This window comes from Rhodamnia argentea, chromosome 2, assembly GCF_020921035.1.
Source record: "Rhodamnia argentea isolate NSW1041297 chromosome 2, ASM2092103v1, whole genome shotgun sequence".
Lineage (NCBI taxonomy): Eukaryota > Viridiplantae > Streptophyta > Magnoliopsida > Myrtales > Myrtaceae > Rhodamnia > Rhodamnia argentea.
This window is the reverse complement of record NC_063151.1, coordinates 18,192,100-18,335,387: the sequence shown is the minus strand read 5'-3', so window position 1 is coordinate 18,335,387 and position 143,288 is coordinate 18,192,100. Positions and strand designations below refer to the sequence as shown.

Sequence of the window (143,288 nt, the reverse complement as noted above, 5' to 3'; positions counted from 1 at the left end):
TCTTACGGAACCTCTCAAAGATAAAACTTATAGCTATCGAGAATAAGTATCTAAATATAAACAACTCAACCACTTGAGAATTGTAAGTTCTGATCTCCCTCGGCTGGTCACCATGGATCTTCCTTTTATACTCCTTTTACCCCCAAACTAGCCGTTGGACACGTCTTCAAAAGATCGCTCTTTAATCATTGATTGGACGCCATCAATCATGATTGAACGAGACCGTATCTAGGAAGATATAGTAGCCGCTGGAGTAGATTCCGAACTCTTTAGCTTCAGTCACCCTTGCAACTAATTCCTTAGTTTTCATAAGTAGAGTTAATTCAAATCTTCAGCAAAACTTATTCTTGGAAGGTAATATCCAATCGAAGATATGCTCCCGATATGATTGGAAAATAATCCTATCAATCAAATATTATAGACTTCCATAAATAAAATAGTCAAATCGAAAACCTACCAAACATGGGTCTTCAGAATATGTAAGAAAAGATATTGTAGAATCTGAGCATAATTCGGAAGCAATCTTATGAAGTAGACTCTTTTAATCTGAACATAATAGAACAATGACTCCGAGCTCCAATAAAGTCATTGCTGATGTGTCACATAAATCTTCTAAAGATCAAGCCTTATGAGACAGTATCGTCCTTCATCTGAATACAAGACTTTAATATCTCATAAGCAAATACGTAACAACTCCACTTTGAGTTTGAACGCCAGATTTGGAATAATATAAGCTTTAGTTCACTTGCTCATTTCTGCAATACAAATATTATTTGTATTAAACAGATTTTTTACAGAAGACCATAGTTTTGTCAAATGAAAATATTCTGAGGGAAGGTTTTCTCAACAAGGTTTGTCCTTTGGCGTGGACGATGAGATTGGCATTTTATGTCACCTCGCATAAAGCCACCGCCTTTACCATGTCGGAGATTACTAAAGGGATGGTCTTAGATATCAAAATATGATACTGTTCATAGATTAAAAACCATCCTTCCCCTATGTACATATGTCTTGAAATAGAGTCTTCTTACGGCATGACATAAATAGTCCCTGAATTTTGATCTAATGTGCACGATTGTTCCTAAACTTTTTATTTATTTAATGCGGTTCTTGAACTTTAGTCCAAAGTATAATGTTATTCTTGAATTTTTAATTTGTTCAATGTGGCCCCCGAACTTTTGGTACATGTTTAATTTAGTCCATAGACTATACGAGAATATTCAATGGTTTTTTTTCATTAATTCAATTTCAAGGTCTACATTGAATAAGTACCAAAAGGTTAGAGACTTCATTGAATACATAAAACATTCAGGATGAAATTATACATTAAACAAATTAGAAGTTCAAGGATTTAAGGACGACATTGCACATTGAGTCAAAGTTGAGAGATTATTTGTATAATTATCTCTATTATTTATGGTCAATAGAGATTGTACAAATGTTGGAATTAAGACCCTCTCAATCTTCAGAAAATATTGATAAATTCATCAAAAGTTTGTACAAAATTTGAAGGGTCCAAATCTATGGTTCCTTTTTTTTTTTCCTTTCTTTTTCCCTTTCCCCCTTCTTGTCTTCTCCCCAATTCCACATTGGTCTATGTCCATCCCATTCACTGCCACTCCAATATCGCTGCCAAACTCGGTCCAAACTACGAGATCACTACCAAGTCAATGACACAAAGATGATAAGCCTCCACGATAGGGGCAGAACCACTTTAAAATAAAATCCATCTAGCAAATAATTTAATGAACGTGAATATTTATTTTGTAAAAATGTTCTGCATATATTATTCCATTCCTCTTGCGAAAAAATTTACGACGACACCAACATTGAGAATAATGTGATAAATATAGTCTTAGACCCATGCAACATTCGGGCATTTTGGTAGTGCTGGATAAAATGCAATCCATTCACACTCTAAATTTGTAAAACGGTTTTTCAAAACGAGCGTCTTATGTTTTTTTTTTTTTTCATATTTCACACGTACTAGAAAGATTGCCTGAAAATGACATTATAAATGAGAGAAGCTGTGGAGATTTCGCGTCTAACGATATTCTTCTATTAGTTGTCACAAAAGGACATGTGTACATCCCAATTAAAAAGATTAAATAATGTGATGAGGCACATCCATTAGGACCATAGTATGACTGCTGCTTGGATAACTCATGATAGTAAGCTGTTTGAAGGGGATGCAAAGGACCGCATGGAACACATTATCTGTTCCTAAATTCCTTTTATAATCACCACCATCAAGAATGAAGAAAATGCTTTATTGACAAGATTGTCATGGACTATACAATCTCAACCGTAGACCCACACACCATCACCGCGTGTTTTGCATAAAGCACTCATTAATTGGGAGATCGTATGATCAGAAATAATTGACAATGCCGTCGGACTATCGGGCTAGCAGCTTCTTAAAGAATGATAAGGGAGGATTGTTATCACCCATATTTATCCTAACAAATGCACACTTTATGTTCAATATAAGGAGAATAATTTAAGAGACAATATTGTCCAGATTTAATGAGATGTCAATTAGGTCTCGCAATAAAGCAAGGTCTGTAGCTATTATAGATCTAGCAGTTAAAACTTCTTTATAAGCCGATTCCGCACAAGAAAGCTGTGCATGTCGAGTTAGCCCACTTGCCAAAGTTCTTTTTCTTCTCTTCCTCTTTGGGCGTCCAAAGCAACCGCCAAAAATTGATTCTTGAATTTTTTAGACACTACAACCTTATTGGGTGTATTTGGATCTTGCCCTTGTCCAAGTTTTATGTCTACCTTGTCAACATTTTTGGAAAATTTCGGAATGTTTAAGAAGTTTAATAGACAATTAGGGCATTTCGGGTAAATGGGTACTTGTGGGTTGTGATTAACATAAGAAAGCCACTAGCTCGACGACCGACAAGATCTGTCATTATTTTTGACCCCACAATGTTTTAATTAATGAGTACTTTATGCAAAGCACGCGGTGATGGTGTGTGAATCTATGATAAAAAATAACCGACAGTACTATCATGCTGTCGGGAAAGCATTTTCCTTAACATAATATAAGAGAGCGTGAAGTTAGGCATGAATGGGTGACCCCGACCAAGTCAAGAGTACGCATACGATAAAAAAATTTATTAGACAAAGTTGTGGTCTTGCATATTTTAAGGAAAATTAAAGGGAAAAGTAGGGTTTCATTCCATGCAAAAGTTATAGTCGTCGAATAAAGGACGAAAGACTATAGAAAGCAGCTTCCTCTAAGCGTAATCTATCTTGCATGGGTTCAAAAGCGCTTCTTTATCCTTAAAAAAAAGGCATTTGCATGGACCGTAGTTTCTTATCAACAAAAGAATAGGAGAAAAGAAAATTTTAAAGCTCATTTTAACCTAACTTTAGAGATTTCATCGATAGGGGAGAACAACAAGAGACGTCTTTCCTCCATTATCTTTCCCTTTCTTTGTGCTTTTCTTTTCCTTTTTCTTTTCTTTCCCCTTTCCTTCCAAAGTCATCAATCCAACATTCAACTTCTACGTCAAAAAGAAACCCTAATACTATAAACGTGAGACAGGACGTGACATACCCATGAAAGAATTGGTCGTATATTCTACGAAACACTGCCTACACTTTAAAAAGGAAGGAAAGAGAAGAAGATAGAAAGAGATGTTCCAATTTGTATGATCTCCCCTTTTTGATGTGATGTGCGAATTGGACCCAGCAATCCCACTAGTAAAAACAACCCCCCTTTTTCTTGATCGGTGCGATGATCAAGAACATGGCCGACCTAGCATGCATAAATCAAGAGTGGGACCCGAGTTCGAACTCTTTGTACTAAACACAATGTCTTCTTTAATGTTATGTCCTAAACATGATTAACCAATTAAAGTGTTGGTCACCGAATGTCAAAAAAGACAGAGATAGAAATGGTGGGTTTCTTATGTGTTCTAAATTTCTGTCTTCCTTTTTCTTTTTCTTTTTTAACTTTTGTTTTGTTTTTTTCTCTTCATGGGGTTTGAGAAGAAGGGAACATAAAAGGCTGTTGGATCACATGCACATCACATTCTTTTTTTTTTCCTTACCCCTTCCTTGTCCTTCTCTTCTTTTGATACTGTGGCTTGATAAAAACGTTAAAGAAAAGGAGGAAAAAATAAAGGTTGTTTTCCAAGGGGGGGAAGGGAAAGATGAAATCCAAAAAGAAATCCAAAGGAGTCCCCCACGTTTCAAGGCTGCTTCTGCAACTCCTCAATCCAAGGGATTCCGTGTGATGATCAAGACCGAGTAGGTCCCTCCACATCTTCAACACTATCATTTCATGCATGTTTTAGTTTGATGACTGACCCACCTCTCTCTCTCTCTCTCTCTCTCTCTCTCTCTCTCTCTCTCTCTCCCGTGGGGTTAAAGTGGCAAATTTTCTCCATTTTCTTTTACACTTGATGATGTGGGTGATATAGGGAAGCGGGGATGAGGTCGCACTGAAACTTGTTGGGGAATTATCTTAGAAATGATCAGATGGTGATCGATTTATTATTCTGCATTTATCATGGAATCATAGTTTGCTGTGTTCCTTAGATCCAGACGGTGACCGGGAACCTAAACTGATTTTCTGTCCATCCCTTTTTCTCAAGAACAAGGAATACGCAACGTTACATAAATCCAGGTAATGATGAGGGAAATATTATTGCCAACTAATTATCCACTGAGGAGAAAACCCTTTTTGGCAATTCAATCATGTCAGCCAAAAAGTATGTCTGTGTGAGTTGATGCAGATCATTCAACCACAGCGCACAAACTGGACATTCCACGATCTGCATCTCTCTCTCTCTCTCTCTCTCTCTCTCTCTCTCTCTCTCTCTCTGCTCTGAGATGAGAATAATCAGGACTCTGCCTTTGCCAAAGGGGAAAAAGGAGAGGAGTTGTGGATGTTCAATCCCACGCGCGCCTAATGTTTGTAGGGAATGCACGTTCGACCATATTGGACCAAATCTCAATCATGTCCATAGTGAAGACGTTTTAGTGAGCAAATTGTCGTGGCCAGCAAATCCCAAGACAATGATGTACGTGAAAATCGGTGGTAAAATGATAGGTTCTGTGAATGATTAGTCAATTTATATGAGAATCAATCATCTAATTTTGCGGGGAAGATAACTGACTTCAACTACTGGTCAAGGACAACAAGGTCTTTGATTGCATGGATATTAATGTATGGTGGATAACATCAATTATGATGAGATAATGTATTACCCACTTGCCTTTTTTACGAGGGTCGAGGGTAAATCCAACGTGAAATTCATAGTGTGATTAGATGTGTACAAGCGCCGAAGGCCGCTTAAGGTTGACAGGTTTTTGTCAGATAACAATAGAGCCATCGATGTTATCAATTGTCGGGCGGTCGAAGATCGACATGTGAACTAATTGAGTTCGGAGGAGTTGGAAATGTTTCGTTGGATGTGCGGACTTTTGAGAAAAGAAAGTATTAGAACCTCATCTAGGAAGTGTTCGGGCACAACTGAGGATAAGATAGGCATATCGTCGGTGGTTTGGATATGTCGAACCATGATCGACGGATGCACCAATTCGAAGATGTGATCATAAGATGGAGACTGTGGGTTAAAAAGGGTGGGGAAGATGGAAAATAACATCAAATGAGAATGTGAAAAGATATGAAATAGTTATATTTACGATTCAATAAAAAATCAAGCACAATGATAAAAAGGCTGTGTAAAACCTAACGCATCTTAGTGGGTTTAGGGTTAATTCTTGTCGTAGTTCTTGCTTTTGCACCATTCATAGACTATTATTCTTAGATGGTTCGGGTGATGTTGACTAGGTCTTATTCATAAACTCATATACTCATCAGATCAGCTTAGACTTAGTCTATCCGCAACCCATACACTTATCGGAAGAGATCCTACCCAGATACCATTAGTAACAAGTTAGTTCGATTCACATAAGCCAAGATCCCAAAAAGAACGCTCAATATGGTAGCAAGACATAGAAGGTGCTGGTTAGCTAAATCTATTTGTACCCACATGAAAGTTGAAATAGAGGACTATTCTGATTTAACATACACAACATAGAGTCTAAAATCACCGAAGTAGGTAGAACAGAGGAGTCACGACATGTTTGCGTATATAGCAACATTATAGATGCAAGATAAGTTCACAAATTTTTTTTTTTGTGAAAAATGTAATTATCGTAAAATAGATGAAGTACAGTAGCTTAGAAGCATCCCCAGCATTACAAAGGGAGCTAATAATTCGAAAAGATGGAGGTTATATTTTCCTCCGGATATCCTGAATGGAGGGAAAATGCCTCTAACTATTGGGTTATAAACTTGCAAGTTATGGAAATATCTTGCATGCTAACTTATAAAGTTAAATATATGTGTTATTCGTGTTTGCAACTCCAATCAGAAACATAGATGTGGAGGAAAACATGGCCCGATTTTTGCTGCAGGTCTATGTGGTAGTCTTCTTAGAGTTTGAGTAACATTTATATAGAACACACAACCGGTGTTTGTATTTTTTTTTTTTTTTGGTAAGGTCACAACCGGTGTTTGTTTATCTTTGCACAAATGCTTTTACAATTAAGGCACGTGTCTACTTATACCCTTCTTAGTACCACCTACACATGCGTACAGATATGCCTTGATCTCAAGAAAATACTTGTAAAAAAGGAAAAAAAATTACTGCCAGCGAACGATTTACTGATAAGTTCATTTGAGTTTTGCTTCTGAATGCTCCATATCGATCTTTAGTAAATCTAACTGAGTATCTGTATTGTTGCTACTATTCCTCGTATGATCTAAAGTAAGCACATGTGGGCACTCGTGTATACACCTATAGAAATGGAATGACCTTTGACCACGTATTTATTTGGAACTCCATCAAAATCCAATCCAAAGCGAACTGTACGACACCTGATGAAAAAGAAAGGGGAGTGATACAAAGTGAAGGGAAGCCCCCCTCATGGAGATGTGGCAGAGACCCCACTGACCGAGGGAAAGAGGGAGAAGAAAAAGAAAGTAGAACACCCGCTAAAAAAAAAAAAAAAAAAGAACAGCTTTATAGGGAATAAGGGAGGGTCTTTTGTTTTTTGTTTTTTTTTGGCATGACTGAACTGAACTGAAGCAAAGTGCTTCTTCTTCAGAGAAATTCTTGAAATGGGGCACTGTAAGAAAGACAGTATTATAACTAGGGCTTTAGATGATTCTTTTTACGATAAAAGCGAGTGAGATAGTGAGTGAAATGGTGAAAAGAAAGAAGAGGGGAGAGAGAGAGAGAGACGGGGCATTAGATGAAAAGACACTGAGATCGGCTGAGGGTTTTGCGGTGGGGTGGTGGAAGTGGAGGTGGGAATAATAATCGTGGTAATGATAGAGATTGCAGATAGTTGTAATCATGGAGGGAAGGGCATATTCACTTTCCTCTTTGTCATCACTTTCTAGGGCATGATTAGAAAAAGTTGATCAATCTTCTCCTTTCCATGAAGAAAAAAGCACTCTCTCTCTCTCTCTCTCTCTCTCTCTCTCTCTCCTCTTACCTCTCCCTCTTGCTTTTCTCCTAATACTTCAAACCAAGCCTTGCTTCCCAAGGGTTATCTTTCCTCATTTCCTAGTGATTTGCAAAGAGTGTGTTAAGCAAGCTTCATTAGGTGTAGGCCCAGCTTGAGCTCTGTTAAGGAACCTCAAAACTTTCTATTTCGATTTGTCGACGAGTCTCTTCAATATTAAGGTCCTCTTACAGTCATAAGGGTTCTACATTAGGACCGCCAACATGGGTTTAGGCTGGCCTTCTAATCCGTGAGGATAGTGACGTGTCATGAAAATAAACGGAAAATCCTGGAAATTTAGCATTGGTTTGCAAACTTACTTGTCCCGGAAGAATGTGGGGGCAAATCCTAATAAACATGCACAAGTGAAGACTATCCCAATGGGCCAGAATCAATTCCATGACTCAGCTTCCTGATATTTGATTTAGGCACAGCCCTTGTATTCATCTACCCCAGTGGAGCTAAAAATCTCAAGTAGTTACTTTGACCAATTAAGTCCAATAAGACTTTGATGTTAGGAATTTCGATCTATCTACTCGGCAATTCAAAAAATTAAATAAAATAATAATAAAGATTTCTATAGGAAACACTTCAATCCATATTGAAACAAAATGAGCTCTTTCTCATCATTTTGAATGAAAATGAAAAAAAAATATATTGAAGTGACTCCTTCAATCTCCACGATTATAAGTGCCTTAAACTCCATGTTTACAGTTGTTGATGATGGGTGAGAAATCAAGATCATTTACATAGAGTTCTTTCATCAACTGAAAATCAAAAATTTTGGAATCCAAAACAACAAGCATCAAGTATCTTCTCGATAAAGCATCATCCACAATATTAATTTTTCCAGGTTTATACTTCGAGTAAAAAAAAAAGCATTGAAGGAACTCTACCCATTTGGCATGTCTCGAATTCAGTTTGTGTTGTCCGCTTATATACTTCAACACCTCATGATCAGAATGGAGAACAAATTGCTTAGGTTTCAAATAATGACTCCAGTGATCAAGAGCCCTCACAATCACACAAAACTCCTTATAATAGGTAGAATAATTCTTCCTAAATTCCGTGAGCTTTTCACTGAAATATGCTAGAGGCTTTTGAGCTTGGGTGAGATCAGTCCCAACACCAACTCTTAAAGCTTTTGTTTTATGATTTCAAAGGCCTTGTGGGCAGCCTTAGTCCATTCGAAGGTTTCCTTCTTCATGCATTCCGCAATGAGAGCTGTATCGATGCTTAAATTCTACACAAACCGTTGACAGAAAGATGCAAGTCCATGGAAACTCCTCAAATCTAAAATTGACTTTGGCTCCGGCCAAGTCTTTATTGCCTCCACCTTTGGATTAATCGACAAAGATTTCATATTTTGACACTATGTATCCTAAGAATACAATGCTTGTCGAAAAGAATTTACATTTCTTCATCTTTGCATGTAGTTGCTGCTTCCAAAGGCTTCAAAGACCTGTTTTAAATGGAGTACATGCTCCTCCACATTCTTGCTATAAACAAGAATGTCATCGAAAAAATAACAACAAATCAACCAATGAAGGAACGAAGAACTTTGTTCATGAGCCTCATGAAAGTTCTAGGAGCATTTGACAATCCGAATGGCATAACTAGCCACTCATAAAGGGCTCCTTTCATCTTGAATGTTGTCTTCCATTCGTCACCTTCCTTCATGCGGATATGATGATAACCACTCCTTAGATCGATCATCAAGAATAAAGTCGATCCATGAAATTCATCGAGCATATCATCAAGTCTAGTTATAGGGTACCTATACTTAATTGTGATATTGCTCACGGCTCGGTTATTGATACACATCTTGTATGTTCCATCCTTTTTCGGCACAAGCTAGGCTGGAACCGAGCATGGACTCATGCTTTCCCGTACGTATCCTCTTGCAATAAGCTCATCGACTTGTCGTTATAGCTCCTTTGCTTCCTCCGAATTGCACCGATAAGTAGCTTTGTTCGGTAGAAAAGCACCAGGGATCAAATCGATTTGATGCTCGATACCTCTTATGGGAGGTAATTCATGTGGCAAATCCTCTAGAAAAACCTCTTTAAACTCATCAATCAAGGATTGCATTTTTGGGTGTAGGGGTATCTCTATCTCAATTTTACTCTTTTCAATAATAAGCAAAGTAAAAATATTTTTCTATTCGCTAATGGCTCTCTCCACTCATGTTTTATTCAAGAACAAATTTTCTTTGCTAGTGTTTCTCTACCCGAGTTGATTGTTGTGTATCATCGATGGGGATAAAAGTGCAAGAGTGGTGAGTTTTTGCTCTTTCTGGAAGGAGTAGGTGTTTTTTTGTCCATCATGGATGGCTTGTCTATCAAATTGCCACAGCCTTATAAACAATAAGTGACATGCATCCATTGGAATAACAACACAAAAAACCTGATCGCAATAGCTTTTCCTAATAGAAAACGAAATCAAGGCTTGTTTTGTTACCTGGAGATCGTTCCCTTTGTTTAGCCACTGCAACTTGTACTGTTTGGAGTGTTTGGAAAGTAGGAAGATTTAACTTTTTAATTAAAGTTGTCAACGCCACATTGGTACAGCTTCCACCATTAATGATCAATTTATACATCTTCTCGTTAATGGTGCAACGGGTTTGGAAAATATTCTCTCTTTGCTTATCCACCTTTGGAGTGATTGTAGAGAGCAAAGCTTTACGAATAACGAGCAATTTTCCTTCATTTGGTTGCTCAACGATTTCATTTTTTTTTTCTCGGATTCAAAGTGACTATGGTCGGCATCTTCCACAGCTTCTAGAAGTCTCATGTTGATCTTCTCGATTTCTTGAAGAGTTATAACTCTTTGATTTGGACAATCAGATTGAAAGTGTCCATAACCTTGGCACCTAAAGCACCTTCGAGTACTACCACTACCGGTTCTTTTAGGGTTTTTGTGACAGACTACATGGCTTTCTCCTTGCCTATACGTTCCACGGGCGTGCTCTCTGTCTTGCTAAAAAAATACCCTTAAAAAAGGATGTTCCCCTTGTCGATGATTTGATGGACATTTGTCATGCTTCAGTTGTTTTTCTACTTTCATGTCCAGTTTGCATACATCTTCGAAAGACCAATATGGTTTAAGTTCAACTAAATTAGCAATATCTCTATTCAAACCACCAAGGAAGCAAGCGATGGTTTGCTCCGGCAATTCTGGAATATCGCACCTCATAAGGAGTTGCTCAAACTCCCTTGTGTATTCTTCAATGCTCATTCCACGTTGCTAGAGGGAATTCATTTTTAGGAATGGGTCTTGCTTATATTCATTGGGCAAGAACCTCTTCTTCATATTTGATGCAACTTTTCCCATCACGAACCCTCTGGTTCTTCAAGTTCACCCACCGTAGCGAAGCATACGTTTTTAGTTTGAGAATAGCGACTTTGCATTGCTTTTTGTCCGAGTAAGAGTGAAAGTTGAATACACGTTGGATATTATGAAGCCAATCAACAAAGTCGTCTGGATTGAGGTTAGCCTCAAATTCTGGTGCCTCCACTTTAACTTCACAATTATTCTCTTCACGCCCTCTTCTTCTCCTTCGGACTTGGTAATCAAAATCACTAGAGTTGCTTCCAATGGAATCAGCATCATCTCTAGAATTTCGACGAGAACCAGAATCGTCATGCCAAGGTTGATCATTAGGACGCCTTGCTGATTGTCCTTGTCTTGCGGATTTTCCGGAAGATTGAGAACATGCTCCATTTGTCTTTGGAGGTTGTCGATGGCACAGTCTCACCTTTCGTTGTGCGCTTGCTCCAAAGTCAAGTCTCTTGGAACATGATCATCCATTTGTAGAATGATGTTGATAACAGAAAGGAGTCACTCAAGACAAGTTTAACCCCGAGCTATAATACCAATATGATGCTTTTACGAGGGCTGGCAAGTGTACTTTGAGTGATTATGGATGGAAGTATGGATAGATTAAAGTGTATGGGGATGGATATCGATCGATGGATGCAAAATGAAGAATAGAATACGATCCTATCAAAGTCTAAAGGACACACCATCAGCCAAAGATCAAAATCGGGATCAACGAAGTTCACCACCAAAGCCTAAAGGACGAATCACCAGCCAAGGATAAAGGACATCGGGATATAGAAGCTCACCACGAAGGCCTAAAAGATAAACCACTAGCCAAGGATAAAGTGCTTATTGGCTCACCATCAAAAAGTAATCCACTCTCCAAGGATAAAGAAACCGAAATAGAAGTTATCCACTCTCCAAGATATTTGCTTAAAACAGAGGCAAATCTCTAATATTACGCTAAACAAAAGAAAAGACTCTTCGAATTCCCAAGACAGAACAAACTCTTGGAGAATTCACCTAATTAAGACTCCTAAAAATAACACCACAACAAAGACTTATAAAAAGCTGTGATTGAAGACTCAATAACCAAATGCATTGAAACTTGATAAAGACTCCAAATTCGTGTACCAACTTGGGCAGCCCAAAAGATACCATAAAAGGTCAGCAAACAACAGTAGAAATTGACGAAAATATCCCAAAAATCTTCAGTTGGTTGATGGGAGTCTCGAAATCAGCAACAAGTCTTGTAATCAACACTATATCGTATAATCAACAAGCTTCATCCTTGAACCCATATAATTAAGTTGCAGCAAAAATTAGTTTTCACTAGCATGAACGATCAACTGGTTGGTTCAAACGTTGATACATGAGTTGAGCTTGAGGATGGATTAATTAAGCTTGATGCTTCTTCTTCATTTGTGTTCACGACATGTGAAGTCATTGTCGAGTCTCATATTTGCTTGTCATTAGTGTTGAGTATGTGGTTTGTGTGTTAAGTCTACTTGATATGGTAGTATTTGTCGTCGTAGATTTTGTCTGATCAAGTGATGAATAAAAGATTTAGTTGTTTGGCTTAGAAAGTCCTACTCATTGAGTTTCGGCTCACTCTTGTGGATTTAACCCTTTTTTTAGTTAAACTAGCCATTTGAGAAGTAGTGGGCATGGATGGTGGCATTGAAGAAGCACAAAGGGGGTGGTGATAAAGACGGGAGCAATTATCTTTTTATTGTTGTTTTCCAAATATTTGTTTATATTTTGTAACAAAAAATGTAATAAACCGATTATAGATATAATCAGTCTTTTGTGATATCTGGTGTTCAAGTAGTGAACCACATAAGGCCATACCTTTTACGCGTGCATGCCTACCTTGTTCCTTGATTGCACTTGTATGACGGGCATCATTGTTTGATATCGTCTTCTGCATGCACCCTCTATTATATACATAATATTAGATTAAAACAAAGCATACTTAGTAAGTGACATGCCTTGGACATCACAGTTAGGTACATCATCTTGAGGGTCAACATAATAATTGTTTCGCCGAAATTGCTCCTCAACAAAATATCTTTTACCGAAATTCATGCTTCGATTTTTAAATGTGATGTAACATCCTGTATTCCGACTCGTTTTCGAAGTCTTGAATAAATGAAAAGTCTCATTGATGTATTTCAGTCTAATCTCACTCGGGAATGGTTCATCTTGAGCAGACTAACCAAATGGGAATGGCTAACTAGGAAAATCAAGTACGTAGACTTAAGAACTTGATCCTGGATTGACTCTTTGGCCATGAAAATTGTCGAGGGAATATTTTGGACCAATATAGGCCAATCCTAGAATGATTAAGGGACGATTTGGATAATACCACACGGTTGGATCACGGGTGATTCCGTTTGACCTCGTATAGGTTCCGAACGTCCCTAAATTATTTTCTAGCGATTGTGTCCATCGGGACTAGTGATTGACCCTCGCAATTAAATGACAACCAAAGTTGTCATGGCTCGAGAAATTCTTAAACGTGATATTAATCACGGGTCGATACGCGTAACTCCTAAAAGCCGCCCGTTAGTTTGAGATACACTAAAATTTCAATTGATCGAGATTAATCGCGAATCGAGCTTCAGAATTTGACATCGGACCTTCAAGGGTTTCAATAATTAAATTTTGGACGTTTCCTCATCCATTGTACGAATTCTTCGCCGTTCGCCCCAAAGTGTTCGGGGAAAAATAAAAATTTGAATTGGAAATGGGAAAAGACTCATTTACCCTTGGAGAATACCCAATTTTTCACTTGGACCGAAGGGTATTTGGTCAAATCACCCCTTGGCCAAAAATTAACTTTGAAGACCCCAAAATTATCCAACATTTTATTAATTAATGTTTTTGGCCTTCTTCTTCTTTATTTTCAAGAGCACTCTCTCTCTCTCTCTACCTCACTTTCTCTCTCTTGCTCATCACCTCTTGGCCGAATTCTCTCTCTCTCTCTCCCACCTCCATTGCCGAAATTTTTCCAAGCCGCCGCCGGTGTCACCTTGAACCGCCGGAGCTCAACCTTCCACCGTAAACCACCTTGGACCATCGGATCTTGTGGGTTTTAGCCGATTGAGGGAGTCGCCGGAGCTACCGGATTGGGGTCAAGACTTCTCCCGTTTTCTCGCTAGAAAACTTGCTAAATTTGTTGTAAGTTGGTCCCTAACCTTAGATTAGGTATCTAGGATGCTAATAGACTTGAGATTGAGTAGATTTGGGTGAAAATTTGGTTTTTTTTTGCTCATTTTCATGCCTTGGCCGAGAATGAGAGGGAGAGGAGAGAGAAAAGGTGATGTTCTTCAATGAATAGTGAATTTGCATGATTAGCATTGGATGGCTAGGATTTAATCTAGCTTTTTATGCTTTAATCCAACTGCCCACATTGAATCTTGTTTGGGAAGCTTGATCCGACGGCTGAGATTAATTCCTACTATATTATTGATTAATTGGATGGTGGAGATTACATGTACATTAGTATAGTATAATTGTTTCGTACGTATTAAATGCCACGTTAGTACAGTATAATTGTACGGTACGTATTTAATGTACGTTGGTGAAATGTTGATTATACGGTGGTTATTAATTGCTACGTTGGTAGAATTAATATTGTGTGGCATAGATTAATTTTTGTGGTAGCCGGAATTAATCATGTGGCCCGATTGGCCATTGGTCTTGTGTGACCTAATCGGGTGGTCCCGATTTATTAATTCTCTAACGTGAGTGAATCACGTGGTTCTGATCAAGTATCGCCCAAGTACAATTTAATCGAGTAGTCTCGATTGGGAAATTGAGAAAAATTAAGAAGATCGTGTGGTCCCGATCTTTCGTCAGAGGAAATTGGTGAGACCGGATGGTCTCGATCTACTAATCAGGAAATTTAGCAAGATCACGTGGCAAAGATTGATCGATCGGAAGAATTTAAGTGATTGTGTGGTATCGGATGAGCGATCAAGGAATTATTGTGGTATATGGTCTTTATGTGGATTAATTGAGAGGAAGTGTGGGATTTTATCCTGAGGTGTAATGACGCGGGGTTCGTATTTTGTAAGACCATAAATTGCCCGAGGCGTTATGACACGGGCCCCGTTACTATTATATTACCTTGAGGCGTTAAACGCGGGGTTCGGTATGCTATTCTATCTCGAGGCGTTAAACGCGGGATATTTAACCCGATGCGTTATTATGCGGGTTACTGTGACACGATGCGTTATTACACGGGTCTGTCCGGTTATAATATAGCTTGATGCGTTAAACGCGGGCTTTTGATCGACGTGAAATATTTATATTATGGCCTGATGCGTTAAACGCGGGCCCTGGAGCATGTGGAATATTTTATTGACGATCCGAGGCGTGGAACGCCGATATGGGAGTAACATAGAATATTTGTGAATGTGTGGGAATTTTCGGAGAAAGAATGGAATTTTCTGGAATTTAATTGTGGAATTTTTGGTTAAAAGAAGAATTGTTGGAATTTGTTCACCAAGGACATGTTTGGAGGCACTAGAGCCCTAACCTAGGGTTAGAAATTTTCTTACTGAGATTTTATCTCACCCCGTCATGGGTTCTCTTTTTCAAACCCTCCATCGTAACAATGAACGACCCGCCACAAAGGTTCGGGATCCCGCGAGACATGGAAATCGTGGTGACAGAATACCCAGTAGGAGAGGACAATGTGTACTATAGGCACATTACTACCATTTGAGTGAATACCGGAGAGCACTTTTGGAAGATCCACACGTATGTGGCTTGGACTTATCGTCACGGGGACTTGTTAGTGGGTCCGGCGACGGGTTTCGATATTCCCTACGACGGTGTTGGGGAATAGGATCCCACTAGCACTCCACCTCCCGATGGCGTAGTGGTTCACCGGATGCTGGTCCCGATGACGTGGAACCCAGCCCGGAGGTTGTGGCGGCTAAAGCGGATGGGGAAGTTGTGGAGCCTTCCGATGCGGAGCAGCTTCCCGAGTTGGATGAGGATGAGCTAGTAGCTGTAGATGAGATTGTGCCGGACAGCGAGGACGAGGCCTAGGATAGTTGGCCTCTTGACTTTTGTAGAGTGTTTTATTTTGGTTGTATAGCCGGCCTCGAGCATGTAGTCTTTTTGTTGTAGTGGTCACAGGCTTGTACAGTGGCCTCTGAAGTCATAGGTACGAAAGTTCGTAACAGCTTTGTATATATGTACATAAGTGTATTTTACCATCCCAAGTTATTGTAGCGGTGTGGTTTTCTATATGGAGGAGAATTGTTGTTGCTTTCGCACTTGTTGTTTTATTTTTTTGTTGGCCTTTGGATCTGGGAGAACTGCACACGGTCGAGGTCGGGTGGGATGTCAACGGCTCGCGGGGTTCGGGTCGTGACATGTGATAAGGGGTTACGTGATGATTTTAGACTAAGAGAGTTTTAGATAGTCAGAAGAATCAAAGCATGAAGTTTGTACATAATCCAATAGAATTACACAAATATTGTCTCGACCCGAGTTTAACTCGATGGTGTGAGTCTACAAGTACAAATTCAAAGAAATCGATACACATGAACTCGGAAGAAAGTGTATAAACGTAAACCAAACCAAAGTTTAACTTGATGGTATGGCACGGCAAGCATAATTCCCTTCAAGAATAACGAACCAACACACCCAAAATAGTGTTAGAGTTTGACTCGATGACAATGCCTTGAATACACTTTGATAATACACCAGAGTTTGATTCGATGGTACAGTATCTAGGATAAAGATAAACGCCGGAGTTTGACTCAACAATGAGAATCCGAAAGCTATAGCTAAGAAAAGTAAATGCGGTGCGATAAGTAAAGATAAGATAAATTTGTTGAATTGTTCTAGGGGACTCTCTGTGGATGTCTGGTGGTATTTATAATGGTTGGAGTGGTAACTGCTCTTCGGCGGTTGTAATCCTAGCATGCCAAAGGTTGCCGCCTTCCTTAGTCTTTTCGAAGCCTTTTTAACCCAATCTTTGAGCAGTTATTTGACTCCGGATAACCGATGATGTTGACACATTTCTTCAATTTCCATTGGTGTCGGTCACACCCACATTTTCCGCATCTTGGGGCTTTGAAGTTCGTTAATCTAGTAACTATCGATAAGGCACTTACTAGCTCTCTTTTGATCATGAGCGGTATGCCCATGTCCTCCGCATTTTACGGACTCCGTGACTTGTTCTTAAAGACTATTCGAACCTTATCCGTCTCGAATCTATCCTCCCATGATGAAATTCAAGGAGATAATTTTTGTATTCTTTGGCACTCCTTGAAAAACTTTGAATCCAGCGAAATTGCCTCTTATTGGCACTCAATTTCACTAATTGGTTTGATAACTTCTTCACATGACACCTATCGGTCCTGCTTTATTCTCTATCGAAACGTCTTCTCCTCACTTGTTTATCACATGTGTTGACTCTTTACACATCATGCTCAAGTGTCAACTCCTCACGTGCTTTGCACATATGTTGATTCCTCAAGTGATCCGTACATGTGTCGATTTTTCACGTGTGCAGCACTTGTTTCAGCGGGTGATTTATTTTAGTGCTAACAATAACATATCTACGGCGCAAATGTAAAAGAAAAAGGAAAAACATACTAACATCTTAAGCTTGTAATTTGACTAATTATAAAGCATACTAACACCATGCCAAATGAATGCTTCTTAACCAAGATGTCCTTATCGATGTTCATCTATTCTAATTATAAAGCAAACATTTGGAGAAATTTGTCTAAAAAGTTCTAAACATGTTGTACAACAATCAATTCGATCTTAAGTTTTTCAATTGTATCAATTTAGTTCTAAAACTATTGACGAATTGCCTATTTAGCTCTTCTAGCTAATTTTGACTGAAAATCAATGAATTACCAAAAAAAATTCTAAATATTTTCTTCTTTTTTCTTTTTTCCTTTTTCTCTCTACTGGCCTCAAGCGAGGGCCCCGCATAGGCAAGGGCAACCCTCACCAACGAAGGCATGAGTGACACTCACCAGTGGTAGGCTCCAAACCCGGCAAGTGTTAGCCTTGCCAAATTCAACAAGGGTGGCCGTCACCTAAGGCCGTCAACGAGGCCCAGAAATGGCCAGCAGAAGGAAAAAAGGAAAAAAGAAAAAGAAAAAGAAAAAAGATATAAAGGTATAAAGAAGAAAATTTCAATTAATTAAAGAAAAAATAAAAATTGTCCACGCCATTGTCATTTATGTCACGTAAGACAGTCAATGCTGACTAGACCGCCATGTCGGCGATTTCGAGCCAAAATTAGCCACAAGAACTAAATTGACAAATTATCAAAATGTTTATGACTAAATTGACATAATTGAAAGGTTTATGACTAAATTGGCAACCGTCAAAAAATTTAGGATTAAATTGGCTTAATTGAAAGATGTGGAAATGAATTAACCGTCGTACAATAAGTTAATGACTCTTTGGACAATTTTCCTCAAACATTTGAATTTGATGTTCAACCCCATGTTTACAAAAATATCATTGAATTTTCTATCATTTATTATTTCACTGAAATCCAATATTAGAAAGCAAACTCTGATCATACGCCAAAAAGATGAGAGAAGTGCATGTCACTTGTCCAAAATTCAAAAGATGATGATTACCCATAGCTTTTTTTCCTCCATTTATATACTAATTCAAAGATGACGACTACTCAAAATATTTTACTATACCTTAAAGAGCATGAAAGTAACCATGCACGCAGATAGGTCGTAATTTAGAGCTAGGACCCTATATGCTGAGGCTTAAATCATAAGAAGTTCATCAAATTTCTTAATGAGTTTGTCTCCAATTTGAGACTTTGAAAATAATGCAAACATACATAAATTTACATTTCACTATTTTTATACGTTTTGAAAAGCTTTGAGCATTTTTTTTTTTTTTACATTACTCAAAAATCGAATTATAAGAGTCCTAAAAACTTTAAAAACTAAATATCACTTGGAAAATTAAAAGAAGACAGCTCTAGTAAAAAAAAAAAAAGTCGATATGCCGGGTTAGTCAGATGGATGGGATCTCCGCTCACATTCTCGTCGACCGCTCATGTAGAAAAAGCATTGTCAGATGCGTATCCACAAACACACGGCTAAGACCAATGGAAACTAGGCAGTGTATCAATGTCAAAGCCATTGCACGTCGCCTAACATCAAAACTTTTAAGGTCAATCACTTTCATATCAAAACTTTTTGAAACCATTCACCTACTTTACTCCGGACTTACCTTGAAAGAGAATCCGATGCAGCATTATATTGACAATGAATTAGTCAAGTGGATCGCCAGTCACTTGAATGAATTACAAAGCTTTGGCGCCAAAATGATCCGCCTTAAAGTTTTCAAATGAAACTTTTAAGAATTAAAAATTTGACAAACCGAAGTCGCGAGCCATAAGCAAAAAACACAGAACAAATATTCTAGCGTTACACCATTTTTCTTTGTTCACTTAGGCTAGCAAAATGATGGAGCAAACATTTGCTCTCCCTATCAATAACAAGAAGCTAATTTCGGTAAATATAGGTTTCATACATCTAACCAATACATCACTCAAAAATCTACTAGAGATCCCAATTATGGAATTGGTGCTTCATCCAGGCTTCACTACTTAAATACTGAGAGAACTTCCTGATGACTCTTGAGGCCCTTCAAACAGAAGTCCAAGAAATATAGGACTACGATTAAAATGAATATCAGAAGCTTCTTTGGAATTGCGTCGTCGCATTGAAAAGGAAGTGGAAATATTTCCAGAACTACTAAAGAGGAGTAACAACATAAGAACCAAACATGTGCCAATGCGAGTCTGTTCGAAGTGCAAGCTACCAGATAAAAACATGCAACAGGCACTTACAAACAGAATGGGCAAGTTCTGTGAGATCAACAAATCAGATTCTAAAAGATACAAACAATGCAGCAATTTTTAAGGTCGTGTGACACTTCCACGTTGTCTAAATTGGTAGACAATCATGAGACCACTATCCACTTATCTAAAAGCTTAACATGTTAGGGGGAAGTGTGACTATACTCTAAATGCCCTAATATTATGGCCTACGGGAAAGGCAAATAAGGATCTGAAGATAGATTCAAACAGTAAATCTTCTGCTTTGATACCTAAAAAGCTTGAGCCATTAGCTATCAGACGAAAGCATTTAATATTCAATTGTTCCATCACTGTCATGACATATAGACCTCCATGCCATGAAACTTAGGTGACTGACACACAGGACAAACCTGAAGCTTACTCTCGCAGTATCTACAAAGGCAGAGATGCTTACAAGGTAGCAATAACATGCATACTTCATTGACTCTGCAAACTTTACAAATCATCTGTTTTATACTGTTGGCGCCATTGCAAAGCAGTTGAATGTCCATTGCACGAGCATTGCAGCAAGAAGCTGTATCATGCACCTCACTATCACCACAACCTTCCTTACTATCTGTACTTTGAGCATAGATTTGTTGAAGATTAAACTTAAGGGCAGTTATAATGTTCTCACTGTATCTAGCCTGCTGTTGCCAAGCACCTGCTTCAACAGTGAGTTGTTCCATCTGTTCCTTGAGTTCCTTATTTTTCTCGTTTATGCTTTCTATTTCTCCTTCTTTCTCCCGGATTTTCAGAAGGACTTTGTCCTCAACAAATGAAATATACTGAAGTTGGCCACTTTGAATCTTCTGTAAAATAGATTTCTGAAGTTGATCAGCCTGAAATTGGAAGAAAGACAGAATTACCGACTTAGCCAATAGTCTTTTTATAGATGCGTCAACTTAGAGCAGCACACATGAAACTGGTAAGTTCAATTCAACATTATCCGTAATGTCCAAGAAACAGAAAGAACCCTTCCTGGAAGCAAAGAAAAAGTAAAACTGATAAATAAAAAATTAGACAACTTAGATAGGATGCTCCAAATAAAGACCATCAAGTAATGATGTTGCATCCGCTTCTTCCACATGGAAATCAAACAAAATTTTCTTATAATACCATAAAACTTCCCCATTGGAGAATAGTAGAAACACTGTGCAGGACAGAGTAAACTTGAGTTTTGACCAGAGCACCATAGTATTGACAACTTGCCACTCCAAGCTTGACACATATCATGCTTGCCCACATCTTCAATGTGTTTCCCGGGTGTCAAGAGATCATAGCCCTCACACTCATAGCAGGTTCACATTTATCTATTTCTCTGATGCATTGTGCCTGAAGATTGATGTGTGGAAAGACAATTGTACATGCACATCCACCCAGTGCTATTTTGACTGGTTCCACATCTGCATTTGGCTAGTGTAAGTCCGACCATTGCTTTCTTGTGCGCAGTTGTTTTGCGCTTGCATATTGGAACTTGCACTAGGTATTTTATCAATCACATGGAACCCATTTTTAAACGTGAATTTCAATGGCTCCTAAACCGACCATGTACATATATTTGATTTCCTAGGTCTTCGTCATGGTATCTATAGCAAATCATACAACATTGATTCCTCCATAAGTCCAACAAGATAATACACTCAGTCCCTTAACGCTGCTATAACAATGGCAGACTCACAATAAACATAATTCTGGGGCTAGTGCAACTTTGCAATTTGCAACAAGTTTATTGAGTTTTCTTACAGATTCTTTTGGATAGCATTCTTACAGAGTACGTTTAATCTGCCATATTACATACAAATTGCACGAGTCCCAGTTAAAAAAGTTAAGTCCACTGTGCAGATTAAATAAGAGCCAATGTTATGCAAAGCAAAATGATTTTTTTTTTTTTTTGGGGGTCAAAATGAAATTTATTTAGTGAATTATGTGATAATTTCGGCCTATTCTCTTTGGTGCATTATTGGACTACTAAAATGTTGGTAGGCAAGGCTAAGCCTAGAATCTCTTGCATATTTCAGACTATATGTGGCCGTTGTCCTGGAAAAGAAAGGTACCTAAGCCCCAAGGCTGCCCACGTGAAGTTTCTAACTCAAGTAAGTGTCTTGTTCCCTTCTTTCTAGAGTTTTTCTGCCATTTCCTTCCTCACAAATGGAACAAATTCGGGAAATAACTTAAGATACTAAATATCGCCAGCAAGTGCAAGTTTACTCAGCAAGTCACTTCAAAACAAAACTCCAATCCAATGCACTTCTCCAAAATCCTTGGAATTTGAGCTCCTAATCTACTAAATAGACATTCTTACAATCTGAAAATATTGTCCACTGGTTTACCTGAGTACCAATCCAGGTGCTAGTGATAAGGACAAGATCGCTTCTTCCTTTTTCTCTTTCATATGGGAAGGGAGAAAAGACCGTTGCATAAGATATAATCATACCCTATATAACTGGCATTCACTTATCAAGAAATGGCAACATATAATCCAGGATTAATAAATCAAGGTGTCCTCCAAGAACTAATTACTCATCCAATGGTAAGCAAATGTAAAAATAAAACAACCAACTGAGAAAATATATCAAACTACACATAGGTGAGATGAAAATGGAGACAAAATGAAAAATTTACGTAGAACAACAAACCTGAAACTTAAGAAATCTATCGATCTCTGCGTCCTGCTGCCGCAACTCTCGATCAATATCATCAGTAAGGATCGATAACAAGGCCGAATCTCCGGAAGAAGCTATTTTGCTGTTATCAAGGGATAAACCTAAGCCTGTAGAGACCGATCTGGCTTGCAAGAAATCAATAGAGGACACTTGTGAATTGTTGTTCTCCAACAGATCTTGCTCTTCCAATTTTTTCCTCTTTGGTTCCAGCCCGAAATTGAATTGCAGATCAGCTCCGCCATCATTCCCATCTGCAGCAGGGAGAGTACCAGGTGCCACCCCAACAACATTAACTAAATAAAGAGCACGGAACACCATAATAAGTGGGCAATGTCCATTAATCATGAAAAAAAACTGAGTAATCAATCAACATCCGGTCCTGAAATAGCATCCGTTCTAAGCAGGACAACCAATAAGAAGTCCTTCACATTTTGAAAAACTTTAGCTTCTGAAAACGGCGGCTTGACCTCAATATTTCCACACGCAAAAAAAAAAAAAAAAAAAAAAATGAAACCTAGCTGAACTCCATTTCCACAATTCCTCGAGAGGCATAAGAAATGATCACTAGCGAAGTTTCTCAATCTAAATCATCTCGCCATTCCTACGGCTTCCTAGTTTTCTCCCACAGAAAACGGAAAACAAACTAGAGATAGGAGTAGGGATAGAGAGCTTTACAGGGAGGTGCATATGGAGGATGCTGAAGCCTATCCTGCACGGGACCGGGGCCATAGAACGCGACCAGCGGCGAAAACTGACCGTTGTCGGCGTAGAAATTTCTTTGCAATCACCAAAGAAACGGGGGGAAAGAATCAGATTTAATCGAACGCGGAGGAATCAGACAATGAGTAACTAAAGTACGCGACATATAAACAAGTCCGACGATTGCTTCCATACGAGGCGCCGATACCTCAAAGGAGACGACTCCTGCTGCTGCTGCTGCTGAGGTTGGTACAGAGGTTGAAAGAGGTTCTGAGGCATGGCCATGGCGGATTCAGTTTTAGAGAGAGAGAGAGCGTGCGTGTGTGTGTGTGTGTGTGTGTGTGTGTGTGTGGGGGGGGCTGCTGCTTCTGCTTCTGCTTCTGCTTCTGCGGAAGAAGAGCTAGGCGGAAAATTCTTCATATTTGCTATTCGGTCCAGTAGTTGTTTGGATTGTACAAATTGGGCGCCTTGTTTGGCTAAAAGTTATAAAGGAGTCCCTGGGTCATTCTTCTGGAGCCCATAGGCCCAGTGAAGTAAGCCCATTACACCAAGTTCATGCCATAAAACTATAAATTCCCTTTCAACTCTTTTACTAATAAAGCTTGCTTAGTAGTTGACCTATTTTCCATGTTGGTTAATCGGTCTCAAGTTTCACTATAAAGAAAGGATGGACGCTGTCATAAAGTGCAGGTGATAATAGGTGATTAACTTTTGTAAGAGTTTAGGATAATAACACCAAATGATCCTTAAATTTTGACTCAATGTGCAATGTAGTCCATAAACTTTAGATTTGTTTAATATAGTTCATGTGTATTTTTAACTAGCTTTTATTTTCTATGGCAACGCTAGACCGGGATGAATACCTGTAAGTTTCAATACCACTACCTACATCACCTCGATGGCATATGGGAGAACAATAATTAGCTCATTTTATATGATCCTCAAAGAGATAATAGAAGCTTAGATACGGATCAAATCAATCTTATCGAGTAAGTATTTCAATTATGGAAATCCCAAATTGCGTAGCGAGAAATTAGGAATATGAAATTTAGTCTTAAAACTCTATTGTACCATGTGCTTGATTCCAATTTTTGTCTGATGATAGTGTGATGCAAGGGCTGCATGAAGATATATTTGTTTGGAGGTACTTTGTCCTTACTTTATTTATCCCAAGCGACACAACGTTGAAGCTCCGTCCATTATTCTCGTTAAGTACAACATGCATGTAATTGCTAAATGCTGAGTATGTATAAAGCTAGAAACTTAGAAAAAAAAAGGTTTATTGAAGGTGGTTTTTTTTTTTTTTTTTGCTTTCTTGAAGTTACTAAATAAAGAGTATATTGGTTGTTTGTCAAGACCTACAAAGAAATAATTATCTAACATGTAAGGGCCACAATAATTGATATGACTAAGGTGGCATTAATTTAATTACTTTTTTTCATGTTAGTCCATACTTTGTTATAATCGATATATTCTTAAATCCCCGAATATTCCGAAATATATTATTGTTGTTTCATGTGACTTTCACTTTTAAATTTCCAATCTATAGTAAAGGGTGAAATGTGATTTTTAAAAGTTTTAAACACATATATAGAAAGAATCCTTATATCTAAGCATTTAAATATCCCGATTTTATCCTTCACTTTTACAAATTAAATTATAATGTTAGTGGATTCATGAAATGACTGGGCCATCAGACAATTTGATCTCTCCACAGTTTTTCCTCAATCTTGAAATTCTGTCATTGCTTTTAGTGAATCACACATATCCAATTATCCGACATCTCTACAATATTTTCCTAAGGATGACGACTTGTGTTGCTTATAAAAAAAATAAATCAATTGTTCGCACAAAGTTTTGGACATAAATTATTGTTGATGAGGAAATCAAGTTCCATTGACTAATTTTTTACTATTTTGTTTTTTCGCTCTGTCTTATCTATAACTCTCATCTCTCTAACTTTTATGAGAGTTGAACCCCGCACTTATGATCCTAGCATCCCCACCCCCAACCCTTTACCGGTAGTGCGGCATGCCTATTAGCCTATTAATTAATTATTTCAAGCGACATAAACAATTGATTTTAGGAAAATATTGTCATTACCTAGAAGATCAAACCCTTGAAATTGAGAAGTTCAGGCATCAAATCCAAATTCTCCATCCTTTTGCCTTTTAAAAGCTCGCCAAAGGAGTATCTTCACGTGAGATGAAATTATTGTTCCAAGAGCTCTGTGCATATGGGTGGACTACTTGTTGGATTTCTCTAAGGGGAGCTTATGCTATAGGTCTTTGTCTTGTCTGCAAATTCTTCTCATCGACTTGGCTGACTTCTTTAGGGGGCATTGATCATTTTCTTACGGGAAAGCATGGTGCCATGCTTCTCCCTTGGTTCCTGAAAATTTATACTGCTGGTCCTGTCGGCATTTGGTGACAAAAATGAGTTAGAAAGAATATCTTCATGTGGGATGAAATTATTATCTTGAAAGCTCTGTGCATTTTTGTCCGGACCTAAACAACCGGTTGCTTCGATTAACATGTATGCACGCAAGGAACCTCTCTTTGACACATATCGCGTAGTTGATATGAGAGAAAACTGGAACGACCTCAAGTACCCTCCCGATGTTCCAGCCCTCATTCGCACCAACCAACTCACTACTAATCTCAAAGATCTTTTATGGCAATACCATCTGAGAATTTTTGGAGATTATGATGGTTTGATGTTGAAGCCAAATGGCCTCCATCCCAGATAACCATTTATCCATCCACCGCAATTGTCTCCTGATGAAGAAATGTTGCAACATCTTCCCCCGTTACAAATCCCTTCTACTAGCAAGAGGATATTGCAGACATATACAAGTGACAAGTACTAGGCATCCATTCAAATTCATCAAGGAAAAAGGAAGAATCTTGTTCCATTTTCCCTTCCTTTCCTACTATTCTATGGGCCTATTTGGTTCAACTTTGGAAAAATGTCCTTGGAAAAATGCAAATACCTTTAGGCTAAAAGGGATTTTCGAAATGCAAATAGTGTTTGGTAAATTGTATTTTAAAAACACATTGAAAAGCAACTTTGACACAAATGTTGTTTGATAAAAAATATCCTTTGTAAATAATTCGAAAATATCAAATTATTTTTTTATTTTTTTCAAATATTTTTTTAAAGAAATTTAGGAGAAATTGTTTTGAGTTTTAATCTCTAGAAAAGACTACTAAATTACATAAGGCCTTTAGCCTTTTAGAGTTGCTCGTCCAACTAATTATTTGTGCTAACTACCGAAGCAAAAAACCGGATATACTAGCCATAAATTTGGTTAGTATCTACTGGTTGAAACAAAAAATAACAACACCCTAAAACTTAAGAAACAAGTTCCTAAAAGCTAACAAACAAAATCCTAACGATTTGGAAACAGAATAACCGAACTACTGCTGCTAACAAGAAAATCCGGTTCTGATTTTCAACACTCCCCCTCAAGTTGGGTTATGAATGTCTATCATACCCAGCTTGCACCTTAGAGTCTCGAGACTATTTTTGGATAAAGCCTTGGTCAGTATATCGGCTGTTTGATGATTGGTTGGAACATATAAGAGCTTCAATATTCCTTCATCGAGTTTTCCTTTGATGAAATGTCGATCGATCTCCACATGTTTTGTTCTATCATAATGAACCGCGTTCTTGGCAATCTCAAAGCAGCTTTGTTGTCACATAATAATGACATAGGATTGGTATTAGTGAATCCTAGTTCATTTAAGACTCTTCTCAGCCACAAGCCTTTACATATTCCTTGACACATTGCTTTAAACTTTGCTTCAAGATCGCTCCTAGCAACAACGAGTTGCTTCTTGCTTCTCCAAGTAACCATGTTGCCCCACACGAAGGTACAACACCCTGTTGTCGACCTTTGGTCTATAAGAGATCCAGCCCTATTTGCATTTGTGAAAATCTCTACGTTTCTCTCCTTTGTTTTCTTAAAGTAAAGCCCTCTTCCAGGACTTCTCTTCAAGTATTGTAAGATTCGAAAAACTACTTGCAGGTGCTTCTCTGTTGGTTGGTTGGTTTATGTATCTACTAACCATACTTACTGCAAAACCAATGTATGGCCGAGTATGTGAGAGATAGATTAGTTTGCCAACTAATCTTTGATACCTCTCTTTGTCCGTTAATAGTCCTTCTTCTTCCATCTCGATTTTATTTGTAGAATCCATGGGGGTGTCAACTGGTTTGCACCCAAGTATACTGGTTTCCTTCAAGAGATCAAGAGTATACTTGCATTAGGAAATTGCAATCCCTTTCTGTGACCAAGCTACCTCCATACCTAGGAAGTATTTGAGTTGACCTGGGTCTTTAACCTCAAATTCTTGTGCCAAGATATTCTTCAATTTTCCAATCTCTTCTAGATTGTCACCAAGAAGGATTATATCATCGATGTATACGATCATTATTGTTCTTCTACCTTCAGTTGACTTCTTAGCAAACATTGTATGATCTGTTTGACATTGAGTGAAATTCAACTTCTTAATGACCCTTGTTAACCTCTCGAACCAAGTACAAGGTGATTGCTTTAGGCCTTATAGGGATTTCTTGAGTTTGTACACCTTGTTGAAGCTCTCTTTAGTGTTAATTCTCAGTAGGACCTCCATAAAGACTTCTTCCTCTAATTCCCCATTTAAGAAGGCATTCTTTATGTCTAATTGTTGTAGGGGCCAATCCAAGTTAGCTGCAAGGGTGAGCAACACTCGAATGGAGTTTAGTTTGGCCACCAAAGTGAAGGTCTCTTCGTAGTCTATACCATTTGATTGTGTGAATCCCTTAGTAACCGATCTTGCCTTAAAACAAACAACACTACCATCGGTGTTGTGCTTAACTATAAAGACCCACTTACATCCCACCAATTTCTTCCCAGCTAGCAATTTTGTATATTCCCAAGTCTTATTCTTCTCAAGTGCATGAATTTCCTCAAGGACCACTCTTTTCCACTCGGATTGAGCAAATGCCTCCTGGATATTCTTGGGAATTTGAACGTCGCTCAACTTTAAAACAAACGCCTTATATTTCGGAGATAACTTTTCGTAAGACACAAAATTGTTAATGGGATGTTGAGTGCATTGTCTCTTCCCCTTCCTAAGAGCAATAGGCTGATCAAGATCATCAAGTATAGCAAAATTTTTTGAGTTTGTAGGAGCATTACCTTCATCGATTGTGGGTCTTGAACTCGGATCTGTCTCTTGAGCCAGCCTTGATGTAGTACGGTCCTCCAACTCCTTTTGAGTTTTCCGCCTAGAGTAGACAATTAACTCTTTATTTTTGTCTTGTGTAGCATCTTGAATGGGTAGACACGAAAGACTTTCGGATGTTGGATAACTCTCGGATGTTGGAATGGGTAGACATAGAAGACAAGCAGAATTTATTTGTTGTGACCCGAGTGAATGAGAAGTGTCCCAAAAATAATATTCCTCACAATTCTCCCCCTGAATGGTATTTTTGGAGTGAAAGGGCTGGTGCTCAAAGAAGGTAACATCCATGGTGGTATAAAAACACTTTGTTTGTAGGGAATAACACCTTTATCCACTTTGATTTGGAGCGTATCCTAGAAACACACATTTGAGGGACTTAGGATCTAGCTTGCTGCGATATTGCTGATTTATATTGACAAATGCTATGCAGCCGAATACTTTGAGTGGGATATGTAAGGCAAAACGAATATGTGGATAGGTATGAAGTAGCCTCTAAAATGGTGTTTGGAAATCTAGGCCACGGGAAGGCATACGATTGATGAGATATGTGGCTATTAACACTGCTTCTCCCCAAAAAATTCTAGGAACATGGGTGGCCAACATAAGAGAATGGGCGACTTCCAAAAGATGCCTATTTTTCCTCTCCGCTACTCCATTTTGTTGTGGAGTATCTACACAAGAGCTAATATGTATGATACCATGGCTATTTAGATATGGCCCAAGCTGTGAGTGAAAGTATTCTCTCCCATTATCCGTTTTGAAAACTTGAATTTTTGTGCTGAATTAGGTTTGGATCACCAAGTCAAAGGCTTGAAAAATTCGGCCAATATTTTATTTTTCTTTCATTAGAAAAAGCCAAGTGAGTCTTGTGTGATCATCAATGAAGGTAACAAACCACTTAGAACCAGAAATATTATTGACACAAGAAGGTCCCCAAATATCGCTATGAATCATGTGAAATGGATGAGAAGACTTATAAGGCTGCAAAAGGTATGAACTACGAGTATGTTTGGATAATTGACACACCTCACATTGAAATTTTATTGAATCTTTATTGAACAAAGAAGGTAGCAACCTTTTTAAGTATGAGAAATTTGGATGATCTAACCTATAGTGCCACCATCTTACGTCACTCTCTTCCTTAGCACGAGATGTTACACATGACATCTTCTTGTTTTTCCATTACGAGGCATTAACTCACAGAAGGTAGAGGCCCGCATGCATCTCAGCACTACCAATCGTCATCCTCGAGTTCAAAACCTAAAATTCATATGAGTGTGGGGAAAACTTAGTAATGCAGCCTAAATCTTTGGTTAACTTGCTGATGGAGAGAAGATTATAGCTGAGTTTAGGAATAAATAATACTAAATTCAGTGTTATATCTTTTGAAATAACCATTGATCCAACACCAGCCACCTTTGAGCAAGAACCATAAGCAATTCAAACACTAGTGTTGTTTTAACATGGATTGTACTAGTTGAACAATGTGATATATCCGGTCATGTGGTCGGATGCTCCCGAGTCTACAACCCAATAGGTGATTTTCTCCCGTTTAGCATTAAAGGCATTTAGAGAATTACCTCGTTGAGCTACCGTTGCAGTACTAACCCCTTTTGGAGATGGGTTGCCTTCTAAACTAATTCTTGTAGCAGCTTTTTCAACATCTCCAACTGCTCTTTGTTGAAGGGACTTGAATCTACCGAATCGTTTGTTTCGGTTTGGACTATGTTGCTTCTGCTCTCCATGTCTTGAGTATGACATGAGGCTGATGGCTTCCAATCATTTGGTTGACCATGAAGTTTCCAGCATGTGGCTCTTGTGTGACCCATCCATTTGCAATGATCACACCACGAACGACCACCCCTTAGCTAGTTGTTGTTATTTGACCGAGTGCCTCGACCGTAGGATGGTTGAGATCCTCGGGCTATTAAGGCAGAATTTTCTGGATTGGTCCGATTGTTTGAAGAACCAAGCATCACCTTTCGTCGAGTCTCTTCTCTCCTAACCTCCTCAAAAAATTTCTCATACACTAGGTAGGGGCTTTATGCTCAGAATTCGTCCACGTACCTCATCAAGCTCTTGAATCAAGCCTAACAAAAATTTGTAGATGCATTCTCGATCTTGAATCTGCTTGTACCGCTTGCTATCTTCAAGACAACTCCACATGATATCTTCCAGCATGTCAAGTTGCTACCAACGACGTATGAGTTGGTTAAAATAATCGGTGACCGAAGATTTCCCTTGCCTTAGATCATGAAGAATGCCCTTGATCTTGAAGATGGTTGAGGTGTTATCTTTGTTTGCATAAGTTTCATGAACAGCATCCCAAATCTCCTTCGATGTCTTGTAGTACATGAAATTCTCCCTTGTTTCATTCGTCATTGAATTCAGCAGCAAGAACATCACCATGTTATTTTTCACCTTCCATGTTCGATAGTGTGGGCTTGTCTCCTCGGGTTGTACGACAGCTCTAGTTAGGTAATCTTCTTTACCTTTTCCGCAAACGAAAATCATGATAGAATGGGACCATTGATTGAAGTTGTGACCGATAAGTTTATGACCAGTGATGAGAAGAGTTCCACCTTCGGATACATTGATAGGTTGGGTAATGAGAGGAGAGTTCTGAGCTTTAGTGTAACGATCCCAAGACCTTTCCCCTTATTTACTTGTTTATAACTTTCCTTAACCGTTTTTCTTATTTTCTGTCAACCTTTATTTTTAACGGTGAGCGTATTGAAACAGCATACATAGCAACCTTTATATATAAATACACATAATCTTATATATGCATCAATATATCTTACATCATCATATAGCCTCCCATTTACTTTTTTACAAATTAAATACGAAAGCGATTAAATACTCATTCTCACATTCCATCTCTCCCAGCTACTATCACCCGCATCTTTGAGACTATACATCGACAGCATTGCTCGGGTAATATGCATATGAGTGGATTGGCCGAATAGAGGAGCTCGAGGTGGTTCCATCAATTTCCTAAAAAATAAAGGGATGACCGGGCAACCAAGTAAATGAAATTACTAAGCCTAAGGCGGGAATGTCAACTTTATACTCAACAAAGCTATCATGTGATCTATTGTAAATATGAGCATAAATCTTCAATGGTAAATCATCAAATGTGTGGAGTTCACCACATAACTTTTGTTCAAATGCCATGAATACATCCATTCATGCAATTCACATCAATTGGCCATTTCTGACTTGCTAATTTGTGCCTATCCGGACCATAAATATTTGTCTATCTGGGCCATAATTAGTAAGACGTATCCCGGGAACGCTCACTTGTGGGTTCAACGTCACCAAAAGGCGAACGTCTTGCATAATCACCTTCACGGGAACGACGACTCAATATTCCCACGATACGAACCCTTGAAACTTTAAGGGAGTGTTTTGCCTATCGGGGCCATAATAATTGTCTATTCGGGCCTTACGTCGTTCCTTGGATGATCTGCACAAACACATTCTTACGGGCGCATGCATCAAATCATTTTAAGGCAAGAAAATATCGTCGTTACATAATTCAAATCATTTTAATGCAAGAAAATATCTTCATGGCTTGATGCAATAACACTCATATCGCACACGCAATGCACACAATTCATGTCAATCTAATGCAATACTTCGTTTAAGTAACAAACGGAAGTTACCGCGATAGATCTAGTAATCCCATTTACTTGTACCCCGGATTATTTTATTCTACGATGAATAAAATAAGACAGGAAGCGATGCGGTGGCGGCGGCATGAGGTGGCGGCTGCAATAGGCGGTGGTTCGGTGGGGTGGCCGAGAGAGGGATAGGGAAAAAGCGAGAGAAAACACGTAAGGGCGAATAGAGAAGAATGATCCGTGGATGTTGGAAATGAAGGAACCATTCCTTTGTTTATAGTAGTTTTCTAGCTTCTCTTACAAGTTACTGCATTAATACTCTTGTTTTGTTGTCTTAATCCCATTGGTCCACCAAAAAGCCTCTCTCTCTCTCTTAGGTTCATAGATTAGCTACTTATCGTCTCCTATTGGTCCAAGTGTATGGTGAATATGCATCCTTATCTTATGCATTAAATTTGATAATGACTTAATGTTTATCTCTTACCATTAATGCTTGAAAGCGACATTTATCTTATCCTAACATTAATTACTTGAAAGTGACGTTCATCTTATCTAGATCTTGACTTTCTAATATGAATGCATTTATTGCATGAAAAAGGCATAGTTCTTATCCTTTCATTAATTGCATGAAAATGACATTGTTCTTATCCTTTCATTAATTGTATGAAAATGATATTGTTATTATCTCTTCATTTATTGTATGAAAATGACATTGTTCTTTTCTTATCAATTAATGCTTGAAAATGATATTATTCTTATCTCTTCGTTTATTGTATGAAAATGACATTGTTCTTATCTTATCAATTAATGCTTGAAAATGATATTCTTCTTATCCTTTAAAAAGACTTGGTTGACTTAGCATTGACTATTCATGAGCTATTTCTTCATTTTCTATGTTCTAATGCCAATTTTCGAAAAGTTTTCCCAAATAAATTAAGAAATAATTCCCTTGAGAAATTTCAAAATAACTTTCTAAAATTAAGAGTAGAACCTTAAAAATTCCTTAAAGAATTTATCCATAAGATTTATTTTACTTTCTAATTATTTCTAATGTAGGAAAATTTCGGATGTCACATTTAGGGTATGAGGTTTCACTCTCAACCTGGCTTGCCATGGTAGCTCTAGGGTATTTTGTCATGGTGGAAACACTCAAAGATATGGTCCAAAAGAATGGTCCAGATCGAGCTCTAATACCATGAAGAAATGTAGGAGAAATTGTTCTAAGTTTTATTCTTCAAAAAAGACTACTAAATTACATGAGGCCTCTAGCTTTTTATAGCTGCTCGTCCAGCTAATTATTTGTGCTAACTATCGAAGCAAAAAACCGGATATACTAGCCATAAATCTGGTTAGTATCTGCTAGTTGAAACAAAAAATAACAATAGCACCCTAAAACTTAGGAAACAAATTCCTAAAAGCTAACAAAAAAAATCCTGAAGATTTAGAAACAGAATAACCGAACTTCTGCTGCTAACAAGAAAATATGGCTATGATTTTCAACATTTTTTTATTTTTAATTTCTTTATTTATTTTTTCTCTTTTTTTCCTCCTTCCTTCGTTAATTTCTTCTCAACCTATCGCCGGCCACGGAGGTAGTCGGCGATCGGCCACAAGTCGGGCTCAACCTCGCCCCGTCCTCGCCATCCTCAAGCAAGACCGAGCCTTGCTTGCTCGAGGCCGAGCCCGGCTAAGCCAAATTTGGTGAGACTCACCTCACCAAATCTCGTGAGGCCGAGGCCGCATTTATGAGCCTTGAGCTCGCCGGTCCGCATGTCATAGTTCATGGTCGGCCAATCGCCATTGTCGAGGTTCGTGGTCGGCAAAGGAAAGAGGAAGAAGGAGAAAAAAGAATAAAAATAAAGAATAAACTAAAAAGATTAAAAAATAAAAAAATTGTAGTTGCATTTTGAAAATGTAACTTTCCAAAGTATCTCCGGATGTCTAGATTTTGTATGATGGTCACACATTTGTAGAGATATCGAATAGGTTTTCAATTTATCTAATCTTCTACATCGCAGGAACCTGATTCTAAGTTAATATTTAAGATGACAGTTCTCTCCGACGACGTCGTTTTTCCATCCTCTCCTCAGGCACCCCCCACGCTTTTCCAAGTTCCATATTCTTAAACCCTACCAAAATCCTCGGTCGCCCAAACGACCCGCCAAACACGAACACCGTCTAATCAATCCCCACAGCTCTGCAATGGAGGTAGTGATCGCCTCCTCTTCCGTCGGCGACGCCGGCATCGGCTGCTGGGATCTCCACACCGGCGCCGAGCAGCTCCGCCACAAGTCCTGCGCCTCCACCGCCCGCGGCCTCACCTCCGTCGGCCACCGCTTCCTCGCCTCCTCTCAGCTCCGCGACCCCTCCGCCACTTCCGGCTCCGTCTTCTACTGGTCTTGGGATAGAGTCAGTTTCTCTTTTCGCGAAATTACTTTTTCTTTTCTTGGTTTTACGTTTGGACTCGTGTTATTGGTTCAGCTCATATTGTTTGATTTTTCGCCTCAATGAGTAAATTTGTTCGTTCTGGCTGTGCCCCTTGAATGCAGCCCCAAGTGGAAGTTAAGAGCTTTCCCACCGAGCCAATTTTGCCGCTCGCAGCGAACAGCGAGGGCACGTACATTGTTGGCGGGGGTGTTTCTGGCGAAATTTACCTATGGGAGGTAAATTTTTTGTATCATTTGTCTTTGGGTTTATCTCGATAACGAGGAGGGGGGAGGGGCAAAAGGATCTTTCCTTTTGGGTGTTACACTTTGATGTGATTTTGGCGTGGTTTTGCTGATTTATTGTAGGTTCCAACTGGTAAACTGCTTAGAAAGTGGCATGCTCACTATAGGGGTGTTACTTGCTTGGTATTTTCGGACGATGATTCACTCATAGTCTCCGGGTCGGAGGACGGCTCTGTTAGAGTCTGGTCCCTTTTCATGTACTCAGCTTTATCCTTTTTCCCTCGTTATTAATGAGTTTCAATTAAATGGAAGACAAGCCTTTGGTGTCTATTCTTAAAGAGGTTGTGTTAATTGCTCTCTCTCTCTCAAGGGGTTTTTCTCTGCATTCAGGATATTTGATGATATGAGGAGGCAAGAAGCAACTCATCTTTACGAGCATAGTTTTACTGGGCATGCACTGAAAGTAACTGATGTCGTGATTGGTTATGGCGGATCGAATGCAATTATCGTCTCAGCATCAGAGGATCGAACATGCAAGGTATGTTTTTTTTTTTTCATCCACAACAGTTGTTTCTGGAGAAATGGGGGAAAGTTACAAGTGGACATAGTATATGTTGTCCTGTCTTTGGCATGTTAGTATCGTAACATAATATCACCTGTGTATAACCACTGGTCCTTTTAATTGAAATTATTCTGCTCTTTTTATGACTGCTAGTTTGCCCATCTGATTCCCAAAATTTACTGCTGCCCAGGAAATAGTTGGAATTTAATAATTTGGATCGGGGATACCTTTAAGTGCCCCGTGGATAGAGTTAAAGTCATGTACTATATAGTCAACAGACAACGGAAAGGATGAAAGAGTGGAGTGTGACATATTTAATTTGTAATGGATATTGGTTTTCATTTGCGGATAAATGCGTGCTATTTAGGACGTGCATGATAACTGTTCCATTTCTTTGTTTCTATTCCAAACCTGTTTCTGGAATAGGTTTGGAACAGAAATTCATTTGATAATGCAATTCTATTTTTTTGTTTTTATAACAAAATTCTGTTCCAGAAATGGATTTGAAAGAGAAATGAGAAGTTAAAAGTTAAAAATTGTAACTTATCTGTTCCAGAAACAAAAATAAGAAATAACCTACCAAAGCCCTTCATTTTTTCTCAAGTCCTTGTTGCACTCTCTTTGTTGCCCTTCTTTTGTCAATCATCGCCCACCATTGTCAATCGCCGCCCCTCGCCGACCTCCACCGTCCACCCCCCGCGGCATGGCCACCACAACAACCACCGCTGCCGCAACCACCGTTGGTCACTACCGTCCACTGCAGTGATCCCTGCCAGCCGTCGCCAACCACCCACCTTGCTACCACCAACCACCGCCATCCACCAACCTCCGTCAACCGCCGCCGCCCACCTCCTCCTACCACCAACCACTGCCCTCTGCCACCCACCACTGCGACCACCGCCAACCACCATCTACCACCACCCATCGTTGGCCGCCATCACCTACATTACATAGACACGCAGGTTTGAAAAGTTTTGGCCACGACTGGACACGCAATCAATGCTTGTCCAAGTTCGGATGCAGGGTCAACTAAACGGACAGGCGAGTCCCTCACGTGTCCAGGGGGTAAAGTCAGTAAACACCCAAATTTTTAACCTAATTTCCTACTTCTCTATCTCGCGTTCTCCTCTCCCTCTTGCGTTCTTACTTCTCGGTTCTGTATCACGACTCGCCTCTCGCCACCTCACCTCTGCTCCCCCTCCTCTCGCCCCCTCAGCTCGCCGCCTCGCTTGCCTTCTAGTTCTCGCTCACCTCAAGGTATCACTGATACTCTCTGTTGCTCTGTACACAAAGAAGAAAGGCCGATGCTTTCGCTCACCAAGATGCTCTGTCTCTGACTCTCTGTACATGAAGAGCTGACTAGTTTATGTTTTATGTATACTTCTGTGCATATTTCTTTTAGGTGTGCATGTTTCTGTGAGGTTAGGGGAAGTATGGAGAGAAGTCTTTGTGTGGTTATTATTATGGACCTCTCTGGAAACTGCTAGCGTATAGAAAGTGTGGTAGCAAAGAAATTGCCGAATGAGTTTGATGCTATGCTTCTTATTCATGCTTCTCTATGGGATTCGCTTTCTAACACTTGGGGACCTTAAATTTGTTCTGGAGCTCATTTTGTATTTGTTGGTTAATAGAAAACTATCTTTGGAGGGCGTTGACAACCAGATGAACGTGGTCTAATAATTTATTGTGTATATATAACTTATAGTGTATATATAAAAATATACATATAATATATAACGTGTTCCAACGTGTCGGAATTCTCTATTTTTTTAGAATTCACGTGTCGGTGTGTCGTGTCCCGTCGTATTGCGTGTCGTGTCCCATGTTGGTGTGACATAGGCCGTCGCCCCCCGCCGCACCGCTAGCCGCAGCCACCGCCCACTACCACCCTCTGCCGGCTGCCCGCAACCGCCGCCGCCGCCGGAGTAAAAATTAAATAATAAATTTTTATTTTTTAAATAGTAAATGATATTTTCTAATAATAAAAATTAAATTTTAAAAAAATTAAAAATGAAGTACAAAAAAAAAAAATGAAGTACAAATTTTTCATAGAAGATTTTGTGTTAATAATAATCCAGAAGTAGAAATTTTCAACTATTATCAAACGAACTTCCGTTTCGGGAATAGAAATTTTATGTTATTATCAAACCCAGTTTTTTGCTCAAAAACTCGTCCAGAAATTGATTCCAAAAATAGAATGGTTATCATGCGCGGTCTTATTGACTATGTTTCATGAATAATGTGTCTTTTGTTTAATTTTTTTGGAGGCTTGATTTTGCCATTTTCTTTTGGTTGTGAAATTTTTGTTGGAAAATTATTTAACAGTTGTGTCAAACTACATCTGTAAGGAATTTATTCGTATGTGCACTTTCCAGGTATGGAGTTTATCCAAGGGGATATTGTTAAGAAACATTGTGTTTCCATCAATGATATATGCAATTGCATTGGATCCTGGGGAACATGTCTTCTATGCTGGCAGCAGGGATGGGAAGATATATGTTGCTGCTCTGAACGCGGAAAGCAGCTCTAATGATGCTTATGGATTGTACATAATCGGTTCATTGGCTGATCACAGGTTTGTCATTACCCTATGAACCCATTGTCTGTGCTTTTCACCTGATACTGTAGAAACTGTTGTAAACCGCCCAGTACATCTAGAATATCATCCTTTTGTGGGATCAACTCAAAGAGAATCAGTTTGGGTTTCTGTGGCATTCACGTCAATTGTTTGAGATATTTCAGAAACTTGACCATTATGATATTAACCTCACAAAGAGTGTGTACCAGTAATGATATTCTGGTTATCAAGGAAATTTTTTATCTCTGATGCATAAGACTTCTTGTCAATTTCTATCGTATAACTTGGGGAGCATATTTCAATGGTGTACTGATAATTCTTTCCCCTGCTTTTGAACAGCAAAGCTGTCACCTGTCTGGCTTACAGTAACAGCTTAAACCTACTAGTTTCTGGCTCAGAGGATGGTATGGTTAGAGTTTCGGACCCTAAAAGTGGCAATGTCGTACGGATGTTTCGGCATTCAAAAGGTGTTATTCTCTAATTGTCATAACTATTTGATCGTTTTCAGATGTGATTATGAACTTCGTCTTGCCATAAGTTCATGAATATGCGTTGTGTAGTATAGTCTAGAACCTTCTATGACCAATTATTTGGCATATTCTATGATGTTTATTCATGTACTCAAGTCCTAAATATGTAAGTAGTAACGGTCCCATGTGAATAAAGAGCAGATGATCTGCTGCCTCATCTGCCTTTACATTTTATGTTTGCCTTGGAGATTCTAGAATTGCCGTCACCGACATTTTATTGTTCTCTCTACTTTGACACAGGGCCTATTAACAATGTCCAAATTGTGAGGAAGCAATTAGGTTTCAACCCTCGAATAGTTGTAAATCCACAGGGCTCCTCAAGAAGGCATGAATCCGCTTTGCCTCCACCTCTAGAAAAATATACTAATTCAAATGATGATGATTCAGACTTCAGAACAGTTGTCACTCTGCATGGTGCTAGCTATGGACCCCTAGAGAGTCCACGCATCAGTTCAAATGCGATGAATGAACAAATTGAAGAACTACAGGTTTGATATTCTTGTCTATTCCTGAATTGTTATAAGGAGGTTTTAGCGTTGATATATAAACACAACCACGGTTGCACGTCATGATATATACTGCTTTTCTGAGTGACTGCACATGCAAATCGGGTATGTTACGAACGTGGTAACTCAGCTTTCAGCTTTCTTTCAAAGAGGCCACTTAACTTCCAATTTTAAAATCTAGGTTACCCACCTTTGATTTTTCCTCTAATCAGGGCACTCTAATGCTTAATTGACCAAAATCTTGCCAGAAATCTGAGTGGAGGCTTACTTGGCTATTTTTAATCTTATGTGTTCACCAAAAGTGTCTCAATGGACTTGAGTGACTCTAATACATTTTAAATATTCAACTTTAGATAATTTCCATTGCAGGCCATTAAATTTTAGATAACTTAAGTCAAATTTCATGACATACCGAAAACAGTTAAGCTTCCAAGTCAGATCAATAGTAAATTAGATTAGTATCAGCCACACAAGCCGCTGAATCCAACTAGTTTTCGGTTGACCATCACTATAGTGACCTGATTGAAAGCAAAACCAGGGTTGAGAAGACTCATATTTTGAAATTGAAGGTTGAGTAGCCTGTCTGAAGGAAGTAAAGAATTGGGTAACTATTAATGGACTTACCTGAATTTGTGCACTTTGGTACGTTAGAAGTGATCAGTCTAAAGGAGAATTATAGTGATAATTGATCAATCAAAGTTATTCATCATGGCTGATGTGAGGTTGAAGTTTTGGAGTTAGAGAAGATGGAGAAGGAATCAAAACTATGGAGATTGGACAAGGCATATTATAAAGGAGGATACTTCAAATTGTTGTGCTGCCTCACTTCCCAAACTATGTGATGTTGAACTTAAGGAAAGTTGATCGGTCTATGATGATAGTTATTTAAAATTGAGTGACCTACAATAGAAGTAATCCAAAGTTAAGTTACTAACACCTACAGTAAAAGTGCAATTGAGCTTTACACATCCACCGTGGCATTTTTGGCATACATAATCTGCTCCAAAAGTGCTTCTGGAACAAAACTCCATTTGGTTACGCAACTTCATTTTTTTTACAGAAGTAGTTTTGGAGTCATTTGAAGAAGTTAAAAAAATTTATTTTTCTCCAGAAGTAGAAAATCAGCTTCTGCTCAAAAGCAGAAGTGTTGTCATGCACTCCGCTGCCACTTAATTTTCTTCTTCTAGATTTTGATCAACTGATCATCAGTGATGTAATTGAAAGTGAAATCGAAGCTCAATGACCTGAATGTTAAAACTAACAGTTGACATTTGAGTGACAACCAGTGAGGCTTCTCCCAGGGTTAAAGTGTCGTGTTGTATTTGATTGAGTAATTCATGTAAGAATAATTTGTTATTGGATGCATTGGAGGAAATGGGCTAACGTGTTTTGTGATTTACTTGATTAATTCACGTGAGAATAAAATCTGTTACGAGTTGTGAGATGCATTGGCACTCCACTCTAACCTCTCTGCCGTGGCTTCTTCAGAGACAGTCTTCTTCCTATGCTGCTGAGATGGAGCTAGAGGGGCTAAAGGTGGATTGCAAAAGATCCATGCAAATGGTTGAAAGATGGAAGCAAATGTATGAAAATTTGCATCAATTTTGTGTAGACGAGCTTTTGGACATAAATCAAGCTGAGCCGACCAAAGCAGGTTTTACTTGAGACAAAGTTTTGTCCCTTTTTATACAATTATACTAATTTTCATGAGAATGATCGGATCAGCATTCATAATAGTTTTAGTAGATGGCTTTTTCTATTACATCCGAAATTTATTTTCTGCGCTCTGTTTTATTTGCTGTGTGTTCCTCGAGGAACTATGCTCAGATTATTATTTTGATCTCTCAAGATATAAATGCTCTCCATCCCAAATCGAGGCCCTTAGTTTCTCTTCGAAAACGTACCTATGGAAATGAACCGAAGAAATTTCAGTGAATCGGGCCAAAGGTTTTAGTTCGGTTCATTTCTGTTTTAAACAAAATCTGGGTCTATGCCAGTTACCAGTCCAATTTTGGTCTAAGATCTCCAATTTTACTATGGAAATTAAACTAATGTCATGCACATTTTTCCCTGACAATCATGGGGCCAAAAGCTTACCTTAGTGATGGCCTTCGATGGAACCGCCGGTTCCGGTTCCAAAGCCCAATTGCTCTTTTCACCCAACTTACTTCCTTTTTTTTTTTTTTTTTTAACGGGTTGGAACCGGCCCGGAACCGGCCCTTGAGGGCCGGTTCCGGTTCCGGGTTGGAACCGTGGGCCCAGTCAACGGGCCAAAAGGGCCGGTTCGGGTTCACGGCTTTTACCTCTACGCTTCCTTTTACCGCAATCATGCTTACGTTTGCATTCATCATGATGTCACGGTGGAAACCCTTGGAGAGAGAAACGTGGAAAAGTAATAAAAAGTCCTAAACAAAGTACATTTGTGTCAATTTAATTTTAAACCATTCAATTGATTCAATTTAGTTTTAAATTTTTTTACATTGATATTAATTCAATCCATATGGTTAATTTAGGTTGAAAATCGTTGATGTGGATATCAATTGTCTTTCATGACATAGTCAATGTTGACGGGAATATTTGTTTCATAAATTTTTTTATTTTTATTTTTATTTTTATTTTTTCCTTATGCTTTTCTTTTTTGCGGTGGGCAGCAAGGGTCGCCCTTGCCGGGCCACACTTAGGTGAGGGCAATCCCCGACAAGGACCCTTGAGCTAAGTCTTTGTTGTACTAAATTGCTCGCCTCTCGCGTGCTTGTGATTCCACTGACAAGCATCTGCGCTCAGGTTAGTTTCCTCAGCAATTCCAGTCATTCCGACAATTCTTAGGCACTCCACAGCTTCATTTCACTAGTAGTCCCTCACTCAGGCCAGGGCGAGAGTCGTTAGGCCTTGCCAAATCTTGCCCTCATCGATCACCGACAAAAAGAAAAGGCAAAGAAACATATGAAAGGAAAAAAATTTTTAAAAAATCAAATAAATTATTAAAAAATTATAGAAAATATCCATGTCAACGCCACCCATGTTACGTAAGGACGACCGACATTGACATCATCAATTTTAGGTCTAAATTGACTGGATTGATTGAATTGATACCAATAAGAAAAGGTTTAGTACTAAATTGGCTCAATTGAAAGGTTTAAGAGTGAATTAGTACCAATGCAATAGGTTTGAGACTTTTTGGTACTTTTTCTAAGAAAATTATGTGTTTTGAATTGTCTTGATATTTAGGTCATGATTATTAGGAAATAGCTGTAAATAATTAGTTAGAAAATGATTTTTCTTTTTATCCCTTGATTTGTGAGATTGGTCCCTCAATTTGTGGGCTTACAGCTGTATTTTTCATATATATATATATATAGTTTGTATTTCAAATAGTCCTATAAGTAGCTTTGTAATTATGGTACAAGAAAGGGTTAATACCACGGAAATCCCAAATTGGTACATCCGTGACAAATTTACCTCAAATTATTTTTTTTACCACTAAAAACTCCAAACTAGTATATATTGTGACAAATGTACCCCAAACTGATACACCCGTGACAAATTTACCCTACGTTAGTTTTCATTAAATCTAATTATCAAATTGTTAAGTTGAATAGCATGTGACAGTTCACGGATGTATCGGTTTATGATTTTTACCCTCCATTTATCACAAATTTATCAATTTGAGATTTTTCGTGGTATTAATCCAATTTAATGAATGGTAAATTTGTCATAGGTGTACCGACTTGGGATTTTTCTTGGTCAAAAAAATAAATTTAGGGTAAATTTGTCACAAAAGTATCAATTTAGGATTTTTTGTTGTCAAAAAAATAGTTTAGAGTAAATTTATCACATGTCTATCAATTTGGGATTTTTCGAGATAAAAAAAGTAGTTTGGAGTAAATTTATCACAGGTGTACCAGTTTGGGGTTTTCCATGGTATTTACCCTACAAGAAATAAATGAGAATAATCACAATTCTTTTCTCAAACTTTTTCGTGGTATCAGAGCTTTAGGTTCAGTTTTTTTTTTTTTTTTTCAAGGATAGTGTTGCACTGCAACCTTCATTGCCGCAATAATCTTCCAATCACAGCCTTCATTACTGGATTTGTTTTTGTGCTTAACAATATGATCGTCGACGTTATTGTTGTGATCTCTTTAGCTATTTTTTTTTTTTTTCAATTCTCTCTAATCTTGTCTCAGTTATTTACCCTAAAATCTCGTTTACTTACAGCTTTCATTGTTGTTGTTTTGCTCTTCCTTTTTGAGTACTTTCCCTATTTTTCCATGTGCCTGGAAATATCCATGTCTAAGATTAAAATTCAAGCTGAGGAAGACAATACCAACCATATGACCGGAGATCTACAAAATTTGAGAGCAACTTATGGGCTGAATGAGGAGAATTATCTCAAATGACCACAGTTCGTCAAGACCTACCTGAAAGGTAAAGAAAGACTCAGCTACCTTCTCGGAACAGGTCCAAAACTAGGAGATCCCACGTTCAACGCATGGGATGAAGCAAATTCAATGATCATGTCATTGCTATAGGATTTGATGGATCCGGCCATAAGAGATACATGTATGTTTCTCAAGACTGCAAATGAGATTTGGGATTCTATTCGCTAGACTAATTCAAAGGCTCGAGATGCAGCACAAGTGTATTCAATCAGGGTAAAGACAAGCGCAATAAGACAAGGGAGAAAAATTGTGACGGAATATGCTAATTCCCTTCAAAATCTATGGCAAGAACTTGATCATTATCGAGTATTTGAGATTAAGTATGTAGATGATGTTGCAACTCTAAAGACCTTCATCGGAAATGATCGAGTATATGATTTCCTGGAAGGTCTTAATTATGAGTTTGATCAAGTCAGGATTCACATACTTGGAAAGAAATAAATCCCTTCTTTAGAAGAGACAATCTCTCAAATCAGGGCAGAAGAAAGTCGAAAGGGAATAATGCTAGAGTCTCAAGTTGTGGATTGCTTAGCATTAATAACTCATAAAGCGTCAATACAAGAAAGAGGAAGGATGGATGCTTTAAAGCCTATATAAAAAGATAATTGAGACAGTAAGTGGTATACCTACTACAAGAAGCCAAGGCATACAAAGAAGTGTTGCTAGAAGTTGAATGGAAAACCGGCGACCTCAAGTCTAAAGTGGGGAAATAGAGGACGACAGCCAAGGCCCCTGGCTTATCTAATTGAGCAGACCAGCCAGCAAATCAGTAATAGTGAAGGACAAGAGAAAAAAATCTTTCAACAGCGAGGAGATATAAAGAATCAGAGGCCTTTTAGGGCCTCTTGAAAAGCCCTCTAATGCATGTTTTTTGGCACTCTTAAGTAAGCCTCCGTTCTCTTTTGGTATAAATGCCTGGGAAACACTTTCTAGTGAAGCTTGGATGATAGACTTAGGTGCTACTGATAACATAACTCACACTTCACATTTTTTAGTATCTATACCTCATGTCCAAGCAATAGTAAAATAGTTGTGGCAAACAGTTCCCTAGCTACTATTGCAGGAATTGGTGATATCTATATTAATGCCCATTCTTTGTTTGAAAGGTGACCTCCATGTGCCGAAACTATCAACCAATCTTGTCTCCATACAAAAGCTCACAAAGACCTCAAATATTATGCAAGTTTTTTTGCCACATACTGTGTTTTTTAAGAACAGGATTCAGAGAGGAAGATTGGACTTGCTAATGAAAGGAATGGGTTGTACTATCTTGAAACACCAAGGGTTTCGAAGAAGGTCATGAATAATTCATTATTGTCATTTTTTAGTACTTCAAATAAAGAAGTCATTTGGCTTTATCATTTTCGTTTGGGTCATCCATCTTTTAGTGTCTTAAATATCATGTTTCCTTCTTTATTTAAAGGACTAGACATGAGTGAATTTCAGTGTGATACTTGTGAATTTGTTAAGCACACTCATGTATCTTTTCCTTTTAACTACAAAAGAAGTTATCATCCTTTTGATTTGATTCACAGAGACATTTAGGGATCCTCCACAATTCCAAATATCCTGGGGTTCAATGGTTTGTTTTTCTAATCTATTATTACACTAGGGTATGGATATTCTTACTCAAGCTCAAATATGATGTAAGTAGTATTGCTCCTAATTTGCATTCCATTGTTCAAAATCAATTTAATGCTGTAATCAAATCTTGTCAACCTATTTTAAAAAGAAGGGACCATGTCGTGTGTAAACACACCACAACAAAATGGAATTGTTGAAAGGAAAAATGGCAATTTGCTTAACACTACTTGAGCATTGTTGTTTCATGAGAATGTCCTTAAGCCATATTGGGGGGAAGCCATCCTTACATCTACATACATGATTAATGGACTGCCATCAAGAGTATTAGATTTCAAAGATCCTATGGCAGTTCTTTCCATCTTTTATCCCCATTTCAGGATAACAAATAATCTCACACCTAAAGTTTTCGGTTGCATCTCTTTTGCACGTGTTCATAATCAACAAAGGGGAAAACTAGATCCCAAAGCAATCGTGTGTTTTCCTTGGTTATTCTTCTACACAAAAGGGTTATAAATGTTATCGTCCTCCTTCTAAAAAGACCTATATATTAGCCGATGTTACATTTGTAGAAAAAAAAAACTTTATTTGGGGAGAAATCATTAGTGAAAGAGACTTTGAAGACCTTAATCTTGACTTACCTCTTGATAATCTTCCAATCCGAGCTCCGACTTCAGATCAACCAGTCCTTGATCAATCCACTTCTAACCAATCAATTTTCGATGAATCAATTCCTACTATTTCAATCGGGGACTCACTCCCTATGTCTGAGTCTATTCCGAAACATGTGTCCACTCTGTATCTACCGATATTTATGACTCTATGAGGTTTTCTCAGGTGTGCTCAAGAAAGGCAGTTGTTCCAGATCAAACACAGGTTCAAGAATCCCATTCGAGTTTTACAAATAAATTTCTAATAATTTTTTAATTGCATAAACAGTCAATTGATATGCCAAAAAAATAATTTGCACCTTCCCATTGTTGTTAGAAAAGGGACAAGAGAGTGTACAAAGCTACTCTTATCACTTTGTGTCACTTGAACGCAACTCACCACCTCATAGAAATTTCATTGAGAGTCTGAACACCATTGCTATTCCAAATATTTTATCTGAGGCATTGTCTAAAGAAGAATGGAGGAATGCAATGAGAGAAGAAATGGATATACTAGAAAAAAAAAAACTTCGGAGATTGTCGAAAAATCAAAGGGAAAAAATCTTGTGCGCTACAGATGGGTTTTTACCTTGAAATACAAAGTTAATGGTTCTCTTGAGAGATATAAAGCAAGATTAGTGACAAAGCATTATACTCAGACTATCAAGAGATATTTACTCCGGTGGCAAAGATGAACACCGTGAGAATTTTACTTTCTTTGGCGGCCCACTTTAATTGGCAATTTCAACAATAAGATGTGAAAAATTCATTCTTATATGGAGACCTAGAAGAGAAGATCTACATGAGTATTCTACCTGGCTTTGAAGGAGAAATGACAACAAACAAAGTATGTAGATTGCAAAAATCATTATATGAGCTCAAGCAATCGCTTGGAACTTGGTTTGGGAGATTTTCCAGAGTTATGAAAGGTTCGGGCCACAAACAAAGCCAAGACAATCATACCATCTTCATTAAGCATTTGGCAACAGGGAGAGTGACGGTACTTCTAGTGTACGTTGATGATATTATTGCCATGGGTGAAGATGATGAGGAGAAACAGGAGCTAAAACGGTATTTGATTAAAGAGTTTGAAATATAGGAGCTAGTAATGCTCAAATACTTCCTTGGCATTGAAATTTCTTACTCTAGACAAAGAATTTTTGTCTCACAATAAAAGCATGTGACCACTCTCTTGAAGGAAATCAAAAAACTTAGCTATAAACCAGTAGCTACATTTATTGAGCCTAATAAAAATCTTGAGGAGGCAAAGGAAGAACCTGTTGTAGATCAAGAAATATATCAATGAGTGTGATTAGTTAATTTATGCATGACCCAAGAGAATCACACTTACAAGCCATCAATCAAGTGCTACATTACTTGAAAGGAAATCTCCGGAAAAAGAGTTCTATTCATCAAAAATTGGTGCAACAAGCTTGTACCGATGCTAACTATGTCGGATCCACGATGGACAAAAGATCAACATCTGGTTATTGCACATATCTTGGCAGAAATTTAGTGACTTAGAAGAGTAAAAACCAGATTGTAGTTGCAAGATCAAGTGTTGATCAGAATTTTGAGCAATGGCCCAAGGAATATGCGAGTTATTATGGCTCAAAATCATCCTAGAAGATTTGAAAACCAAGTGGGAGGGTCCTATGAAGTTGTATTGTGACTCATAACCTCGTACAGCATGATAAGATGAAGCATATTGAAACAGACAGACATTTCATCAAAGAAAAGCTAGAGGAGGGGTTGATCTACCCGTCCTACGTACCTTCTAGAAATCAACTTGCTAATGTGCTGACCAAAGCATTTAATGGTGGGATCTTTCACGAAATAATTTTCAAACTGGGAATGGAAGACATCTATTCCTTAGCTTGAGGGGCAATGTTAAATTATCCTGATATTTAGGTCCTAATTATTAAGAAATCGCTGTAAGTAATTAGCATCATTTAATTTGTGGGATTGATCCCTTAATTTGTGGGCTTGTTGCTGCATTTTTCAGATCCTTTTTTTTCCTGCTTTGTACTTAAAATAGTCTTATAAATAACTTTGTAATTGTGGTACAAGAAAAAATTGAGAACAATAACAATTATTTTCTCTAAATTCTTCAGTGTGTTCTACTAGAAATGATTTTGCATATAACGAATTACTAATTAGGAAGTTCAAGAATACCAAATACTACAAAAGCACTACCTAAGATGTGTACACTAATTCCTATTCTCAACATTCCCTCGGCATCTTTGATAAGTCCTAACCCGCAACCCCACCTGGATGCTTGCAATTGAGAAGTCTCTTCACACGACATATACCACAGCTAAGCTAGATAACGTAGTATGAACCATTTAAAGGTTCCCTCATTATGTAAGTAGAATTTGTGAACCCATAAAAGACAGATGACGCATTTACTACTAAATCAACCACCTTGATGGTTGGCAGCATTCTGGTGAAAATAGAAACTATAAGTAGGGATGATTTTTGGGGTGAAGTATCAAATATTAGGGAGGTTCAAGTAAAACCAGAAACCGAACCCAACCGACCTTAGAAATTGATCTGGTTCCCAAATCCAAATATTTTGAACCAACACCATGCGGTCCGACTCAAGAATTGGACCGAACCGACCAACCCTAAATTCTCTCTTTGTAGTCTTGCATCTTATTTGTTGCCGCCTCTCCGGGTTTGGTTTTTAGTCTCTCTATCTAAAATCTCTCTCTACATTTGCTCCTGCATAACTCAATTTGAAAACTCCGCTCCTGCAAGAATTCTTTAAGCCCCTAGATAATGATGAACTTGAACCAACGGTAGTTGCGAAATGAAGCCGCTGAGGCGGTACCGGTACGTATCCTCGAAGCGAGTGAGTTGGAACTGGAAGTTTGAACTCCAGTAAAATGCAATGCTGTGGCAATGTCAAAGTCAGCTACAGAACCGAATCCTAGATACGAACAACCGAAGCCGCTTGAGCAAGACTGTATCGACAAAATTCCAAAAACTAGGAACAGGTCCCAACTAGGCAGCCTAAAACTTGGACCTACTCTAAAACCATTCACTTCTATTTAGGCTCCGTTTATTTCACAAAAAATAAATAATTTGAAAAGCATGTTCCTCCAAACGATGACTTATATTGTTTGAAATAACTAATCAATGAAAATGCTTTCATTATTGAAAATAATATATATCTAAACAGCTTCTTGGATGATGAGAGTACTTATTCTTTATTCATTTTTATAGACAAAACAAGCGATCGTTTTTAAAAAAATGTTTCATAAATTATTCATTTCCGACGAAATAAACAGAGCCTAACTATTCTTTAGATTATGAAACCGATCTACTAACCAACACGGCATTGTGATAAAGACGGTCTAGTAATGAGTGAACTCTATGAGAAGACGGAGAATATGCGTGGTGAGATTAAGGATGGTCTAAAAGGTCGTATATTCAGATATCTTGACTTCTCATGAGTAGGAGGGCATCGTATCCTTCTGCAAATGTCTATACAAGACAAACTCTTTTGTTCTTTACTTCTTAAGAAGGAAGCAAAATCTCCTAGTCGTGCCTCACTATTCAGTCCACTGATAGTAAAGATAAGAATGAAGCAAAACCGCCTACAGTTTTGCTGATCCGTAGTACTTGACAGGGGACAGAAAGCAATTGCCGTTCTCAGACAGCCAACAACCTCAACAGGAGAATCGAGTACCAATTCGAGCTTCATCGACTAAGGGCCGCGTATTCCCTTTCAAAATTATAGGTAAATCGTGGCAAGCAAGCATGTCCAATTTGTACTGTCTAAAGAGAGAATATACCACATATATTCGTGACACCGAAGTCGATACACTTGCACATATTTGCTAATTTGTTATATCTTTTCTTCGAATACATTGGGTCCCGAGGAACGAGTACCCATGGGAATGAATTTGATCAAAACCTTGGTGAACTGGTTGTGTTTCATACGTTGATATATGCCAATCGACACAATGTTAGTGTCAAACAGCAGTGATTGAGACCACGTACATTCATTCGCTCATCTTCTTTCCTCCATTCGGCATCCAATTTGTACCAGCTTGAAGGACCTGATAGGGCTTCTGTTAGCTTCAGAGAATTCGGAGGTTATCTGAAAGACAGATCTATGTGAATGATTCATAATTCATTCTACATGCTGTTTAGGCAGTACCTTTTTATTTTCCATTTTGTCCAAATTTCAAGCGAAATGCAAAGGAAATCCTATTCAAATAGGGAGCCTGACAAGAAAAACTACCAACACATTTTGTAGTTTTCTGGGAGACAAACTTCTGCATAATTTCAGCTATCAGACAATCAGATTCTCCACGAGATTTGGCCATTAACGTCCCGTTGTAGAAATCAGAGAACAATGTTAACCAGAATACATCTTTGCTAAATAATACTCAGTCGTTCCATGTATGTAGGCAGGTCATGCCATATTTAGACATACAAAGAAAAAGAAAAGAGGAGACACACTGGTATTATCTTTGAGAACAACCAGAATGTTCGCAACAATGGCTACCACATTACATGTTTATTACCTATGCTATCGTTTGTTTGCAGCACTAACTATCATGTTGAAGTCCCTATTTGCTATAACTGTTATATATTAAGAGGCTTACATGCGAGTGTTCCGAAAATGCCCATTCTCTCTTTTCTCACCATCACCCTACCAGTGATTCCATTATACAAATTGTATTCAAAATTTAACAACACAATTTATAATTTAACGTTAATTATCAACATGACAATAGTTATTCTAAGATGGCTGTATTTAGATAATCATAACAGATAATTATACTAACTTGTTCATTAGTAGATAAATTACTTACATGATATAATTGTATCGAAAATAGCAGAACTATGAAGTGATTGAAAAAACATTATATTCAATTTGGTAAAACTTTAGATTTAAAGAAACGATATTTTCAATTAACTCCTAGCACGAGCAAAAATGGTTGAAAATTCTACCGTTTGAAAAAAAATAAAACGACCCGAAACGGTAGAATTTTGTAGCTTTTGTAGCTCCTTTAGCTGCTGGAAGTCGTGTAAACTGTTCACTGATATTGTAGAATCTATTGTATGTCATTCATGGTAACAGAATTAATTCCCCATTATTTGACTCTATACTACTCAGTTGGTGAACTGTAATTATTTTATTGGAGAATCAAGAAATTTTAGAACTTTTTTTTTTTTTTTTGGTAGAAATTTTAGACATTTCATCTGTACTCATTTCTTATTACTGCAACAAACCAAAGTAATAATTGATCTATTAGTGAAACCAAACAGTGTAAAAACTAGTATAGATTTCAGAAGCTTATTTCAAGTTTAGTTACCTTAATGGTTAACGCTGTAAATGTAACAACTAATAACATATTTTCTAACTGTTACCCCTAATTGTGCCACCTAGAATTGTAGATTGCTAGAATTGAACTCTCCTCAGTGTAAGAAAAGGTTTTGATACTTTCTCCACAAAAGTAGAAAAACAATATGCACAAAATTATTGCCCCTCTGTCTTTCATTATTTCACTACAACTCATTTAAATGTAAGAAACATTTTTTTTATTTTAACATAATTTAAAGTTTTTCCATAGTAGGTTATATTATACTTATGAATTCTTACTTTGAAGCTAATTTAATTGCTTACTTTCATGATTTACTTCAATGTGTGCCTTTTACAACTAATGAGATTAAAACAATGTGGTAATTATGCTAAAACATTTCATGCGCCATTTTAAGTATATTATGTATGACAAGCCGCGCAATGCACGTGTAAACATCTAGCTACCTGGATATCAGACATACCGGCACTAGAATGCATAGCAGGTAAAGCAACCACTCAATGAGCCTCCTTGACGAATCCTACAGAATACTGGAACCTTGCGGGAAGTCCTAGAGACTTGGTGAATCTGGCTGGCCAACACTGAGCTCCTCATTTCTTGGGCTCTCTTCTGAGCAGACTGAAGCTTTTTCATAATCTTATCCATCGACAACGATCTCTTTTTTTCCAGCTTCATCTGCAGCTTTCCAAAAAGATATTAAGGAGGACCTTGAGGACCTAAAGTGCTGCCTTAAGAGACTGAGATAACTAGTAACAAACAGGGTAAATTGAGGTAGCACTGCAGTGGAAGAAGAGTTACTCTGCCAAATTCTTTCTCCCCATCAATCAATAAGTGAGAGTTCTAATTTAATTGTTGCATTTACTAATTTACTTGCTCATGACCATTTCTAGTTAACAGTCATCTAAATCATAACTGCCAAAATATCATACAAGGTTTTCTTGAATGCCATCTAGCTCCAAGCCTCTGTCAGCAAAATAAAACCAACATAGAGCAGGTTGCAGGAGAACAGTGAGAGAAGAGTTATAGCTTAGTACTGAGAGAATGAAAATGGCATGTAAAGACATGTACCATAGGGAAGTAAGCAACTAAACGGTACCTCTAGTTTCCGAATTGCTGCCTCAGCTTTAGCCTTCTGCAGATTCTCCCATGCAGTAATTTTTGCTTCCTCTCTTTTAACGCTGCATATGAGACAGAAAATCAAACATAAAGTCCTGCTTAAGTTTGTAGTGCATACTTCAGAATATGGTAACATTTAGTATTCACCAGATCTTATGACTCAAAGATTGTCATATTTGCCACGTGGTTTAGAGCTTTAAGGGATCAAAAACCAAATCGGTCAGCCAGCGAAGCAGACAGAATTGGGAGGAAATCCAATGATCTGTTGGTCATCTACTTAATAACTTAAGAGTAGCTTTTTCTCCATGGACAATTAAAGACAATGTGTGACTGATCTCTCTTAAAAGAGATAATGAGGCTCAAGCAGAGGGCAGTGAACTCCACAGGAGTCGCAGCAATGACCTTTTTAGGTTACCTTTTGATAATAAATCAGTCCAATCACATTAAGTACACCATCAGAAATGAAACTGACACTACTATGACAGAACTTGAAAGGAAGACTGTATCTGCCGTCGTTTGACTAGAGCAGTGTCCACTTAACTAACTCTAAAGTGAGTATATTTGCTGGCATGTGCAACCTTTAAGACTGTAATTGTACGTTTTATAGTGCAGGCAGTATAGATCTACAAAATGGCCAGCCAATTCATCCTCATGGATCTCCAAAGCCCCATTTGAGGAATCAATCGGTTACTCTGTCACGGAGCAACTGAAAACTAAAATCAACTTTGAATTCCTAAATAAGATGCAGAACACCTTAGGAAATTACATGTACGTACTTTGAAATGCTCTTGACTGTGTCCGAGATATCCCATACTGAAGATTGTGCTTCCATATCTTTCTTTCTCCAATCATCACTGTTTCCTGAGCCCTTCCCTGAAATTCGGTATCTATTTTTCTTGGACCACCGAGTGATCATGACCCGTTCATCCACCTGCACATCCTTTAATTCCATCTTAGAGGAATTACCAACAGGCAGTTCCACGATAGATAAGGCTGACGGAGGGGATGTGGCAAAAGAGAGTGTTCTTTTGGGAGATGAGCAAGTACTTCCCTGTGGGCTCATTTGGGTTGCCATATCCCTTCTTGAAACAGCGCGAGATATATCTGTGGCAGCATCCTTTAGACGATCGATTTTTTCATCTACATGTCATCCAAGAGATAAAAATAACAGAATTAAACACACGAGTTGCCAGAACTAAGTACATTTAAGATCTCTAGATTTAGATTGACTTTGCATTCAAGCTCAAGAAAAAGCTTGAAGAAAACTGCATATTACATGCTTTAACAATCCATGGACAAATTCCAATCAACGTGTGTAAACAACCCCCGCCCAAAAACAAAAATAAATAAATCAGTAAATTAATAAGTCACACACATTTCAAATCATACATAATCCATAGTGATAGAACATACATAGCTCCCTGTATGAGAAGGCAATAATCAGCTACTAGGAGCAGCTACTCCAGTTACCAAATATGCACAGACTTTGCAAGAACTTATTCGTATCGGAAGATTAAAAGTGAAGTATGACATTTGCAACACTAACTTCCAGAAGCAGCAATCCTTATATTTCCTATCTCTTGTGTCGCCATACATAATCAGGAAGTTAATTGTTGGCATATGCCAACAAGTTTCTTCCTCAGCGATCTCTCCTTGAAAAATGGCAGAATAGACTCTCAATATAGCAACTAAAAATTCAATCCAGAGATACAATCTAACTGACCTTGGGGACCAACGCTGGATGACTGACTCAGCAGCTCAGAACAGCCATGGACACTAACTGATCGCCCCATGCAGGGCTCTCCACGGACTGGAAATTCTCCAACATTGACAGCAGAATTTCGAAAGCCATCATCAGCTCCGATAACTCCTGGTGAAAATGGAGATCCTGCCATGTAGTTCTTGATGTTTCCCCCATCAAACATAGGCATTGCAGGGGAAAACAGTGAGTAGTATGCAATTCCTGGAGGTCCAAGTGGTCCACTCTTCGATTTGGGTCTCCTCTGGGGTGGCGGTACTGATGGCCTAGAACCACCATCTCCGGACACAGGACTAAAAATCCACCTCTCTGCATCTTCCCACTTCGATGGCAATGTCCTACCATTATTGAAAGGCAAAAACCCAGCATTTGCATTCCGCATGCCAGCACTGGACTGCAGGGGAACTCTCTCCGAGCTCCAACCTTTCTGCAGTCCAACGTTGGCATGACGGTAATTTGGGGTTACCGGGCTTGGAAATGTACCGGACTTCCGACACGCCATGGAGCTCTTCTTCACAGCTTCCAATCGAGGGGAAGAAGCAGTGGCATTGTTAAAATCGAGCGAAGCAGGTCTTCTCCTATCTGATTTCCTCGACAGAGCTTCCGATCTAGATCTCCTCTCTTGACATTCTACACATCATCACCGAGCCAAAATCATACTAAAATTCTTGACTATCTTAAGCTATTAAGAAAAAGAAAATCCTCACTGCACCTTTGAGAGCAAGAGAAAAGGAGCTTCTAGCAGAGTCTATGGTATGATTATTGTCCTCAACGTCACCATCCTCGTCCTCTATTCGAACTGCATATATAATTGAAGGAAACAGTTAGTGAGATTGGCGACTGTGAGAGCGTCACCCGATTTGAAACTCTTTGTCTCCTCTCTCACTCTCTCTCTTAACTTTAGCACGAGCTAATGATAGGCAAAGATACCTTTAGCTTTATCTGCTTTTCGAGAGAGACGACTGTGCTTATGTACTGCAGGTTTGTTTGGATTTGAATTTGGATCTGGATCTGGACCACTCGAACTATCACGCCCGTGCCCTGCCAAATGCTGCGAGAGAACGACCAGATTTTCACCTTGCATCAGACACTCAAACAACCAGATTCACATGCCGAACTGCACTGAAAGACGTCGTTTTCGGTTTCGTGTACCGTCACTGACAATCAGACACATCTTCGTGACGCATTTCCAGTTCTCTCTCCATCTCTGGATTAAAGCTCGAACTTCTTCTGTTTATTTTTTTTTTTTTTTCCGTTTCATTTCTTCGCCGAGAAACATTGATGCAAAAAGAACTTCAAACATATTCCTAGCAAGATAGAGCACGCGCTCGAGCGACAACGATCCCGGACAAAATGTAAACGGAAATCGATTGAAGAAATTCAATCGGCATTGCTCGCAAATGCAGAAACGGTCAATGCTCGATGCGTTTGCAGACAAGCTAGAACTTGAACAAAACCGTAAGTGAACCGATCAAATTACCAGAGAGATCTCGGAGGCGAGGGAGTCGCGATCGTGAGCGTCGGAGGCGAACGAGCAGCGGTCGACGCTGGCGGAGGCGGAGGAGAAGAGGCTGAAGTTCGATTCGAGGGTGAAGATCACAGAGTCGGGGCTCGCGTCCCGAGCTCCGAACCCTCCCAACTCCACCATGCCCCCTGCTCAGCACCGCACCTCACCTCGCAGCGCAACACTCGCGAGAAAACGCACCGCCATCGACGGATTTTTCACGCGCAACAGAGGCGAACGGAGACGGGGAGATCTTCCGCCTTCGCTAGCTCCTCCGCATCCGCTCCAATGGCGGATTCTGACGGTGAGAGAGCAGCAGATATTCACGTGCCTCTTTCGGATGCAGTGCTCGTCGGGAGGAGCGTGCATGTGAGATTTTGAAGGAGCTGAAAAGGAGCAGAAGAGACACGGCAGAGCTCATTATTTCTGTGCATTTCATTTGCATCTTAATTTCCGTCTTATTCGATTATTATATAAGTTAACGATTTTATTATTCTAGTGTTTACTGAAGTTTTAACTAACTAAAGTAAGTGGCTCTTGGGGGCTAAAATCTAATTAGGGGTGTTTTGTGGGGACCTCTAGGGAAATAACTCAAAATAATTAGTGGGGGGTTTTGCTTCATTGGATGGTCTAACTTTCATTTCGTTGGATTTGACTATGAGATTTGACCCCGGGGGCGGGTACGAGGGACAATGACGGTAGGGCCCCCCGCGTAATTTCGTTAGATTTTGGATGTCAGCGTTGGCACGTGGGGGTAACAGCGACCTTTCGCGTCACCGACCCTCGGCTTCTTATTCGTACGGACCGTTCATTGTTCCTTTCGTTTTTTGTTCTTTTTTTCTTTTTTTTTCCGCCGTGTAATTTATTTTTCCATTTGAAATTTCCTTTTTCCATTCCGACCCCAAAAAAAAAAAAAATTTCCTTCTTCCATGTGGGTTTTCTTCGAAATGTCTCGCGCCATAATGACGCAAAGGAGGGGCATGTCCACGCCCAAGAGATTTTATTGAACCAACATTATGTGGGTTGATTTTCTCTACCATGTTAAAGAATCATAACATTAATCGACATGCTATGTACAAAACATAAGTATAATCTCCAAACCCATCGAATTGAGCGTGATTATACGTGCGATGACATCTGTTATGCGAAGAATATTTGTTTAGGATATCCAATTTTTTAACTTCTAGAATTTATTATTAAGTTCAAGATCCCACTATCCCATTGAATAATTGGAATCAAAGAATCAATAATGTTCCGCCGAGGTGGGAGATGGGCTATGATCATTCTAGCGTAAATATATTCCGAATTAACGATAAGCTTATTCCAAATGGGACTAATTTGGATAAATCCATTCCCTTTGTGAGAAGAGGTCATTCCAACGTATCAAAATAGATGTTATGTTTGCATGTGGATCCCTAACGTCACTAGGATTATGAATAGGCGTAATTGGTTTCACTTTTAAACATCCCTCCTTATTTGGGACCTTATTCGATTCTATTGACTTATTAAATCGAGAAATAGGTTTGATTGCCCATCAATCGGTGGTTGATGTCCCCTCTATTCCCACCCAACCGAGTATCCTATCTCGAAGAAGAAGCCTTGCGCACGCCATTTCCTCAAGCTTGCCATCACCCACAAGTTCGTGCGGTCGCCGCACGACGGACCGATCATTGTCGTTTCATCAATCGTCGTCGTCGTCGCTTTGTGTCTCTTGGTCTCGCATCTCCTCTCTATCCACTATCATAGATCCAAGAACAGAGATCTCAAGGCGGTGATCGGCCCTCCTCAGGTGACCACCGTGAGGTGGTCTCATGCCCTCAAGTAGCGGCGTTGCCCCGTGGTTGCCATGGCCCCCTTTTCTCCATCCATTTCTCTCTCCAACGCCCTTTTTTTAATAAGTTTGTAATCCGAACGCGACATTATACGTGTAATTTGATGCCCAATTTAGACCAAAACAAGGAAAAAATCTTACACCCAGCTCAGCACTCAGACTTAATCATTAACGGTGGGCGGTAAAAGGAATACAAGCGTCGTTTTGAAAACGAAAAAAAAAAAAAAGAGTAAAGTCATGATTTTGAATTTCTTGCCCTCAACGGAATTAGCGGCAGTAATAATGCTGAGTCCTCATCCGACATCTCACCAAGTCGATTCAAAACAACAATCATGGCCGGGGGAATTTAAGTTCACCGATGTTTCTGTTCTTTCTAACCACTGAAAGAGCTTATCTTAAAGAACGGTTTCTATAAAGACTAGTGTTAAAGAACTAGTTAAAGCAGCCGCGCCTCTCTTTCTTTTTTTTTTTTTTTTTTTGGGTTTGGTCCCTCTTCGGTCGGATTTTGAATAATGTCCGAACCGGGGCCCCACAAGGAAACAGCGGACGGCGGGGCCTGCGTTGGTCACCGGATCCATCTGTCTCCATGAAAACAGGCGTTGGATACGGGGCAGCTGCTTTGAGCCAATCAATTAAAGAGGGGCCCTTTCTTGCCAATCTTGCGCATTGCATCTCTTTTAATCAGTCCTTTTTGCTCGTGACAGCATACTAATTTTCCATTAGGTTTTGTCCAAATAATAATAATAATAATGATAATAATAATAATAATAATAATAACAACCAATCCCATGACAAAAAGAATTTTTTTAACTGCGATGGTTATTTCTAAAAGGGCAAGATTTAGTTGCTTCTCCAGCAGCGATTATTGGCTGTTTTTTAGGATTTATGTTTGTACACTTGCACACCTAACCACACACGATAAATTTGCAAACAACACCCCAGAAACCTTAATGTTCCAAGAAGCGCCCAAACACCGATCCGGCTCGCAAAGAGCGGTTCGATATTACCAAAAATCGGATGTAGTCGTGAGTCATGCCCAGATCAAAATCGCCACTTTGTACCGAGTAAATAGGGGATTTGCCAAGATGAATGGTAGTAAGCCTACCAATTGACATATGCACGCCTTACGGCAAAATCGGCTAATGCCTTGATGAAAGAAGGAACCGGCGAATCGCCTTATGTCGTCTTTGGTTTTGAAAATCACAACTTGAAGCGCCAAGATCGATAGAACCCCAAGTTCGAGTGATTTAGCTGTAGCCGATGTCGTTGGCACCAAGGAAACGCCCGGCATGACTCACCCCGGTGCACAAAGTTTTAGTCCCCACAAGTGCACATTGTTGGAAGTGCCGTTGTCCTAAGGGTAGCATAGATTTTTCTTAGACACAATCTTTAGTAAGGTCACATCTTATTAAGTCCCCCCCACTTTTTTTGCTTGCAATCATCTGTCGGGCTTCGAACGTGCTTTGCTTCAATTCCGTTGTTTGCCTATTTGTTGCCAAGCAAAATACAAACGCAGAAAAAACGAATCACACCAAGAGTTCAAATGGATTTTGTTCTATAATAAGAAATAGACTAACATGCATAGAATAATTCTACAAAGGCATAGCATGGCTGGTTTTCTGTCAAATTGTTTATTGAGAAAATCATTTGCCTTCCCTTTTTTTTTTTTTTTATCCCCTTTAGGATTTGTCAATTTTCAGCTCAAATAGACCCGATTCAACACGATTTTTTGACAAATGAAACAAAGTGATGAATTCAACGAAAATGAATTTTTTTTATTATCATTAGATAAAATTAATATTATTCGGTAATACCATTCAATAGAATCGCAAAATACAAATTCATCACGAGAAAAATAGGCTAATTCTCTAAGGCTGCGTTTGATTGTACGGATTTTTAGTCGAAATAGGGCTTGATAGGATAAGATAAGAAATCTAAGAATTTTGTCATATCCTAGCTATTGATTGGTGAACTACGGATTTAAAATACGGACGAGATCGACTCTATTTTGTTGAAACATTATAATGGTTCAGAAATTATTCAATGATGAGTTCCAATGAGTGAGTTATTATTGAGCATATGTTTTTGCCATCCTAAATTCGGGCACAACATCAACGGAATAGACCCCGTAGAAGCGAGGGTCTTAATTTGGAGTCGAATCCTTTAAAAATGACCCACTGACCTTGCTCATTATATTATCGAGTGAGTAAACAAGGGTTGAACAATCTAATTATTAGGCCTCTTTTCACACTTTGAAGATGCATCCATAGAGGTCATCCAAGAGAGATGCCTTGAAAGTCAACAATCAATTTCGAGTTCTCCATAATATGTCGAGACCCCACAGTTTGTTACATCAGCTCCAAAAGGATAAGTTGTGTTTTCGAAATGTTAGAAGGGTCAAGTGGTTAAAGAATGAGAGATCCGATCTCATATCACGCCAAAAAATCCTTTAAAGAATAAGGTTGTGGAGATACCCAGCTTTGCGATTGAAGACCCTAACCTAGCTTTGTCGGGAGATGCGGCCACACTTGACGGTCGTCACAACCGGAGAGGCCGGCCAATGTGGTAGAGATGCGGCCCGGCGTGACCGAGGAGGCCCAACGTGGAACAGAGGCGGTGATTGTGAGAAAAATCCGGTTATCCCCTTATATCTATTCTCTTGAGAAATCCTTTCCTAGTCTATCTCACCCTCTCCTTAGGATAGTTTTATCCAGGCTATATTCCCCTTTGTCCTATTCCGAACAGCTACCAAGCACAAGAAATGATAAAATATATTATATCCTAACAACTAAACGTAGCTTAAAGGAAATCGATAACTTTAGGTTGAAGCTCAATTCTGCTTTAATATTGACAAATCTGAATAAACTCGTGGCGATTGTTGGACGCGTGAATGCATTTGGGATTGGAGTAAAAGTTTAATTTTCGTGAGATAAAAAAATTGGGGATAGAATTATCATTGAAGTTAAAATTGGGGTTTTTTAAAAGGAAATTAGGGCCTAGCCTAGGGGTATAAATTCGGCAATAATGGAAGTGCTAATGGGATGGATGTGAATCAGTAAAAGTCAAGGAGGAAAGGGAAGCAAATATCCTAATACGAACAAAATGGGAGAAGGCTGATATGATGGAGTAATTTACGGTGAAGCATGTGTCAGATGCACTGCCGGGACGGTTTCCTGGTCAACCGGACACTTGTTTTTCTTTTCCTCCAATTAAGGACTTGGTTTGTAAAGACTAATATATTATTATCACTACGAATAATGTCATTGATGCCTGCTTCGCGGAGCATGAATAATATAAAAAAAATATGTTATTTAAATTAATCATTTTTATCTCTCAAAAAATAAATAAACGAAAAATATTTTTAAGGTCTCTCTAAAATTTTTGGACATAAATTATTGTCAATTATGAAAATATTTTTCGTCGATTAATTAAGTCAAGCGATACAACCGATCATTTTAACAAAAATATTTTTCAAATTATTCATTTTTATGCTAAACAAACGCACCCATTAATTTATTTAGAGGACGATCCCCATTAGTCTCTTTATTATACGTAGTGTATATTCAAAAGCTAGTTTCCCTCGCTTTTTATGTCTCGAGCCGTTCGAAAGTCGCACAAATAAGCTTGGATTGAACCAAGTGTGAAGTTTGATTTACCGTAACTCTAGTGCGGGTCCATCATGTGTACACGAGGCCTGGAAATTATCTTTGAGGCTCGTGAATTTCACATCGTGGTTCTCGGAACATTACAAAATCTTTTACGAACAATCGTGCAAAAGTTTAATATATTCTGCGTTGATTGTTTAAACTCGTTCTATTTTAAACCAGATAATCCCATCAAGTTTTAACCACTAAAAAATACTTATTTTGTTGACATTTTCAGTGGTTTTTTTTTTTATTCTGACGGGCTTACATTACATTATTTATATATATGTGTATACACACATAAATAATGTGCGTGTTTATATAATGTAAGTATATAATCATAGTACATGGCAAATGATAAATGAGGTTACAATTAATGCCGGCCAGAAGCGAAAGCTATTTTCAATCTGACAGGTTGGTTGAGTACCTGAGCAGAAGGGCTTTAACTATATCATTGACTTTGTCGCCCCGCACGTGACCTTTCTTATTTTCCTTTTTTTTTCCTCCTATAAATGCGGGCGTGGGAGAATTTTTTCCTTCAGCAAAAGAATAGTGCTCAAAAATATTGAAATGGATTTAGCAAAAATTATTGTGCCAAAGTCGAATTATGTTTTCGATCACGCATACATGTTTAAATATAAAAGGGTTTTTGCTAATCTTAATTAGCGAAAGACAAGATGTGAGAGGGTGATCTCTTTGGGCTTGCTCTTAGAGCTGTACAAGTGTTTAAGTTTTTTTTTTTTTTTTTGGTCCAAAAGTGTTTAAGTTTATTAAGTAGTTTTTTAAAAGAAAAAATTATTAAATAGACATAAGTTCTAGGGCTGAAAAAGAAGTTGACTGAGTAGCTTCATTTGAATCCGTTATATTTTCACAAGTATGAAACTCTTACGATATTTCACAAAGAAGTCGTCGAAGTAGATCGTCTCTTTTCAACCCGCTACCGATATATTTTTTTTTTAAAAAAGAGAGAGAGAGCAAGGAGTTCGAATAGGATCACACTTTCAATTAGTCACATAGACCGGCAATTTAGGTTAGTGTGTCAACATTGTGGTGTAAGGCTCTCCAATTATATTAAGATTAAAACCTCATAATCAATGCATGTTCAACAAGAATAATTATTTTGTAATCATGTCTATTCCGATCAAGGTTGGTGATTGATGAAGGCATTATACCATATTCGAATCTTGCATGTTTTATTGGGTCGATTTCAGAAAGAATACTCGACTCTCTTGAAACGACGTCACCGGATTATATACTAAATAGTTAGCTGAAAGAAGCTAACCCAATGGTTATGTTTGTTCCCTCAATGTTTTCAGAGTGCGAACTTCCTATGAAATTGCATAAAACTGACGTTGACGGTCCCTTTCCACCCTATCATTTGAATTTAAAAAGAAGAAGAAGAAGTTCTGATATCTTCAAACTTCCGATTAATCACATAGACTAGCAATTTGGGTTAGTGTGTCGACATTGTGCTCGTAAGGTTCTTGAATTTTGCTTAAAGATCCAAAACTCGTAATCAATGTAAGTTCAACAATAAAATCATTCTAGAATCATGTCTATTCCGATTAGCTTGTTGAGTGATGAAGGCATTACAATTACACCACATCCGAAACTTCTGTCCGGATCGTGCATCCCTTGTTGGGTCGATTGATTGACTCCCAAGTATTTGAAATTATATTCTCGTTCACCAAAATTCCATCCCACCCAGATACATATACATTTCACATAATATTATTTTATTTATATGGTCCGGAGATGATGAAACTAAAGATTAAAGAGGAGACGTCGCTCGCAGGTTTGTTCTGCTCTCGTTAATCAAAGCATCGATCTCTTGCGATTTCTAAGCCACGGATTAAGTTGTTCAGTCGTGATCACCCAACTAACAAAACCTCTCCTCATCAAATCTCAATCATTTCTTTGCTGTCTTTGTTTGTCCAACAAGACAAAACGGATAGCCCACAAGCGCGTTTTCGAGAGAAAATTATCAAAAAAATATTAAACATTTTGTAATTTTTATCGATTTAGTCCTAACTTTTTTTAACTTTTACCGATTTAATCATAAACATTTTCTCATTTTACCAATTCATTCTTATTGGCTGAAATTGCTAATACAGACGTCGGTTGTCCCGCGTGGCACCGCCTGGCGCCAGTGCTATGGATGCTTTTTAAATTATATATTAATATTTTCTTTTCATTTTTGTTACTTTTTTAACTCCGGGCATCACAAAGCCTCAACCTCCGCCGGCATCAGCCTTCATTGAATCGGGCAAGAGCAGCCCTTACCGGTCTTGGGAGAGGGACGCCCTCGCCCGAGATTAATGGTAGTTGAGGCCAAGTGGATGTAAATAAAAAAGAAAAAAAAGCGAAAAAAATAAAAAAATATATATTTTAATATTATTTAAAATTATCCACACCAACGCTGGTAGTGCTACATAGGACGGCCAACATCTACGTTAGTAATTTTCGACCAATAAGATTGAATTGGCAAAATGTAAAATGATTGATAACTAAATCGGCAAACTTAAAAAAGTTAGGACTGAAAATTTATGATTTTTTTTTATAAGTTTCATCTTGAGAAATTATTAAGTGCTTTCGAAGCACCAGCTCACGGCCGTGTTGGGAGTATCGCTAATCATCGAGTGAAATCAGACATATGTTCATCCTTTACAAAGAGCATGTCGCAACGCTCCCAATTATCCGCAACACTTCCTACTCAGAAATCATCATGAGCATACCATGTAAAGAACGCATCGCGGCGCTCCTACTTATGAAGCGGATAATTTGCCCGAATCCCATGGCTTCTACTGAGTTCACGGCTCATCAATCTAATCCTGTTGAGCATTGGCTAGACATGTCATTCGACAGGATGGGAAGAAAAAGAAAGCACCCAACCTCACTTGAATGCGAACCCCACAAGTTTCTTGAGTTGTCACGACAATGATAACATTGAGTTCGGGCAGTGTTCTTCGCCCTCGACATTGTATTTTATCGATCATATCAGTTTAGAATACGAGTATGCCATGCAACAGACTAGACTCTGCAGATAAGCTTAAAGAGATGGTTGCCATGTGTTACAAAATTGCAGTTTTCACTATAGCATTTCCATAGATGTTGCAACTTATAGGGACAACACCATGATCCATAATTTCAATAAGTTTCCCAAGAACTGTAGATGACAGATCGTTCCAACAGTGGACAAAGTTAAGTACACCGATTGACCAGAAGCATGGCTTGGTAATTCTTATAAACCAACAGTACTGTGATAAGACATCCTTAGATTCGCTTGGTGATATCTTTCAAGTCCATGAAACCGGTAAAGACAAAGCATGCGACAATTCAAGAAACTCTTCAAATTTTCTTGAGAAAAATTGGCAAAAACAAAAAAAAAAACCTCCAATTGGCAATGCAACCACCTATAAATCCTAAATACAGAGTAAAGTCGTCCTCTCCCATAGCATTAACATGACAGAGAAATAAGTGAAGATAACGACCCTCTTGTAAACAGACATCCTAGGAAAATATGTGTCTATTGTCCAAACACTTATGAAGTCCATAAGCACCATCTTAGCTATCCATGTCAGAAAGAACATTTGATGCTGTCAATTGTTTACTGTTGATGAGTAAGAACCCAAGAATTTTCAGAAAAGGGATGCATGATTTAAAAAAAGAGATGGAAATTACTTGTCACGTACTGGGAATCCTGATGATGTCGTCCTTAAAGATACCTGTTAGCCCTATACATACATTAATAATGAATATACGTACGGCTCAACAAAGCCCTTTACTTAGAAATGCATCCCAACATAGTTAAACCTCATAATCTACACTTCAGTTTGCATTTTTGTAGAATGTGAGGTGAGAATGTATTCGTACTAAGAAAAGATACGAAGAGCAGGCCTTACAACCGGGATTGAGAGTCAGCCAATGTCCAAATATTCGTAATGGATTCTCGTTCATAAAGAGGAGCGCATACAAGAATAGGAATTACCTCCAAAGACCATGGAGGTTGAACTGAAAGAGCAAGCTCAGCTAATTGGTTCAGATCAACATTTTTTGGGAGGAACATGACCACTTTGGAAGCAATTTTTTTGGCAACGTTAAATAGGAAAAATCTGCAGAGTACATATTAAAGCAGCAAAGTTAAATAATCAGCCTCGAAGGTGCAAAAAGAAGTCGAGATAACGATGATGCTCATAATATTCACAATATAACAGGTTCATTTTGCTTCGTACGATTTAGCCACTCACCCATCATGCGGCTTGAGCATCGTCTTCATGTTGTATGTCTTTACTTTGGTATAACCAGGAAAAAAAATTATATATTTGTTTCATAAAATTAAAAAAATGTGAAAACTGTTTGACCGACTGCCCACCGTTGTTACCGTGGCCCGCCCACCGCCTCCATCGCCGGCCCCCCACTGCCGCCCACCCTCCCACCTATTGAATTTCACGAATCAAGTGGAATACACACTGGAGTATACATTTATACATCGCGATAGGCTGATCATCGAGCAACAAGTTCAATGCGAGGATTATTTTCTCAATTTCGAGTTGAATGTGAGGTTCACAACCGCACGAGGTTGCACAAAAACTACGAATATAAAATCACACAAACAAGACAAAAACACTCACGTAGTCCAAGAAGGACCGAAGAGAGGATTCTCCCCGAGTAGTTGGAACGAGAGCCTCCCGAGGAACTTGGCGACGTAGCTGCTTTCGAACCCAACAAACATCGTCACGATGAACACTGCGACGTTGGCGATGACGATCACCGAGACCAGCCACGACGTCCACTGCCCGTCGGAGTAGCAACAGCGATTCGCGTAGTATGCCGTCCGGTTGTAGCTCCCACTAGGGTAATTGGCCGGGGCGAGGCCCTTCCCGCAGCCTTGCTCGAGATCTCGGCCCGACATGGCTCGAATTGAACCTAATTTGAAGGGAAAAACCAACCTGAATCTGATTCACCGCGCAAACCACCATTTACTCTACCTTGAATCCAAAGAGTTCTCGAAGGGTAACAGCATTGGCCAGGTGGGCGGACGGCGGCAGCGGCGGGTACTGGGTTGGTGGCGATTGCGTAGGGCGGGCGGGTGGCGGTGGCGGGCGACGGTGGCATGCGGACGGTGGGCGGTGGTTTACAAGTGAATAAAAGTTATATTACAAAGCTATAGGTTACGGGTCGAAAATGGGTCTAGTTAAAACCCATATTCGAATGGGCTTTATAGGCCTAAACCCATATTTGACCCATTTTTTAAGTTTGTTGAACTCATATTTAACCCAAATGAATAAAAGTGAGTTAAAAAGTGGGTCAAAGACCCGTATTGACAGCTCTACTAACTGTACACAATAAATTTTCAAACAACACCCATAAACCTTAATGTTCCAAGAAGCGCCCAAACACCAATCCACACGGAAAGAGCAGTTCGATATTACCAAAAATCGAATGTAGTCGTGAGTCATGCCCAGATCAAAATCGCCACTTTGCACCGAATAAATAGGGGATTTGCCAAGATGAATGATAATAAGCCTACCTATTGACATATGCATGCCTTACTGCAAAATCGGCTAATGCCTTAGTGAAAGAAGGAACCAGTGAAATCGCCTTCTGTTGTCTTCGGTTTTGAAAATCACAACTTGAAGCGCCGAGATCAATAGAAACCGAGTTCGAGTGATTTAGTTGTAGCCGATGTCGTTGGCACCAAGGAAACGCCCGGCGGGACTCACCCCAGTGCACGGAGTTTTAGTCCCCACAAGTGCACATTGTTGGAAGTGCCATTGTCCTAAGGGTAGCATAGATTTTCCTTAGATACAATCTTTAATAAGATCACATCTTATGAAGTGCTGCCCCCACCACACCTCCCCTTCCCCCCCCCACTCCCTCCTCCCCCTCCCTTTTTTTTCCTTGCAATCATCTGTCGGGCTTCGAACGTGCTTTGCTTCAATTCCGTTGTTTACCTATTTGTTGCCAAGCAAAATACAAACGTAGCAAAAACGAATCACATCATGAGTTCTAATATTGAGAAAATCATTTGCCTTCCCTTCTTTTTTTTTTTTTAATCCCCTTTAGGATTTGTCAATTTTCAGCTCAAATAGACCCGATTCAACACGATTTTTTTGACAAATGAAACAAAGTGATGAATTCAACGTAAATGAACTTTTTTTATTATCATTAGATAGAGTTAATATTATTCGGTAATACCATTCGATAGAATCGCAAAATATAAATTCATCACGAGAAAAATAGGCTAATTCCCTAAGGCTGCGTTTGATCATCCGTATTTCTAGTCAGAATAGGACTTGATAGGATAGGATAAGAAATTTAAGGATTTTGTCTATCTTTTGTTTGGTGAACTATGGATTTAAAGTAGGAACGAGATTGACTCTATTTTGCTGAAACATTATGATACTTCAAAAATTATTTAATGATAAGTTCCGATGGGTGAGTTATTGTTGAGCATATGTTTTTGCCATCTAAATTCAAGCACAACATCAACGGAATAGACCCTATAGAAGAGAGAGTCTTGATTTAGAGTCGAATCCTTTGAGAATGACCCATTGACATTGCTCATTATATTATCGAGTAAGTAAGCAGGTGCTGAAAATCTAATTACTAGGCCTCTTTTCACACTTTGAAGATGCATTCATGCAAGTTGTCCGAGAGATATGCTTTGAAAGTGGACGATCAATCTCGAGTTATTCATAATATGTCGAGACCCCGTAGTTTGTTACATCATCTCTTAAAGGATAAGTTGCGTTTTCGAAATGTTGTAAAGGGTCAAGTGGTTAAAAAATGAGAGACCCGATCTCTTATCACGTGAAAAAATCCTTAAAGAATAAGGTCGTGGAGATACCCAGCTTTGCAACTGGAGACCCTAGCCTAGTGTTGCCGGAGAAGAGGCCACACTTGACGATCGTCACCGTCGGAGAGGCGGGCGGATGTGGCGGAGATGCGGCCCGGTGTGACCGAGGCGGCCCAACGTGGAAGAGAGGCGGTGATTGTGAGAAAAATCCGGTTCTTCTCATGTCTGTTCTCTTGAGAAATCCTATCATCGTCTATCCCACCCTCTTCCCTATGATAGTTTTATTCGGGCTATATTCCTCTTTGTCATATCCCGAACAACTACCAAACACAAAATATGATAAAATATATTATATCATAACTTATATTCTAATGACTAAACGTAGCCTAAAAGAACTTGATAACTTTAGGTTCAAGCTCAATTCTGCTCTTATATTGACAAATCTGAATATACTCGTGGCGATTGCTGGACGCATGTATAAATTTGGGATTGGAGTAAAAGTTGAATTTTTTTTCGGATGAAAAAATTGGGAGTGGAATTATCATTGAAGTTAACATTGGTTTTTTTTAAAAAGGAAATTAGGGCCTAGGGGTATAAAGTCGGCAATAATTGAAGTGCTAATGGGATATGAAATCAGTAAAACTCAAGGAGAAAAGGGAAGCAAATATCCTAATACGAACGAAATGGGAGAAGGCTGATATGATGGAGTAATTTACGGTGAAGCATGTGTCAGATGCACTGCCTGGACTGTTTCCTCGTCAACCTGACACTTGTTTTTTTTTTCCTTCAATTAAGTACTTGGTTTGTAAAGACTAATATATTATTATCACTACGAATAATGTCATTGATGTCTGCTTCATGGAGCATGAATAATATAAAAAAAATATGTTATTTAAATTAATTATTTTTATCTCTCAAAAAATAAATAAACGAAAAAATATTTTTAAAGTCTCTCTAAAATTTTTGGACATAAATTATTGTCGATTACGAAAATATTTTTCGTCGATTAATTAAGTCAAGCGATACAACCGATCATTTTAACAAAAATATTTTTCAAATTATTCATTTTTATGCTAAACAAACGCACACTTCAATTTATTTGGAGGACGATCCCCATTAGTCTCTTTATTATACGTAGTGTATATTCAAAAGCTAGTTTCCCTCGCTTTATATGTCCCGACCCATTTGAAAGTTGCATAAAATAAGCTTGGATCGAACCAAGTGAGAAGTTTGATTTACCCTAACTCTAGTGCGGGTCCATGATATGTACACGAGGCCTGGAAATTATCTTTGAGGCTCGTGAATTTCACATCGTGGTTCTCGGAACATTACAAAATATTTTATGAACAATCGTGCAAAAGTTTAATATATTCTGCGTTGATTGTTTAAACTTGTTCTATTTTAAACCAGATAATCCCATCAAGTTTTAACCACTTGAAAATACTTACTTTGTTGACATTTTCAGTGGTTTTTTTATTCTGACCGGCTTACATTATTTAGGTTGCCGGTCGAATAGTATCGGGACTTACATTATTATTATTTATGTACCGTATGATCACTGAACTTTAAATATGTGTGTATATATACACATAAATAATGTGTGTGTATATATAATGTAAGTACATAATCATAGTACCCGGCAAGTGATAAATGGGGCTACAATTAATGCCGGCCAAAAGCGTGAGCTATTTTCAATCTGGCAGGTACGTTGAGTACCTGAGTGACAGGTGATAGCAGAAGGGCTTTAACTATATCATTGACTTTGTTGCCCCGCACGGGACCTTTCTTATTTTCATTTGGAGATAATAGCACAATGGCTCCAGTACCTTGATCCAATATACAATATAATTTATAATTTTAACTCAATATATAATATGATCTTTAAATTTTTAATTTGACTAATTTGATCCATAAAATTTTGAAATATGTTCACCTTAATCCCTCAGAGACCATATTAATAAAATTAAAAGTTTAAGATCTATACTGCATATTAGGTCATAATTCAAGGATCATTTGTGTCATTTTGTTATTTTCATTTATTTCTCCTGTAAGTGCAGGTGTGGGAGAATTTTTTTTCCTTCAGCAAAAGAATAGTGCTTAAAAATATTGAAATGGATTTAGCAAAAAATTATTGTGCCAAACTCGAATTATATTTTCAACCACGCATAATTGTTTAAATATAAAAGGGTTTTTGCTAACCTTATTTAGGTAAAGACAAGGTCTGAGATTGTGATCTATTTTGGCCTGCTCTCAGTGCTATACAAGCGTTTAAGTTTACTAAGTGGTTTTCTCAAAATAATTTATTAAAAAGTTAACTAAGTAGTTTCACTGTTTCTGTTATATTTTCAAGAGTGTGAAACACTTACGATATTTTATAAAGACATCATCGAAGTCGATTGTCCCTTTTCACCCCGCTGCCGATATATATTAAAAAAAGAAGAAGAGAGAGCGAGGACTTCGGATGGGATCCGGCTTTCAATTAGTCACATAGACTGGCAATTTAGGTTAGTGTGTCAACATTGTAGTGTAAGGCTCTCCAATTTTATTAAGATTAAAACCTCATAATCAATGCATGTTCAACAAGAATAATCATTTCAAAATCATGTCTATTCCAATTAGAGTTGGTGATCGATGAAGGCATTATACCATATCCGAATCTTGCATCTTTTATTGGGTCGATTTCAGAAAGAATACTCGACTCTCTTGAAACCTCGTCATTGGATTATATACTAAAGAGTTAGCTAAAAGAAGCTAACCAAATGGTTATATTTGTTCCCTCAATGTTTTCAGGAGTGTGAACTTCCTATCATTTGTATTTAAACCAAAAAAGAAGTTCGGATAGGTTCAAACTTCCAATTAATCACATAGACTAGCAATTTGGGTTAGTGTGTCAACATTGTGCTCGTAAGGTTCTTGAATTTTTCTTAAAGATCCAAAACTCGTAATCAATGTCAGTTCAACAATAAAATCATTCTAGATTAATGTCTATTCCGATTAGCTTGTTGAGTGATTAAGGCATTACAATTACACCACATCCGAAACTTCTGTCCGAATCGTGCATCCCTTGTTGGGTCGATTGATTGACTCCCAAGTATTTGTAATGATATTCTCGTTCACCTAAATTCTATCCCACCCAGATACATATACATTTCACGTAATATTATTTTATTTATATGGTCCGGAGATGATGAAACTAAAGATTAAAGAGGAGACATCGCTCGCAGGTTTGTTATGTTCTCGTTAATCAAAGCATCGGTCTCTTGCGATTTCTAAGCCACGGATTAGGTTGTTCAGTCGCGATCACCCAACTAACAAAACCACTTCTCGTCAAATCTCAATCATATCTTTGCTGTCTTTGTCTGTCCAACAAGACCAAACGGATTAACCCACAAGCGCGTTTTCGAGAGAAAATTAATAAAAAAATATTAAACCTTTTATAATTTTTATCGATTTAGTCCTAAATTTTTTAACTTTTGTCGATTCAATCATAAACATTTTCTCCTTTTATCAATTCATTCCTATTGGCCGAAAATTGCTAACATAGACCTCGATCGTCCCATGTGACACAGCCAAGACTATAGACGCTTTTTAAATTATATATTAATATTTTCTTTTCATTTTTGTTCCTTTTTTAACCCCGACCATCACAAAGCGTCAACCTTTGCCGGCATCAGGCAAGGGTCGCCCTCAACGAATCGGGCGAGAGCGGCCCTCACCGGCCTCGGATGAGGGAAGCCCTCGCCCGGAGACCGATGGTAGTTGAGGTCGGGTGGAGGTAAATATAAAAGAAAAAAAATGAAAAAAATAAAAATAAAAATTAATATTATTTAAAATTATCCACCCCACCGCTCGTGGTGCCACAAAAGGACGACCGACATCAACATTAGTAATTTCTGACCAATAGGACTGAATTGGCAAAATGTGAAATGATTGATAACTAAATCGACAAATTTAAAAAATTTAGGACTAAAAATTTATGATTTTTTTTATAATTTTCACCTTGAGAAATTATTAAGTGCTTTCGAAGCACCGGCTCAAGGTCGTGTTGGGAGCATGGCTAATCATAGGGTGAAATCAGACATATGTTCGTCCCATTGTAAAGAGCATGTCGCAACGCTCCCAATTATCAATGACATTTCCTACTCAGAAATCATCATGAGCAGACCATGTAAAGAGCGTGTCGCAACGCTCCTAGTTATCAAGCGAATAATTTGCCCGGATCCTATGGCTTCTACCGAGTTCAGGGGTCATCAATCTAATCCTGTTGAGCATTGGCTAGACATGTCATTCGACAGGACGGGAAGAAAAAGAAAGCACCAAACCTCACTTGAATGCGAACCCCACATCTTTCTTGCGTTGTCACGACAATGATAACACTGAGTTCCGGCAGTGTTCTTCGCCCTCGACATTGTATTTTATCGATCATATCGGTTTAGAATACGAGTATGCCATGCAACAGGACAGAGACTCTACAGATAAGCTTAAAGAGGTGGTTGCCATGTGTTACAAAATTGCAATTTTCACTATGGCATTTCCATAGTCGGGTGTTGCAACTTATAGGGACAACACCATGATCCATAATTTCAATAAGTTTCCCAAGAACTGTAGATGACAGATCGTTCCAACAGTGGACAAAGTTAAGTACACCGATTGAGCAGAAGCATTGGTTGGTAATTCTTAAAAATCGACAGTGCTGCCATAAGACATCCATGACATCCAAAAAGGGTTTTCGATAACTGTACATGCTAATGATCTGAAGAAGAGACACTTATCTTCATGCGGCCCTTTAACCCACCATCTCAAAACTAATTTTCGTGGCTATTTTCTGCAGATCTCTGTGTTGCTGAAGTAAGCAGTCACTGCCTTTAACTTACCATTCAAGTAGTTCTTCTCGACCTGAGACCAGGGAACGTATCAGAAGAAAGAGAGCATAAAGCATTTCAGGAGACTTTTACATGAAATCAACGACGTTTCATTCCCCTTAAAAACTAACCCACCAATCAAACATATAAGTGTGAAACCGCAAATTATAACCAAAAGAAAAGGAGTGTAACCAACATTCGTCTCAATGCCCCCTCAAAAGCCAAGCTATCAAGCAGGAGGGAGGAATAATATCATCTCCAAGAGGCGGATGGGGCACGAAGCAAGGGTAGAGATTCGCTTGGTGATATCTTTCAAGTCCATAAACCAGGTAAAGACAAAGCATGTGACAATTCAAGAAACTCATCAAATTTTCTTGAGAAAAATTGGCCCAAAAAAAAAAAAATTCCCAATTGGCAATGCAAACACATATAAAGCCTAAATACAGAGTAAAGTCGTCCTCTCCCACAGCATTAACATGACAGAGAAATAAGTGAAGATAACGACCCTCTTGTAAACAGACATCCTAGGAAAATATGAAGTCCATAAGCGCCATCTTAGCTATCCATGTCAGAAAGAACATTTGATGCTGTCAACTGTTTACTGTTGATGAGTAAGAACCCAAGAATTTTCAGAAAAGGGATGCATGATTTAAAAAAAGAGATGGAAAATACTTGTCACATACTGGGCATCCTGATGATTTCGTCCTTAAAGATACCTGTTAGTCCTATACATACATTAATACTGAATATACATAAGGCTCAACAAAGCCCTTTACTTAGAAATGCATCCAACATAGTTAAACCTCATAATCTACAATTCAGTTTGCATTTTGTAGCCTGTGAGGTGAGAATGTATTCGTACTAAGAAAAGATACGAAGAGCAGGCCTTACAACCGGGATTGAGAGTCAACCAATGTCCAAATATTTGAAATGGATTGTCGTTAATAAAGAGGAGTGCATACAAGAATAGGAATTACCTCCAAAGACCATGGAGGTTGAACTGAAAGAGCAAGCTCAGCTAATTGGTTCAGATCAACATTTTTTGGGAGGAACATGACCACTTTGGAAGCAATTTTTTTGGCAACGTTAAATAGGAAAAATCTGCAGAGTACATATTAAAGCAACAAAGTTAAAAAATCAGCCTCGAAGGTGCAAAACGAAGTCGAGATAACAATGATGCTCATAATATTCAAAATATAACAGGTTCATTTTGCTTCGTACGATTTAGCCACTCACCCATCATGCGGCTTGAGCATCGTCTTCATGTTGTATGTCTTTACTTTGGTATAACCAGGACCGCCCCAAGGAGGTGACAAGAAGACGGTATCTGCCTGCAATAGAAGAGAAAAGAATTTACTATAAGCATGCCGAAGGATAAAAATCTCAAAGTATTTATCCCAAAATCCTCGGATTTACATTAATCTTTTAATGCTCATAAGGGGTCCTCAATATATGCTTAACATCGAGAGACTGAACAAAATATATATATTTGGCCCCAAAAAAGCAAGATGCATAGCCAAAGTTGAAGTAAATCCCCTTTGGAAACTGAACAATGTATATAATTGGCCCAAAAAAGCAAGATGCATAACCAAAGTTGAAATAAATCCCCTTTGGTTTTGGCCACTAATTGAGGAGATTATGGTTTCAGACTAAGTAAGAAAAAAAGGGAGGAAAGCTCCTTGTCTCTGGAAACAAATAAACAAATCTACACACACATATGTACATATATGTATGAAATTGCGATTCCAATCTCAGGAAGAATAAGACAAAGCGCGTTAAGACTTCAAGAATTGGAAGCAATAACTGTCATACATCTTGTATCCTAAGCAATAAGGCGGACAAAGACACTTAGGGGATAAAATTTTGATGATCATAAGAAAGGAAATGATATTGATGGGACAATTTGCCACATCCATACATATGGAAAGGCCACAGACTTTTCAATACCTTCAAGTTCCGCGCCAAAATGAAGAAATCTCCTTTTACAAAATCTATTTCACCATCAACATCATACACGACGGCATTATGTTGTGCATATTCAATCTTCTTTGGATCGATGTCGACTGCTATTACGTGTCTGCCCCTGAATTCATAACAACAAAAGTGAAGCTTAAGTATTTTCATGTTTGCATACAGAAGGTTGAACATAGTAAAAGAAAGACTATAACCCCACTTGACCATAACAACAGCATCAAGGTTCTCATCGATTTGTAAGTAGGATAAGAACCGAAATGAGACAAATGGAAAACTCATTATCTGTCTCTTTTTCTTGATCGCAGGTCATTGTGGATGCTTTTCCCGGAAATCATGTTTGAGCATAGGCATCATGAGGCAAACTTCTGTGCGAACAGTTGCTAAGGAATACATCAACTTGAAGATTTTACCATTACACTGCTTCCTGCAGGAATTTATTGTGGATGTATTTTCTAGAGATCTATGCAATTGCTTGAAACCAACCCAGGAATGGCTTGATGTCTGCACATCTATATTTGGATCAGGGTACGGACAGCCTAACCTTTGTACAGTTAAGTTCTAATGTTCAGATGCATATTATCTACCAAAAAGAAGGAAACTTCAATAACTGTCGCCTTAAAAACTCAAAGAACTCAAAGAATGTGAATGACAAGATGAACGAACAAAAGTATGGTACGGGTGTGGTGGTGAAAACTACAATGATTGGGTGAAGTCTTATCAAGTTCTTAGGAAATCTGAAAAACAAGCATTAAAAAAAAAAAAAAAGTCCTTACCAAAAAAAAAAAAAACATAAAAAAAAGAGGTCTATCGTACTGTTTGAGGACTCACAACTCACAAGCTCTCCCGAAAGGTACCGTGCGTTCCCTTGCTGTACAGGAAAATTGGAGATCAGTGTTACAGGTGACAATTCCCTTTTGGCTGAAAGATTTGCTATCCCCTATATCCACCACCTAATCCAGAACAAGACTATATTTCACTCATACACACAAATACGTAAAACTTCAACCAGAAACCCACAGAAAAGAAGAGAAAAGGGTTCTTACATTCGTGCAAATTGGATGGCATTCCCACCGACTCCCGTGAAACCATCCACTATAATTCCACCACCACAACGAACTGCGTGATGCCTAGCAATAGACTGAGGAGTAACAGAAAACCATCCTTCCTCATCCATTTTGATACCTTCATCAAATCTTGAAAAGAGGAGATACCTCTGAAACCAATATTTTTCAATGACGGTGCAGTACTCTTCACTCAGAGGAAAGCTCAGGTCTGCAAGATGCAACATCAAAATGATATCAATTACTCAACAACAAGCCCATATTAGCCTAAAAATTCTCTAGGGAAAGTAGTGAAGAAACTTATCATGTCAAAATTCAGATTGTATTAAATACTGAAGTCAAAATGCAATACAAGTTGAATAATATAGCGGATTACAAAATGAGTGGAACTGCTCATTTCCCCCCAAAAACAAACAGATATCAAATAGGTGAGAAATCAATTCTGTTCATACAGCTTATACCATAACCTCCAAATGATATCTCAATCATATAATTAACGAGGATGTACAACTGAAACATCAGCACCCGACTGCAGGCATGGAATAATTTCCAGTTTTGCACAGGCTGCATCCTCTAATTTCTAAAGACTACATGCTAATTTTTTCTCATTAACCTTGTGGCCTGCCCAACATTCACGCATCCTCTAAAACAAAAAGCACTAAGTAGTATCAAAAGAATATCAGAAAGTGAATAGCTGACGAACCTTCATTGATATGCAATGACTTCCTTTGTATCCTCCTATTTCTTGCAACTGTTTTCAATTTGCTTTTATGAGAGCCAGACAGTGAATGCAAGTTATCTAGAGAATCCCCAACTTCCACCAATAAATTATTCTCCTCAAGAGATATTTCGGATGGGCCATTCGTAATGCTGCAAGAAGAGAGATATGAGATGCTAAAACAGATAAACAATCATCAATAAGTTGTAACCGAGTAATTTGTCTCAACTATTAACATTTTACACTTGATATAGGCAAAATGGGTCACGAAGACAAGCCAATCAATCAGAATATAGTTGTAATGCATAAAATGAACTCTATAGCAGACACAATGCTATCTTACCAAGTATCATACAGACATAAGCCTCCATTAATTTTTAAAATACGGTCAATAACTTGGATGAAAAATATCTTTACGCCACTCTGCCACATTCTAGACGAGTTGCACTTTACTTAAGTTCGACAAAGGATTTGTATGGCATTCTTTCAGCACAGAGGTCAAAGGTTTGAATATCAATGTTCTCTCTATTGTTGTTCTGTCCAATAATTGACATGCTTACATCCCCACTCCATATGACATGCGTAATCCCAACTTACCAGCAAGGGGAAACATTAAAAGATATGATGATTATTACCTTCTGATCAAACACTCTAAATAGATATATGCACTACTTGATTATCTTCCAACCAAGGAGGTAACTTTCAAAATGTATCGTAAAAACCATCAGTATACTTTTTATTATCGCAATGATGTGGATTCACCATTCTGTAAAGGTTGGCCAGCACTACAATAAAGGCCTTCTTAGGTTGGAGAACACTCTTCGTGACAAAAGAATCAAATGCCAAAATTATTGAATTTCCTGGCCAACAGTTGGAGCCATATATATAAAGCATAGTATACGTGAAACACAGCATGAGGATGTAACCACAATAAACAAACACTTGAAGCAGGAAAAGAAAGATGGGAAAACTAACTAACTAGCTAACAATAAGAGGAAATGATGAGATTCACACATTTGACTAATTTGTAATGCTATGTTAGACAAACCGTTTGCGGTAAAAGCAATGAAGAGTGTTAGGAAAAAGTCCCACAAAGTATCACAACTACTTCTAGCCACTTAATTAATAGCTTAGACAATCAAATGATCTAAAAAAAAACAATTTCCACATCATACCACAACTGAAAATAAGTAAGAGACTAAGTCTTTACCCTCATGTCGACAAGTTCTTCTATTTGTAGACCACGGCCTTCAAAATAATTTTTTCTGGATGAATATGTTTTCCAACAATAACCTTTAAAATAATAATCCCTATTTTACCTGATATGACCTAGTCTTCGTGAAGTGGCATCTTCTCTGCAATCTTTCAAGATGATGGAATCACCTTCAGCAAATGGTTGACCAAGTAATTTATCACGATCCATGGATGAATCTACAGTACGCTGAAAAACACATGTATCTCCTGGTACCAAACAAACACTAGAAACTGAAAGGCTGACATCTTGCTTAGTCAACTCAGAAAGCCTAGCATTGGACTCTGGGTTCTCAATAAATGCGGCCTCTATATCTTCCATCCCAGGCGGTGGAAGCCATGTTGACACCTGGGTTGTACTATTATAATAGTAATTTCTCTGATAGAAAGAGTCCCAGCACACAATCCAGTCTCCACATGAGTTGCCATTACATGAGTTGCCATTGTTGTTTGGCTCCTGTTGAAGAACCTCTGTACTTTGGCCAATGGCAACCTCTTCCAATGACCGAAGGTTCTCATAACTGTCGCAATGTGTCATAACAGCTTCAACATGGTTTGCAGGTGAAATATGGTCTAACAAATTGGACTCTACTTCGCTTCCACTGAGTTCTTCCCTGCCACGGTCAACAAACGCTTCAGTTGAAGGACTTCGTGACCAAAGTCCACCTCCAGCATCAAAGTCTTTTGTGTTAGGATTAACTGCCAAGTTATTCTTGGGCACATTATCAGTCAGAGCAGCATGACAATTCTGGCAATCAATTGCCACATCTGATAAGCCAGGGCAAATTGTTTCATTGCTGACACAGCTGATCTCAGCCGACTCTTGTTCGTTATCTAATGTGGAACAAAAGATCCTGGCATCCACTGCATTATCATAGCAAGGGATCTCACTTTGGCCGGACACTGACATGGAACATAAAAAACCACTGGGATTATCATGAATAACAGTGTGAGATACAACAACGGGCTCACTCACTTTCAGAAATCGAGCTCCTTCATTCTCAATTTCTTCTTTTCCATAATCATGCTTCTTATGTGTTCTCTTTTTTCTCACTTTAGAAGTTCCATTCTTCTTCTGAAAATTGAAAAAAAGACATTTCGAGCAGATCAAAGTATTAGAAACAGCAAATGGTAAATCTCACGGTACCTTGAGAGAGAGAGAGAGAGAGATCACATAGTTTACTTAACCCCTGGTAACAGAATTTATAGTTTGAGCAATTCTAAAATGGTTCCATGCCAAGTTACACCGCTTACTCAGCATTTACTCCAACCTTTCTGTTAAAGAACTCGTCATAATTCTAAGGACAGGATTCCCAAGAAATATTCTTATACAATATCATCAACAGTATAGCAGGCTCGTTCACTACATATGGCAACATTGAGTTCACCTGACTTAAAGAAAGGCTACCCCAGTAAAAAATATTTCCTGGAATCATTTAGTTACTTGATAAGAAAGAATTCTCTTCAACCTATAATTTGATGGTAAATTATCATTTTTCCCAGATTTTCAAGACACTGTAGTTTACAATATTCCAAAATGCTGTCATAGTCCGCTATTCTTCTACTCCATTTTTTGGAATGGTTGAGCAAACCCTATTTCAACCCCCAGCAATGACAAATCTCTAAACTTGTAGAAGAACAAAGCCAAACATAGTTAATTACCGAAGCAACTACCAACATGGACACAATATTTGGACAAATGAATATCAAGACCACAAGGCACCGCAACTTGATAATCCAAAATCCTCAGTAATAGCAAACGCAAAACTAGAACAAGAAATTACCTCCTTACTGGTCTGAAATGCAAGTGGAAGACCAAGCTCGTTCATCTGTCTGATGAGTTCCAAGTCCTCTGGTAAAGGACTATAATCTGGAGGGAAAAAAAACAAAGAGCAGAAAAGGGAAGAGAATTTAAGCAATTTGTGATCATTGAAAAAGCAAGATTACCTACGACATAGCAACTTCTTCGGCCACATAGCAAGCTAACACAAAAGGGAAACGAGGGAAAGGAAAAAAAGAAGAAAAAAGAACACTTGCCCGGGGAGGTAGAGAAAACGTTTGAGGCGACATTCTCGTCGCGGTGAGGCGGATTCTGCATCGAACCCAACAAAGAAAAACATCAGAATCCTCCAACTAGGTGCAGCAATCAGAGAAGCGGGAGATGCAGTATAGGTCAAGAGCAAGACGAAGCTTACACTGGCTCCGGCGGAAGGCGGAAGTTCTTGCGCCGACGAGGGGCCGTAGTCCCTGGAAAGAAGTAGAGCAACTCACGGTCAGACACGCGCGCGCCCGCACGGACGGACACACACAAAAGGGAGAAGGAGAGAGGGAGAGAGAGGTAGACCAGAGAAAGACTTGAGTGAGCTTGAAGAGAGAGCCGAGAGCTCTGATAGCCGGAGCGGCGTCTTCTCCTTCTCCGTCGAGATGTCGAGCGTCCATTTCACTCGCTCCCTGAGAAGTACATACAAGAATTCACCCAAAGGGACTGGAGAAACGAACAGGGTACTGAAGCTCGAAGCGGGGATTTTTATAGGGCGCGGCGTCGGACCTCGCCGTGTTTCGGTCTCAAAGACAAACAGCGACCGCCCCAGCGACGAAACTAACAAAACGCAACATTCTCCCAATTAAACGACGAGCTAACCCACGATATGGCTTCGACACAACTGCAAAAAAACACACAACCTGGTGATTCGAATTTTGTCCTTATCTTTCTGCTAAAAAAGGAAAGGGATAATCACACGGATGGTACTTTGAATTTTGATTTAATACGTAACGTAATCCGTTAACTTTTAATTAACCAATACAATCCCTATACTTTAGCTTGATATGTAATGTAGTCCTTAAATATTTAATTTGACCAACATGATTTATTAACTTTTGGAACATATTCAACTTAATTCCCGAACTATAAGATGATATTTAATTAATCAAGAAAAAAGGTCTAATTGAGCTTAGAAAGAGCAAACGAGCACAAAAGGGCATTTTTATTATGAATTATCTCAAATACAACAGGGGTACAATTACCATTTACAAACATTTTTACTTTTATTCAATATACATCATCAAGTTGCCAAACAATAATTTAAAATTTAATATATTTTTATTTATTTCCTTCGACTTAATAAACTTAATTAATCAAAAAAAATTAACTAAAAACAAAAAGCTCACAAAGGAGGCCGGCCAAACCCACTCAACGGGTTGGCCAACCATTTGAGGACTAAATTGAAAAAGAAATGTTTTCTCATGGACCAAATTTCAAACATCTCAAACATACGAGAAGAAAACAAGAGAGCGAGAGAATCTATTTAGAGAGAGAAGCCTCAGAGAGAGAGATCAAAACACGAGAGAGAGAGAGAGAGAGAGAGAGAGAGAGAGAGAGAGAGTCTTGGCCGAGAAGCTTCTATTGAGTTGAGACATCGCACCATCACCGCCGCTTATGTGCCCCAACACCGCCACCGGTTCCTTTGCAGAGCCAACCCGCCCGTGGCAATAAGGCGGCGAGGTCGACCTATGCCAATGAGGGCAAGTCTCACCATCGCTAGACGAGATATGGTGAGGCAAAGCCGACCTTGTTCAACGGTAGTGAGGTTATGCCTCGCCAGCCCTCTTGCCCGCCCTCCCCTTTAGCCAATCGCCTGCTCAATGATAGTGAGGTCACACCTCAATAGCCTCATTGGCCCCTCGCCACCCTCTCCTTTATCCGGTCGCTAGACTTGACGACCGGCAGGAGATAGAATGAAAGAGAAAAACAAAGCAAATGAAAAGAATAAAAGGAAAACAAATAAGCAAATAAGTTCAAAACAAAATATATCATTAAAAACTGTTTACGATTGCACCGACTATGCTACTTCAACGATTGTCAATCAAAATTAGCTAGACGAACCGAATTAGCACAAATACAAAAGGTTTATGACTCAATTAGCAAATAAAAAAATTTTTGTGTAAATTGATACAATTGCAATAGGTTTATAATTTTTTTGGTAATTTTTCCCTTTAGATCTAATCTTAATTCTACTATAAACTTGTTATTTTTATGTCATAAAAACCATCAACTTTTTCTTGAGTCACGAATCTGCCTTAACTCGAAGTTGCAAGACCTCCATCAAAAGCTAATAGAGAGGGGGGGGTCATGTGAGTTTGGGTGATGGTTATTAGGCATCGGGGTTCGGTTCAATTCGAGCACCAACCAAAATGAACAAGCACACAATAACTTGACCGAAAATGTTAAGAGTAAATAAACAGCGTGACGATGACAGCGATGTCATTGCCCGGCTAGGTAAATCTCGATCAAAGAAGAAGAAAGAAAAAGAAAAAGAACAAAAACAAAAGCGTTATTCGATTTATTTTAATTTAAGTTGGCATTTCGCATTTGCACAATTATATAATATCTACCGAGTAAGCTAGTTGCTCAATAAAAACATTCGAAGCCCCACATTGTCTTATGTTTTTGGAAGTTCGGATGCTTGATTAAAATTTCGTTTTTCAAAGTATGAAAGCAAAATGATAATAAGAACTCATAATGTTCTATAATTTCCGCCAAACGGTCTTGGCCTTTCGAGTTGAGTTAATTTTGATAATGTCGAATTATATTACTCAAAAAAACGAAAAAGACTACTATTTAATAAAAAAAATAATTAAAATCTTCAAATTAATTGACGTAATAAATAGTTATATGCGATCTTTTAAATTTTTTTCTAAAACTCAAATAATGTCTGTTTTTATTTTTAAAAAAAATTTAAAAGAAAAGTCATAAGTGACCGAAAAAAAATTAAAAAATGAACGAAGTAAGAAATGGATATCCGCTGCTACTGCTCGTAGCTCGTTGTGTAGACTGCAAGCAGTCCCCAGTACCACCCTAACGTCGCCCCGCCGAAGACGAGGACGGAGAGGTAGCGGAGCAAATGGACGACGAGATTGAAGAAGGCATGTTGGTGGACGAAGACGCTCGCTCGCCGGAGCAGCAGCAGCAGCCGCCGCGGCCGCCACTGGAGCGCAAGGCGGATAAGTCGCCGTACGAGATGCTGAGAGAGAGCAAGAGCTCGGTGGAAGAGATCGTAGCTCAGATTCTCTCGATTAAGAAGCAAGGCCTGCCAAAGCCTCAGCTCAGAGAGCTCGCCACTCAGATGTTCCTCCACTTCGTCAACCTCCGCCAGGTCCTCGGCCCCCTTGCTCGCGGTTTCTGTTTCCTTGCCTAGGGTTTTACTCTCGCTCTGTCCGGAGCAGCATTCTTTTGTTTTGCTCTGTTTTATGTGGGTGCCGTGTTTAGTTTGATTGGGAGATGAGTTGGATATGATGGTGGCAAGATTTTGTTCAAGCTTGGAGGTTGACTCTGTCGCTTGAGGAAAAATAAGGGGCTTTTGTGCTAAATTTTGGAGGCAAATGTCCTTGATTATTTGCTATTTTACAAATGCGTTCGCAATGATACGGTGGATCGTGGAACCGAGACCAGCTTCTGGTTGTAGCTTGGATGCAAGGAGGAGGAGAATGGCTTGTATAGGGAGCTTTGCAAAGTTGGAGCTTTAATAGTCCTGTTTTACCATTCATCCCAACTCCTAAGCTAATTTTGTAAGCGGTATTATAGAAGGTGATGTTTAGGATGAGTTTAGGTGACCCTAATCTGGTTCTGATGAGATGGAAACTGACTGTTCTTTGTGGCTGACACCAGGAAAGATTTCATAGGATTGGTTACAATCAGGAGTTTTTAATTACATAGTGCTATTTGAAGTTGTGTGGAAGAAGGGAAAGGATTCTCAAGCAAATTCTTTTAAGCATCAGGAGAGTTGAGAGCTTTAACATATGAAGTTCAGTATTAGAACTTTCGAGGTAGAGAGTGTAAGTACTATAACAAGGAAAGATCGAGCTCATGCTTGTGAGTTGGAAACGAAACAATCGTTAGTGCTTTGTACTTCTCCTTATATCCTCTGGCCCTACCTTAATTGGGTGTCATTTATGTTGCTCCCATCTCATTTCTTATGCTCTTGTTTTCACCTGATCCTGATTTGGATCGGAGATAGAATGGCTATAGCACACACGTTCAGTTGTGCTGATCGTTCTGTAATGACTTGACTTATTCTTATGTTGCACTACATATTTCATGATCTGGATAAAAACTTGAGCATCTCATGTAATTTGATTTGCTTTCTTAATAGGCAAACCGCTCAATATTGTTAGAGGAAGACCGGGTAAAAGCAGAAACAGAGCGAGCAAAAGCACCAGTAGACTTCACAACTTTGCAGCTGCACAATCTGATGTATGAAAAGAGTCATTATGTAAAAGCAATTAAGGCATGCAGGGATTTCAAATCGAAATATCCAGATATTGAACTCGTCCCAGAGGATGAATTTTTTCGTGATGCACCTGAAGAGATTAAAGACTCAGGATCCCTTAATGATGCGCACGATCTGATGTTAAAAAGGCTTAACTTTGAGCTCTTCCAGGTGACTGGTGATCATTCTGCTGTCTGCAATAGCATGAATAGACTTATGCATGGTTTCTGTAATATCTGATGGTACGAGTGTAGTAGGTTCTATCACACAGACTGTTTTCATTCAGCTTTTGATCACTTATCAAATCTACTGCTTGTTCTTTTATAATTTATTGGTTGCATTATTTTGGCGAAGAATCATCTTACCGATGAATTTTGTTAGCTGGACATGGTCCAGCACTTGGAAGGCTAGTTCAGTCAATGTAATATCAACACATTAGGAGTTTCATATTGAATGGGTTAAATTTCTTAGATAGGCAGTTGGAGTATTGGAACAAGTTAATTCTCATTTACATGCTTTGGATGTCCACTTTTGCTCAAGTTGATTAGAGCGTTTAACTTTGACGTCAAGTCTGTTTGCTTCTCAACAATATTCAAAGCACTTTTATCCAGTGATGATCAATTTGCTAAAAGCCTGGAAAGATTCTCTTATTTTATCTTTTTGCTATCTTTCTTCCTCTGGTATAGGTATTATCATTTTCTTTGTTGTTCTTTTTCCCTCATGCATGTAGCATTTTGTTGACAATCATAAATGGACTGAGACGGTATATTATTTGGAACAGCGCAAAGAGTTATGTAAACTTCACGAAGAATTGGAAAAACGTAAAAAAGGCCTCTTGGAGACCATTGCTAACCGGAGGAAGTTTCTCTCTAGCCTTCCCTCACATCTAAAGTCTCTTAAGAAAGCATCCTTGCCAGTGCAGAACCAGTTAGGGGTTCTGCACTCAAAGAAGCTGAAGCAGCATCACTCAGCAGAGTTGCTTCCACCACCTCTATTTGTGATTTACTCGCAGTTAGTGGCACAAAAAGAAGCATTTGAAGAGAGAATTGAGGTGGAGATAGTTGGAAGCGTGAAAGATGCTCAATCCTTTTCACGCCAGCTAGCCAACAAGGACTCTGGTAAGTGAGAAAGAGATTTTCTCCACTGGTTTTATCGTTGTGTTATTAATGACCTTACCTGATATGGGGGAATTCGTCGTCGTAAAATGTTTAGATAATGATCAGTATAATTGATAATGTTAGAAAGTTCAACAAAAAATGTTTAAGCTATTAGATGGAGGGACACTACATGCAAAAGACCCAGACAATGCTTAGATAAGGGATGTTGGATACTTCAAACTCTCTCTAGAGCAAATTGGATATATAATGGCACATGAAATAGGTGGATGGGGACTTCAAAATGCTCTTTGTTTCCTGGGTCTCCTTTCGAAGTAAAGGCCTTCGCATTACTAATCCGGTACGACCGGACACTTTGAAAAATAGAAATCCCAACTTAAAAAGGTTAAGCTGTTAGGGGGATGGATGCTATATAGATATAAGGCCCATAGAAACCTTGAAGATAATCCACGTGGGATACTTCAACAAGTTATACATTGAGCAATGTATTAGTAGCTCATTACAACTGTTTGGACAAGGTATTATTTACTGCTGGAGCTTGTAAATAATAATACTTGGTTACGTTAGACCAAATAATGTGCAATACCATTAGCCATAAGTATGCTGTCTCTTTGAGGTGCTTTAAGTAGTTAATTTCAAACCAGCTTCATCTTCAGACCCAAGGCAGAAACGGAACTAATGTTATATGCTTTGATGGTCCAGGCATGTCTGCCAACTCAGACAGCTCAAGGTTGGATGATGATGCTGTTGATGAAGATGATGATGGGCAGAGAAGGAGAAAAAGGCCAAAGAAGGTTCCAGTCAAAGAGAATCTCGAGCAGACAGGGTTTTATCAAGTTCATCCCCTGAAGGTCATCCTTCATGTATACGAGGATGAAGCTTCTGATCAGAAATCTTCAAAGCTTGTGACTTTGAAGTTTGAGTATATGTTGAAGTTAAAAGTCGTATGCGTTGGAGTAGAAGGTTCCAACGATAGACCAGAAGATAACATCTTATGCAACTTATTTCCCAATGACACTGGGCTTGAGCTTCCTCATCAGGTATGTCTAATTATAGTTCTTCCAAAAAGCAATTAACTTTGTTTCTAGGACTAATCTCCTTCGTGTCTGCATGTTGTGGACATTCTCATCTTCCCTCTAATTGGATGTATTTGGTGTGATTACGATGCAGTCAGCCAAACTAGCTGTTGGTGACACCCTTAATTTCAATGAAAGAAGAACTTTACGTCCTTATAAGTGGGCCCAACATCTAGCAGGAATTGATTTCTTGCCAGACGTTTCACCATTGCTTACTGGCCTCGAGAGTGCAAATGGTGACATTTCCAAAAGTGAAGTTGTTGCATCTGGTCTTTCGCTATACCGCCAGCAGAATCGTGTACAGACAGTTCTACAGAGAATTCGGTCTCGAAGGAAGGCTCAGATGGCTCTTGTGTGAGTCAACATCTGAAGGATCTGAATTTTGTATCACCCCTGAAGCTAAGATAAAAATTTTTCAATGGGTTCCAAAAGTTTTGAATTCTAAGAGACTGTTCTAGTATGGATCCCCTTGGCTAGGATTGTTGTTGTTATCATTTTGGCGAATGTGGAATAGTAGAAGTGCTGATTTTGCCCTAATTTGCTATTGCATATTTACTTTCTTTAGTCTTGAGTTACTTCTGCTGAGCTGTTTTGGGTTTGTGGAAGCATGTTCTTATTACAACAATTAGTGATTGTTCCCATTGAATCTTGTGAATATTTTATTTTGTTACAGGGAACAACTTGATGCACTTGCGAAGCTCAAATGGCCTGCACTAAATTATAAAAGTGTTCCATGGGCCACGCATTTCCTCTCATGTAATTTGCATGGCTGGTCATCCATTGGCTCTGTCTCTAGCGAGCCTTCAACTTTACCTGTCAATCATGTGGAACAGGTTCCAGAGCCTATAGATGCCAATCCTGAGGGATCATCTAGTAAAGAAAAAAATGAGCTAGAGGCTCCAAGTGAGGATGGGGAGCTTCCATCTTTTGCAATTGATGCAAGATCTCCTTTCAGAGGTTCCAACCTTGAAAACTCGAGGCAGCGGGCTATGATTTCAAAAGGCATATCCCCAATTAATAAGGCAAAATCACTGAGTTTCAAGAAACAAGACGAGGATTTAGATCTCCTGTTAGACACTGATAGTGATCCAGATGAACCTCCTAAATTTGAACCAGAGGCAGAAAATGTAGCTCCTTCTGAATGCTATGAGGTGGCAGAGAATCCATGGGTGAACTGTGGGGTCAGAGAGTTTCTTCTTCATCTAACGAAGAAACTAAATGCAGATGACCAGAATGTAAAGCTGGAAGCAAAGGTGGAGTTATATTTATTTGGAATTGTTCAGATTTGTGAGGCACTGAAGATTTAGTGCAAATGCTCTTTTGCCTGTTGAACAGAACTGAAGAAACTTTTGTTAGCATGTGTTAAGCATGTGCGAACATATCCTCTTAAAGGACCGGTGGATAATTCTAGCATTATTTTCAGTTCCCAAACTACTTGAGAAACTTTGTTGCTGTCTGTGTGTGGTCTCATATTTCTTTTACTTACTAGAATGCCAAATTTGATAATGCCAGATTAAAGTAAGCATGGAATATCCACTCAGGCCTCCAATTTTCTCATTAAGTCTTTACCCTGATATGTCTGGAGGAAATCTCTGCAAGATTGACGATGTTGGGTGGACTAATGAACTTCGTGCTATGGAAGCAGAGGTAATGCACATTTCCCTAATGACAGATGCTAGTAAAAGTCTACCTGCAGTAACATTGGATACGTCTGCGTATGTACTTCCTGTGCTTTTTAATGCACGTCTTGCATATAATGAATGTCTTGACGATGCCTGTACATTTACTTTCTAAAGAAATGGATGGACATCTTCCAGAGCTTCTCTATTTTGTAGCGCTGAATTATAAAGGTCATACATAAGCATGTTTAGTCTTACACTTCACGGGCTTGTGCTCTTGTCATTACCGATACAGTGGTCATAGCTTCATAATTTTGTTTATGTTTTCTACTTCACAAATATCTTCAATTTTACATAGATATCTGCCTTTGACCATACCATGTTGGATATTACAGGTCAATCTTCACATGGTAAAGATGCTGCCTTTGGTCCATGAAAACTATATTTTAGCTCATCAAGTTCATTGTCTTGCTATGTTGTTTGACTATTACATGGATGAGATATCTCTGTCTGCGGAAAAGAGAGAGAGCACTTCCATCGTTGATGTTGGTTTGTGCAAACCTGTCAGTGGTATGCTTCTTTCTAGATCATTCAGAGGACGGGATCATAGGAAGATCATATCCTGGAAGAGTGCAAAATAGTTCACATGAATCATTGAGAAAAAGCTCCCGTTTTGATCAGCGGAGGACACTGACTTTACTGCTATTGTCTCTGTCTGTTTGCCGTACTCAGTTTTATACAGTGTTATCAAATTCAATGCCAACTAGCACCTATAGAGACAGAAAGTTCATTTCTATCTTTCTGAAAGTAGGCAGCTGGTGAGCAAATGTTCCTTTGACAGAATAGAATGATATTTGCTGTAGTAGTGTACGATATTATTTTAGCTCATGGTTTGGATGAGGAAAAATTTGTCCACATTTTAGAGTACTTCCTGTCTGGATGTTAAGCTGTTTTTTAGTCCGGTTCATTGATGTCAGACTGGGAGGTGATAGCCTGGATTTCATTCTGCGGAAAAGGCTTCATAATTCTTGTAGCTGTTGAAGGTAAATATAGCAGGGTATATGTTGATTCAAAAGAGACTTAGGAAATGCAACTTTTCCTTCTCTCTTGTGGAACTTGTGTTGGCGTCTTGCCGTGATTCTTGTTGCACCTTAGTCTTAGGCTATGTTTGATTGTCAAGATATAAGTTAAGATATGATATATTTTATCATATCCTGTATTTGGTAACCGTTCAGGATATGATAAAAGGGATATATCCATAATAAAAATTTCCTAAAAGAGGGGGTGGGATAGACCATGAAAGGATTTTTCAAAAGAGTAGACATGAGCAGAATCGGGTTTTTTCCTACAACCATTGCCTCTTCTCCACTTTGGGCCGCATCTCCCCTACATCAGGTCGTCTTTCCAGCGAGGGGGCTCGCCTCTCCGGCAATGGCAAATTGTCAAGTGTGACCTCCTCTTCGACGATGCCCGGCTTGGGTCTTCGATCGCAAAGCTGGATATCTCTATGATCTTATTTTTTAATTGATTGTTTGGCTGGATATAAGATCACATCCTTTGTTCTTTAACCGCTTGATCATTTCCAACATTCGAAAGGGGCCTTGACATGTTATGAAGGACTCGAGGTTGATCATCGACTTTCAAAGGGGTCTCGAAATTTGAAAGGGCTTTCTTGAATGATCTGTATGAGTACATCTTCATCTTATGAAAAAAGGCCAAATAATTATATTGTGCAGCACTTGTTTATTCACTCGACAAACAACGAGTAAGGTTTGGTAGGTTATTCTCAAGAGATTTGACTCCAAATTAGGGCCCTCGATTCTACGTGGTTTGCTCTGTCAATGGTGTGTCTGAATTTAAATGGCATAAACTTTTGCTCAACAATCAATTACTCATGAGAACTCATCATTGAATAATTTCTTAAGCATCTCGATGTTTTGGCAAAATAGAGTCAATTTGCGCTTTGTCTTTGCTTATTTGATTTTAAATCCATAATTCACCAAACAGTAGGTAGGATATGATAAAATCGTTGAATTTGTTATCCTATTCTATTTAATCCTATCTTGACTAGAAATCCGAACGACCAAGCGCAATTCTAGTGATAAGTTTGAATAATCTTTTTATTTTTTTGGTAACAGTTAACTTTATAATTGGATTTGGACCAAAAAAACTTTATAATTGGATGTCTTGCTGGAATGGTTATCTATACAAATAATTTTCTGAAATGAAACGAGCGGACGACTAAACGCAGTCCTAGCTCATGATGTCTTCGAAAATATGATTTGCTTTTCTTAAGGATCAGATGTTTGGATAAGTTTGAAAAACCTTTTTATTTTTTTTTGGTAACAGTTAACTTTATAATTGGATGTCTTGCTGGAACGGTTATCCTGAGGATCAGATGTTTGGATCTATTGCTGGAACGGTTATCTGTACAAAAAAAAGTCAGTACACATTCTTGGCAAAAGAACAAAAACCCAAAGTCTAAGTTGAATGAACAGGTTTGACACGACCCATGTCGAGAAATATGATTATTCCAGTTCACCAAATTGTTGTACACGTGGATTGGGTTTGGCCACAAATCTTTTCTTGAGCTAGATCGGACTAGACTCTTCTTTATTGGCCAACAGATAAAACATGTGTCCAAGACGGAATCCACCGGACATCCGCAAAGTCCCCTTTTTCCTCGACTCGAAGGTATTTCATGGGACAGGGACATCATGCGGCGATGACATACAGTTTAATCGACCAGTGAAAAGTGATTTGCGTACACATGTTGATGTCAAAGTAGATAAGATTCATAGCACAGTTATGATGACAATTGATGGATTACACCATACCATTTCGTTAGTCTAGAATTTATGAATAATAATATTGGCCTTACTTTGCTTAAGGATTGCAATAGACTGTATGATGGGATTTGGGATGAACTTGTATGATGGGATTTGGATCTACTTTTGAAGATTACTTTTTAGTCCAAGGGTTTTAAAGAGTAACTTCCAAAAGTAGATAAAGGATGTGTCCAAGTCAAAGCCATGAACATTCTAAAAGGCCCTTTCCTCTGGCTCTAGTAGAAGGTATTCTGTGGGACAGGTATATCATGCAGTATTTGACAAACAGTGTGACAGATCGGTTGAAAGTGATACTCATACATATACTGGTACCGAATAAGATAAGATCTAGAACACAGGAATGATGATGATTAATCGGTTACACCACGTTATCACTCCCATACAGTGTATCCAGCACATAAAATACTTCCTCTATCCTCTAGTTGTAACAAAAGAAAGACACTCTAGACGCCAATGCGGTACGTGCACTCTGCCATGACTTGATCCAAGGTTTCGGTTGAGGCAATGGAGGCAAAACTCACCTCTCTATATTAGGTAGATTAGAGGCCAGGGTCATTGTACCATGCAGGTTGATTTTTGATCGTTTAATAGACCCCAAAAAACACTACTTGGAGTTTAAATTCAATTGCTGCACTGCAACTCGAATCATATCGATCGGCAACTGTTTTGAGCATTCAACAGAGTCAGCATTCACCCTGGCACTGGTTCTGCATCAGGTGACGAAGTACTGTTTCCATGCAACACCAAACTTATGGAAAAAAGAACCCAAAAGGAAGAAGAAGGTAAAAAAAGGAAGAGCTTCAATCAATTTGTTTCTCTATCAAATAAAATCAGTTTCAACCATTTCAAGTCACATTTAAGATTTCACCCCTGCTTGAGGAGTTTCTTTTGGGTAAAATTTTGCTGCAACTTTCCATTAATTTAGATTGAGCAGATTGTTACTTAAGGTGACAAACAAAGGAAAAATGGTAAGGTGGAATCAAACTTCATTCGAAATTGCTCGGCATCGACTTATAAGGTTACCTTGTGTTTCCTTGGCCCTTTGGGTTAGCTATGTTCTCGCCTGACCCAACTGCCAAGTCACCCAGAGGGCAAAAGAAACTCCAGGCTTAATCCACAGGAATGTAAATACATTTCTTCCACTGAATCAAGATCACATAACATTCATTGTTAAAAGGGAAAGAATACTTGCAATAAAACTTAAATCATCCCCAACACTTGCTCAGTTTCCGTTAATTCTAGAATCGATCACGGTTAGGAAAGTCGTAAATTTGTTTCTGCTGGTAACCAAATCGGTTAAGCTACAAAATGTGAGAACGGAAAAGAGGCGTGAGTATTTCAAGTTTCTCATGTAAACAAAGATATCAACTGGCAAAAACAAGTGCACAAAGTGCCAAAGCACAGTAGGTCGCGTGTATCTGTACCCGAGCAGACAAACTTGCCTGAATATGTTGTAAGATCGACATGCTATAGTGAGAACGGCATGCTATATAAGTACTACATCTCGATAAAATGCGGCCACATAGTTTTCCTTTCCTTCCCTATTGGTCCATAACTTCTAATGGAAGCAAAGAGCATATAGAGATCAGGAAACTGTAATTGAGTAAGTGAAAGCTCTCATATTGTTCATCTACAACAGAGGTCATGTTTTTACCTAGATATGTACAACACCTAACCATACATATTTTCCTGTACACAAAAAACCACTAACCTAACATCTCAATTACCACGGACCGGTTTGAGTTCTTCTCAAGCATCGCTTCTTAACTCCCCGTTGCGTATCCATCATCTCCATGAGCTGTTAGAGGTAATGAATCAGCATAAGATAATTATCCTTATTACAGCAAAGAGCATGCCCAGTCAAGAGACTCAAGAAGACCAAGCAGTGACAATCTAATACAATGCATTTACCAGATAACACCAGTAGTTCAACTTTTTTGCTAAACTTGTAAATGCACAGACAAGAAGAGCTATTGGCAAGATAAACATGAAAGGCAGAATCTAACGATAATATGACAAGTTAATCGCTTTGTACACTCGTTCAAGCTTAGGTTATCTTATACAATGACTCTATGTCAGCTACGAGGGTGAGTAGAATGAAAAAAACAAGCCCCAACTTGAAGATCAAGGAAACTGAATGAGTTATGAAGAAGGAAGGAAGTACGAGCTGTAGATAAACATTTTACCATTGGTTATATTGGAACCTTCAACCCAAAAACCTATTTTCTCAGCATGACAAAGTCCATCGTTCAGTTTCCATGTTTTCTAGACAGTTCCATTTCCCATCTTATATCGAAGGCAACACACATCACTTTTCAATGCAATAATGTGTCGAAAGGCACATCATTTACCTGGTTTTTCTGTATTTGCATGATCTCCTCCTGCATCAATCAAAGGGAGAATAGGTGAGCTACATCCTATTAGGTTAAGTCCTTATGAGTACACAGAGTCATCCGGACAAAGAAATACCTGCTTTTTTCGTAATTCGTCATTTTCCTCCTTAAGCTTTGCAACCTCTGCTTCCAGTTCCATTGTATAAGCCTGAAAATCCCAATTCAAAGAATAAGACAGATGAAAGAAAGAACACTGAACACATCTCAAGTAAGAAGAAACACAAATCCGAATAAATAGGCAAACATCAATCCCCAGCCGACTTAATCATTACAAGTAAATTCCGGATTTGCAAAAGGTCACAATCTTTCTTGATCCCATGTTTGGTTTCCCTGATATGACTCTAATTCTGCAATATCTAGCGACGTTCAATCCCCCCATTTTTCATTACTTGTGGGGTCGGATTGTATTTCACATATCCCATCTAATGGCCATTTCGGCCCAAGGAAATAGATCAAGCTCATTCGTCTTTCACCTGCTTGCGAGCACGCGATCTTGCAGCCGACTCTCGGTTCTTAATCATCCTCCTCTGCCTTCTCTCCACAACTTTCTCCACAGCACTGTTGCACTTTCTTCCTCTCACACCACCATTAAACATGTACGGTACAGGCGAAACCGAGGAGTTATCCCCGTTACTTCTTCCCATTCCATCAGATGAGACCGGATTAGCAGGTGATCCATTTGGCATGCCCACGGGTCCAGCTCCTAAACCGACCATCCCCATTCCCCCTCCATGCAAAGCGCCTCCCTGAACCAAGTTATTAGTCATTACTTGATCTGGAATCCCCATCAGTCCGCCCCTAAATCCCTGACTCTGACCATTGTTAGGTGAAGGGATGTGCTGTGCGAATGGCAAAACGGGCTGCTTTGGGAGGATCTGCGGCTGATGCGCCTGCGGCTGCGGTTGTGTTGTGTGTTGCTGGTTCGCTCTGATTCCATTCACATTCACCGGCATGTTCAGAGGCTGCACAGGGTTCAGATTCCCGCCCTCCAAGTTCCTCATCCCCATCAAGTTTGCAGCTTTTCCTGGTTGCGGGAATCCGAATCCGAATCCAGCATTATTACCAGCACGGGGCAATTCACCGAACAGTCCTCCATTATTTGGCTTTCCAGAGAACTGGGCGTCTTCTCTAACGACGCCGGCCCTGAACAAAAACTCCTCCAATGTCATTTCACCCAATGTTTGCTGCCGCTGTGGCACAACCGGTCCTCCAGTTGCAACGCCAACATCCTTCCCGATTGAATATTCCTTAGAAAGGTCCTTCCAAACCTCATCAACAGTCTTTTGGCTCAGCGTCCGGGGAAGCGTTAGTGAGCCCTGCCGTTGCAAAAAACCGCCAGGTACTCCAGTTCCGTCCTGTCCGCCACCACCAGCAACACTAGCAGATGCTATAGATTGGTTCTCCTCTGCAGACCAAATGTTCTTTATCAGCTCATCCATGTTCATGGACCCAAAGTCCTTGCCCATAGAGTTCTGGAACTCCTCAAAGGTCAGCGAGTAGACCGACGGTTGCCGGGTTAACGGCGCATTGCCAGGTGGCCTGATATTCGCGGGCGGCGGATCAGTGCCGAGGTTCTTGAAGTTGATGTTACTCCCCATTTTGTCCCAGAAATCTGAATCGAACAGTGTTGATAGGATACCTGGTCCAAGCTGAAAAATCTGCTGGTCAATGAGAAGCAAAAGAATATGTCATCAGCCCGAAACCCAGTACACGAGCTCAATAGTGATCCAATTTACCGAGACCTTTTCTTCTGGGTGTTCATTAAAACAAGAAATTCAAGAAAGGGTGGCGTGTCCTTAAAGAGCAAAGAAACCGATGTCCATCCAGTACGACAGCTCAAAAGACACGAAAAAGAGAGACAGAGACTGAGCAATTGCTGATTAATTTAAATTGAGATCGACATTGCGAACTCCGCAAAAGCGACAGCAAATGACCGACAGATTCTGCCACCCCCAAAAAGAGCTCAAGCAACCCCTCAAATCTTACCCGCAAAAATCGACACAGCCGGAGACACCCAACACCCCACTCCGCGTCTTATACACAAGCTCAAGGACGGACGATCGAACCGCGGGATCAACAGAGGACCCCAACTATCGAATTCACTTCAAGGAGCAGCGAAAAGCGACCGCACAAAGAGAACCAGACAAGAAACGGGGAGTCGAGAATGGAAAACGAATGAAAAGCCCAGAGAAGTGGGTAGACGGCAGCTCAGGCAGAGAAGCCAGCACCCTTTTTTACCTTGTCCCTGGCTTGCTCTTTTTCTCAACGAATTTTCAAAAAGTTGGACCCCCAAATATACAAACAGAGAAATCTCTCTCTCTCTCTCTCTCTCTCTCTGTCTCTCTCTGCGCGAGTGTAGTTGCTTCTCCTCCTCCTCCTCCTCCTTCTTGTTTTGGCTCCTCCTCCTTCGCGAGGTCGGGCAGCGGACAGACGCCAAGTGTCGGCCGTCTGTCTCTCTTCTTTTGCTTTTAAGACATGAAAACGCGAATTCTTTTACTTATTTTTTTTCCCCATTTTTTTTAAATCATTTTAAAAGATTTTCGTTTTTTTTTTGTCGGAATTTTAAAGATTTTTTTTAAAAAAATATTTTGTTAACGGGGCTTGGAAAAAAAAAAAAAGAGAGAGAGACTTAATCAAGGAAATCGATAAGCAAATTTCAATTTTTTCTTTCTCATCACCACGTTCGTTGAATTTAATTGGGGAAATTTGTATTTTTCCTATTAATAAATCGGGGGAATATGGCCTGCCTAATTATTTAATTCCTGAGTGGGGCCAGCTGGCGGGGGCGGCGTGGACCAATGATCATAAGTTTGGAGGGTCATGATGTGAGCCCCCCCGGGCCAATATGGGCGAGCTAAGTGGGATGATCCGGACCGTCCACGTTTAGTTACGATGAACGGTCAGATGGGCGCGATGTGGGCGGACTTTAATGGCGCCGGACAGCGACAAGACACCCCCCCCCCTTCTCTCTTCCTAGTGAAGTATAGTGAGAACAAATTAATCGGATGGCATATCATAGATAATTAATCCTGAAACATGAGTGGCAATCACCTTGTCAGTGTGTTAAAAAAAATATTTTGCCAATATAACAATAATTAATTGGATGGTTATAAGTATTGTTCATCCAAAGAACCCAAAGTTTTTCGGTGAAATAATATATTGAATTTGATATCATTGAACTGATTCGAGGTCAAAGAATGAATGTAATCATTAAATGCACGATGTCCCATCTAGCAGAAAGGACGGGGATTGAGTTGAAAAATTTTCTTTTGATTATGGTCAAGATCGATGCTCTGACCGACTGGGTACAATTTTTTCCTGATTGACAAAATATGTAAATTGGCGGATCGAGTCGAAATCATATTAACCTTACAACGACAAAGTCATTTCCAATATGAAAACGTGTCTACAAAGAGTATTAAGCGGTGGTCCTATAGTAGTATAGTCATTTACTAAGAATAAAATGTCATAAATAATCAAATGTCTTAAAGAAAAGGGGAGAATACCCAATGAACTTTCCAAGCCAAATGTACCCTTAGCCACAACTGCACACTTATTATTAGTGAGCTTATATGAATATGGGACAGCTATTAAACTTGTTTGAATCGAACAAAAAAATTGAGAGCAATATATTCTAAACTAGGTTTTCCTCCCATCATGTTTAACAAGAGGTTGAATTTGCCTTCTTCTTTTTTTTTTCCCCTCAATTGGTCTTCAAAAACAATTGTGACGTGCATGAACTAAATCGATTTACTTCTCAAAATACCCAATAAGAAATTATCGCATTATTTAGTAAATAGATAAGGCATCTCCGTACATATAACAATTATTTGGAGTCGACATTTTCCGAATTTAGGATCTAATTATAAAGGCAAAGAATAGGGCCTACTTATCTCATCGACTTATATTACAAAATTGCAAAGCAACCTTATCTCCAAATGGCCCTGTCCCATGTTAAATTATAAATTTGAAGAAGCCATATTAAAATGCGTTATATTAAATTACAAAATTTTATTTTAACTTCAGGATGCAAATACAAGTTATACTGTCTGAAAACACATTTATCTCTCATATCATGATAATTTGTTTGTTTTCATATATAGCTTTCATTAGCATACAAGGTACATTGAAACTTGTAAGTACGTTTCCTTAAAAAAAAAATTGTGAGTACATTTTTTGCGAAATTCAAAATTTTCATTAAGGTCGGCTTTAAATGAAATTCCTATAGTATGAAACACATACAAATGATTTTTATTTTGGAACGAAAACCTAAATCACGTTTTCACCTCAAAATTTTAATAAAAAAACATCGATAAAATCCGTATCCTATATTAAAATGGACAAAGTGCTAAATAAAAGAGATATGTATCACTCTCCTCAATTTAAATCCTAGGATAACACAAATTACACAAGTTTCTTTCCTTATTGATTTCTATCTAATATTTTACACGGGCTAATCCCCTATAAAAACCCAAACATTAGAACAAATCCAATTATGCTCTAAGTCTTCAATTATCACTCTAACCTCAAATCTGTCTACTCGTCCAAAAATCATTAATGTGGAGATTGCTATTGTTCCATACGAATAAGAAAGTGTTGATGAAGACGCAAGTTCTAACAATGAACTTTTAGTTGGCCTTGATATTGGGGCTACTTTCGGACCGGATAGATTGAGGATCGGCGTGAAAGTTGTTTCTTTTAGATTAAAAAAACACTCGAGATAGAATGAGAATTTGACCTAAAAGTTTGTATTTTTTTTTTTAAAAAGAGAATTGAGCCTATTCTACGCACACATCTGTGTGTCTTTTTTGCTCTTATGAAAAGCAAGAAAATATAATAATAATAATAATAAAGGCACAAGATAACCTAATTAGCAGAAAGTGATTTAGGATACTCCTCCATCTTCGCGTAGTGTGATGTGAATGGAAATAGCACTAAATCTGGGAACTAGGACAAGAACGCTTGAATGACGTCAGGATTGCGCAATGTGAACTCGGACAAGTTTTCTCGGGAGGAACCGTGTCTCACCTAACTCGTACCAGTGAAAAGGAATGGATAAGGCTTGTCCGAGACAAAAGTCAAAAGCACCAATCTCATCGAGCCTTTTCCGCAAGGCTTAGCAAGACCAATTTTTTTCCCCCTGCCGCCCTTGGATTTTCTTGCGGAATGAGTACAAGGCGATTGTGCTAGGTTTCCCAAAACCTGTGCTGCATCTGTATCGGAACAACCCACATAATACAATTTGTCATGACATGAACTTTTTAGCAAAATGATAATCGGGTCCTTTTGTTAATTTCATTTTAGTGAAATTTGAGAGAAAATTCCTACGTGGAGGTACCCCGTGGCAACGTATGGCACTACCGATCTGCCGAGCATAGAGATCTGTCAATTTCTTCGGGGCCAGTCTTGTTGAATATTCGCAAAAGTCGAAGATTAAGTTATGGGAGTCAAAAGGGTTTCGACTCAATTGTATTTTGGCTAAAATGGACAAAAAAAAAAATGAAGTTGTATTTCGGCCATATGATTGTACATTAATTATTCCAAGAGATCGAAATCTTGTCCATATAGAGGAGAAAATGAAGATAAATTGACACATGTTCATTTTTCACCTCCAAATCCGTTTACCTTCTGTAAATGGAGGGAACATTAAGTCATTTCCTTGTAATGGTTTGTATGTGTTCTCTCTAGCCACTACTATCATCACCAACGTTAACCCTTGCATAGCGAGTCGAGTGACTAACGACTCTATCTGGCTCCCATGGAGCTAAGGTTGCTTAGCCCGACTCACCCTAAGCCCTGCGATTCACCTAGATGAGGTTGAAGCCTCTCCTTGTTCTACAATATCTGCGAGTTTTCTTCCGACACGACGAACTATTTTGTTCTTTTTTCGAGATTGAGTAGGGACCGGAGGATTCGAAATTACGATCAAGGGCGCTCCAAATCGCATGACGATGGCCCTTAACACTGTAGGAGACTAGCGCTCTACTCGTGTTACTCACAGATGACAAATCGGTTCGCTGCTTGTGTTAGTGATATTGGCCAGAGCTTCATAAGAGCAATCAGAGCTGAAAGAGCTAGCTGCCCTGAGGTGCATGATCTCGATCCTTGCATGGAGGAGCATTCTCCTCAACCAGGCAAGTACTGGTGCATTGAGATTTTCATATCACTGTCGCAATGCTCGAAAAGGAAAAGGAAAAATTACCAAAATTCCAAACTTATTACAATTGTGCCAATTTAGACGTGAATTTTTTTTTTTTTTTGGGCCAATTGAGTTCTAAACTCGTGCATTTATATCAATTTAGCCAATCCGGCTAATTTTGATCGAAAATCGCAAATATGAATACCGACCATTCTACGTGGTATGATCAATGGAGGAGCATCCTCCTCAACCTTACTAGCATTTGTGCTTGAGGCTGTCATCTAAGACTGCTCAAAAGGGAAATACAATCAAGCGAGCACATAGGGCAACATACAAAACTGTTGAGTAAGTCATCCTGGGAAGATACATTTAAGTTTTATTTCCGAGAGGAGGCGCGTTGCCAATGGCGTGGCGGTGTAGCACCAAGTTTTAATTACTTTTTAATATTTTTTTTTCAAATTTTAATTACTTTTTTTTTATTTTCTTCTCCTCCTCCTTCTGGCTGAAGGCCAGAGCCGGCAAGAGTGAGGTCGGCCTTGCCATCGCTTGGCTGCTCACCAACGGTGGCCTTGCCATAGCCCCCAAATCTGGGTAGTGCAGGTTCTTGTTTATTGGGGCAATGAATTGGGGGAGTCGTTTCCGAGCATGGGGGCATTCGCGAAGGTGGAGGTTGCTGCCACAAAGATTTTTAGAATAATCGACCACAAGCCGAGCATCGACAGGAATGGCGAGTCGCGTTTGGAGCTCGACTTGATGACGAGATTGGTAGAGTTGAAGAAGGTGGATTTCTCGTACCCCATCGAGGCCTGATGTTCAAATACTCAATGACTTTTCTCTCATCGTGCTAGCTGGGAAGATAATTAATAACTTTGGTCGGCAGTAAGGGGCTTGCCCATCGACGGCGAGGCTCTGCCTCACCATATCTAGGCGAGCCCGACCTCGTCATGGCTGGGCAAGCTTAGTCGCCAACCATGGCGAGGTTAGTCTCACCTAGATCTAGCGAGGCCGAGCCTCCCCATTGCCGACAAGCTCGCCTAGCAACGGTGGCAAGGTCGGCCTTGCCCACACGCGCTTTGGCCCCGGCAGGAGAAATAGGAGAAGAAAACAAAAAGAAAAAGAAAGAAAAAAAGAAAAATAAAAAAATATTATAACATTATTAAATTTGTTCACTCCGGTGCGGACGTCCACATCATCGCCGGTTGATGTCCACATCAATACCGATCAGCCAAAGTTGGTTAAAATGACTGAATTGGAACAAATGTAAAATATTTAAAACTAGACTTGGATTAAAAAAAAGGGTTTAGAATTGCATTAGTACAATTGCAATAGGTTTTAAGACTTTTTTAGTAAATTTTCTCGAATTAATGAGTCAATTTGGATTGAACCATTTATCACCCGACTTATCCATTTGACAAATTTAGTGCTCAATACTGCGCATTTGGAGGATCTAAATCGAGACATCGAAAGAATCACGATGGTTTTCGTATGGGTTTTCGCTGGAGGGAACTTCTTCCCACCACATCTTTTGATCGGCAGGTTACACAAATTACATCTTAACCCTACGGATCTGCTTTGCATCCTTTACTCTCTATCTCTTGATTATATATTTCAGGTAGCTTGCTCGATTTAACTTCTCCAAAGTTCTTGGTTGCTTGTATTCCAAGTGCAGATATCATGTGCATCACTGGCGTGAGATTCAACATAAGTACGGACGGTTTTGATGCATGCAATTGATCAATCAGACAGTTGGAGTGAATTTCCCGCAAAAGCGTGGAAAAACATGGCCCACCCCAAACGTTCCTCTTTGGCACAGTTGTAATTATAACTTTATAAGACGGCCATGTGACTTCTCGCCTTTGCCATTGGATGAAATCCGACGATGCTAAAACGTATAGGAAGTGTGTTTGCCAAATAATTTGTTAGGATTATAGCGGAAGAATAATGATCCAGCAATGCAATGTGATTTAGCATTCTGGTGAACTTTCTCTCTCTAGGATTGTTACAACATCCTTCAAGCTAAGGGGATGGCGGAATGCTACAGTACAAAGAAATAGGTTCAATTTTAAGCATTTGGATACTCTTCGCTCCCTGTCCATCGGAGCCGCGAAATCAAAAGAAAATCACTAATTCGGTCTTAAACAGACTATACGGATGTCAATTTAGTTATAAACTTTTCGATTTTATGAAGAGTAGTTCTAAACATTTACGCGAAATTCCAATGTAGTTGTTCCGTCCAATTGCAATATGAAATTACTGACGTGGCATCCAATCATCGCTGGTGGCATCTCACCCGGCACTTTGTCTCGGACAAGTTTGCACACCCCATGCTAGTGATCTTCGGTGGTGATTAGCTAGAAGGATTATCATTAGAATTTCGCAAAAAAAGATTCGGGATGACATTATCAAAATCGAAAAATTTAAAACTTAATCGGTATCCTTAAAATATGTTTAAAACTTATCGAGTAACACTCCTGAAAAAACAAAGGAAGCACTAGAGGTGATTTCGGTAGCATTAAGGGAGTTAAGTGGCCTACTTGGATTGTTAGTGTGGGGGACTCTAGACGTGGTTGGTTCGCCTGAACCGCCGGTTCCGTTTCCTAGAAAAGGTGGAACCGGTTCTCGGGCCGGTTTCAGCTTCGTTTTTTAAATTTAATTTTTAAAATAATAACTAATGAAATAAACATAATAAATTATAAATTATAAATTATAATCAAATTGTACATTGTGATAAAATTTGGAAAAAGAGAGAGAGAGAGAAGGAATGTGTTTAAACTTAAAGAATTATCATTAAGCGCCTACATATCTTATTGGGAATAGAAGAATCAAAGCCCATGTAGTTCTTTTACTTTTGATAACCCCAACTTACCTCATCGCCAATCGTCGCTACCTGTTGTGCTACCCGTGGCGGTGGTATCTCCACAATTCTCACTAAAGAACTCGTGTTCTCGATCCATACCTCGTCCAATCGTCGACGCTTTCACAGACTCCGGACTTAATCTTGAATAGCGATAGTCCAAAACTAATTCTCTATCACTAAATGCTTGTTCAACCGCAACCGTTGAAGAATAGGTTGTTAATATCCGGCGAGTGATGAGGGTGAGACTGGGTAATCGATTGAATGGCTCTTCCACCACTCTAGGATTTAGAAATCAGTACCGTGTTCAACATCACGAAACTCAAATTAAGTGGTTAAATATTTTTCTAATTCAGAAATACTACATGTTGCCCTTTTTTTTTTTTTAATCTACTCTTGAGCATATTGTATCATCTACTAAGTGAACCACCGGCTGCGCTTCGTGAGGCAGTAGATTGTAAAAATCCACAATTACTTAAACCGTATTTACTACAAAATTCTCCATAAAATACTACTATATATTCTTTAACCTCCTCTTGTATATTTGAAATATCTATTGCATCTTCCAAATGTAAACAATCATAATAATACACATTCGAATAATCTAGTAAGCCATCTAATTTAATACGTGGATAAAAAATAATACAAACTAAATAGACAACAGGAATTTTGAAATAATAATACAACCATTTTTCTCGTATTACTAAATAGTCCGAGCTAATTCAATATCTTTTTTATATTCACTAAAAACACCACCATTATTAACACGCTCTATTAAAAATAAATGTATAGTATGATAATAAATACCGGATAAAGTATTAGTAGCATTATTAAAAATTTTCAAAAATTCTAAATTTTTTTTGCAAACATTCCAATGTTGCGGAAGTAAAGTAATTTCGGGGAATATTTTGCGAAATAAACATATATAATAAATCTTTGTAATCAAAAGTTTGATGAAGCAATTCGTAGATAAAATTCCAACGAGTCAGAATATCTTTTGGAAATCTTTTTGCCATTTTCCCATGTTGTTTACAAAATTTTCTCCATGCTTTCATAAAATGGACACAACTCCATAAAAATTTAATTGTACCCTTTATTGGGGCGAGAGAAGTCTCAAGAGTTCGTAAACAATTTTATATACATAAATTTAAAACATGACAATCACATTTAATATGAAAAAATTGTCCGCTAGAAGAGGATTTACAAATATTTTCTAATTCGGGAATGGAAGTGGTATTTGAAGCGGCATTATCAAATCCAATTGAAAATACTTTATTTATCAAATTATATTCTTCTAAAACTTGCCTAATTATTCTATAAATATTATGAGCCGAATGCTTTTCATCAAAAACTCGAAATGCAATAAATCTTTTTTAGATGGTCCAATCGTAACCTATCCAATGACATGTGACACCCATATAAGAATGAATTTGCCAATGATCACTCCAAATATCACTACCCAAGTGCACACGTCCATTGAATTCTGCAAAAAATTTTGCCATATCTTGTGTTAGGACGTGCTTGACGCTCGGAATGGGAGCAAAGTTGATATTATTATCGCTTTTTCCCAATCATGTATACTCATGAGAATCATATGTAAGAATAGGATATTCGGAATCTCCCATCTCCATCTTGGCCTTTCTAGTATTTCTGCTTCCACTTGTTATTTTTAAGAGAATTGATTAGAAGTCCGATTGAGAGAATTACGAAGAAAAATTAAAAAAAATTTTGGGGGCCAATTTGGCCGTTGTTAAGGTTTGGTTCGGCCATTTCTATGGGATTCTAGTGCAATCATACTTGGAAAAATTAATTAGCTTTTATTAATGCTTGCTAAACATGTCTGGAAGGGTCCTCTTGTGTTGTTCAATTAATTACTTTCTTGCATTTTTTGTCCGGTGCGTTTCCAATAATCAGTGCACTCACGCATTTATCATCTTTCCTCTGCTTGTTGACTTTTTCACGTGCACTTTCTAAAAGACTGCTCCCAGTCAAAATCGAGACTTCGGGCCTTTTAAAGACTTAAAGTTCCAAACGCTTTACCAGCTCGAGCACTTGCTTCTTGGAGCATGTGCCGCTATCATCGCTCTGAATGACATCAATCAACTCTAGTGAAAATTAAAAATAAAATAAAAAATAATTATAATATTATATGGTGTCAATCCATTATTATTATTTTTTTAATTTTATCTTTTTAGCTCAGAATCTTTTAATAATTTGCTAATAAAATTAGTCGAAAATCGTTAACATGGACAACTGTCGTCTTATTGGGTATGGATAGTGATGTTATCGACAATTTATAAAAAAAAAATTAATTTTTTTTTAAATTTTTAAACATTGAATTTTTATATACATTTAATTTATTATTTTCCACTAAAGCCTCTTGTTAGGGTCTTGTCGCTCGTCGGTGAGGGTTGCCTCGATGGGGCCTCCCCCAAATTTGGAGGAAGCCTTGGCTGCTTCGGCCTCATCACCTAGATAGGCAATGGTTGTGTCATCGGCCACAATGTAAACCAACATAAAATAAAATAAAATTTAAAAAAAAATCAAAATTTTGTTTGAATTAGAAAAATCTTCCAGGCCAATGCTGATTATTCCACGAAGGATGGCTCGCATTCACGTCAGCGATTTTTAGCCAAAATTAATCGAAAAAATTATAACAGTAAATTATCTAAAGGTTTAGGATAAAAAATGATCAATTTGAAATATTCAGGACCGAATTTTTATCCGTACAATAATTTTAAAATAAATTTGATAATTATGCTGGTTCTTGAAGGCAAAGATGTAATCAAAGTGAGTAGCTTAGTGCTCGTTCGTCACACGACCCTCTAACGCAATGAGAGGTCGACACATTAAAGTGAACATAAAATCTCTGTGGCCCAGTTTCGTGTGGACAGATGGAGCGGTGCGGCTCGATCTTAGATGGACGGTGCCGCGTGGGGGCAGGCCAAGCGGCACGATCACAGAGCCTTCCATCTTTCAACCTCCACCATCAATCAACTGAGTCAAACCTCTCTTATGCCCAAAATAGAAATCGACACAGACGAAAACAGCAACCTTCTTCCGCTAGAGAGAGAGGGATAGACACGAGCGACGAAACAAGCTTTCCTAGTTGTCCAAATCCACGACCAAGTCAATGAATCTCAACACTTTTAGCCGCCCCTTGGAGAAGAAGTTGACCGAGCGATCAAGGAGTTTGGGACATCTACCAGTCTTTGCAATAAGCCTGGGGAGCTCGATTTATGCCCTAAGATTTTTGCGGCCGTTGGGAGTGGAGTGTGGCGAAATCGACGGTTCCCTTAATGAAATAAATCTCGAATGCCTGTGAAGAAGCACTCTGGGGCCGATCGATTGTTAATGATAAATGATGAATCAAGAACGGGTATTATATAAGAAAAATAATTGAGCATTGTGGTGTAGCAACGTAGGCCCGATGGTAGACTTCATGCTTCGGTCCGAACAAAGATACCAATAATGAAGTTGGGCGTCGATGGAGATTCAAGTTGATATATATTGGTGCACAAAGATACCTGAATAAAGAGAGGGTAGACCTAGCACTAAGCTCACACGTGAAGGGAAGATTTTTAGGATGCACGTGTGAGTTGTGTTAAAAAAGTTTTCACATTGGAGAATTGATGTGGTGTAGAGCAGTTAATATATCTTAATTAGCTTATAGCTCATTAGTTTAAGCCTTTTAGCGAAGATGGGTCTAACTAGATATGTTGAGCGGCTTGGACTTGAGCTCCCTCTCGGCCATCTTTTCGGGTGAAGGTGTTGTACTTTTGCTGCTCGCTTCTAACAAGTACATTGCAATTGCCATATCTTTCGTTTGTCCCTCGATAGAGTGCCATGATTTTTTTTTTTCACGTTTATGTGATAATACAACTTTTTTTTGTCAATAGATTCGCAGGTAAAACCATAATATTTTTTATTTAGTTAGTTTAGATCATATCTAGTGGGATACTTGTTCGTTTGGCCGTGTTGAATATGTAGTACCTAAGCTTTACATTTTTTTTTATATTCAATAAATAATCCAATGGTGCAAGCACGCTAACTAAAGGTTAATGAAATATCCTGCAAAGTTCATGAATCTGTTAAGTTCATTTATCTTGATTTTTTTGAAAATTCTCTAATACCCCAACTAAGTGTATCAACCGTTGGGGTTTTAAGCTTTACGCTTGAGTAATGTCGGCACGAAACGATTATTTGTTTTTTAACATTTCCACTGTCCTGGCCAGATCAACCCGTGAAGATCGTGCTAATGCTCGTATCCACGGCAAATATTCGGACAATCTGAATCTGGAAGTTAGTAATGCTCATGTAGTCATCCAATTCCTATCATTATTAAAATTGGTGATTTGCTGATGTATTCATTACGGTCAATTTTGGCCGAACATTGATGACGTAGACGCCGGCTTTCCTACGTGGCGCGACCATTACTGATGTGGATAACTTTTGCATTTTTTTTTTCCATTTTTCTTGTTTTGTTGATTATTTCCCTCCATTGGTCCACGGCCTTGGCAGTGGTCGGGACACCCTTGCTAGCCCTCACCCCACCCCGCTCTAGTGAGGGGCTGCGATCCTTTGTTATGGCCGGCGAGGGTTTCAGGCGAGGGCCGCAATGCCATCAACCGGTGTCGGCGAGGGTTGCCCACAGTGAAAAGAAGAAAGAAAATAAAAGAAAAAAAAAAAAATATGAAATTCTAAAAAGGGAAAAATTGTCCATGTTTGCATCGGCTATGATAGCCGTGCCATGTAAGACATTTGGGATCTATGTCAGCAATTGCCGACCGGGCTAAAATGATTGCGTTAGGATTAAATTGGCCAAACCGATCGGTTCATGGCTGAATTGACATCCCTACAATAGGTCTAGGAGTTCTTCGGTAATTCTCTCTCGAATTCTAACTTGTCTCAGTTAATTTTTTTCCTAGGTATGTTCGAGATATGCAAAAATTGTCACCACTAGTTACAAGCACCAGCAAGCTTGTCCTAAAACTACAGGCTCTTATCTTTTCCCTTATATTCCTCTTCGCTCCAATCCCATCTACAAGGAAAAGGGCATGTGAGTCGGATATGGCTAATTCCAATTCTGGCACCATCCCTTCTGCATCGTTCATGTCGTATTCATTGGATTTTGCTCTCTTCCCCGTCAACGAAGCTCGGTCGCTTTCACGTGCAGGCCAAAAAGTAGAGGGGGACCCTTATCTCAAAACCTTCCCTCCCTCGTCCGTTTGGTGGAGCGTTCAAGTGAGTGGGAAAGGAGAACGTGGCGTTCGCTTGAAGATTAAGGTACGGGTTCTCGCGTTGCAACAGGACAAAAGGCACCCTTCGCAATCCCGCGCATGAATTGGATAATGTTAGAATGGAGAAAGTGCTGCGATTCTCCAAGACAGGTTGGGTATCATTTGATGGGATTGATCATCCATTGGTGATCGCGAGGGTTTCCCCCATGAACAGTGGCATTCCTTGCTTCTCAAAACTCCCACCACTTGGGAGGATATTTAAATAGCAATTGGTGAATGCACATTTTTTTTTTTTTTGCAAATTTTATATCTTGTCTAAGATGATTTTAAAATAAGAATATGAAAAAGAAAGAGGGACTAAATGAAAAACTGTAAAAAGAAGAAGAGAGATTGAATGACGCGCCAAGGGCTTCAGATCATGCGACCCAACTCACGCTCAGTCCGTTGCGAAGAGGGCTCGTAGAGGTCTTGGGGCATCAACTCCGACGTCCGGTAAATTCAGGTGGCCCCGCTAGACCCCATGACGGGGACGCTTGACCTTTGGTGATGCCACCCAAAGGTCGTGACAACTTGGGCTTTGCCTGAGATCGTGTGACCCAAGGTGACTTAACGCCGAGCTCGTGCGACCTTAGGTGTGGGCCGGCCGCGTCACGCAATGCCGATCGATATACACAGTAAAACTGGTGAAGGTAAAACTAAAACTTAGATACTTTAGTTAGGGCAAAGTTGAAAAAAAGAAAACATTAACCCCTCAAGCAGCATTGCAAAAAATGCTAAAAGCTAATCCTTGGTGATGAGACTTGCATTGGGTTAATGGGATTTTGAAAATGCTAACTTTGGCTCGAAGGCTTTTATAATTGTCTTGCCAACTACCTCAATTTTGGTACAAGCCTTTGGAGGCCCAAAGTCGCTCGTCAAAGCTCGGCCAAACGCATTTGAAGTTGTGTTTGATTCGGTCCTTGGCAGTTGATTTCACATGTTTCAATCCAATCACTACATCCTCGTTGCAATTAATGTAAGCATGAATAGAAAGAGCTAGCACACAAACGTCCGGAGTAGAATTGGTTTACCACCCGACGGTACAAAGTAGACCTGTTATTTTTGTATCGCCTTCTCAACTTGAAAATTCTCGATTTGCTATTCTATAAAGCAACCGAGGTAGTAAATTGACGGAGCGAACCCATAAGTGCTGAACTATCTTGTTTAACTAGTACATCATAACGAACATCGCGGCAATTGTATAAAAATTGGATTATATTGAATCACTGATCGTCTACGATGTACACTGTGAAGTAGCTGCTTATCCCCTTACTATCCAACATGGTAGCTCGCCTTGAGACAGGTATGATGCACGATGGGCGTTCCCATGAAGCAATGTTCATGGTTGACCTCAACTTCACTTCATTTATAACTATTGCTTGGGAACATGATGAAATAGTTATTTTAAGCATGAAGGGTGGTACTAATTCGACATGTACGTCCATTTCTATATACCGAATGGTTTTGCCTTCGGCTAGCCGATTTGAAGGCCACCTCGAAGTCCATATGATGTCGCCACCATGCTGGTTACAAAGCCGATATTCGAGCTAAGTTTGGCTATCCATGCCAAAACATTCATTCCCTCAGGAAAACGCTCGATCTTGTTAGACTTGGATTTCTGCGTGATTTGTCATCGGCGCAATGACTTCAAACCATAATCCACGAAGACTCTTCCATTTGATGAGGGTTTCGCACTTTTTAACCGCAAAGGGATTGAATTGATCTGGAGCGATTATCGAAAGCTAAACCCGTTGTGTCGACACAATTTAGGGCGTGAGTTTTGTGCTAAACTTCAAGAGGGAGTTGTTTCAGCTGGCTTTACAAGGCCAAGTGGTTAGAACAGAAGTTGCATTCCGATCAGCTTGCTCATAAGCTGCAGCTGGGCTCCGATCATATGACAACGGGGAAAACTCTCAAAAAGGACTCCGCCGGATGTTTGTGTGCTTTGGATGGGGTAGGTCCCTGTTCGAATCACAAGGCCTCTCATTAAGGTAACCTTAAGAGCCCCGCTTACCGCCGTGTGCGGGTATAGGGTTACGGCTGGACGTGAGAGCTTGCGGGGTATTAGTGATCCAATTGCACGAAAGAATTCCTTCACCTGTGAGCTTTTGCAACCCAGTCCATCACTTGATTTGCTTATCTGTAACAATGGATTATTTGGAGGCTCTTGAACTGGTCCTTGAAGTACTTACACTGGTAGATAAGTGAAGCCGCCTTGATCTTAAATCTGTGAGACCCCTTACTACATTGAAACTATCTGATCTGAGTAAAAGAGAGAGTTCAGTTCTATCGTGGAACTAAATTCTAGATAGTTCAATTGAGCCTTCTCAAGATATTTCTCACATCTTACATGCACAACATAGAGGCCGCACTCCAAAAAGTATAAAATCACACTTAATTTTTTTTTAACAGATTAAGGATCATCAAGATATCTTATCTTGTCCTCCTAGTACAATTGCTTTTTCTCAAAGTAAAACCACTTCTCACATGTTTATAATTAAAAAGAGAAAAAGAAAAGACATAGAATTTTGACATTCCTACTTTTATGGAGCATAACCTTTAATTCAGGTGAAATTACGGATCTCATAAGTACAATCCGGAAATCTAATTTGGAGCTTGAGGCCATTTAAGGCTCAGACAGAGCCACTTTTTTGACATGTTTAAGGCTTTATCTTGAAATGCACGCAATTGAGAAATCCCATAATTATCCACCTTGGAAAGAAATTATATAAAGATGCAAACAGTTTGGACCGGGCTCGAAATAGAAAGACAAAACCCCGCCCGAAATGCGACTGGCCATTTTCGGGTCGGGTTTTTGGGCTTGCGGTTTTTATTTTCACCCTCGATTGGCCCAATCCAATCCGTGAACTCTTGATTTGTTTGGCCATGTTTGACTTTTCCCTATAGCTTTGGGTGAAATTCTTCGTTTTCCCCAGGTTTAAGGAGAGGCTACGTTTTGACCAGAGCCGTGTCTGTGATCTCGTCTTCTTTTCCTCTTTCGTTTCTCGTAATAGAAACCTCCAATCTCAACACGTGTCTCGTCGCTCTCTCTCTCCCTCCGCATTTTCAGTCTTCCAGAAGCGACCTTGCAGGGGCATGGAAGCTTGGACGGGCGTTACGTGGGGGACTTTTGTTTCCTTCCATTCAATTCAAGAAACCCCACCAGACGAAACTGCTTCATCCCTCCATCGGTAAGCCTATAACCCGTTCCCGCGTCCTTTCGGAGCTCCGTCTTCGACGATCCATCTCCTCAAATCTCTCTTCACGCGTTGGGTTCCATCGGCCCCTGCATCTCCCGACCTCCGAATTTTCTGAAATTCGTGCAACCCACTTCGCGTTCCTTGCAAATTTTCCATCTTCCGTATTCTCTGAGGACCCGTTATGCCTCAATTCTTGTCGACCTGTAAGTCGGTGGTGGGATCGATCGTCACGCGCAAGAATTGGAACCGGCGTGTGATTAAGCCTGCTTCGACCTATCGGCAGCTTCAGAGTTGCGATCAGACGCGATGTTTGGGATGCATTGCTGGTGTGAAAGCCCCTTATGTCCACAGACCGTCTGATGCAAACAAGGACCTCCGGATTCTATGGGGGAGCTTGCATAGCGGAGACGCTGTGCAGACGAGGCGGTTTCTGGGCTGCGGAGATGGCGAAGAAGGAGGCGATTTGTCCAGAGTCTATGAAGAGAGGCGTGTTCTGGGGTACTGCTGATTATACATTTGAACCTGTCCTTTTAATGTTTGATTTGTGTGCTTAAAATTGTTACATTTCGATCAATGGGACTTTGATCTGGGTGGGCAATATGACTTAGTAGGTTGTTCTGAAGCATAAGCTTCTTTGTGCCTGCATTCATGCTTTCACTGCTCTGCCTCTATCTCAGTGAAAGGCTGTTACTTGCAATGGTTTGTTTGGAGAATGCAGCGATATAAGATGATGTTAAGCCAAACCTCATATTTATTTGTCTAAGACCGAACTTTCTGGTATTGAATTTATGTTATATTTTTTTTCAGTGTTGTTTGCATGGTTTACTATCTGAAATTTCATAATGTTTATCTCTAATTTCGTGACTGGTCAATGCGTGAATCTGCGGGTGTTACTCATTGCACTCATAAGCTCTCTCCTTGTCGTCATTGTTATATTGTGACACGATTGTTTTTTCAATGAAATTACAAATTTTGGTGTTTCCTCTGCTTAGCAGGTATTCTCCAGTGCAGTTATTTGATGTTGTTGCGGCGGTTGATCTGTATCAAGATTTTGTCCCCTGGTGTCAGCGCTCGGAGATCATAGAGAGATATCCTGATGGATCATTTGATGCGGAGCTTGAGATTGGTTTCAAATTTTTAGTTGAAAGTTATGTTTCGCATGTAGAGTTGAAAAGACCTCAGTACATAAAGGTAAACTGACTCCCAGACTACTTCCTTGGGTAGAATCATGTTTCCTTGTGTCACTGCTTGGATGAATATGCTTGGTCAACCTACTTCCCGCTACTCTTTGTTTCTCTTTTGGTCATTCCTTTGCCCCATCACTACATAAAATCAACAGTATATGTGTTTCTTGTATTCTAAGTTATATTGTCTAATCAAACTATAGTTCATCGTCAGTATCAAGTAGATGTTGAAAGCATTGTGCTTGAGCAGCTGCCTTTGTACAAATACATGAATTTGGACACTCGATATATTGTCCAAATTCCATTTTTTTGTATCTCTTCTCATTTGATCAGATTATATTATGTACATTTTGACAAAGATCATATCTTTGTAAGTAATTTGATATCTTCTGGTTAATGAGTACCGGTAGGCAGTTACTATGTATCGGCCACCGGTGTAGGCGATCATGTATTAGATTCTCTCTCTCTCTCTCTCTCTCTCTGAACTTTAATCCCTCTGATGTAATTTTTTTGTCACTTCCAGACGACAGTGTCGCAGAGCACCCTCTTCGACCATTTGATAAATGTTTGGCAATTCAATTCAGGACCAGTTCCAGGATCTTGCAGCATTTACTTTTTGGTGGATTTCAAGTTTCAGTCACCACTCTACCGACAAGTATGGAGCTCTCCTTTGTTAGTATTGATGATTGACTTACTTGTATCTGTCTATGTTTATCAGCCCGATTAGGTGACTCGTGCATATTGTGCAACTCCTTTCTTTTGGTTGAGGCTTTATCATATCATGAATCGTACTTTTTTTTTTCACTTACAATTTTCGTGTCTTTCTCTTGGTTGGTTAGGGGGATTGATTCGCACGTGGTTCGTTAATATTTTTGATTAAATGGAAGGCTACATATTAGATAGTATTCTATTCACGTTCGTTTTGTTGCTGGGGAACTTGTGTCCCCTTGATAGGGCCTCTCATGTCTTCGCTGGAGTATGATCTCTTGAGCTTGCTGTAATGGCGACAGTGTTGCCACTGATTCGTTTTGCCCATTGTTTAACATGATCATCGGATCCATTTTTTCTATGCATCATTCTCCTTCTGCATTTACAGAAGTTATCCGGAGTTTTGTTTAAATTGTTGTAAATTCTAGCATATCCCAAACAACATCTCTGCATGTACAGCTGTTCTGGATGTAGGTGTTAAAACTATTCTGGGCCCTGTATTTACTCTGATGTTGTCCTCATGAGTGAAGATTGCATCTATAAATGATGGGTGCAATCATCGGGACCTTAATTTGGCTGGTTACTTAAAAGTCTCAGTTGAACCGAAAATCATCTGCCACCATTTGGGATTGACAATGGCTTTCCTTTTTGGCAGGTCGCCTCCGTGTTTTTCAGGGAAGTAGTCTCTAGACTTGTTGGTTCGTTCAGTGAACGCTGCCGTTTGATATATGGACCGGGGATCCCCATTCAGGAAGATGCTTATGGGCAGAGGGCCTAAAAGCATGGTTCCTGGTCTCAGCACATACGGCATAGGAGGGAAATCGCCACATTACAAATTCTGGTGGAATTAATAATCTGATCGTCAAGAGAGTCGTTTGCCTTGCTGGTCTCTCCTAGTCCGTTTATGGGTGTGACTCTGATTCTCCTCTTTAGATTCTTTTGGACCGTAATTTAGGAGCCGTTAGCTGATCAATGTAGGCCTCACTTCACTCTTGCAGTGTTCCTACCAATACATCTTTGTACCATTCTTGCCATTGCTCTTCATTGATTGTTGTCCCTACTCTACTATGTGCTTTTCCTGGGTAGGAAAGATGCAACCAACTTATAAACTCCCTGCGTAACGGCAAATGCACCTGCGATAGTAAGGGGGAATATCGTAAATCTGAATCAATCACGATGTTTTCATCGTCAAATTTATGACGCAGCAATTCTTGTACATGACGCGTAAAAGTTTATCGAATTTTTTGTCTAGAGATTGTGCTGTTTCAGGTTTATGTCTTATCCAGACAAAAAAATATTGCCGAATGGGTTATGTAATTAGAAAAATTCCCTATTCAAATTAGATTTTTTTTACAGAAATAAATTCCAATGTATCAATACGTATATCGACGGTTCAAACACTCTTTACATATCGAAGAAGATTCAAGTAAAATATGCACTTCTTCGAGAATGAAAAAAAAGTCATTTTAAAATATGTATAGTTCTCATTCTACATAATTAGAAATCGAAATTCTTCCCGCAAAATTTATCAATTTTCACTTTTCCTTATACCATCGATTCGCTTCAAGTCAACCGGACCTAGGTTTAATCCTAACCGTGGCAAAAAAAAAAAAAAAAAAAAAAATCTATCAAATACGATATTAAACAGGACATGAATATAAACGGATACTAGATTTACATACTTTAGTCGATATGACCTACTCAATGGGGAGAACAACATAAGGTTCATTATATATCAAGCGATACAATGCAGAATACAATCACAATCGAGTCTTTCAAACACTGTCGGTGTTTCCCAACTCTAATTACACCATATAATTTCAGTGTTTAGCCTCACACAATTGCTCGTGAAACAATCACTCGATACCACAAAGACAGAAATAGACAAAATTTTAACGAAAAAATTTAGTCAATTTGAACATTCTCGGATTGGTTCAAGGCGTAATTTCTGAGGCAGCCGCCTCTAACTTCTGCACATGAGGCAGGACGACTCCCTCCAATGCATTAGGCATAAAACCCACTCTACAACATTCCTCTTCCAACGGAAGTGGAATAATTGGTATGTGAAGCATGCAAAACCCAAGTATCATAATTTGAGTCCTCCTCTCACGGTCAAAATTCCAGCACCACTTTCGAGTCCAACATGCAAAAGGATTCGGATTTGAAGAAGGCCGTGACAAAATCCAATTCGGGCGTTCCTTATACAGCCAGACTCCTCCGCACTTCAATTCAGATCGGTTTTCGGTGGTGTCCTCAAACTCTAAACACATTTTAACATATATTACAAAAATGGCTCTGCACTGCTGGGCATATGCTAGCTTGATATATAATGAACATACGTGATTTATTCTCCACCCCGCTACACACTTTACATGTTTGTTTGTAATAGCATAAGCAAAGCTAAACATTCAAGACGAGACATACTGAGAAATTATCATATCACCCGCGGCAGCTCATCTTGTTCATGTAAACCCAATGCAAACAGTTTTTGTCTAATCTTTTGCAGCTGACTCGCATCACCATTGATGCTCATCCGTCTTCCAGGCACTTCATTGGAACAAGCTACTCCAATGTCATATACCATAACCAAACACTCTTGAAATATGGTATCGCTTTCGGAAAGCCAATGATGACGATTGTTGGGGTTGAAACGACTCTCCCTTTCTAGAAGCAGGATGTGATCCGTAATTTCCAATGCTTGTCCAGGCAAAGCTGCCGCGACAAAACTATGCAGAGTGAAATTGTCTCTAAATTTGTCTTCGGTGGGACTCAATCCGGTGAACATCTCTAGTAAGAGGATGCCGTGAATGTAGACGTCACCTTCTCTCGAGACCTCGCATCCCATTGCATATTCTGCCATGCATTTAGATCATAGTGCATATGAAATTGGGAGCGCCAATCATAAAAAAAGAATGTGGAGCTCAATATCATTAGAATAGAAAGTGGAGAGATTACCCGGTGGCGCGTAACCAATTGTCCCTCTTAGACCCACAGAGCTCATTTGATTAGCTACGGTATCAAGGGACGATCCAAGGATAAACTTCGCCAATCCAAAGTCACCAACATGTGCAACCATCCGAGCATCCAAGAGGACATTGCTTGGCTTTAAATCACAGTGAATGATGGGAATGTGGCACTGGTTATGAAGATAATCAAGTGCAGAAGCAACATCAATAGCAATATTTATCCTCCGAATGAAATTCACTTTTTTTAGAGGCTCGTTTCCAAGAGAGGGAGTTGCTTTTTGGTGTAACCACTGTTCCAGGCTTCCGTTGTCCATGAAGTCATATACTATGGCCTTAAAATCATTTCCTTGATAATCGATACCCGAGCAAACTGTCGGTATCTTCAAAAGATTTCGGTGTCCGATGTTCTTTAGTACCTCACACTCAACTATGAAGCTCTTCAGAGCACCGCGGCCCACTAAATGAAGCACCTTCACCGCAACGGCAGTCCCACTATCCTCAAGTACCCCCTTGTAAACAGAACCAAAGCTTCCAATACCGACTAGATTGGTTGAAGAAAAACCATTGGTTGCTTTTAGGAGTGCTCCATAAGTTACGTTCGAACATAAAACAGCAACAGAACTTGAAACCGGTTCTTGTACTCGCCTCTTCCACCAACAAAGATATAGAATAGCAAGAACTAGAGCACTTCCGAGAAGGCTACAAATAACAACAGCAGACAATTTCAATACATGGACTTCCCGACTCTTGGAGCTACTAGAGACGCATTTAGGAAGCTGAAATTTGGGCAATCCACCACAAAGCTTAGCATTTCCAATAATTGAAACACCGGTAGCATTCTCAAAGACTCCTCCACGTGGCAGCGTGCCTTCAAAATTATTGTAAGACAAATTCAGCACCTTCAAAGAACGAAATGCCTCCAAGAACTGTGGAATCTCCCCAGAAAAATTGTTGTGTGAAAGATCTAGTTCTTCAATGCCTCTTAACGACGTCATCGATTGAGGGATGGACCCGTGGAAGGAATTTCCCCCAATCCTCAATGATAGCAATGCGACACAATCACCTAAACTATTTGGAATTTCACCCACTAAAATATTTTCAGAGATGTCCAATGTGGTCAAAAATCTCAAGTTGCCTACTTCCATGGGCGGAACTCCGATAAGGCGGTTACGAGACAAGTCCAAAAGGACGGCCGGTGATGAAATACCCATAATATTTGGGGGTATGGTACCGCTGAGATTATTACTAGAAAGATTGAGAAGGTTCAAAAATTTGCAGTTAGACAATTCTGAAGGGATTTGATCTTGAAAGTTGTTCCCGGCCAAAGATAGTTCATTCAACTGTGTTAGATCTCCTAGAGAAGGTGGAAGTGTTCCTCCCAGGTGGTTATCATTTAAGCGTAGAACTGTCAAATTTCGTAGGTTCCCCAAATTTGAGGGGACAACACCAGAAAGCTCGTTTCTCCCAACACTCAGTATTTCGAGGTTCACAAGATTTTCAATTTGTCTGGGAATTTCTCCAAATACTAGATTCTCCGTGGTACTAAATTTTGTGAGGGTGATGGATAAGTTACAAATGCAATTAGGCAGCTCTCCACCAAAATAGTTGAAAGAAATAAGCAATACCTCTAACTTCGTGGCGTTTGTCAGAGAGCAAATGAAATTCAGGTCTTGGGGCTTTCCATACCCGAGCTGATTTTCGTAATTGGTGAACCGTTGAAGCTCGTGCATATTTTCCAAAGAAGGTATTTTACCTGAAAGCTTGTTCGTTGAAAGTTGAAGTGCCTCTAGCTTAGTGCAATTTGATATTGACGGAGGAACCTGCCCCTCAAATAGGTTGTTGGCAATGCTGAAAAACCGAAGATTTGAAAGTGTAAAGCCTATATCTGCAGGAAGACTCCCTCGAATTTGGTTGAGTCCTATATCGAACCTAGTTAAAGAAGAGAGATTTAGAATTCCAGTTGGAATTGAACCAGACAGTTTGTTTCCAAGCACATAAAAGTACTGTAATTTCAACAGGTGGCCTAGGGCTGGAGGAATGCTCCCATCCAAGTTATTTCGCGAAAGAGAAAGCTCCTCTAGAGAAGATAAGTTCCCAATGGAGGAAGGCACGCTCCCAATTAGATTGTTTGAATACAAAGAAAAAATCTGTAGATTGGATAATGAACCAAATTGTATAGGAATTTTCCCCGTTAGTTGGTTGTACCGAAGAACAAGGATGACAAGATTAGAGCAAGCTGATATGTTTTCAGGAATCTCATCGACCAATAAATTGTTCTCCAATCGTAAGATTCGTAGGCGGCTCAACCGGGTGATTTGCGGAGGGATTTCGTGATCGAAATTGTTGTTTCCGAGCCATAGTTCTCTCAAGAAACTGAGGTTCCCAATATGAGGAGAGATCGCCCCAGAGAGTTTCTGCGAACTCAAGTCCAATGCCGTGACCCTTTGATGCCTACGACCGCACGTGATACCGCCCCACTGGCAGAACTCCACGCTATCATTCCATGAGCTGAGCACGCCGAGAGGATCCTCGGTTATTCCATTCTTAAATGCGAGCAGGGAGAGTTTGTCGGTTTCGTTTGTGGTGGAAAAGACTTGAGTAAAGCACAACGCAAACACGATACCAATGAGGAAATGGCTTGATTGAAACTCTGCAAAGCTAATGCTTCGAGGTTCCATAATTTGAGAATTTCGAAGAAAGAAGAGAAATTGGTACGTGCTAACTAAGCTGGACATGAATAGATTTATAAATTATAAGGAGGCGGTCCATTTTGAGGCGGCCGCTAGTGAAGGAGACCTGTGACCCATCAATCATGGACCTATTTAAATTTTAAAGCATTGGTAGCCACATCCACAGGTTGAATTCTGTGGAATATGAATACCCCTGAACCAAACATGACGTTAGTGCGTAGCAGGACGTAGGCGTAATTCGCGTCCTATCTTGTGAGCCCTGCAAGTTCAAAACGTAGTATTTTTTTTTTTATCTAGTTCTTCGAATAACTGGTTACAATGGAGACTCGTACAAATTGAAAAGGGGCAAAAGGACACGTGAAGGGGGCGTGGGCGGGCGACGCCTTGGGCTCGTAATCATTCGTGGAATGAGAAGGTATCGGCCAGCTATCATTGACCCGTCGACTCGGCAGCAGGATTTGTAACTTTTTTTCCATTTATCAACGTCTTATTTTTCGTAAGTGTTAGAATTAGGCGCACAAACACAAATGAATAGATAATAAATGCGAGAAAGATAAATTGAGACATAGAATTTATTTCGATTCAACCTTAAACTAAGGCTACATCTAATAGAAGATTTTATTATAATTAACATTTCCAACTTCTCTATTAATCTATTACAAGTCTCAATTGCAAAAGAAAAGAGAGTATATACATATGTGGCACATTTGTTATTCATAAGCCCAAACCCAAATTATAAATAAAATATGAGCTCAAACTATAAAAATGCTCTTACCATTACGGGAACCTTTGTGGTTGACCACATCGCACGGGCCCTGTTGGACTGTGCCTATCCAAGCCCGTGTAGTCAGGGCCGGATGATGGACGCTTCTAGATGGTTTTCTAGTTGTTGACTTGAAGTCAACCAATGCCAATAAAGTCCTAAAGTCCCCTACTTTGGAAAATAAGCTGGAGCACTGATGATCAAGCGCGTATGTATGTCCTAAAGTCCCCCAAAAGTCCTAACGACTATCACTTGACAAACAACAGCTTAAGCAGTTTAGAATCATCTCACAGTTGATTGATAAATCCGATCATCGGTTAGAGACAACATTGTAAGGTGTGTATGCATAAGTAGTGACTAGTTATATTTTAATGCGAGTAGTAACTTTCTAAGAGGAAAGCCGGCTTCCAGCCTATTTATAGTTGATAATTTTTCCGCGTGATTAATAACCTTTGTATGAAAATTAGGTAAGTGATTATGCTAAGTAGCGAACTCAAATTGTTGCTCTGGCAAGAAAGATTTATACCAAGTCCATCTTTCAACGTAGTAACTCTTCAAGAAAGTAAAAACTGCTAATATGTGGTCTCCAACCTTAAAAAACACTTATTCTTCAACAGAATAAATACGACGTCAGATGACAATGGCGATTATTCACTTTATTCCCTAATTTATTCAACATCATGAAACTTTAATAATATCCATGCTCGAAACTGTCATTATATATCAATCTATGATTTTATTTTTTCTGTCAGTTACATCTACCTATGTTCAGCTGTAAGAATTTTCGTCTATCTTTGGGGGGAAAAAAAAAGGTCAACATGCAACAAAATGTACTGACCAAAATTACAGTACTGAATATTCATTCAAGCGACAACCACAGATGAGTTTGCACTATCTGTTATATTAAATGATTAGTTCCTATTTTTAAAACCCTTAATAATTTTGTTCACATACTAAAATAACATGTCTGGAGTCCCGAAAAATAAGGCAAAAAAAAAAGTGCATAAGAATCTATAAAAGATATTATTCCGCTTTTGCAACATTACGTCGATTGTATTATGCCAAAATCTTATTGAAGACTCGCTCTTTCTATTCTTCGTCCCGGACTGCATAATCTGTAATCCTTTAATTTTTTTTTTTTTGCAACGCAAGATTTGCATCATGAGATGGTTAGACTGTGTACTGGCACATTTCCATATCTGTGTAGATGGGATGCCATATTGCACGCTCTTCAGCTTGAGAATTGTTGATTGGGATTGGGGTTGGGGAAGATGGTGGTACTTTGGCCGCCAATTCTCCTACAACCTCAAATTCTGGTAGGGTTATCTTCTGGAGATGGAATTTCTGGAGATGAGAGTGACTCAGACATTGATTGATTCACCTTCTGGGCCTGAGTTATCTCAGTTTGGGATATCTTTTGAAGAATCAAATCAAGTATGTTCTTCTAAGCTCCAATTTCCACAGGTAAGGAAGAAAAACCGAACAGAGTTCAATTCTGCTTCCCCGTCATTGATGGATCAATTCGGACAGAACAAAAAATTCAGAGCGCCCAGCCCCGCCACCTCCCCCCACCCACCCCCACACACCCCCCCCCCACACAAACACACACAAAAAACAATTTTGAAGGATGTGATTAACCTATCAGTTCAGAGACTTCTGGTGCCTTTTGCTCCATGATTTAGTACTAATTTAAATTGTTAAATGCATTAGAAAGTACTTTATAGAAGTATCAAATGTTCGTTGGAAGTGGGTCTTTATCTGTTAAATCAGCATGCAAGGTAATCAATTTTGGGTGTGTGGTTGGGGGGGTTGGGGTTGGGGTTGGGTACATTTTTAGTGCCAAAAGATGTGTACGGAGATCGCTATATTGCCAAAAGTTTCATTCGGATCACTTAAGTACCAAGTTTTTGAAAAAGAAAAGATTCTTTTAGTGCCAAGTTCAATTTGGTCCGTCGGAAATTTGATGTGGCATTATTTTACTAATATTTCATGCTAACGAGGTCCAGTGAGCAATTAAACAAGGTTAAAATTTAAAAAAATATTAAAAATAAGAATACAAACTTAATTAGTTCACAAAAATAAATAAAAATCTAAAATTTGGAAAATATCAAAAAACACAAATTTTATTTAAAATAAACTGAAAAATTTGGTTAAAAAATTAACAAAATAAAGTAAAATACTAAAAAAAAGGAAGTTGCGGATAGGCGATGAAGGCCGCAAGCCCTCGCCGCCGTCGCTGCCCTAACGTCGCCGGCAATGGCCGGTGAGGGTGGGGCACGGCCGGTGGGGGTTACTGAGCCTCGGCCCGGGCTTGACAACCTTCGCCGACCGTAGGCGAAAGCCTGCATGCCCTCACCCAGATTTGGGCTAGGGTCATGGCCCTCACCCAAGTCCGGTAAGGGTCATTGGCCCTCGGCGATGTCCGGCCGAGGGCCCCACTAGTAGGGGTTGGCTGCTAGTAACGACTCTCGGCCGGACCTGGGGGAGGGCCAACGACCCTTGCACGATCTGGGTGAGGGTCGCGACCCTCATCTCTTGCCGCCAGGGTCGCCGGCCTCTGGCCGAGGCTTGATGATCCCCGCTAGTCATGCCCTACCACCGCTGGTCATTACCGGCATTGGTAGGGGCGGCGGCCGCAAGGGCTTGTGAAAGCCCTCGCCGCTTGGCAAGGTTTATCTTTTTTTTTTTTTAAGGTTTTTTGTTAAATTTTAAAGTTATTTTTAATTTTATTTTATACACAATTTGTATTTAAAAAAAATTATTTTAAAATAAATTTGAAATTTGAAATTTGATTTATTTTAAAGTATAGAAGTCCACATGGCAACCCACGTGGACTTATTATTATTATTTTTTTAATTTTCATTTTATATTAAAAAATTTAATTATTAATAACACGAAGCAATTTTGGTTTGAAAATTTTGTTAGAGGCATTAGAATAATCCTTTTGTCTTCGACTTAACACTAAAGTGATTCGATTGAAACTTTTGGCATCAAAGTGATCTCTGTACACAACTTTAGATACTAAAGGTGTACTTTTCCCTAATGGGGGGCATAAAATCAATCATCTGATAGTATATGGTCCACTACTTGGAAGTCGAGGGGATGTCAACATATTAGAACGTTCTTCTAGCCAGATACTCATAAATGACTATTAACTAAGGAATTGAAGACGTCTCGCAACTTGGGAGGAAATCCATATTGTTTAAAATGTGAGTCACATGAAAAGATACCTTTACATGTTCTAAGGAATTGTCCAATTGTCCACGGGATATGGCTTGAGTTTGTCCCACAACAATATTTGGGGAAATTCTTCTCCATAAATTTGTAGCAATAGTTGAATTCAAATCTCACTCATAAAGAGCGATTGAATTTTCATCACAATTGGAGCATAATTTTTTTAGTAGGTGTATGGCTTTTCAGCCATGGAGAAATAAGTCACTATTCTATGATGACTTTGTTTTCCTTTCGATTCTAGCAAAAGTAATTCGATCTTATGTAAATGAAATTATTAAAGCTTCGTCTGTGAGTAACTAAAAAGTGGGTCATGCACTTCTCCTATTTAATCAGATGGGATCCTCTACCTTCCGGGTAGATTAACTTGAATATTTACGTGGCCTTTAAAGGTAACTCGAGATTTGCCAGAATAAGAGATTATTCATAAACGATTCGTGTGATTGACTTGATGGTTTTGCTTCATTCATATAAATACGTTCGTCAACACAAGCGAAATTTTGTGCTTTGTAATTGAGACTCAACTTCGCAAAACGACGTAAGCTTCCATAAGATCATCATTTACAAATTATAAGGAGGTGGCCCTTTTGAAGCGGCAGGTAGCCAAGCACACCTGTCAACCATCAATGCTCATTGCGTGGACCGCACTTGTTGAATCCATGGAACACGCAAGACTCTGAACCAAACATTACAGTGAAGTCACGTACGAACTGAAAATGAAAAAAAGAGCAAGGGGAAGGGGCAGACCGGTGGACAAGCGGATATGAAAAGCAGTGACGTGTGGAGAAATGATTCCTCGACCAAAATAAGAGTGCTCGTTCGTGGAATGAGAAGGCATTGGCTGTTGATGATTGACCGGTCGACCCCGCAGAAGGATTTCTACCGCTCATTGTGTAAAATCGCAACAACCCTTTTCCATTTATCACCGTCTCTTTTTCCATGTAAGCACATGACAACACTAACAGGTCCTCAATTTGTGAACAATAGACACTGTGCATTAGGGATGAGCAGTTTCAATGTTGATTGAGGTTCTAGCTTGAACTTATTCGTCAAAAGCGATACTACAATTTTTGAAACTTGGAATCTAGCTTCATATCTCGAAACTTGGGTTCCAAAGTCGGTTCCGAGTCTATTTAGGCTTCGCATGTATTTTTAATTGAGCGATTGTAGTGAATCATTACTACTAATAACCACTATATGCTGTTATAATCCACTGATAGAACTCATGTTTAGACACACGGATATTACGATACATTAAAAAGTAAAAGTCTTAATAATGAATATTGCCGAAAACGAAAGCTTTGTTGAATGAATGGGTATTGAAAATGAAGACCATTAGGTTTCAATTTTTGCCGTAAATCCTATGGAGCCTGTACAAAATGAATCTTCTGATTTTGATTCATTTGAATTATCTGATAATTCCTCTCAATCTGCTGTTTGATGATATTATGATGGCAGAACCAGATCCCATTGTAAAAGAAGAAGAAATGGGCTCCGGACCAGAAGTATTCCACATGTCAAACACCTACCCTAACACACTCATCATTAGACCCATGAAATATTACAGGATTGGGTGAAAATATAGAACAAGATAAACATAAGGACTTGTTCTAAGCTTCAGGTTGCCCATTAGAACCGGTTCCTCAATATTTAGTTCCTAGAACAGACTTTGCATATATAAGAACCTGAAATCGGATCAGTAATTCTCTATTCTATCTTGGTACCATGCTCATCCCTACTGCACAGCTGTTACTCTCACTTGATCAATAAATAGTTCTCCTGAAGGTGTAAAAAGGTAGCTCCGAAACAATGTGTCCATTGGAATGAAGAGAAACAGGAAAAGGAACTGGAAGACTAAAGCCGGCCGATGCCCACGAAGTCCTAAAGTCCCCCCACTTGGGAAAAGAAAGTGGAAGACTGATGGTCCAGCGTGATCTCTGGGTTGGATGACGGACACATATAGAGCACTTTCCAGCCGTTGACTTGAAGTCAACTAATGCTCCCAAAGCAGCCCCACTTTGCAAAATATAGTGAAAGACTGATGATCAAGCGTAATTGGTCAGCGGGTCATCGTCATTAACGACTAGCGCTTGACTAACAACAGCTTAGTCAATCAGAATCTTCTCACAGTTGATGGATAAACCGGATCATCAGTTAGGGACAAGTTTGTAAATATATATAAGTCCTTTGCTTCTTATCCTGTGAAGCCCTAGCTTAAGCCATACGTATTTCCAGTTCCGAATGGCTCCTAATCAACCTCTTAATTCATTCCTTTTTGTCTTTTGTTATCTCATTTGTACTTTGTCGCGACCTAAATTTTCATTCAATTCGGGCAAATGAATTGCTAAGCTAATTAATTAAACTAGCTCGGCTCTTCCAAAACCTTCAATTAGAGAGTGAAAGTAAACTGAAAGAGCTTTCTAACTATTTGTAGAAAGTCTCAAATGGATGTCGGGAAGGCCTCCTAAACCCCGCTGAAAAACACCCCATTAGCGGGTCAGGGTAGAGGTCTGAAACTTTTTTCAATTGTTGGTGAGGACAAGCAAGAGTTTTTAAGGAAACTTCGGGGAACATGAGGAAAAAATTTGAAGTGAGTGCTAAAATAGGAGTCCCGGAACTCTGAAGCTGGAATTGTTCCAAGTGTTGAGCTAGTTTGAAGAGTCTTGCATGCATGACTTGCTACGCTCCTTTACATGGATCACTTGACTTCGTGAGCTTGATGGATGTTATATGGGAGTAAAAATGATTTTTACGTCAGCTTGGTTTGGTCCATTCAGTCTGAACCATGAGAGTGCTTAGACCTCGAGCCAAAAAAACTGAGTCAATATATGGTTGGTTCATGGTTGGTCAATGTGTATAATGCCTGAAGGGGGGAAAAGTGTCAAGAAAGACCTAAATCTATTGCATTAGTGTCAATTCAGTTCTAAACCTTTTTTTGGTGCCAATTCAGTCCTAAAGTCCTAAACCTTTTATTAGTGCCAATTAGTCTTAAACCTTTTACAATAGTGCCAATTTAGTCTTAAAAATTTTGCATTTATGTCAATTGAGTCAATTCGGCCAATTTTGATTGGAAATCATTAGCATGGACGTCAATTATCCTATGTGACACGATTGACGCTAACGTGGATATGTTTTAAATATTTTTTTTATATTTTAAATAATTTTTAAAAATAATTTTGAAAAAAAAATAAATGCTTAAAAAATTATTTAAAAATATTAAAATAATATTAAAAAATGTCCAAGTTAGTGCTAGCCGTGCCATGTAGGACAATCGATGTCCACGTCGGCGCTTTTCGATCAAAATTGATGGATTAACTCAATTGGTATAGATATAAAATATTTAGGACTGAATTGGCAACAATATAGAAGGTTTAGGATTAAATTAGTTTCAATAAAAGGTTTAAGACTTAACTGGCACCAATGCAAAAGGTTTATGACTAAATTGGTACCAAAAAAAGGTTTATGACTGAATTAGCACTAATACAATATGTTTATGGCTTTTTTGACACTTCTCCCTGCGTGAAGGCCACTTTGAGAGGATAGTTCGATGTGTGTAGTTGATCATTGTCCATGATGTTCTCTGAATTCGAAATTCCATGTTACAAAAGTGGATTTTCCTTTATGACGCTCATGTTATAAATATTGGGGTTTGAATTTGGCAAGGCAACCCATTTGCCTGACCTAGGTTCAAACCCAGTTTTGCCAAAACAGGACGGACCCGGTGTGCTTTCTGGATATTGTTGCTAGTTACTATTGTTCCCTGTATGTCGCACTATAACTTTGATGCTTTACTTGAGCTTTATATTGTTTACGAATTAAGATTGAGGGTCACAAACATGGCTCCAAGGAACTGAGCAGGCAAGGCTAACACACGCCAGACGCTCGATGAAATGCCCAAACCAAGTTTCATTCTTGAAACGATTGAACAGAGCTTGGTTTTTGTGTTATTCATATTCTGATTTGGTCCTGAATCAAGCATAGATCCGTTCAATAAAAAAATAAAAAATAAAAAATTTGGAAAATAAAAAGATAGAAAAAGGGTAGTAAAAATACCTTTACTTGCCTATTTTGCCTAATTATGCTTGTATATGCTTTATTAATGATTGCTTCCTATGCTTAATTCGCGTGAATTAGATCGGTGAGTTAGGTCAATGTCTTTAATCGATTTCTCGTTTTGATTAAGTGAACTTTGCTTATCACTTGCTTTGGGTGAGTGTATGTTGAATTGCTTGAATGGATGAAACCCACACCTGTGAGTGGTAGCAGAAGGCGGTGCCCTAGGAGGAGGCAACTGAGATTGTCCACGACTGGTGGCCAGAGATCTCGATGTTGATGATGGTCCATGAAGTAGGTAGTCGAATTTTGAAGAATGGTGGATATGACCGATGTCCAACCCGGTCTCATTTTTGTACCCCCGTTCATGTATTTGGTTTTTATTTGGAATTGTAACTAAATACCCGACAAGTAGCGGGTTTTCTTTTATCGCAGTTAGAATAGTTTGTCATTTTAATACCTTGCGTGTTTATTTACTGCATTGGCCTTCAATATAATTATTTGTTGATTTTGTTGTATATTAAGATAGGTTTAGATTGGAAATTCATGAAAACGTATCACAAAAACAAATCCCATGACCATTTACTATAGGTTTAGGATAGAACCCCCAAGATGGAAATGATAAAATCAAAATGCATGATCACGTTAAGACTCAAGTCAATGTGTCCATTGGAATGAAGAGAAACAAAAAAAGCAATTGGAAGACTGAAGTCAACCGATGCCCACGAAGTCCTAAAGTCCCCCCACTTGGGAAAAGAAAGTGGAAGACTGATGATCCAGCATGATCTCGGGGATGGATGACGGACACATATAGAGCACTTCCAGCCGTTGACTTGAAGTCAACTAACACTCCCAAAGCAACCCCACTTTGCAAAATATAGTGGAAGACTGATGATCAAGCGTGATTGGTTAGCGGGTTATCGTCATTAGCGACTGTCACTTGACTAACAACAGCTCAGTCAATCAAAATCATTTCACAGTTGATGAATAAATCGGATCATCAGTTGGGGACAATTTTGTAAATATATATGTCCTTTGCTTCTTATCCTGTGAAACCCCAGCTTAAGCCATACGTATTTCCAGTTTCGAATGGCTCCTAATCAACATCTTAATTCATTAGATAATCTATTGTTCGGGCTGCCTTTGACGAAGCATTAAACTACTTAAAAGTGTACATTTCATTATTAAAAAAGTTCGACCAAAAAAATTATAAAAAAGGAAAAAAAAATGAAATTACCACTCTCCGAATTTGATGAAGCTAACATTTTCATTTTTGTTGAGTCACAAGTCTCGTAAGTAAAATTTAGAAAGCTCATTTAAAGCGGGAAGCCATTTTGGGCTCCGAACTCCAATTTTTGTTTTGCCATTGTTTCGCACTTTAACTGAAAAAATGTATATATTTTCTCCTTTGAACTCATCAGACATATTTTGCTTTTTCGTCTTCACCATCAAACATTGTGGACCGGGGTGGAAATAGAAAGATAAGACCCGCCCGAAATGAGGCTACGGGTTTTCGGGCTTTCGATTCTGATTTGCACCCGCGGCCGTAATTAAGCCCAATCCAGTCCATCAATTCTCACTTTGTTTGGTCAATGTTTGACCTTTTGCTCGGATTCGGGAAAACTTAATGTCAAACCATACAATGTGTCGTCTCCAGGATGATCGGATTTGACCATAATGTCGTTTCTTCCATAATTTCGAGAAAATATTGCATACAGACGTGGTAAGTCTGACGTGGTCCAACTCACCAGTCCGAGCGCGACACGTGGCAATTGTGGGGGCCACCTCTCAGAAAAATTGAAACCAGCGGGCGTTTCTCTCTCCACTGTAAAAAAAAATCCAACTCTTTCGGATGTGCGACACGTGTCCGAATCGGGCCCACCCGTCAGCCCAAATTTTTAACTCTCGCTCGCGGTCTCTCTTCCTCTTCTCTTTTCGTCCCGCCTCCTTCATGAGACGCGCTCTCTGCCTTCCCTCAGCCTCTCTTCACTATTCACTCTCCGCTCTCTCTCCCTCCCTCTCTCCCAAACGCACGATTCGGGGTAGGCTCTCTCGATCACTCCCGAGTCGCGATCGAGAAACCCTACCCCGCTCTCTATCCTCGTCTCATGCCCAGCGACTACTCCCTGCTCTCTCTCCCTCCCTCCCTCTCGACGACACGCGATTCCGCTCTGCTCTCTCCATCACTCCCGAATCGCGATCGAGAAACCCAACTCTGCTCACTCTCCTCGTCTCATGCCCAGCGACTACTCCTCGCTCTCTCTCCCTCCCTTCCTCTCGACGACACGCGATTCCGCTCTGCTCTCTCCATCACTCCCGAATCGCGATCGAGAAACCCAACTCTGCTCACTCTCCTCGTCTCATGCCCAGCGACTACTCCCCGCTCTCTCTCCCTCCAAAATCGACTCTCGACCTAGCAGAGACAGCTGCGGTCCGTTGAAAGCTGAACGATCGGCCGGGAAAGAAGGCGAGGGTAAAGCGCAACAGGGACGACACCGTCGGCGACCTCTAGAAGCTCGTCGCCGCCCGGACCGGCACGGGGTCGACAAGACCAGTCCGCTCCAAGCCTAACTTGTTCGGATTCTACTTCCTGCTTGCTATCGTTGGAGCCACAAGTATGTACCTAAAAGATTGCTCTGTCTGTGTCTACATTATGGTTATATGGGGAATTTCCTTTTGGTTTAGGGGCATTTATTTGGGTTTTAGTTGTTGTTCAAGGTAGATGGAAGACTTTTATTTCTGCTGTTCATGGAGTGTAGAGCTTGCAAAAGAGTGAATGGAGGCTTTTAATTAGGCTGATGCGAGTGCCTTTGTGTTTTTGCGGCTGTGGTTGAATTTTCTTTGATGATTCTGGTGTTTAGATGTTCCTTTTACTTGAGAAAAGAGAAGCCTTTTTGCTCTATGTGTGTCTATATTATGGTTATATGGGGAATTTTATTAATTTGGGGATACATTGTGCTAGATGTCGGATATCCATTAAAAGGTCAACTTCTTTTGGGTTTACGATTCTGTATATGTGGTGGATGATAAGCAAGATTATCTCTTTTGGATGGATTTTTTCAATATTAGGTGGTAGATTCCTGCGACAACTTCTTGAATGACAGTTGTTTATCGCTTATTTTGGAGTTGACCCGATCTCTAGATGAATTCTTATTTGTAGTTCTTCCGGGGTAGAAAATGACTTCATGAGACCAGTCCTTCACTTGGCTTCTACTCTCGAGAGAGTTCTTTTTTCCTTTCTCTTTGTTTTAGATTCGTTTGTGAGTTCCTGCATAATAGAATCAATGAGAAAAGAGGAACTATTAGCATTGGATTTTTTTGATATCTTGTTCTCAAATATCTGAAGTTGGATTGGGGGTTCCTCTCTTATATATTTTGGGAACTGGGACACGGTTTGTCTACTTGTAAAACTGCAAGTATATAGAACCGCCTACTATTTTGTCTTGTTTTATTTTTTTTCCCAGTCAGTGAGTGGTTCATTAAATTGTTGTTGTTACAATATGCAGGAGTTGGCTTTATGCTCTTGTACAAAAAAGTAAACTCTGCTCTCCCAAAGAACTACGAACCAGAATTCATCTACGTAATTCAAACGCATTGTCATCTCCGGTGAGAAAGCAGGCACCTTCTTATGGGTTCGACTTGTCAAATAGGTATAAAGCTACTTAGTTATGAAAACCTATAAGGTGCATAGAGATTTAGTCCAAGCCAACATTGTTCTTATATAATAAGAGCTTTACAATAAAAAGTACTGAAAACAAAAACCCAATCTTTATTTTGTTTGTGCAATTGAGTCGTGCTACTTAGTTTGTTTCAAAAGATATCTTTTGTTAGTAAATTGTCTCTGCTTGCATGTGGAGGACTTGCTTAAATCTGAAAAAAAAAAAAAACAATTGCTTATATTGTAGGGGTTTAATCAGAACGTATTGCAAAGCCAATTTTGTTGAGATTATCTTGGTTTCTCTACTTCAAAGATATCGGATGGCTGAATCAGAGGTAATTCCTCACTCATATTATGTGATGTGAAATAGTAACCGATATTATTTTACTTGTTAAAGCATTACATTAATTACTTTTTGTTCTTTTAGTTGCAGCATGAAACTTCCCATCTTGCACATATAATACGTGCTATGGAAAAAGATTTTGAGTTTGCAATAGGGATGATTTTTTCAAATGAAGTTGAAGCATATCATAAGTATGTGGCCTATGCAATTGGCAAAGGATTTGGAGTGAGGAAGGAAAATTTGTATAGAAATAGGAAAGGAGAAATTACCCGACGTACATTTGTGTGTAATTGTGAGGGGTATTCTGTTGGCTCATCCGATCAAGAAAAGAAATTTGAGAGATATGAAGTTAGATGTGGTTGTCTTGCTCGTATCAAATTTAAGGTTGATAATGGTGTGTATGAAGTCATGGAGTATGTTTCCGACCATAATCATGCATTTGTCCCGGATGATCAAAAGCATTTGATTAGATGTGGAAGAATGATATCCGATCCTTACAAAGGTGCTTTAGTTGACATGATTTCTGCTGGTGTTGGGGGGACTACGGCATATAAGGTTTTAGCAAATAGAGCTGGAGGGAGCAAAAACTTGGGTTTCATCTTGCGTGATAGTCAAAATATGATACAGACGGAAAGATCCAATGCTATAAGTGGGGGAGATTGTCAAAGTCTTCTAAATCATTTTCATTGCATACAAACGCAAAACCCAATGTTTTCGTATGCTTTGTATGTAGATCAAGATGGTAGATTAACAAATTTATTTTGGAGAGATAGCTTGTCAAGATTTGATTACGATTGTTTCGGTGATGTGCTGGTATTTGATACTACGTATCGTACTAATAAGTATAACATGATATGTGCACCTTTTGTTGGGGTTAATCACCATTGGAAGAATATTCTATTCGGTTGTGCATTTTTGTTGGATGAGACTGCAGAATCATTTATTTGGTTATTTGAGGCGTTTTTGAAGTCTATGGGAAATAAGGCTCCGAAAACAATGTTCATCGATCAAGACCAAGCGATGGCAAAAGCCATTAGAATTGTGTTTCCGAATACACAACACCGTTTATGCACTTGGCACATTATGAAAAATGCCAATGAAAACATTCCAAATCTTTACCACAATTCGGATTTCAAGGATAAATATTTCTTAGCACTTATGTATAGATGTAGATCGGAGGACGAATTTGAATGTACTTGGAGGAAAATGGAAGAGGAGTGGAGTACCGAGAATAACAGTTGGCTTAAGAGATTATATGGTCTTAGACATAAATGGAGTTTAGCTTTTGGTCGTGATACTTTTTCATGTGGTATAAGATCAAGCCAAAGGAGTGAGAGCACCAATAATGTTTTTCAACGTATGTCGACGAAGACATTGACTCTTGTAGAATTTGTCCATCATTATGAAGAACAAGTGAAACACATGAGAGAAATAGAAAGTCAAGATGATTACAATTCTCGAGGGAAGCCCAAATTGCAAGTTCCGAATAGTGGGATTTTGACGCATGCTGCTTCATTGTATACTCGTACCATTTTTAAAAGGTTCAATGAAGAATACTTGCAAAGTCTCTCCGAATTTATCTCAAGTACTACATTAGATGGATCGGTTCATTTGTATACTCTCAGGTGTTTGGGGATTCAACGTGAACATGTTGTCAGATTTGACCCCGCAAACTTGTCGGTTTCTTGTGAATGTAAATTATTCGAATCAAAAGGGTGGTTGTGTCGCCATGCCTTGAAAGTGTTGGGTGGGAACATCTTGATTACGAGGATTCCATCTTCTTATATTTTGAAGAGATGGACTAAGGGTGCCAAACAAGGTATTGTGGATTATGAATCTCATCAAATGTCACCGGGTGCATCTAAGTTTAATCGATTTTCCACGTTAATGCAACAATCTTTGGAATTGATGAGTTTGGGAGCTGAAGACGCAAATACTATGAAAATAGTGACGAAGAACATGGAAAGAGCAAAGGCTGAAATTTCATCATATAAATCAAGTGTGGTTGTTACCGATGATGCTAGTGATGATGATGATGATACTGAGCCTTCTTTGTGCAAGATTTCAGTATTGGACCCCCTTCGAAGGAAAGGAAAGGGAATGGGTTATGGAAGGCTTAAAAGTTCAAGTGAGAAAAAGAAGAAAAAATCTAAGAAAGGAACACCCTCAACGCGAATAGAAAGTCGAGGTGAGTGACATACTATCCTAGTTAATATAATTAGTTAAAATTTTCACTTATGTTATGTTACATGATTTCAATTAACATATTTATTACTTTGTAATGTAGAGTTGGTTGTCCAAGCAACACGTGACGAAACTCATTTCCCAGATTATTCGAGTAATCCAAATCTATTTCAAAGTGCCTTTTATCCCAACAACATTGGTGGACCTATAGTGAATCTAAATTTTCATAATCAGGTTTGTCGCTCTTAGTCCTCCATTTACAATTACGTTTTACTTATTTTGTTCTTTTTTTTGTATAGATGCAGCAGCCACCATACATCATGCCACCGGGGAATATGAATGGATTTTGCCCATTCCCTAGTCGGGTATTCAATAGTTTGGTGTATTAATTTAGTTATAATGGACTGTGCCTATATACAAGTACAGAAAAATTCCTTCTCAAAAGTTACATTCGTTTGATACATTATGCTAATTGATTTATTTATTTTATGTAGATGCAATCACCATATATCATGCCGCCAGGGATTATGAGTGGTTTTTCCCCGTTCACTAGTCAGGTACTTTTATTGAAATCATTTTGGATCCCAGTTATTTCTTGTTTTTGTTGTTGCTGTAATATTTATGTTGATGGTTTCTTTTGGATTAGATGTTGGAGTACCATGATAGATCTCGGGGGACCATTTTGAGTCAGGTACAACTTACGCTTTCTCTCGTGGAATCACAATTCAGCACTATCTATAATGTTGATAACAGATCATTTGAGACATAATTATCTTCGCACGTTGTTTAGTAAAATGTAAAGAAATTCGTTATTCTTTGTATAGGGGTCATCAAACTCTTTTCAGCATCTTGAGCATCCCGCAAGCAATAGGTATGACGTTGATACTCAAAAATTGTTCAGCTCCGGTTTACTTCTATATCAAACTTCTTGCGGTGTTCTATTGGCGATCTTGATAGATTCAGCAAGGGGTTGTAATTCTATCTAGTTCTTGTGCTGTGCAAAGAACCATATTATATGTTTGTCTTCATGGGAGTGAACAATATTGGAACGGACCATCTTGCTTTAAGAAATGTTTGTATAGCCTTAACTTAGGTTGCACTTTGTTTACCAGTGAAAGAAGGTAAAAATACAGCTTGTTCAGATTTATTTTAGTGGTTTTAGCAATTGAGTTTGATAGTTGTTAGTCCTTGTTATCTCTTGGTGACGCAGAGAACAATTTGATGAGCCGAAGGGCAATTCATAAGGCCTTTGTCCAGCTGCTGTTATGTTTTCTGTTACACAAGGTAAATGCGCAACTTGTGGCAAAACTGCCCATCCACTTGAGAAGGTATATTTTGCTTGTGTCAAAGAGTCTTGATATGGGTTATGGATCAAGAGGCTACCAATTTGATAGTAATGCTTTCTATAACAGTAATTTCACACGGAATCCTAGTTTTCGCATTGTTGGTAATTGCATGCACTGTTGCACGCTTTGTATGTATCTTCTTCTTGAATGGACATGCCTCTACCTTTCTCTTAACATGCACAAGCTTCGCGACTTGTTTTGTTTTATGCAAGTGTCGAATTCCCATTTAATGTTTTCCCTTCTTCTGGAGCTCTGAAGCACCCATGATAATTGCTTAGCATGTGCTTTCTTGCAATGAATTTCAGATAAGTGTATCTTTGCTTCTTGCAAAATGAGTGTAGGTGCTTTGAAGTTGCACTGTAACAGCTTTCTATATGATTTATCTATTCCTCTGCTTCAAAACTTTTTTTTTTTCTAATTGCTCGAGCTATGTGCCCTCAAGAAACAAGCGTGGCTAACTCTATGTTTATGAACACAAAATTGCAGGGGACTAGAGAGCCGGACCTATCATAAATCGACGTTTGATGTCCCGGGTTTTGACGGAAACGGTGGTTCTCTCTCTCCCACCCAAGTCAACGATCAATGCTTTTTGTTTAGACCGTGACGGTGGTTCTATGACGTCGACTCTTTGTGTTTAGACCACGACGGTGGTTCTGGCGTGAAAAAAAAAAAAAGATGAAGAAACTGGATTTGTCCGATGGGAAGTTGCATATGGATCCCTTTTCCATTCTTTTTCGTTGTTGAATATCATAGAAGAGATTGTTTAGGTGATTATACTTAGTGTAGAGACAGAAATACTAGAAAAGTCTTGCTTCTATTTTAATGGGCAATACAACAGCCGTCTAACATTTATGTCTATGGAGTATGGCGAGTCAATGCAAGTGCCCCGATGGGTATTACTTGAAATTTTGATGGAATTAGGGTAAATGAGGGAGAGAGGCAACGCCCCAATAGGTTCACCTTTCGTGTGTAGAGATGAGGAACTTGTTCAATAAAAAGCATGTTAATCTTTCCATGCCTTTCTCAAATCTTACCTTTGAGCTGTTTCCTTTTTGCGTAGCCGACTAATGTGACTGTTTCTTTTTTCCGATTTTTTTTGTCCCTTTCGACTTTTTTTTAACTTTTCTTTTATAAACAAAAAAAAAACGTTTCTGACTCTACGCTATATAAAAAAAAAGGCCTTCACATTAGAAAAGTATGAAACAAGAAAGTAAAACCAAGATAAGGTACGAATTATAAAAAACGACGTGAGTTTGCATAAAGCGAATTACCCCTTTTTTTTTTTTCGGCAATGCAAAAGCAAAGATAAAAATAAAAGTAAACGGGCGGATGAATTGCAAACTCGAATAATCGGACAGAAAACGTGATTGGGTATATGAAAAACTAAACAAGAATGGACATCGGTCGACCCCCATTGCAAAATCAGGACAAAAGAAACTAATTTGGCGGAAATGCAAAAGCAAAGATTGTTTGGTTCTTCCGGTTTTTTTTTGTCCCTTTCGACTTTTTTTTAACTTTTCTTTTATAAACAAAAAAAAAAAGCGTTTCTGACTCTACGCTGTATAAAATAAAAGGCCTTCACATTAGAAAAGTATGAAATAGCAAAGTCAAACCAAGATCAGATACGAATTATAAAAAACGACGTGAGTTTGCACAAAGCGAATTACCCCCTTTTTTTTTGCGGCAATGCAAAAGCAAAGATAAAAAGAAAACTAAACGGGCGGATGAATTGCAAACTCGAATAATCGGACAGAAAACAGGTATATGAAAAACTAAACAAGAATGGACATCAGTCGACCCCCATTGCAAAATAAGGACAAAAGAAACTAATTTGGCGGAAATGCAAAAGCAAAGATTGTTTGGTTCTTCCGGTTTTTTTTTGTCCCTTTCGACTTTTTTTTAACTTTTCTTTTATAAACAAAAAAAAAGCGTTTCTGACTCTACGTTGTATAAAAAAAAAAGGCCTTCACATTATAGAAGTATGAAATAGCAAAGTCAAACCAAGATCAGATACGAATTATAAAAAACGACGTGAGTTTGCACAAAGCGAATTACCCCCTTTTTTTTTGCGGCAATGGAAAAGCAAAGATAAAAAGAAAACTAAACAGGCGGATGAATTGCAAACTTGAATAATCGGACAGAAAACGTGATCGGGTATATGAAAAACTAAACAAGAATGGACATCGGTCGACCCCCATTGCAAAATAAGGACAAAAGAAACTAATTTGGCGGAAATGCAAAAGCAAAGATTGTTTGGTTCTTCCGGTTTTTTTTTGTCCCTTTCGACTTTTTTTTTACTTTTCTTTTATAAACAAAAAAAAATGTTTCTAACTCTACGTATATAAAAAAAAAAAGGCCTTCACATTAGAAAAGTATGAAATAGCAAAGTCAAACCAAGATCGGATATGAATTATAAAAAACGACGTGAGTTTGCACAAAGCGAATTACCCCTTTTTTTTTTTTGCGGCAATGCAAAAGCAAAGATAAAAAGAAAACTAAACAGGCGGATGAATTGCAAACTCGAATAATCGGACAGAAAACGTGATCGGGTATATGAAAAACTAAACAAGAATGGACATCGGTCGACCCCCAGTGCAAAATAAGGACAAAAGAAACTAATTTGGCGGAAATGCAAAAGCAAAGATTGTTTGGTTCTTCCAGTTTTTTTTGTCCCTTTCGACTTTTTTTTAACTTTTCTTTTATAAACAAAAAACAAAGCGTTTCTGACTCTACGCTGTATAAAAAAAAAAGGCCTTCACATTAGAAAAGTATGAAACAGGAAAGTAAAACCAAGATCATGTACGAATTATAAAAAACGACGTGAGTTTGCACAAAGCGAATTACCCCTTTTTTTTTTGCGGCAATGCAAAAGCAAAGATAAAAATAAAACTAAACAGGCAGATGAATTGCAAACTCGAATAATCGGACAGAAAACGTGATCGGGTATATAACAAACTAAACAAGAATGGACATCGGTCGACCCCAAGTGCAAAATAAGGACAAAAGAAACTAATTTGGCAGAAATGCAAAAGCAAAGATTGTTTGGCTCTTCCGGTTTTTTTTTTTCCCTTTCCAATTTTTTTTTTACTTTTCTTTTATAAACAAAAAAAAATGTTTCTGACTCTACGTATATAAAAAAAAAAGGCCTTCGCATTAGAAAAGTATGAAATAGGAATGTAAAACCATGATTAGGTACGAATTATAAAAAACAACGTGAGTTTGCACAAAGCGAATTACCCCTTTTTTTTGCCTTTCTTTTTTTTTTTACTTCCTTTTGCACTTTCACATACAAAAAGAAAAAGTATTTCTGATTCTATGTTGTTTTTAGATTACGAAATCTTCTAATAAAATAAAAATAAAAAACGCAAAACACAAACAAAATAACAGAACCCTAAGTCTAATATGAATCATCTTAAAGCACCGTGGGTTATAAACAAAGGGGTTTCTTCTTTTTTTTATTTTTTTATTTTTGGTCTTTCCTCAGAACTTGCATTTACAGAGAATCTATAAAAACCGCTTCAATGAGTGTTTTCATGACCGCAAATCTCAAACTTCGGGTATCGCAAGTAGCAAACTCAAACATAGATACAAACTACTATGCACGCAAAATGATTTGAACTCAGTAGCAAAGGATGGATCAAACTAAATCCCAATGAAAGTTCGGCCCAATATGCGAGTTTGATATACTTGAGAAAAGCTGGGTTTGGAGCCAAACAAGTGGATACGCTTCATTCCAATCAGAAGTCTTTCATGTATGCACTAGAAAGGGAAAAGTATTCGGCCCTAATGAAACTAGGTAACGTGTAATTTTCAGCGCATCGATCGGTTCTGAAAATGGTTAGACGCACTCATTGAAAGAGCAACGCGAAGCAAGACATATGGGAAACTCCCAGTCACCGACCACGACTCAGATCAACACTTTTGCTGCAACAAAAACTGCAGTCGAACAAAACAGGGCCGTGGCCAAGAGGAAAAAGAAAACAATAGGATATAATATGGCACGAACAGATTCCATATTACTCAAACTAAAATGTTAACTTGACCACGAGTTCGCCGGACCAAGGGAATAAAAGCTCTTGGCCCGGCGAATACGAATACTTGAACACAAAAAAGAGAAAAGGAACAGGGGAGGATGAACCACCTGTTTTAGGTCAAACAGCAAACAACGGCCACAGCCTTCCCTGTTCACCGATACAGTTAGTATTCACTCATTCTCTCTTATTTTTATCTCCTTTTGTGTTTTTGTTTTTTTTTTTTTAAAAGAGAGAACGATCCCTTCACCCCCCTACGTTCTGCCTTCTCCTTTGTTTTATATCCTCCACCAGTTAACAGGTTCTTTTTTTTTTTGCCTTTTTTTTTTTTTTTGTGTTCTTATCCCTTCGGAAATTCACCTCCCCTGCACCGCAAAAGCTAACTCTCTCCTAATCCTCTCCTTCTATCTCAGGCGAGATTTTCTGCTATTTCTGTACAGCAGCTATTCTCTGCCGATTGCCTTCTGAACATCTGCCCAAAACAGCCTCTAAGAGTCCCCCACCTCAGCTCCACATCAGCTCAACCTTGCTACTTGCGTTTGGCCATGATTCTCTTCAACTGAATGAATTCTGCTCTAGCTTGCTTCTCTGCTCCAGCTTGACCCTCAGTAATCATTCTTCTCTGCCACGGATATATTTATATATATATTTTTTTTTTCGCAGCAACTTGCTCTGTAACTTGGCCTTGCAACTTGCTCTTTATCCATGCTGCAACTGATATTCGTATCCAATAGTCTCTGCTACAGATATTATCTCATGAAGTAGATAATATTCTCATATATTCTCTACTGTAGACGATATTCTCTGCGGTAGATATTCTCAGATATTCTCCGTTTGCAAATTCTTAGTGTAGATCTCTCTCTTTTTTAAAACGTATCATCATCATTTTTTTTTTTTTGCTCAATGACTCAATCCGACATCCTTCTTTTTTCTTTTTCTTTTTCACTTTTTTCCTTTTTCTTTTTAAAAGCACAATGGGTGTATTTACATGAATCGGCCTATTCTATTTGCGGAGAAAAATAAAATACAAGGCTGACAAAATTAGGTGTCAACACACTATTTACCAATCTAAGTTCACCCATCAAAAAAGGAAAATATAGGAAACGGTACATTGACACCTTACCAATTGCAATTGTTGTAATTAATTGGCAGGATGTTACCTTCGCTTTCATCACCATATTTTTTTCCTGCATTTGCCCAGTCATCTTTTAATCCATGATTTCTCAACACTTTAAAGTATTTTCTTTTCGTAAAAAGATTTTTATGAACAAAAAGTTAAGGTTAGAGAAACTAAGGTGCATAATTAAAATTTAAGGTCATTCAATCTTTTCCAATATTATGCTTACCCAACGTAGGTAACATGATCAACAAATAAACACGGCACCCACCACCGAGCACATATTCCTTCTTTCGAGAAGTATGAAATCAATCAAAAAGCATGGCCAAAGATCTATGGATTGCAAGAAAATCATGCAAAAGAAGAATTGGAGAACAGAACAAATCTTTCCAATAAACAATTGCTGGAACAAATTAATCAATGGGCAGAAGAAATGACCCATGTTACATCAGTAAAATTCTCAAAAAGGAGTGCCCTCTAGATCAACAAAAATATGGCCGAACTTGTTCTCACGCCGTAAAGCTGACGTGCTCTCAAGCTATTACATGGGATGACTACCGACAACCAAATATCTTCCCAAGTTTTGTAGAACATCAAGGCGATATCCGAGGAGGGCATAACTTTCAAACAATTTGTGCCCTACCCTCCGATACAGCCCTATCAGACCCTCCTCCCTAGTGACTGGACTTATAGTCAAGCGATCCTACAAGAGAAGTAGGACAATATCAGTTTTGAAAAGCTCATATGGCATTGTGAGACCACAAGAATTAAGAACGAATTAATAACAAATAATCATCTCCACACAACTCAAACAATGAAAAGCAAAAGTAAGCAAACACATTGATGCACACAGAATGGAAGCATAAGTTTGGATACCTATGGAAATTCAAAGGAATACACAAGAGTGCTAGCAATGCCGGCAGCTGCACAAGCAACGACAATTGGAGAGATCCGGGAGAGAGACACTATTCGGACAACCTAATTGCATATTGAAACCCTCATTCTGCTTCCACCGTTCTTGCGCAGATGTCATTGATTGTTTGACACACTGAAGTTCTCCAAGCTCAATTGCTTGTGTAGGAATGATGCAGAGCATATTGATTTTATTGCCAACCCAAAGTCCCAACCAATTCGGTATAACACGGGCAGCACCTTTCACTCCAAATAAGAAAAATTGCAACGACTATGCAGTCTATGATAGCGCCGGCGAAAACATACATCTATCAAACAAATTACCCTAAATCATGATGATTATTAACTCAATTAGCAGCAACTAAGAACATGTGTTATTTTAGATCTAATAAAGGCACGGAACAATTGTTCCGATGACCAATATATCATGACACATATATGAGTTATTTCAGATCTAACAAAAAAAAAAAGATACCCCAATTTTGTAAATTCGAAGTCAACTAAAAATAGTGGTAGAAATTTCAGATGCAAGCATGCTGTAGAGGGTAAATGGCTTTGTTTCCCTAATCAGAACAATGGTCTTTACAAAACTCTCACCAGCTTCAGTCGAGGAGCGAGCTAATACTGCTTTTGCATCCCACAATAATGAAAACCTATAAGATGCACAGAGATTTAGTCCAAGCCAACATTGTTCATATATAATTAGAACTTTACAAGAAAAAGTACCGAAAAAAAAAAACTATAACCTTCCACAGAATAGAGGGATTACTGGTAGTCCACGCACTAATGGTGTAGCCAACTACTGCAGTTACCCAAAGAGGAGTAAATCGGCATGAGAAAAGAAAGGAAAAAACTGAAATTCGTTGGTTAACAACAGGGATTGGGGAGAACACTTAAGTACGGAATACTTGTATTAGACGGTGAAGTAGGCTAGAGGCTCAACATTCGAAAAGTAAACTCATGTTAGCTTAAAAATCAAAATGCAAAGCATATAGCTGAATATAGATTAGTGTACACCATCACTTACAGCATCACTTCATCAGAGGCGTTGCTTAAGTTTTCTAATGCATATGCATACATATACGTAACGCACACAATTGCGTCCATTTAGATAGGTACACACATAGATAAACACAGACGGACAGGGGATACTTCATGATTAACCAATCATTTGGCAAAAGCTACGCCACTAGTTGCGCAAACTAAGCATTTCTAATTTGGCCAAAGTCATATATCTTATGGGGGCTAATGAACACCAAGCATTTATAATCTATGATTATCATCATCAGTCATCACAGTCACCTTCTTTGACTCGAACCATTCGGGTGCTAATTTTTTGCTTCAAGCAAAAAGGCTTCTCTTTTCTCAAGTAAAAGGAACATCTAAACACCAGAATCATCAAAGAAAATTCAACCACAGCCGCAAAAACACAAAGGCACTCGCATCAGCCTAATTAAAAACCTCCATTCACTCTTTTGCAAGCTCTACACTCCATGAACAGCAGAAATAAAAGTCTTCCATCTACCTTGAACAACAACTAAAACCCAAATAAATGCACCTCCAACGATAGCAAGCAGGAAGTAGAATCCGAACAAGTTAGGCTTGGAGCGGACTGGTCTTGTCGACCTCGTGCCGGTCCGGGCGGCGACGAGCTTCTAGAGGTCGCCGACGGTGTCGTCCCCGTTGCGCTTTACCCTCGCCTTCTTTCCCAGCCGATCGTTCAGCTTTTGACGGACCAGAGCTGTCTCTGCTAGGTCGAGAGTCGATTTTGGAGGGAGAGAGAGTAGGGAGTAGTCGCTGGGCATGAGACGAGGAGAGTGAGCAGAGTTGGGTTTCTCGATCGCGATTCGGGAGTGATGGAGAGAGCGGAGCGGAATCGCGTGTCGTCGAGAGGGAGGGAGGGAGAGAGAGCAGGGAGTAGTCGCTGGGCATGAGACGAGGATAGAGAGCGGGGTAGGGTTTCTCGATCGCGATTAAGGAGTGATCGAGAGAGCCTACCCCGAATCGTGCGTTTGGGAGAGAGGGAGGGAGAGAGAGCGGAGAGTGAATAGTGAAGAGAGACCGAGGGAAGGCAGAGAGCGCGTCTCATGAAGGAGGCGGGACGAAAAGAGAAGAGGAAGAGAGACCGCGAGCGAGAGTTAAAAATTTGGGCTGACGGGTGGGCCCGATTCGGACACGTGTCGCACATCCGAAAGAGTTGGATTTTTTTTATAGTGGAGAGAGAAACGCCCGCTGGTTTCAATTTTTCTGAGAGGTGGCCCCCACAATTGCCACGTGTCGCGCTCAGACTGGTGAGTTGGACCACGTCAGACTTACCACGTCTGTATGCAATATTTTCTCCCATAATTTCAGTCTTCCAAAAGCGACCATGCAAGGGGCACCCAGAACCCGTTCCTGCGTCCTCTCGGAGCTCCGTCTTGGACGACCCATCTCCTCAATTTCTCTCCTCACGCACCTTGGGTTCAATCGGCCCCTGGCATTTCCCGCCCTCCCAGTTTTCCGATCTTCGTGTGACGGCGATCTCCAATCGAACCCGGATTCCACCACCCACTTCGCATTTCTTGCGAATTTTCGAGCTTCCGAATTCTCTGAGGACCCGTTATGCCTCCATTCTTGTGGACCTACAAAGTCGGTGGTGGGATCGATCGAGACGCGCAAGAATTGGAAACGGCATGTGATTAAGCCTGCTTCGAGCTATATCGGTGGGTTCAGAGTTGCGATCAGACGCGATGTTTTAAATGCATTGTTGGTGTGAAAGCCCCTTCTATCCACAGACCGTCTGATGCAAACAAGGACCTCCGGATTCTAGGGGGGAGCTTGCATAGAGGTGACGCTGTGCAGACGATGCCATTTCTGGCTTGTCGAGATGGCGAAGAAGGAGGCGATTTGTCCAGCGTCTATGAAGAGAGGCGTGTTCTTGGGTACTACTGGTTATACATTTGAGTTGGTCCTTTTATGTTTGATTTTTGTGCTTAAAATTGTCACATTTTGATCAATGGGACTTTGGTCTGGGTGAGGGTGGCAATATAACGTAGTGGGTTGTTCTGATGCATGAGCTTGTTTGTGCCTGCATTCATGCTTCCACTGCTCTGTCTCTATCTCAGTGAAAGGTTGTTACTCCCAATGGTTTGTTTGGAGTAATGCAGCGACATACGATGATGTTAAGCCAAGCCTCATATTTATTTCTCTTCAGACTAAAAACTGTGTATTATTGCCGACCCAAAAAAAAAAAAGCTCTGTGGTATTGAAATTATCTTTTTCTTTCAGTATTGTTTGCATGCTTTACTATTTGAAATTTTCATTGGTGTTTATCTCAGATATCGTGAATGGTGAATGTGTGAATCTGCGTGTGTTATTCATTGCACTGATAAGCTCTCTCTCCTTGTCGTCACAGCGTTTGTTTTAAACCAAAAATACAAATTTTGGTGTTTCCTCTGCTTAGCAGGTATTCTCCAGTGAAGTCATTTGATGTTGGTGTCAGCACTCGGAGATGCTAAAGAGTTATCATGATGGATCTTTGATGCCGAGCTTGAGATTGGTTTCAAATTTTTAGTAGAAACTTATGTGTCACATGTAGAGTTGAAAAGACCTCAGTACATGAAGGTAAATTGACTCCCAGACTAACTTCCTTGCGCATAATCATGTTCCCTCATGTCACTGCTAGGATGAATATCCTTGGTCAACCTACTTCCCGCTTCTATTTTGTTTCTCATTTGGTCGGTCCTGTGCCCTATCACTATGATCAGATTGGCGGAATCTGCTTTTCTTGTATTCTGAGTTCTATTGTCCAATCAAAACTATAGTTCATCGTCAGTATCAAGTAGGTGTTGAAAGGATTGTGCTTGAGCAGCTGCCCTTGTACAAATACATGAATTTGGACACTTGATATATTGTCCATTTTCCATTTTTGTATCTCTTCCCATTGAATCAGGTAAAATTATGTTCATTTTGACAGAGATCATGACTTTGTAATGTCTAA

The 143,288-nt window shown here is 39.0% G+C and overlaps 9 protein-coding genes across 18 annotated transcripts; 4 read left to right on the top strand and 5 right to left on the bottom strand.

The window, feature by feature from the left end:
* Window positions 1-19,956: 19,956 nt before the first annotated feature.
* Window positions 19,957-23,420, bottom strand: LOC115747924 (probable BOI-related E3 ubiquitin-protein ligase 2). Of its 2 annotated transcripts, none has more exons than XM_030684250.2 (4): window positions 23,312-23,420; window positions 23,080-23,180; window positions 22,378-22,697; window positions 19,957-20,580 (listed from the first exon to the last, which is right to left on the bottom strand). In XM_030684250.2, the coding sequence occupies exons 1-4, from the start codon at window positions 23,386-23,388 to the stop codon at window positions 20,053-20,055; spliced, it is 1,026 nt and encodes a 341-aa protein (XP_030540110.1). In that variant the 5' UTR covers window positions 23,389-23,420; the 3' UTR covers window positions 19,957-20,052. The 2 variants fall into 2 exon arrangements, with proteins under 2 accessions (XP_030540110.1, XP_030540111.1); XM_030684251.2 differs by having other exon boundaries at window positions 22,378-22,655; window positions 23,312-23,419.
* A 10,670-nt stretch (window positions 23,421-34,090) lies between these two features.
* Window positions 34,091-40,677, top strand: LOC115747927 (protein ROOT INITIATION DEFECTIVE 3). Its single transcript, XM_030684254.2, has 8 exons — window positions 34,091-34,369; window positions 34,510-34,623; window positions 34,753-34,886; window positions 35,020-35,167; window positions 37,567-37,766; window positions 38,109-38,236; window positions 38,540-38,787; window positions 40,294-40,677. The coding sequence occupies exons 1-8, from the start codon at window positions 34,163-34,165 to the stop codon at window positions 40,468-40,470; spliced, it is 1,356 nt and encodes a 451-aa protein (XP_030540114.2). The 5' UTR covers window positions 34,091-34,162; the 3' UTR covers window positions 40,471-40,677.
* Window positions 40,678-48,967: 8,290 nt separating this feature from the next.
* Window positions 48,968-55,625, bottom strand: LOC115747879. Of its 3 annotated transcripts, none has more exons than XM_030684210.2 (8): window positions 55,170-55,625; window positions 54,620-54,740; window positions 54,402-54,488; window positions 53,654-54,319; window positions 52,707-53,070; window positions 51,911-51,992; window positions 51,261-51,489; window positions 48,968-49,596 (listed from the first exon to the last, which is right to left on the bottom strand). In XM_030684210.2, exons 1-7 carry the CDS (start codon window positions 55,335-55,337, stop codon window positions 51,283-51,285), a joined length of 1,695 nt encoding a protein of 564 aa, XP_030540070.2. In that variant the 5' UTR covers window positions 55,338-55,625; the 3' UTR covers window positions 48,968-49,596; window positions 51,261-51,282. The 3 variants fall into 3 exon arrangements, with proteins under 3 accessions (XP_030540070.2, XP_030540068.2, XP_030540067.2); XM_030684208.2 differs by having other exon boundaries at window positions 48,968-49,583; window positions 55,170-55,624; XM_030684207.2 differs by having other exon boundaries at window positions 48,968-49,542; window positions 55,170-55,624.
* Window positions 55,626-71,972: 16,347 nt separating this feature from the next.
* On the bottom strand, window positions 71,973-79,905 carry LOC115747853. Of its 2 annotated transcripts, none has more exons than XM_048274896.1 (11): window positions 79,678-79,905; window positions 79,529-79,580; window positions 79,371-79,425; window positions 79,118-79,203; window positions 77,402-78,408; window positions 76,068-76,234; window positions 75,347-75,575; window positions 74,277-74,412; window positions 73,566-73,660; window positions 73,307-73,430; window positions 71,973-72,363 (listed from the first exon to the last, which is right to left on the bottom strand). In XM_048274896.1, exons 1-11 carry the CDS (start codon window positions 79,770-79,772, stop codon window positions 72,286-72,288), a joined length of 2,124 nt encoding a protein of 707 aa, XP_048130853.1. In that variant the 5' UTR covers window positions 79,773-79,905; the 3' UTR covers window positions 71,973-72,285. The 2 variants fall into 2 exon arrangements, with proteins under 2 accessions (XP_048130853.1, XP_030540017.2); XM_030684157.2 differs by having other exon boundaries at window positions 79,118-79,185.
* A 2,250-nt stretch (window positions 79,906-82,155) lies between these two features.
* Window positions 82,156-88,366, top strand: LOC115747852 (THO complex subunit 5B-like). The gene is made up of 8 exons (XM_030684156.2): window positions 82,156-82,486; window positions 83,483-83,770; window positions 84,381-84,717; window positions 85,417-85,754; window positions 85,885-86,144; window positions 86,464-87,043; window positions 87,303-87,437; window positions 87,805-88,366. Exons 1-8 carry the CDS (start codon window positions 82,235-82,237, stop codon window positions 88,048-88,050), a joined length of 2,436 nt encoding a protein of 811 aa, XP_030540016.2. The 5' UTR covers window positions 82,156-82,234; the 3' UTR covers window positions 88,051-88,366.
* Window positions 88,367-91,689: 3,323 nt separating this feature from the next.
* On the bottom strand, window positions 91,690-94,948 carry LOC115747854 (ABSCISIC ACID-INSENSITIVE 5-like protein 5). Of its 6 annotated transcripts, none has more exons than XM_048274954.1 (5): window positions 94,890-94,948; window positions 93,125-94,290; window positions 92,728-92,799; window positions 92,610-92,639; window positions 91,690-92,056 (listed from the first exon to the last, which is right to left on the bottom strand). In XM_048274954.1, exons 2-5 carry the CDS (start codon window positions 94,247-94,249, stop codon window positions 91,982-91,984), a joined length of 1,302 nt encoding a protein of 433 aa, XP_048130911.1. In that variant the 5' UTR covers window positions 94,250-94,290; window positions 94,890-94,948; the 3' UTR covers window positions 91,690-91,981. The 6 variants fall into 6 exon arrangements, with proteins under 6 accessions (XP_048130911.1, XP_030540022.2, XP_048130910.1 ...); XM_030684162.2 differs by having other exon boundaries at window positions 93,125-94,309; window positions 94,890-94,943; XM_048274953.1 differs by lacking the exon at window positions 94,890-94,948 and adding an exon at window positions 94,638-94,834 and having other exon boundaries at window positions 93,125-94,312.
* A 15,014-nt stretch (window positions 94,949-109,962) lies between these two features.
* LOC115747861 (coenzyme Q-binding protein COQ10 homolog, mitochondrial-like) lies at window positions 109,963-112,915 on the top strand. Its single transcript, XM_030684170.2, has 4 exons — window positions 109,963-110,621; window positions 111,119-111,314; window positions 111,831-111,962; window positions 112,671-112,915. Exons 1-4 carry the CDS (start codon window positions 110,305-110,307, stop codon window positions 112,791-112,793), a joined length of 768 nt encoding a protein of 255 aa, XP_030540030.1. The 5' UTR covers window positions 109,963-110,304; the 3' UTR covers window positions 112,794-112,915.
* A 1,522-nt stretch (window positions 112,916-114,437) lies between these two features.
* Window positions 114,438-117,659, bottom strand: LOC115747897 (probable LRR receptor-like serine/threonine-protein kinase At3g47570). Its single transcript, XM_030684226.2, has 2 exons — window positions 114,971-117,659; window positions 114,438-114,868 (listed from the first exon to the last, which is right to left on the bottom strand). The coding sequence occupies exons 1-2, from the start codon at window positions 117,657-117,659 to the stop codon at window positions 114,450-114,452; spliced, it is 3,108 nt and encodes a 1,035-aa protein (XP_030540086.2). The 3' UTR covers window positions 114,438-114,449.
* An 11,913-nt stretch (window positions 117,660-129,572) lies between these two features.
* LOC115747860 (protein FAR1-RELATED SEQUENCE 5-like) lies at window positions 129,573-142,252 on the top strand. The gene is made up of 7 exons (XM_048273466.1): window positions 129,573-131,907; window positions 132,007-132,137; window positions 132,203-132,268; window positions 132,398-132,460; window positions 132,550-132,594; window positions 132,728-132,774; window positions 142,084-142,252. The coding sequence occupies exons 1-7, from the start codon at window positions 129,846-129,848 to the stop codon at window positions 142,250-142,252; spliced, it is 2,583 nt and encodes an 860-aa protein (XP_048129423.1). The 5' UTR covers window positions 129,573-129,845.
* The last annotated feature ends 1,036 nt before the right edge of the window (window positions 142,253-143,288 follow it).

Coding starts and splice junctions, on each gene's coding strand:
- LOC115747924 (XM_030684250.2), bottom strand. CDS start 23,388: ATGGCCATGCCTCAGAACCTCTTTCAACCTCTGTACCAACCTCAGCAG. Junction 23,181..23,311: donor CAGGAGTCGTCTCCTTTGAG/GTATCGGCGCCT, acceptor GTGATTGCAAAG/AAATTTCTACGCCGACAACG. Junction 20,581..22,377: donor ATAGATTTCTTAAGTTTCAG/GTTTGTTGTTCT, acceptor TTCCAATTTCAG/GCTGATCAACTTCAGAAATC.
- LOC115747927 (XM_030684254.2), top strand. CDS start 34,163: ATGGAGGTAGTGATCGCCTCCTCTTCCGTCGGCGACGCCGGCATCGGC. Junction 35,168..37,566: donor CAGAGGATCGAACATGCAAG/GTATGTTTTTTT, acceptor TGCACTTTCCAG/GTATGGAGTTTATCCAAGGG. Junction 38,788..40,293: donor AACAAATTGAAGAACTACAG/GTTTGATATTCT, acceptor TGGCTTCTTCAG/AGACAGTCTTCTTCCTATGC.
- LOC115747879 (XM_030684210.2), bottom strand. CDS start 55,337: ATGGTGGAGTTGGGAGGGTTCGGAGCTCGGGACGCGAGCCCCGACTCT. Junction 53,071..53,653: donor ATCCAGCGTTGGTCCCCAAG/GTCAGTTAGATT, acceptor GATGACATGTAG/ATGAAAAAATCGATCGTCTA. Junction 51,993..52,706: donor ACAGTCAAGAGCATTTCAAA/GTACGTACATGT, acceptor TCTCATATGCAG/CGTTAAAAGAGAGGAAGCAA.
- LOC115747853 (XM_048274896.1), bottom strand. CDS start 79,772: ATGGACGCTCGACATCTCGACGGAGAAGGAGAAGACGCCGCTCCGGCT. Junction 74,413..75,346: donor GCCATCCAATTTGCACGAAT/GTAAGAACCCTT, acceptor TTATGAATTCAG/GGGCAGACACGTAATAGCAG. Junction 73,431..73,565: donor ATGCTCAAGCCGCATGATGG/GTGAGTGGCTAA, acceptor TGTACTCTGCAG/ATTTTTCCTATTTAACGTTG.
- LOC115747852 (XM_030684156.2), top strand. CDS start 82,235: ATGGACGACGAGATTGAAGAAGGCATGTTGGTGGACGAAGACGCTCGC. Junction 82,487..83,482: donor ACTTCGTCAACCTCCGCCAG/GTCCTCGGCCCC, acceptor CTTTCTTAATAG/GCAAACCGCTCAATATTGTT. Junction 84,718..85,416: donor GCTAGCCAACAAGGACTCTG/GTAAGTGAGAAA, acceptor TTGATGGTCCAG/GCATGTCTGCCAACTCAGAC.
- LOC115747854 (XM_048274954.1), bottom strand. CDS start 94,249: ATGGGGAGTAACATCAACTTCAAGAACCTCGGCACTGATCCGCCGCCC. Junction 92,800..93,124: donor GATCGCGTGCTCGCAAGCAG/GTGAAAGACGAA, acceptor TGGGATTTTCAG/GCTTATACAATGGAACTGGA. Junction 92,640..92,727: donor ACGAATTACGAAAAAAGCAG/GTATTTCTTTGT, acceptor TGATTGATGCAG/GAGGAGATCATGCAAATACA.
- LOC115747861 (XM_030684170.2), top strand. CDS start 110,305: ATGCCTCAATTCTTGTCGACCTGTAAGTCGGTGGTGGGATCGATCGTC. Junction 110,622..111,118: donor GAAGAGAGGCGTGTTCTGGG/GTACTGCTGATT, acceptor TCTGCTTAGCAG/GTATTCTCCAGTGCAGTTAT. Junction 111,315..111,830: donor AAAGACCTCAGTACATAAAG/GTAAACTGACTC, acceptor TGTCACTTCCAG/ACGACAGTGTCGCAGAGCAC.
- LOC115747897 (XM_030684226.2), bottom strand. CDS start 117,659: ATGGAACCTCGAAGCATTAGCTTTGCAGAGTTTCAATCAAGCCATTTC. Junction 114,869..114,970: donor AATTGGTTACGCGCCACCGG/GTAATCTCTCCA, acceptor AATGCATGGCAG/AATATGCAATGGGATGCGAG.
- LOC115747860 (XM_048273466.1), top strand. CDS start 129,846: ATGGAAAAAGATTTTGAGTTTGCAATAGGGATGATTTTTTCAAATGAA. Junction 131,908..132,006: donor AACGCGAATAGAAAGTCGAG/GTGAGTGACATA, acceptor TTTGTAATGTAG/AGTTGGTTGTCCAAGCAACA. Junction 132,461..132,549: donor TTTCCCCGTTCACTAGTCAG/GTACTTTTATTG, acceptor CTTTTGGATTAG/ATGTTGGAGTACCATGATAG.